The following is a 100,940-nucleotide window of genomic DNA, read 5'->3' as shown; positions in this document are numbered from 1 at the left end:
CCCTTCCTGCTGCTATTCCCGGTGAATACTCGCAGTTCCACCAACAGGTCCGCCGTACGTCAGGCGGTGCTCTTGCAGCGCAACCTTACCAGACCCAGCCTTACGGATCCACTTCTCAGATTCAGCAGCCAAGTGCTAGCAGTCCCCAGACAGGTGCTGGACATGCTCAGCAGCAAGCCAGTCGTGCGCCCTTGCAGCCTTACAGCAATTTAATCAACGACTTGGTCAACAAGAGTGGACCAGCGGCTCAACCTCCCCTTCAGAACCCGCAAGAGTCTTCTGGTAACAGACCTACGGCTCAATCACCACCAACAGCCAACGTTCGCCCTGCCAATGGACAATGGACCCCACCTTCACAGATATACCATGCATACGATCGTGCTAATTCACAGTTGCCTCCTCAGAACTCTTATCGCCCGCAGCCAACCTACCAGACAGCACAAGAGTTCCAGCAGCAAATCGGCATACAGGCTCGTCAGCCAAGTGTCTCGAATCGTTGGGGAGCATATGATCGCATGCTGAGAGATGCCGCTAGCGCACAATCAACATTACCGCATCCATCTGATCCCTACAACATGTCGACGACAACAGCTGGCGGCGCTCCAAACGGTTTCTCCATTCCCACAACCTATCCTAGCCCAAAGGCTCCTACGGCTAGTCCTTTGAGTGATACCCAGACACCTCGCGCGCCTAGTCCAGGCATCAACTATCGCGGTCAGGGATTGGCATGGGGAGGACCACCACAGCAATCATCTCCGCACAACCCAATGTCAGCCACAAACAACACTTTGCCGTCGTTGCAATCCATGACTCAAGGCGGTCCGTTTGCTGCAGCCTCTCATCCACCACCACCTCAGCAGTAGTACTGGCGAAAGGTGTAAAAGGGGGAAATGGAAAAGCGTGGTATGATGATGATGGAAAAAGAAGAGATGAAGAAATGATACTTTTTCCCTTTCCTTTGAGTTGGTATATGTGTGTGTTTCACACAAGGATGTGCATCAACACAGGAATCGGGAGAGGGCGCGGGAAAATTGGAGTTGGCAAGGCTTTCTTTTTTTTGAGCGGGTATCTTTAGGGGGAGTCCGTTTCTTTCGTTCAATCACACTATTTTCCGTGGCTTTCGTTGATGTTTTATTACTACGACTCTTTTCGTATGCTTATCCTTTTACTCTATTGCCTTTCTTTGCTGTTACAGAATTTTTTGGTACATGTGTATTTCCTGGATGCTGTTGTTTTGATCATCAGGAGATGATGTAAGGCTCCCATTCTAGATCGAGACACGAGCTCTTAAATTTCCCCAATATCTTTTCACGATGGACTACTATTCAATCTTGCTAGACGAGCCATTGTGTAGTCATGACAGCGCCAGAGTACCAACCCAGAAATACAAGCTGAAGGAATCGTGTCTCTCGCACCTGTATAGAAAGATTAACCACACGAGACAGTTCCACACATACTTGTACAAGGCTGGATCTTTTTTCGTTTCAATGGATTGATATAGCTCAAGAGTTATACTATACTGTTCGGAGAATGCGGGAGGGGTTGGTGATTTGGTATACCAAGACAACTTTTTTGATGATGTTTCAAGTACATAAAAATCTCATCAAGATGCATAATTTCCCCACACCAAAAGTCACGACATAAAAAAGTTTTTTATGTAAAAACAAAAACAAAAAGCTTCACCTGCATAATTTAAACCTCCCTAAGAAAAAAAAAAAAGTCTCTCCGAACAAATAACTCCCCTCCCCCCCCTTTTTTTTAACCACTGTCTGGTTGAAGATCAAGAACAAAAGGAGATGCCCCCTGACGGAGTCGAACCGGCGACCTCGGCATTACTAGTGCCGCGCTCTACCAACTGAGCTAAAGGGGCTTGGTGATGGCGGTGTGGGAGATTGGAAGAGCTCATGTTTTTGGGGAGGAAGAAGGTCTGTGCTACGAACCACACCACCAAGAAGGACGAGTGTTGTTTAGTCATGTTGTTCTGATGGCAAATGTTAAACGGTTTTGTGATTGTCCTTAAGCAAATGTTTGACCAAAAAAAGTTGATGCTGCAGGAAGTGTCGGAGAGACTAGAAGATGGCGGTGCCGTTGACGTGCGTGCTTACACCACCTAGACGTGAATATTAGCGATGAAATGGATAGATAGATGGAAAGGATCAGTAGAGAAGAAGAGTCTTTACCTTGCACATTCGCCGGCGCAGCAGTAAAGAAGAACGTCCATCTATTCTTCTCCCGACAAGTCTGTGACAATTTCTCCAGATCCAGCATTTCCCCCAATGGCATGCCCCAAAGCGCAAGTATGTACTCGTGAAGATGGTAGTCTGTGTTTCGCTCAGTCTCTGCTTGGAGTTTTGGGGAGTGGACAACTTACCTTCGTGTGTTGGCCAAGCCTCAAAAGCAGGAGCATCTCCGGCTACAGCAGCAAAGTAAGAGTCGTGTAGCCAGTCTAGCATTCTTTCTTCCTGACTAAGTCCTGCAAATCTCTGGCCGTCATCTTTGCCTATTGCGTGGGGTCTCACAGCCAATTCGTTACGTTCGGCAGGGGATTTGCTATGATAGGCCTCAACCCAACCAGTGCGCACGAATAGAATATCTCCAATCTTGACATCACCGCCTTGGGAAGCTGGGCGGATATCGATTCCTTGATCTTCCGCGCAATGTTTCAGTTCTTCAAAGGAGATGGGATAGTACTCGTAAGGATCATAAACAATGCCTTTTTTGTGGGCGTAACCACGGTAATCGAGAAGAATTCCTCGACCTGCGATTCCATGGACAGCCCAATGATGAATCGAACACTTGTGATTTGCATTCGGACCCACGATATCCGAACCCTTTGTGTTGTTGTAAAAAGTGCCAGAAGGGATGTGAGCAAAGTGACGGAACCCATCGAATTGAGTTCCTGATTGGGTGTTTAGAGAGTAGAGATCATCGTAAGCAATATCCGCAGCAAGTGTCTTGATTTCGTGTTTGAAACTCTCGCGGTGAAAGGCAGGAACTTCTGGAGTGTTGAGAGGGAGGTTGACAGGGATGATTTCTCCGGATTTTATTTCCTTTGCTGCTGCTGCGACACGAGTTGGTGTTAGGAGGTTAAGACGGCCGATGTTGTCGTTTTCACCCCAGACCCATGCGGCACCTTCTGGAGCTCCGGGAATAGTGGGCAACTCTTTACGAGTAGGGAAGATGGTAGAGTCGGGATCAAAAGGCATGGACAAGCTTGCAGTCTTGTTCATGGTTAGGAAGTCCTTGATCTGAGTCAAGCGAGTGCTTGTTGTGCTTTTGGGAGCAGCCATGATTGGTTTGTTTCAGAGTTGAGAACGGGATATAGATCCAGCTTTGGAGAGCAGAGGTGACATGACTTATAGACGGCAAGCCGACAGAGAGCTGGCCATGTCCCTCGGTCTCTGCCCCTCCTCGTTCGCATATGGATGGTTTCCCCGCATTGCGAACGTCATGGGTCCTCGGGATGTATGACCGTTGCGTAGGTATCAGCGGCAGTCGGCTTAAGCTTACAGGATCAAGATTCTGCTTCTAGAGCTTGGTTTCATGCTGCTTTGCTGGAGTTTGAACCTGTTATGAGGGGGGTCGCGCCTGTCCGACAATAGAAATTAGGGTTGTTCAACTTGTATCAGCATTGGGCGGCTACGGAGACTGATGCTCTCGCAGTGAGCACAATGACAGATTACAAAGTGCCAAAGATGGCAGTATCTCAGTAGCCAAGAGATGCAGTCATAAGTCGGACAATTCGAAGGGTTGATGCAGAGCAGAGATGCAGGTGGGCTGAAAGGTGGAGCAAGGATGGGCGCTTATCGATAAGGGCTATGACGAAAAGCATGTATCCATGACCAGGTCAACAAAAGCCCTGGCTCAAAGACCTTGAACAGACACACACACAATCTTCAAGCATGTTCAAGAAAAAGCCAACAGTCAAGCCTTTAGCGCCTCTGCGTTCGTCAGACCGCCGCAAGACAGCCGACAGCATTATCGCCGAGTATGGCCTCCAACCAAAACCGAGTAACGACTCCAAAGTCGAGGACAAAGCAGCCGCCACTGCAGAAACCACCGCCTTGAGAAACGCTCTACTGCCTGAGGGAGTTCAAACTGCAAGATTTACAACTACACATGGACCCGACCTTAAGCAGGTTTCTGGCACCGTCTATGTTGGAGCATACTCCGGAGATGACGCTCGAGTCCTCTGGTTCAAGATTGAGGATCGCATGTATCCCACCGTATACACACTGTGGAAACAACCTGGCATTGTGCCTCTGCTACATACCCCTGGTTTTGTTGTTCAGAAGTTGCAAGGCGGTGCAGATCTCATGACTCCTGGGTTGGCCAATGGTCCTCCCTTCCACCCCAAAGCTACCAAAGGGGCTGTGGTTGCTATTGCAAGTCTTGAACAGCCTTCGGTACCTGTTGCTGTTGGTGCTTGTTTGATTGATGTCAGTTCACTTGGTGCTGTGCAAGGTTCTCGTGGTCATGCTGTGCAGACTATGCACTGGGCTCGTGATGAAATCTGGTCATACAGTAATTCCAACAAGCCTGGACTCAGCCCTCCAGAGTCGCTCGACGGTTGGCTTGCAAGCAAAGATGATGAGGAGAAGCTGGCCGAACAAGCTGCTGACCTGAATATTGATGATGAAGAGGAAGAGCAAGGAGGCGTCAACTTAGACAAACCTGTTTCTGACCAGCCCGATCCATCAGAAGGTCTAGGAGAAGATGCTCCCGCAGACGAAGGCCTAGTAGAACAGGTAGAAATCAAAGAACTGACCACCAAGGGTATGTTTCCCTGCCCTTCGACCATGTTCAACAACACACACTAACAAAAAAACAGAAATCGACGACGCCTTCCGCAAAGCCTTCCTCTACGGCATCTACCACCACAAAGAAACAAACCCCAACCACCCAACCTTTGGCCTCGAATTCCCTTTGACTCAATCCTTCGTCATGTCCAATCTCGTCCAACCTTTCCTGCCCGCCTACACGCCCGACCAAGCCTCCTCCCTTCAAATCAAGAAATCCTCCTTCAAGAACATCAAAAAATTCCTAAAGTCTCTCGACAAGGCGAAAATTGTAAAGACTAAAGAAAGAGACCAACACGAGACCATCATTCTCGATGTTGATTTTGACGATACTGCAATTGTCGAGTTTAAGCCTTATAGACTGCCTAAGAAGGAAACAGCAGCAGGAACAAGTCTAGGTCGCGGTGCAAAAGCAACCACAGAACTGGATACCACCACGGACACTTCCATCGGTCAAAAACTCGAAAAACAACAATTTTACAAACTGAAAGAAAGACTATTGCCACTTTTCGAATCCGCCAACGCGTCTACGCAATCCCTGTTTACAGCCGCGGAAATCAAAAGCGCAATAACGACCTACATCGAGTCTGAAAACCTCATCAACGAGAAAAACAAACGTTTGGTGTTGTTGAACCCAACACTTGCAAATGCAGTCTTTGATGGCACCACATCGCTAGACAAGGAAGTCCTCGCCAAAGGCTCTGTTCCCCGAGACGCCCTCTTCGAACGTATTCTCCAAGCCTGTATTCCCCACTACGCCATCATCCGCACATCCCCCTCTACCTCCGACCCTCTCAAGCCAAAATCCGGCGCCGCGCCCAAGATCAAGGTTACCCTCGAAACACGCTCAGGCAACAAGACCGTGACCAAAGTGTCAGGAGTGGAAGCTTACTTTATCGCTGCTCAGCCACTAGCAGACGAGCTCAGAAAAGTCTGTGCAGGGAGTAGTAGTGTTGAGCAGTTGCAAGGAAGCAGTCCTAAAGCTCCTGTCATGGAGATTATGATTCAAGGGCCGCAGAAAGATGCCGTGATGAAGGCTTTGGAAAGACGAGGCGTCAGACCTGCGTGGGTCGAGTTTTTGGACAAGACCAAGGGCAAGAAGAAGTAATTGTTGTAGATTCTTTCAGCTCAGCCAGTGAGAAAGTAAAATCTCTTTTTCCCTGCGCTTTGATTGTTTCCCGTGAGCTAAAGAAGGAATAGAAAATACCAACATTTCTCAAGCCAGCTTTCCTTCCTCTGGTTCTCTTGTTCATCGCATATCCCTCAAACGAACCAATCTAGCAAGCCTCTCCACCAGTGCCGCAAACCTCTCTTCCCTAGGCGTCTGCGCAGACCCCACAAACACCAAATCATCTTCATCGAGATATAACTCTGCATGCTTGAAGCGTTTTGCCGCCCTATTGTTCAATTGAGGAGTACTGTCCTCAAAGTCACTCGGCTGTTGTCTTTTCCTCGAATTTTCCAACGGAGAAGGAAGCGTGGAGTTTCCTCTTGTTGCTGATTCCAATAATACAGCCATGGATTGGTTGCTTGTCGCAGGACCAGCACTGGGTGTTTCGAACTCTGGCGTTGCAAAAGCACTTAACCCCTCTGCAGACCCTTGATTCCCATCTTCAAGACTAGAAGGCTGGTAAGGAGTAGTACTCGCCCTTCCACCCAACCTCTCCACCCCCCTCGCTCCAACCATCCCACTCTCCCCCCTCAAGATCCTTTCCACGCGTTCTTGAATCCCCTCCTGCAAGGTCTCTCCAACATTCCCGTACGCCAACACCGCACCCAACCTCCTAAGTCTCAGTACCTCTTTCTCCTCTTCTGTCTTATTGCTGTTCCCCGGTTTCGTTCTTCCTGCGCGTCTGGCGATGGAATCTTCAAGTAGTGTTCTGCCATTTGCGTCACGCTGGGTTGATAAGGGAGAGAGAGCAAAAGAGGCACAGCTTTTCAGGTGCTCTTCTTTTCGAGTCAAGTTGTTGCGGGGCAGTTTTGTGGTTTGGCAGTGGGAGCAGAGGACCATGGGGGTGTTGCCCGAGGCGGGGATGGAGGTGAATTGGGCGGAGACGAGGGAGGCGATGGGAGGCATTTTTGCTTCTTCTTTTCGAGACAGTGACAGTTTTCTGGAACGTTGGTCCAATGAATGGAAGGGTTTGAGGTCCTTGAGATGGAATCTAAAAAAAATGTGTCGACTCGTATACCTCTCTGTGGCCGTTTTTGAGATGAAATAATGACTTTGCTCCTTTCCAGATCCTCTCTCAAAAACTCCAGTAATCCAGATTAATTCCTTCCAGATGCACTCTCAAGACCAATCAGTTGTGATCCCTTCGCCTTCTGAATGATGTTGCGATCGTCAAAGCGGTCACCTCGCGACCAAGTTTCGATGCTATGTGGCGTAAGAGCTCCTCTATCAATAGCCGATCGAACGTCAGATACTTCGCACTACACTCTGAACGCAATGTATCCACAGTTGAATATCCAAGTCGGGCAATATCAGATTGTTGCTATCGTGTTGGTGATGCTGTTAGTGTCAATTGTTGCCGATGCGAGGAGGTCGGACGCGTGCGTTACTCTCCTTGCTTTGCAAACAACCAACCAAATTTGCCAAGGCTCGAAGAGTGTTGCTATACTAACGACCCTGGCATCAAGATAGCGAGCGGATGCAATAGCAAAACACAGGAGTTGCATACCTGTGTGGACCTTACGGCAAACTAAGGATAACGTGCTAGGTGAGGAAGAATTATGGTGATGTAAAAGGATTGTCTTGAAGTCTATGGTAATTCTCTTTGCCCTTTCTCTCTTAAACATGCAAAATCTCAAGCATGCATTCAAAGGAAAAACGCCCAATAGTGACTATCTCATGCGGAGGAAGAAAGCTGACAATCGAGAACAAAAAGATGAGACGCTTAGGTATTGGTGCGATGAAAACGACAAACAGAAAAACCAAAAACACACAGAAATTACAATAGTAGGTTTGCTGCCTCATGCAGAAAAGACGACACATCCAAAACACCTTTCCAAGACCCGAACAAGTTTTCCCTATTCTAATGCTTTATGATAACCGAGGACTGCCAAGTGGTGTGCTGACGTCCCGTCTCTCTGCAGTCGTAGTGGGTGAAGGTGGGCTAACAATAGTGATGGGTGGAGATGTCAATGCTGGACTTGTTATAGGTGTCATGAGTTGAAGATCAATCTTCAGACCATCATCAACATCTCCAGTTCCGGCATCTGATTTAGCGTCGCCAAGCTCGGATTTGTTGTCGTCGTCATGGTGGTCCGCACTAGCATCGCTGACACCCGTCTGAGGGCGTCCGTCGGTAGAGGCAGTGCTGGTACCTGGCGCGCGTCTTCGGCGGCGGCGCTCGCGTTCGCTGTCTGCGTGATCACGACGGCGGCGAACACGAAGATTCTCACTGTCGCGTGGAACAGGTGTCTCATCGTTGTCGCCAGTGCTACCGCGAAGGCCAAGTAGAAGACTTGCTGCTCGATCTGCCACGTCTTCTCCTTCGCTGATGGCACCCTTGTCATTCTCTTCAACATGAGGAGACAGTGTTGTGCTGTCTGAAGTTGACGGACGCTCGGGCGCTTTGTCTGAAGTTGGTGAGAGGAGAGTCGAATCATCTGTAGGTGATGTTATTCCAGCAATTTCAGGCATTTGTTGGCCAGAAGCCACACGACGTTGATGACGCTCATTGAGACGGGCTCGTCGTCGGCGATCTCTTGTATCTCTAGTAGCAGGAGCGGCGGCGCGAAGCTTCTCTAACAATGTGTCCATGGCACCCTGTGAAGCGGGTGAAGGAGGACCGGCAGGATCTGCAGTTGCCTTCTCGAGGGCAGATTGTGCTTGGGCTTTACGACGCATCGAAACTTCATTGCGACGTTGTGTCTCCTCTTGAGCAATGTTCTTCTCGTGCGATTTCTGATATAGATGTCAGCAACAACTCCAACAGTCATAAATTGTTCACTCAAACTCACCTTATACTCGTTGACGAAATTGGCCAGCTTGGAGAAAAATTCTCTCCTCGCCGACTCGTCTTGGTTGTCATCGCCAAAGAAGGTCAAAATGTCGTTGTATGTCCTCTTCATCTCCTCGAGGTACAATTCCATCTGTTCTGCCTTTCTTCTCGCTTCCTTCATTGATCTCTGAACCACTTGACTGACTCTATCCTCGGGATGGAACTTGCGCGGGTCGCTGAGATTACCAGCATCCAAGGACATTTGCACGTTCTTGATGTTGTCAATGTACTTCTTAGCATCGACCATTAGCTGGTCCACATTCAACTTGGCAGCCACAACAACGCCACCAATGTCTTCAGTGAAGCCTTCCCATTGGGGATATTGTCTGCGTACAACACGCTCGACATAATCCATCAAGGTAGATTCGTTCTTATCATCCTTGACCATACCAAGACGGGCGAGCGAACTAAGCTTGAAACCAATGGCTTGTTTGTTGGAGTCGTTCATGTAGTTACCAATGTCGAGAATGAGACCAAAGACGGGCATCAAACGAACAGAGTCGCGAAGTGATTCTGAAACGTTGCATACCATCTTCAGCTTGTCTGAGATTTCGTCATATTCTGGCTCGAAGCTCTTGGTCAAAGCCAATGCTCTCATTCTAGCCTTCCAGTAGTGATGCAATTCGAAGGCCGTGTAAAGGTAGATCTGATCCTCGCGAGTCAGTTCTGAAGGGTCCTGCTCTCTTGCTGACTTGAGTGCGTCCGGTCCAGTCCAGTCTCTGCTATATGGTGCCATGAGCTTGGAAGTATTGTCAGGAATGGTGCACATGTCTTCTCTTTGCAGGAAGTCCATGACGACAGGGTTATCCAACACTTCCCTGTCGCAGTGTATGATCATGCGGACGACATCCTCCAACGGTCGTTGTGAGAATACCGCCAAAGAGATCTGGAATGTTTGCATCAAGTTGCTAGGCATGATCTGTTTCTTGTCGCTCTTCTTCTCTTTCTTGCCAATCGCCTTGATCTCCTTGGCCATGAAAAGACGTTCAATCTCATCAAGAATACCCTTCTTGCTAAGTTCGGCGTACTTCTCTTCCTTTGCCTCGTGCGTGGGTGCGTGTGTAGCCCACATGGTGAATTCTGAAGCGTCGATCTTTTCCCAATGCAAAGCCTTGAGCTTCTTCTTGGGTCTCGCAACACCCATACCAATGGTAGAGGCAGCTGCATATTGAGCTTGAGGCAAGAACCCACCTCTTCTGGCTCCAGGCATAGGAGGTGCTCCTGGTGGTGGAGGCGGTGGCGGAGGTCCTCCAGCCTTCATACCTGGCATGCCTGGAGGAGGGGGAGGTGGTGGACCGCCAAATCCAGGCATGGGAGAGCCAGGCATAGGTGGAGGTGGAGGAGGGGCGCCAGTAGAGAAGCCAGGCATACCCGGTGGAGGAGGGGGAGGTGGACCAGAGAACCCAGGCATTGGCGGCGGCGGTGGGCCACCAGATGAGAACCCAGCCATACCTGGTGGTGGGGGAGGCGGAGGAGGGGCGGCTCCGTTGAACCCTGGCATCATCGGAGGTGGAGGTGGAGGAGCACCATTGAAGCCAGGCATGGCAGGCGCCGGCGGAGCTTCTGCTCCATTAAAGCCTGGCATGGGTGGCGGAGGTGGAGGCATCGCACCATCGAATTTGGGCTCGCCATCTGCTGCGAGCTGAGCAGAAGGATTTCTGACATGCTGAGCGGAGGCATTTCTTGAATGTGAGGAGACATGTCTAGATTGCGATGAGACAACTCTGGACTGGGAGGAAACGTTCCTAGAGTCCGAAGGTCCAGTAACTGTGGCATCCTCTTCATCATCACTAGCGTCAATACGACGGACCTTGCTGACAATGTCATTAAGGTAACCAGCCTGAGCGTGAGCGGAGCTAATCTTAGGTCGCTTCATCTCAACAATGCGAGGCTTCTCATAAACCGTGGCTTCTTCGTCATCCTCATCCAGAGACTCCTCGCCATCCTGTCGAGTCTGACTGGGAAGTGGCTTGCGAGTGATACCGCCTCTTTGCGTCCTGGAAACACTTCCGATGTAGCCATCAGGCAAGCTGTCAGGGATAGCACTGGTCGGTCCACCTGGGCCATCCATCTTCTCACGCAACTCGCGAAGCTTGTCCGAGGGGTCGACCTGTTGCCAAACCTTGCCTTCGAGTTTCGCCTGTGTCTTTGCTCTCTCGAGCTGCATCTCCAAGCGATCCATGAGCCTTTCGCGATCCAAAATACCTTGCATCTGAACAGGATCAGCAGCTGTACCATTCTTGGATCCGTTCTTTGCCGACGCAGCAGCGATATCTTGAGCATCGCGCAGCATAAGATACAACTCTCTGGTCTCAAGCTCGTTGCGTTGCAGTTCCAACGCTCTTACACGCTGAACTTCAGCAAGTTCTGCCTTAAGACTTTCGATTTGACGTTGTTGGATCTGGACAATCGAATCACGCTCTTCAAGCTGCCGTGTGAGCTTTTTGACTAGCCCGTCGGCACCAAGCTCAAGCTGAGCTCTCAATTCATCGCGCTCAGCCAATGCCGATTCAGCAATCTGGCGAGCTTCCAAGGCTTCGTCTCTCGCTTGTCGAGCTTCAGAGTCTGTGTACAGCTTGTCCATCAAACTCTGAACAGTAAAGTTGAGACTCTGCTTGAGATCCATATCGGGTAATCGCCTGTCCATGGCTACATAACTCAACATGGCGTCCACAAGCTGGAACATGCGAAGCCTGTCCTCGGCCTCGTTATCCCTGATGAGCAACAGATGCTGCAAAGAAGACACGAAGTAATCTGCCGAATGACTTCCGTTCACCTTAGACATGATCGCCTGAACAATCTGTACAGGATCGTTCAGATCCTGTGGTTCTGGATCTTGGCCATCAACTTGGTTCTCCTTTTCGAGCAAATCTTCATAGTCGATAATCTCGTTCGAACGGTATCTCTCAACTTGCTTGTCGATGATATCGTATTGGAACTGCTCCATCTTGTTAAGGATACGCTTGATACCGCATGCCGTAAATTGCGCACGGATATGGCATCGTAGGTGCAAATCTCTTTCTGGCGCATCAACAATCATGTTGACGAGGAACAGGGATGCGACCGCATATTCCATGAGCAAATTCTCCATACCGATACCACCACTGCGGACCTCGTCACTTGCCCCGACCAAGCTACCCATCTTGCCTCTGCCATCAACAGTAACTTCAACGATGCGCATCCAAGCATCGAAGCGGCCATTTTCTCCTTGAGTTGACTTAAGCGAGTCGAGAGCTTGGAGAACCTTTTGGTGACCTCGTCCTTCTGCCCAGTGACACAAAAAGGTGAGCACTTCACTGACGAGTTTCCTGGTGTTAAGTCGAGGAGAAATGAGGGATGCACCGAGGGCATTTACGATAGGGGCGTGTTCGAGAGCATCATCCGCTCCATACTTGTTGTTCATCAATGCTTTCAGACATTTGACGATATCGTATTCGCGGTCCAAATCTTTGTCGTTAACGGTAGGATTTGTCGGGCCTGTCGTCTGCTTGCGATTGTACTTGCCGAGCACATTTGCCAAAGCAACTTGACCCTGTGCTTCCACAAATGCCTTGACCCATCCGATAGGCTGGGTACGCAGACTGACGGCCAAACTTTGCAATTGCTTCGCGCTGATCGAGTTGTCCAGAACTTTGCGAACATACCATTCTGGGCTCCCTTCCTCATCGGCGCGGCCCAGAATGCCCAGACTCGAGTCTGCGTTGATTGTTGTCCTCGCATGCATGCGTCTCTTCTGTTCACCCTGCCACTCAGCCAGTCTGTCCTGATGTACCAAAGTCCATTTCTTGTTTATAGGGTATGCTTCCATTTGTCTACGTGCCTGTTCAGGCAAACTCTTCCACCCACGCTTGTGCATGAGTTCCAAGAATTCTTTTTCGATAACGCGATCATCAGACGGCCGTTGTAGGTTGAATCCATCTGGCGAGAAAGATGCAGTAGAGCTGAAGGCTGACGGCTGGTTGGCGCTGAGGAAGCCATTCTGTTGAGATCCACGGGTGGATGAAGGGGCTAATTGTGGTAGGAGGGTGGTCGAGTCGAGCGACATGTTGGGGAACGAAGATGGCGAATGTTGCGGGTGCATGGATATCGAGGTGCGATGGCTGTGACTAGAGCGTATGCTGGCTCTATCCGAAGCAGGGTATTGGTCATACTGCGAGTGTATTGAGTTCTCATAGGAGCTTGTTCGGCCAGTGCTGGCCAGCGAGTATTGCGATGCATGTTGCGGCGGCCGTGGTGCAGTAGGCAGTTGTGTGTTGTTCTCTGGTAGGTAATCGACACGTACTGGCGACCGGGTATCTCGAGGTACACTGTCGTAGGGGATGGCGGTCATGAGGCCAGCGCCATGATCGATAGAGTGACGCGAGGAATGCGAATGCGACGACGAAGGAGGCTGCTGATACTGATGCTGTTGCTGGTGCGGAGGAGGCACAGGCGGTAGGGGGTTTTGCGACCAGTTCGAAGGCAGCGAGGGACTGTCAGGCACTTGCTCATTGTGCTTGTCCTTGTGGTGACGGCGCGAGAAGAAGGACTTGCCGCCCGACGTCTGCCGTCCTTTGGCATCGCCCGAGCCCGAAGAAAACATGGCCGCTCTAGTGTGAGATGTTCATGTCAGGTGCGCCGTCCGTGTCGTGTGGCTGTCCAAAAAGAGCTCTGTCTTCAACAAGCTTCGTCGACGCAGGGATGCCGTAGCCAACAAGAGAGTCGTGTGCCCGAGTATGGCGGTATTAATGAGGTATGGAATCTTTCCAGGCAGGAACAAAAAAGATTGGCGGCGTCGTATGCTCCCAGTCCAATCTCCAATCTCGGGTCGAAAGGGAAAGAAGCACAAAGGCGGCTGACTGCGATTGCCCTGATTATCACTCTCTCTCCAAGACTGTCTCCTAATTCTTGCTTCCCACGCTCTTGCCACGTCAAGTCGGTCGGAGTCTCCAAGTATTGATGGCTGTCTCTACTGCCGTTACAGGGTCTCTTCTCAGCATTCAGCTTACAAAGGTCGAGGGCGACGTGCCGACCTTCATCAAACTTGCCGTACCTCCACATTTCAGGGTTAGACCGCAACCGCAACCGGTCCAGGGGCCCGTGCTTTCCGCCTTTGTTTCAACGAGTATCCTAATATCCTACTTCATCTGCGGTCCGTCTTTGTCTCAGACCATCACGTCTTTGAGCAATTCATGTATAAAACCTTATACTTTGTTCCCCTACATCATACGACACTTTTGTATAGCTATAGGGAAGTCGATACGGCCTCGGATGAACGACATAAAAGTGTCAGGAGTGAAATCCTTCCACATCAGGGCAAAGCATCAAATAGGCTCAATTCCAGATGGACCAGACCTCTCCGTTGACCTACGATTCGTGTATTCTAATGTTAAGATGCGAGGCAGTTGGGCTAGTCAGCCACTAAGAGCCCATACCTCGTACGTCATGGTTCAGTCTTCAGTCTACATGTTTGATACGTGCTGTTCATCGCCAATAGCAGATTGATGACACCAAAAATGAGGGGCCACAAGGCAAAATAAGAAAAAATGTTCTGTTATACTTGTAAAAGGAGATGATATACCAAGGAAAATGTTTTTGTCTTGCCCATTTTGTAGCACACGACCTTGAGAATTTCAAGCTTGGCTTATGTCAAGGTTGATATCTTTTCCCATACTCGTTTTCTTTCCTAACACATAGGCTTCGTTGTTGAGCCACATTCTCATTGAACCTTTGTTTAGTCGGTCATGCGCCATGAGTCGAGCCACTTCAGGTGAGTCCATTGAGTGTGGCTTCCCTCCATGCCGAAAGTAATTGCTCTGAACATCCAGAACAAGCCAATGACAACAGTGTAGAGAACAGCATAGACGCTGTATTGCAGAGCACGAGGGAGACGGCTTGTGACCCAGTCGGTGCAGAAAGCAAGGCAGAGGATAGCAAAGTAAAGAGCAGGGTAGTAGTGGTGGACGTAAGTGACACGACCCATGGCCATGAAAGGTCCGTAGTGCAGGACCCAGCCAATGACGGGGTAGATGCCAGAGTAGTGGATCTGGTCAATGTCCTTTTGCGACAGCTCGTTGTAGCCGCGTTGCCAGCGAATTACGTAGTATGCGACAAGAAGACCAAATGCGGGAAGAGCGGCAGTACTGGCCCAGTAGACGAAGGGGTTACCGAGGAGGAAGTATTTAACAATGTGGTCGTCCCAGCCGCACATGCGGAGACCAACATTGAGAAGAGGCCACTGCCAGGGAGCCGAAGCCAAGTCATCCTGCTTGTCAGGGTCAGGGACAAGGGCGTTGTTCGAAGTCATCATGGCGACGTTCAGGTGGATAAAGTCACGAAGGAAAGGAGATTTGTAGGCACCAGTGTCGGCAGCGGGAAGCTTGTCGTTCCAGTGGGACTCGACGTTCCAGTGAGTGTAGACATCACGAGGGTGATTTTCCTTGACACATGTTGTTTCGATCTGCTTGAAACCCCACTGGGGAAGGTTGACGTTACCAGCACGAAGGTAGCAGTTGAGATCAATGTGTCTGAGACGGAAAGCAGTGGTCAAGGTGCGGACCTTGGAGAAATCGCGCGAAGAAGCGTCATTGACAACCTCAACGACCCAGTGATCCTTGGTGTCACCAACAGTGGTGTTGCCATAGCACGAGACTTCGTAATCGGCCTTGGTGACGGGAGCAGCAATTGAGTGAGAGTGAAGGTTACGACCAGTCTGAGCGTGGATCAAACGAATGACATCGCCGTTGCCGACAAACTTGAGAGGAGCTTCGGGATCAAACTCGGGCTCGTGGCGGTTGGGGTAGAAGAACCAGTCGTTGTTGGCATCCTTGTGGTGGTAGCAAGTGATCTGCTGTTGTTGGGAACCTTCAGGGTAGGTCTGAACGTGAGAGTGCAGAAGACCACCACCATAGCCCATGTTCTTGAGGGTGGCACGAGAGCCAAGAGCGATTTCGAGAGGGCTGTCGACTCCGACTTCAGTGCCCTTGAGGTTGGCCTGGAAGAGAGAGCTCATTTGAGCATCACCAGGACCGCTGTTCTCAAGAATCAAGAAGTGGAGGTAGAAGGAGAACATGTAGACGACCAGAGGGATGATGATCAGGCCAACAACGCGGAAACCGAGGTGAGCTGCGAGCTCAGTCTGGAGGAATCATGTCAGCGCGAACATCTTGTTTCTACCACATCATTTGGGCATACCTTGGGCATCTTGAGGTCGCCGAACTTGTTCCAGAGATCTTCAATGGTGTACAGACCAACCAAAGCAGTTCCGAACATACCAACCCACTTGACACTGCAGACACAACCGATTGAGAGACCGCTGAGCAAAAGCCACAGAAGCCACTGAGCAGAGAAAGACTGGTTCTGGAGTCTGTGGAAGCGAGCCCAGCAGAGAACAGTGGTGAAAGTAAAGAATAGAAGCATCGAGTCGAGCAGAATGAAGCGACTGATAGTAGCATACGAGTTCTCGAACAGAACCATCAGAGTGACAAACCAGGTGGTGGTCTTGCGGAAGTTGAGCTCCCTTGCTGTGTAGTAGGCCAGAGGAATGCACAGAGCACCGAAGGCTGCATTGAACTGGCGCATAAAGACGTAGTTGATCTCCTCAGGGTAAGTCTCACCAGACTTGAACTCGAAGGTACCGTTGTATCCGGCCAGATAACCCGAAAGGCCAACCAGCATCTTTCCAAGCGGAGGGTGGACATCGAAGTAGAACTCGCGTTGCAGGTAGTGCGATCCGAACTTGCCGAAATGCGCCTCATCCCAGGTGACAATGGGTGAGAGGCCAATCTTCCATAGACGGGTGAAGAAGGCGAGTGCGGTAAAGAGGATGGGTGCGAAGATGGGCTCCCAGTCGTCGATGACATTCAGAAAGCTCTTAGCCTGGAGTTGATGGTCAGTTTGGATGCGCAGTAAGCTGGATAGGGCTCTATTCACCTGCTGCTTCTTCTTGTCATCAATGATGGGCTGCTGTTGGACAGCGCCATTCTGTGCTGGAGCGCCAGCTCTTCTTCTCAACTCGGCAGCATCGCGGTCTGCGCCTGTTGCGAATGCCTGATTTGTTGCAGCCATGTCGACGAGGTAACGTGGCTGTTATGATCCGGTTGAGGTCGGAGTGTCTGGATGTGCTTGACCCTGCTTTTTCAGAAGCGCCTACTCAAGCTAGCTGGAGCTTCGAGTCGGCACAAGCAACGGAAACGAAGCACCAAGAATTACGAAAAGGTCAAAGTCGTCGGATGGACGAAAAGAAAGAAGAGATTACAACAAGTGGGAGAAAGAAGAGAAGGAGGAGAAACGTTCCTGGAAGGATGAGATAGAACGAGAATGCGCACCCCTTTCAAGATGCCAGCGTGGAGCTGATGGAACGGCCACTACTTCACTCCTTGCCCACCAAAAGAAGCTCTCGTCCCAGCTTTCGGAAACTACGCGTCCACCATCCCGCCGCCAAGACAAAGCAGGGGGCTCAAGGCCAACTGGCAGCTATTTTTATCCTTTTCTACTTCTCTATCAGATCATCTTATCTAGCACATCTATTTTTGCAGATCATCTATCTTTTTCTGTTTTCTTGCCTTTGCTTCTGATACCTTTCGGTGTTTTGTCTAGCTAACATCTCTTGGTTGGGATAGCAGAGAAGCTGTAGGCTTGGCGTTTGCACATGGTAAGAATGCTACTGTGCACCTCGAACTTCAACATTGCGAGCTTTGCCAGTGGACAAGGTTGACACTGTTAGCATCCATCTTGTTGCTATGCACGACAACGACTTGGTTTGTTCAAGGGGCAGAGTCCCGACAGCGGATCTTGGTGATGGCATGGCCCGAGAAAATCTGCTATTGAAGTAGAACTCGTCCAATCCCTCGTTGAACAGACGATTACCCTGCAGCGTCGGGCTCGATGTATAGCAGCCGCTGAAGCTCGAAAGCGCAGCGTAAGACATCTTGCAAATGGTGCCTCGTGGATAGCGAACGCCTTTGATTGGGTTCGTGGAATAGACGGAGAGCTATGCGATTGGATGTTTGAACACCACTCGCTAAGAAGCTGGCTGCCAATGCCATCGGATCTAAAATCAACGGGTATTGCAGACCAGACGCGCCTACAATGCACAAGGGCAGCACCACGGCTCTGATCAACAGGATCATCTATCAGCCAGAATGGGTATACAAAGGTCATGGTCTGTCAGGTGAGAGATCGGGAAGGGTGTTGAGGAGATCTGTAAAGGATGTTTAGTCCAAAGTATAGCTGATAGTGCTTTAGATGCGTTGGTTTGGGGTCTTATTTGGCGGTTTGATGGGCAAGTGATGTTGCCAGTACTTGCACGACAAACTAGTTGCGTCAAAACCTTCAACGAGTCAGATGCAAACCTTATGCCAAATTGGTCCTGTACGCATTCTTGTCTTCCTGGACTCACAAACACAACTATACATGCTTCGCTTGGGATTCAGTCCATACAATACTAGGTATGATAATTGATTGCTATATACGTGCTACTGCCTAGTCATACAATTGGTGCAGAATGTTGTTCCTCGGAGGGAATTTATTCAGCTTACCAGAGCTCACAAGTAGGTGCCTTGACAGGACAGTCGAAGGCTTCTCTGAATTCGCGCGAGTTGGCTGTGGTACCCTGAATACTGTCAGCATGAAATCCTTACAGTACTGTGGATTTGCACATACCTTGATTCTGAACATGTCAGGGCTGTGGGGATCTGTGTAGATTCTCTGCACGATTTGCTCCTCCCTGTATTTTATCAGCGCTGATACATGTTCAAGACCGATGAGTCACATACCTCATCTTGCCGCACCAAGTCTGTCCGTAAGCGAGGAAGAAAATTTGCTCCTTCGTGAAGTGGTCAAGGCCAGGTAGCATGAGATCTGCCTTCTCATCATCGCGTCGTTTCCAAGACTGATAAGCGGCGGTAAGGCCACCGGCATCAGCAATGTTCTCGCCCAGTGTAAGCTTTCCGTTGATCGGTAGACGGCCGTTTTTGGTGGGGACAGTGTAGTTGTGGTATTGCTCGACAAAGCAATCGGTTTTGGTCTTGAAAGCCTCGATGGTGGGTTTATCCCACCAATCGGTGTAGTTGCCGTTCTGGTCGTAGTTCCTGCCGGATGAGTCAAAAGCATGAGACAGCTCGTGACCAGCAACGGCACCAAACGCGCCGTAAGAGAGATATCTGGGTATAGAGGGGTCATAGAAGACTGGAGCCTGCATAATTCCTGCTGGGAACACGATTTCGTTGCCAGGAGGATTATAATAGGCATTGACCGTCTGAGCACTCATGCCCCATTCGTCCTTATCGACTGGTTTCCCGGCTTGCGACCAGCTTTCGCGGACATCGTGTTTGACAACCGATAGCTTGTTCGCAAAGTATGTTGTCGCGGCGATACTGATGTTGCTGTAATAGTGTTGCAATTCTCCCGCGTTGGTGATGTCAGGGCTTTGGGTAGGATATCCGATCTTCTGGCGGATAAGATGGACCTTTTCGATTGCCAGCTGACGAACGCTTTCGGTCATCCATTCAGATTCGTTGAGCTTGATGGTGAATTCATCCTTGATGTCAAGGATGATCTGATCACCTAGGTCTTTCGCCTCCTTGGAGAACGCGCGCTCCACAAAGAAACGACTCATGATCCATTCTGTTTTAGATTAGTGAGAAGGTTATCATAGTATGCGAGAAACTTGCCACTTACCAAGATCGCTACCGACCGAACTCACGCATGTTCTCCAGCGCTCTTGCTTAACGTCAGGAGCTTTGCCTTGCAGTTTATTCCTGAAGCGCAAAAGAGGCTGGACAGCAGGGTCCTCAACAGCTCCAGCCCAAGATTGGACTACCTTCCAGACCAGATAAGTCTTGATGGTCTTTCTTGAAGACGACTTAAGGATCTGAGAAAGATCCTTCAGATAGGATGGTGAGCCAACAATTATCTTCGAGGGTGTGTAGCTAGGTGCAAATGTGTCAAGGATGTGAGTTATGGATATCTCTGAGTTATAGGCTTCAGTCTCTTTCAATGTACGTGGGTTGTAGTACTTTGTAACATCGGCAGCATCCTCTGGGTCCGGAGCAGCGTTGGCCATAGACTTTTCGAGAGCTACTAGGCTGTCGACAAGATCCTTGCTCAGCGCCGAAGAGTCGTTGTCTTCATCAGACATGAAGGAGAGTGCACCGGGCTTGGCCTCCTTGAGAAGAGCTTCCAGAACAGTTCCGATGGTCTCTTTGTACGATGCAACAATCTCTGCACGTTCGTAGTATTGTTTGCTAGGCAATCCAAATGACCAAGGAGCACCAACAGAGATGACATTGACATCAGGATCCTTATCATCGGCACCAACATCAACAGAGACGGGGCCTGCAACGCCAATTGACATGAGATACTCAACCGCCTTGGTCAGTGATTCGTCCTTCTTGCTTGACTTTGATTTCTCAGGATAGATGCCATCGAGTTGCCAAAGAAGATCCAGCAGAGGCTTTGATCCAATGGAAGCGAGCAATGTCTCATTCATACATGCGTTGTATCCGTCCTGCAATTTGGTGAAAATCTCCTGGTCCGGGTTCGCTGCAGTCCAGAAAAGCGAAGTATCTTTTGGAGCGGGTGATTCCAAGATATGCTTCAAAATGAGCTGGTTATCCTCGTTCATGATCTGAAGGTTGCCGACGCCAGCTTGATCCTCTCGAATCTCGTGGCTAGCATCGAATCCAGAGCAGACATACGTGCGGAAGTCATCGCAAGGATCCAGCTTCTCGTAGCTGAGAGCTTCTTAGCATTGCTCTGCGGAGCATAAAGATTGATTGTTACCTTGGTGCAAGACTACGGAGGATATTTGCAGATGCGAGCACACATGCAGCAGACGTGCAAAGCTCGGTCTCATTCTTTGATGGATCCGAAGGTTCCTTATCGTGGTGGTGTTTCTTGTTGTGATCGTGAGGGTCATGGCGTACAGAACTGTTACGAACGCTCTGAATAATTAATGGGATGAGGACGAGTAGGAGGCAAAGTATGATGATCAAATAGACACCATTACGTAGCAAGAAGCGCTTGATACGGGTGCTAGTCGACTCGCGCGACTCAGCATGATCAGTTGTTGGTGCATCACCATCCAGCAACGGTGTACGCTCGTTCCTGTTGTTACCTGCCATAATTTCACTCTGGCAGGTGTTGTAATTGATAGAAAGAGAGTTGCTGCTGCCTGCTACAAGACGACGACATCCAGTCGGGGAAGCGGGGTCGGCTACTCCTGCATGGGAGCTTTGACCAGGCTGAGCTCTTTATAAAAATGGATTGTCTGCACTGCATTCTCCTTCGAGACTCTTGATCTATACTTACAAAGTCTACAAGATCTGAGACATGCCATACTCGCTAGCCAATTCCTAAGCCTGACTGCGTTCAAGACTGGAAGTGAGGAATGAAGTCAAAAAGCATTTCGGGGGATACTGATACCGACGGAGCTATCTATCCGCTAAATCCGCGATTGCGTCTGTCCCTGTCGATCTTTCTTGATGTCGATTGCACACCAGCGAGCTCATCATTGGCCCGCTCGCATCGATATGGCGCGGAATTGCAAGCTTGAAATGCAACCTTCAGTGCGCTCGGATCAGACCACGCCGTAGACAGACGTTCAAGCACATGTATAAGATAGGGTCGGGCTCCGTTCCCTCTTCCCAAGCATATCGAGTTTTGTCGTCAAATCATAAACATCCGTGAAAATGGCTCTAAGCGCAGGATCTACCTTGCCCGAGGTCTACGAGACCTATGATGCTATTGCACCAGCCAAGTATGCTGGTAAGCTACAGGACAAAGTGGTTCGTCATTTGCGCTGCCAAATATTCTGAGACCAAGGCTAACCATTCATTCAGGTCATCGTCACCGGTTCGTCAAGCGGCATTGGTCGATCCATCTCCAAGGCCTTTGCTGCCGCTGGCGCATCTGTCGCTGTTGTCGCTCGTCGTGAAAAAGACCTCCTTACCTTAGTTGACGAGATTAAATCGGCCAACGGCAAGGCTGTCCCTATTGTCGCAGATGTCGCTGCAAGAGGTGCTGCCCAAAAGATTGTAGCACAAGTCGAGAAAGAGCTAGGGCCCATCGACATCTTGGTCAACAACGCAGGCATCTCGCGGCTCGGCCCTCTAGATGGTGAAGACGAGGACCTGGACATCTGGTGGCGTGTACACGAAGTCAATGTCCGCGCCCCTGTAGCCCTGATTCGTGCAGTACTGCCATCCATGATCAAGCGCAAAACCGGCGTCCTCATCACCACTGGCTCCGCTGTTGCCACGATCACAGTACCTGTAATGACTGCATATTCATCATCCAAAGCCGCCATCAGCAAGTTTCACGAAAGTTTGACCGAAGAGCTTAAAGACACAAATATCGTGAACTTCTCTGTTCATCCTGGCGTCGTGAAAACAGAGCTAGGCAGCGCCGAGGGCGCCATGAACAAAGCGCACTCTGAGCATCCTGCGGTGCAAAGCTTTTTCAAGATGCTGTCGAGTAGTCACATGAAGGGTCAAACACCAGAACTGTCAGCCGACACTATGGTTGCCCTTGCTGCTGACCCGCGTTACAAGGTGCTTACTGGCCGACACATCAACGCTACTCAGGAGCTTCCTCCTGTTGCCGAGGAGGCAGAAAAGGAAGGCATGGGCCGCCTTGGAAGAGACAGGTTGTACCTCATCACTGTTCCCACTTTGTAAAGCTTCGACAGACTATACATAAGTTGGAAGTTAACCATGAGAAAATAGAACAAGAGTTACTGTTCATTGCTACTCGGTCTTGTTTAGTCTTACGAGTTCCGTGCTGCTGTGTCAGTAATGTTATTCTGTGAAGAGGGCAGCAGCATAAGAATTGCCTTTCGGCCCGAGTTCGTCCGACGAGTCCGAGCCCAGCTCCTGCCTCTCTCGAGCCTGCTTGACTTACTTCGTTCGTGAACACAATCAAGTGACGGATTGACCGCAATACGCGACAACGTTCAGAAGGTCGTCAGGCTTTAATACCTATCAAACGCTGGGTCCTGAATACCGTGCCCCGTTGTTCCAGTCTTGCGACCGTCCTGCTTGTTCGAAGCCTGATCGAGTTACCAGCCACGAGTACAAACACCGCTCTACGTTCGCGTCGACTCTGCTTTTGACTATATGACTGCTCTCTTCTCTAGCTCTTTTCCAAATTCTCTGGATCCGAAGTCATGGATCCGATCAACGTGAACCTACCCGTCGAGCTTCTAGACCATATCATACGATTCACGATACCAGATTCGGATTACCTAGCGTACTCTGCGTCACATCCTACGACTAAGACATTGCTGGCGCTATGTATGGTCTCGAAAGCCACTAACCGTAGTGCAAAAGCCTTGCTTTATACTCACTGTCTTTACATCGACGAGCCATGGCGTCTAGATCTCCTACTCACGAGATCTTTTTGTCAACCGGACTTCCAGACCTCAGCCACTCACATCAAGAACTTGTACCTTTCGCCATTCTCCAGAGATACAATTCGTGAGCCAAAAGTCGTTACCCAGGTTGCAGAACTCTTCACTCTCCTCAGTCCGAGCCTCAAGCGACTAATCATCAACATGCCGCTGCGGTCCCACTATCCTGAGGAAGATACTGTCGACAAGTTGCGACCCATTCTTCGTAGCGGCTTCGAACAGCTAGTGCACCTCGAAGAATTTTGCAGCATAGAGGACGAATTGTATCTTGCGTATTGGGATCCGACATTCTCCCAACAAGTCCATCTCAATGAGGTTAATGACTTTATGTTTGAAAGATGGACAAAACTGAGCCGCCTTGCACTCTATAATCAAATGCTTGACCCAGCTTTCTCGGCAGTACTCGCACGTATGCCAAATTTGGAGAAGGTCGTCTTGTCTGAACCGGACTACGAAGGAGATGAGATTTCATGGGCGAGTGACATGGCCCACCTGTTCGGTGACCGCATCCGATTCACGGTTGTCAACGCCACAGACAGGGCTCCCGAGGCTGGAATTCGAAGCATGAAATGTACGATCGAGTCTTCAAGAGCGCAATCTGATACGTGGAAGTACAATGTTTTTACGAGCGACGACCTCGATGAAATCCCTGCCGTACAGAACTGGTCGCTACAATGCGCGCTTGATGGAAGCTTATGGTCTTTGCCTGACGACTTGGACACCCATTGATAGATGGTCTATTCCCATCAAGATATCACCAGAGTATTTGAATGATTCTATACCTACACAGCATCTCTCAGCCTTTGCAACCTGATTGGTATAGCCGCTTGGTCCATCAACTTCTTCTTTTGTTTGGATGATATGCAACGGGTGTGCTTTTGCTTGCTCTGACAACAACGTGGCAGCCAGCACACGATGGTTATACTATTGAGAGTTCTAACACACCACGCAACGTCAGGGAGTAGTCTCGAGCCTGCTGGTGTATCAACCTTTTGAGAGATCTCTTGTCCGCCAAGGATGTGCAGGCGTGCTTGACACGTGCTGATGGGAAGTGGGGTGTCATCGGACTTTGACATGTTTGTTTCAGAGCAAACACAACTTCACTTCAACATCTTGACAACCCATGGCAGCCGAACTACCACAAGAGATTCTGTCCATTATTGCTGCATATTCCGCAGCCGACAATCAGAAGTTGGCAAACTATGCTCTTGTCAACAGAGCATGGCAAGCGGCTTTTGAGGACAAGATCTACTCCACGCTCTCTGTGCTTAGCCCATCACAAACCACGGAGATTGTGGTTGGAGACAATCTGAAGTTCAAGAAGCGTGGACTGACACTTGAACAATTCAAGTCCGCTACGAGTGGCCCACAGAACTGGTGCATTGCGAGAAGAAAAGCTGTTCGTAGAATTATCTACAGAATCGCTGTGCCACATTGGCTGGACGACGCACGAGAAAAGGAAGATGGGTTCTTCTACGACAATTTCATGAGAAGAGAGAACGACGGAGCCTTTTGCAAGGGTCTGCCACCAATGTTTGAGGTTCTGTCTACTTGGGGCGACAAAGATCATCCCATCTCGTTGAGCATTGTTCTGCAGGCCGAACACGTCTATACTTCTGATCAAGGCGGCGAGCCCTTCACGAGATCATATGGTGGATTTGACCCGCTGGTCACTACTTATCGTGCCAGCTTGCCATCGGACTGCAGTATCCCCATCGCAAAATGTGTTGCTTCGCTGGATTTCCCCGAGGCTTGGACACCTGCTGCCATGGGCTCTGAGAATGGTATCTCGCCATCAGCTGCGTTCAAGATCTCTGCCGCTTGTGGTGGTGATAAGTTACTCTCCATGCGCATCCCAGGTGACTATATGATACCTCCTCACGACGCCGCCTGTGAAATACAGGAGCGCGATAGCACCGGCAATAACATGCATCTACTGCCCACCAGTGTGCGAAAACTTGATATCGACTGGCCTGAGCTCGATACTGACGAGGGTCCCGTCCGAACATCACCACCTACCTTCGCATTGCAGCCAGACGCGCTCTCGGCAGCTCTGCACACCGTGTCCTTACAGCTGCGCGAATTGCATACGGAGAAACTTCATCTTCTGCCGGATTTTTTCAGATGTTCTTCGTCATGCTCGCACCACTGGCCGAACCTTGAGATGCTCGAGATTTTGCTCATACCCTACGATATCTTCGGCATAAATCTACAATATGATCACGAAGTTACAGGCGAGCCCAAGCTCGCCAATGACTACTTCGACAGCCTGTACGAAAGTGTCGGATATGCTGCGCGACGGATGCCTAAGATCAAGTACCTTATGTTATCTTTTGGCCACGAGGACGATGTGTTAGAAGTCACGACATTGAGAGGGCGATGGCAGGTTGCCATCGAGTCTCCAAATGGCTACAGCCTATCGCCGAGAGTGCTGGAAGCATGGAAAGCGGATGAGGGCAATCAACATATCAACACGAAAGGTTTGTTTATTGCCGAGTATGAGAGTTGGCCGCCATGATAAGTACAGGTAGTTAGGACATTTCTTTTGTGGTAGAATATCTTATGTTAGATAGTGATTTATCCAAAGTTATGCAAGAGTTGTGTAGATGCGTTGCCGAGCTTTAACCATGAGCACATCTACATCTACTTCGCCGGAGGACCCGATAATGTCTGCATCCACTTTACTAACTCAAGCTAAAGAGCTTGCTGCGAGTATCTTGAACGCTTTGAAAGTTGTTAGATACTCTCTCGCTGCAGTGAGGGTGTCTGACCATGAAGCTTATTCCCAACTTCTTTCTGCGCTCAGCGACGCGTCTGCTGCTTTTCCAGGCAGTTTTTGCCTGGCTGTTCATGCGGATCCGTTCCACGCACTTACCCTCAGCACTGAGAATGCCTTTGATGGGCGCTACCGGCCTGGTGATTGGAAACACCCAGTCGTATCTGGACTTGTACGCTGGGTTTGACCTACCTTGGGAAGCAACATTTTTTCTGCCAATCCTGTTCAATGAATACATCAAAAGCACTATGCCTGAGCTCGCTATCCTTTTGGGCATAACACCATGCTTCCATGACGTAGTGTACAAGGATGGAGGAAGGCACTGCAGGCAAGATCTTGCATATGACTGCTTCACACACGCTCTCCTCGAGGACGGCAAGCAAAGTCTCAAAGTCATGGAAGATTGCTACGAGGACTTTGGATATACGGCTACAGAAGCTTTACAACATCACAATCAATGTCATGCAAGCGACGACCTCGAGTTCACAGGAGCTGCGGCTTGTGTGAGAGCTGGAGCGCATCTCGTGAAGAAGCAGAAGATATCGCTCAGGATATTTCCTGCTCTGAGGTGCAATATCATGTATGCAGGGTGGGACATCATAACTCCGATGCTGAACGAAATAGGAGCGCAAGTAGACACGCGTGGATCATCTGAATTCTGCTGGAAGAATATAGATCTTGCTAATTGGACAGTCTCAAGAACTAGGACAGGAAGAATGCAGAGTATAATCAGAAATGGAAGATAGCATGACAGTGCAAGTCCGATTGAAAAATCATACGCATTGCATCGCGCGAGCCTTGCGACGCGGAAGAAGCTGTCGACAGCTCGCGCAGGAAGATAGAGTCCGACTCGAGCATTGAGAAAACTCTTCTACAATCTGCCGGCGAAACGTTTCGCGAAAATCCTTTTGCAAGAGTCGTGAGGAGATGCAAAACTGTGTCTCCTTTTGATACAAGCAGCAGTGGTAGTGATGACGTGGACACCCCAAGTCACTGCTTTTCATGGCAGTCGAAGAGAAGCAACGAGTATCGTGCTTATGTTGTTCTTGCAGCATCTTACCGGGGCTGTTTAGCTATTGGTCGTCATGACATTCTTCTGAGTTCAACTTCGAGTGAACACAGTGGATTGCAATATCGGCAGGTGCTGAAGTAAGGAAAACGACAATCAAGGTGTCATATCAGGACGAAAGCATGAATAAAGGACGACGCGAGAGATAGTTGGGCCATGGCACTTGGGAGTCCCACAAAGAGCGCGTGATACTACTGTTTAGTACTAGCAGAGATGCAAGAAAAGACAATTGAACCGAGAGTTACCAGGGCATACTTAGCAGATGGCGAGCATTGATTATCAAAGACAGGGTTGTATCTGCAACGTCCGAAAGAGGAGAATCATGATCAACTCAATGCATACTGACGTGAGAGGAAGACATGTTGTTAAGAGAGGACGTATAGAAGACCAAAAGAGAAGGAGAGAGTGTATGGATCAAATGGCCTTTGCCACGCTTGTACCTGATGTATAAACTCACGTCATGCCGACATAATAGAGGAACATGCAAGACTGCAACTGCGCCAGCCACGCATGCGATCAGATTGCAAAAAGTCTCTACTTAAAAGCAAAGAACGATTGAATCGTGACACAATGTGATCCGAGCCACAAGGTATCAAGGCACTGTTGCACCGAGCCCTGAGAGTTGTCTAGCGCTCAGATGTCAGAGCTCACTGGGGGAAATAGTTTGTGCTTCATCAATTGGCGATGTGCAGGCACTGCCTGAGCTTTATACCCTTCTTCCTAGCTCTTTTCGTGTTCTGGCGACCGGTCAGGAGATGCTGTTGGTGGTGCCGTTGAATGGGCGTCGTGCAAGTGTCTTGTAATATCGTAGACGTAGTTGAAGCATCGCATGTTTCTAATTCCTTCCTGGACAGCTTCCTGATCAGCATGATTGTTTGGCTGTGCTCTTCGTATCCAGGGAGAATTTGGAGGCTTTGTAGTCCCTAGAGAATCGAAACCATACTTAATGGATCTCTTTTGGTAGTTCTGCTCAGATTTGACCAGAGTGCCCAACGACATATCGCTAGAAATTCGATCGAAACATGAGCGCCGTGCAGTCTCCTAAAATCTTCCTTTACGTCTGCTACACTGCCCCTGCAGCTTGTGTAAGAGTAAGTGTGACACTGCTTAAATCCATTGCCAGGTGCTTGTTCTTTTTGCAAAGATGCGACTGCTGTTAAGAGGTCGTGAAGCATGGGAACAATCGCCTGTTGAAGTAGGCATTGAGTGTTTTCAGCCAGGAAGAAGCAGGGGCCTGTTGGATATTTCACAGCTGCTGTCAGTGGCCGCAATTTTGCATGATCCTGCGTTTTGAAGCTCTGAATTGAGACCATCCATATTCAATTGTCGACACGAATCTGTCAACTTGAAATTGCGATCATATTGCCGTTGCAGTGCCAATGTAGACACGTGTAGCAATAATCTGTGGTCGTCCGATACACGTAACCCTCTCCTTAGCGGCACCCGAGTGGGCGGAGTTGGCGATAGCACTGACAGCATCGTCTTAACCCCAATAAAGCAGCTTGTCTTTGTTTGCGCAAGACGTCGCAGAGCGAGGTCACAGGCGGAAGGCGAAGGCAATTGTCAAAGTGACAAGGACCTTCCTCCATAGCCTTCTTGTGGTTTCTGTACTTCTGGCAAAACATCGTCGATGAGACCAAACGATCGTTGATATCTAATTCTGGTGAACTGTTTGTTGTCCGTGCTTTTAGCAAGAGGTGTGAAGATCGAGGATTTGGCGGGGCAATGACAGTCGGAGCTGTCGGAAGCTTTCGATTTCGCATCTCAAGAGGGCCGTGCAACACTGACATCACACCAGACCATGAGGTTTCGTCCCACCATTGGATCATCTGGAGCTCCTGCCACGAAAATTGTCGCAGCAAACCGGTGCCACAAACAAGTCAGAATTCGGCCCTTTCAATCGACGTTCTGTCAAGCCGCAAGTTTGCTGTGCTAAGGGCTGGTTTAATGTTGGTTTGTATCTGTTGAGGCTCGTTGACTGGGCCACCTCCAGCCCCACGACCCCGCCTATGAGGTCAGTGAAAGAAGCGTGGTGAAGCTGCAGGACCACCGAGGACGATTTTTGGCTGGATCCCAGCAGAAAATATGACCTCAGCCCATCGAGCGGTAAGAGGTGAACGAAGGAAGCTTCTTTTTTAAATAGCTATCTTTTCCCCTGCACATCTTTCCTCTCTTCATCCTTTTTTCATACCAATCTATCTTCCCTTTTCCTACCAACAACCCCACCAAATCACATCAACATGCCTATCTCTATCCCCAAGGGCGAGAAGCTTATGGACCTGCTCTCCATGAAGGGCAAGGTCACCATCGTCACCGGTGCCTCCGGTCCCCGTGGTATGGGCATTGAGGCCGCTCGCGGTATCGCCGAGATGGGCGGTAACGTTGCCCTCACCTACGCTGGCCGTAAGGAGGGTGGTGAGAAGAACGCCGCCGCCCTCGAGAAGGAGTACGGCATCAAGGCCAAGGCCTACAAGCTCGACGTCGCCAACTACGAGTCTTGCTGCCAGCTCGTCAAGGACGTCATTGCCGACTTCGGTCAGATTGACGCCTTCGTCGCCAACGCCGGCAAGACCGCCGACTCTGGTGTTCTCGATGGCGAGATCTCCGCCTTCGAGGAGGTTATCCAGACCGATCTCCTCGGTGTTGCATACTGCGCCAAGGCCGTCGGCCACCACTTCAAGGAGCGCAAGACCGGTTCTTTCGTTATCACCGCCTCCATGTCTGGTCACATCGCCAACTTCCCTCAAGAGCAGACCTCTTACAACGTCGCCAAGGCTGGCTGCATCCACATGGCCCGCTCCCTCGCCAACGAGTGGCGCGACTTCGCCCGTGTCAACTCCATCTCCCCTGGATACATTGACACCGGTCTTTCTGACTTCGTCGACAAGGAGACCCAGAAGCTCTGGCACTCCATGATCCCCATGGGCCGTGACGGTGACGCCAAGGAGCTCAAGGCTGCCTACGTCTACTTCTGCTCTGACGCCTCTACCTACACCACCGGTTCCGACCTCGTCATTGACGGTGGTTACTGCGCCCGCTAAACAGATCGCTGGCTGATCTGTTTTTGGTCGAAGCCCAACTTCACCTCCCTTCTATGAAAAATAGTTAATTATTACCTCATGACGGTCATGAAATGAAAATATGATTCCTAGTCCACTTCCATCTTCTTGATCTCGTTTCATTCATTCTACCTCCGATGTGATAGTCAACAACCTGACCGGCATGATCATCAAAACCGCCCGCTCCATATCGGCTCTGGGTGTCTTCCCTCTCATCAGTCAAGTCTCAACCATGGCGAGAGTCACAGTATCAAGGACCAGAGTTAATCATATCTTAGTTACCATACAATCAGACCTCTTCACACAATCGTCGGATGAGATTCCGCTACGACAGCCAACCGATCAACGACAGGATTTCTTAGGCAAATGCATTTCATCGTGCCGCCCTCAGCTCAGTTACCCAGCCAATTGAACATTTTGCACACGTCAAACCCGAGTCCTCACATTATCAGCTCAATCAACCTATCGACACGGTCGGACACTCGATGATAAGCAGAGCACGGCAGTAGCCTAAGCTCACTGACAAAGAGGAGGACATTAAACGCCCAACAACGAAGAGCAAGAGAGACCCAGAACAACCAGGCCAGGATATCAGGAACATACGAGTTCTGAAGTACCATGTCGTTCTCCACTGTGAACAAGATGGTCTGTACACGAAGCAGTGTTTCAATGGGACACGTACGGATGGTCGAAAGAGTCTATGTCGAAGCAGCAGAGGATAGTATTTACACACTGCTGTACTGATTCTAACGCGCAGCATAAAAATGCCTAGTCTTAGGCACACTAGCATCTTGTTCTCCATTCATGTGAGCGAATCCTCCTTCCAGCGCGCGGTTCATATGGGGTAACGCGCCGAGAAGCCTAAGGATGTAACTAACAATGCAGTCCAACCAATAGAACCCTACCATGGCGACTTGGTTTTCTCACCTTGTATCAGGATAGACCCAATGCTTCAAAGACTGCTAGGCATTCTTTGTATCATCCTCTTTGTGTGACACCATAGCGCTGTGTGCCAACTGAATCCCAGAGGGCAATGAGCAGTTGGCCAGTAGTCTGGAATAGCGACATGCTAGCTTGAGAATCTGAAACAGAAAGGTGTTTCCAGCTAGATAGACTATATTATTGTTTAATTGATACTTGAACAAATGAGCATCGAGTGTCCAATGGCTTTTCGAAACAAACACAACAACGAAAAGCCCTAGCCCGCACACCTTTGCAACAACATCCAGTCAAAGCATGTCAGGTGCCATGATTGCCATAGGTATAAGTTTGAATTATACACACAGACATATTGCATAAAGTCAAGACTGCACAGTCATTGCTCAGGCCAAGAACTGCTGACAGTATTCAAGTAGTCTGATACATGAATAAGACTACATGTTCCTTTACCTATCGCTTAATCCAGCATCAACAGCTTTAATCTGCAGAGCCAGGAATTTGCTGTAGATCCTGCAAAGAGCAAGGTTGCCTCCCATATACCAGAAGTGAGGATGGCCTGAAGGTCGCCACATCTGTTTTCCCAATGTCAGTCATAGCCACGGATACAAAACAAGAATGATAGAGAAGCACTTACCCCATTCAACTCGCCCTCCTCGTCCAAATCCCAAACATCAAGGACCTTGTCCGCAACCTCGTCACCAAGAATCTTACGACAAGAAGTACGCATGTTATCGTAGCCTGTCGCCAGAACCACCACATCGGCTTCGACGAAATTGCCGTCTGCGAGTCGTACACCAGTGGCTTCGAATCCAGAAATTCCTTCAGCACAACGCACGACTTTTACTTTTCCGGAAGTGATCAGGTCGCTGCAACCTACATCGATGTAATAGCCTCCTCCTTTGGTCATGTATTTTCTGAACAAGCCGGAGCCGTCATGCCCGAAATCGACTTTGAAGCCTGCTTTCTCGAGGCCGTCGAGGTTTTCTTTTTCGGCTTGTGCGATGGAGGCGGTAAGGTTTCTGCCTAGTGCGAATTGAACAGGCATGGGTAGGGATTGGGAGTAAATGTCTGCGTCAGAGGTGGGAGGGCCGGTTTCATCGTAAGTGCCGGCGTGCAACATGTGTCCTCCCTTTTCGGCTTGAAGCACGTAGGTGCCTGAGCGTTGCAGCATTGTCACTGATGCAGCGCCCGCTTCGAAGTAGTTTTGGGCAATATCGTGGCCGCTGTTTCCAGTCCCTACGACGAGGATTTTCTTGCCTGAAGCGGAAGAGGGGGTTGCGTCTTTGTGGGCGCTGCCGTGGTAGATTGTGCCGTTAAAGGAGTCTTGGCCTGGGAAAGTAGGGATACGGGGTTCGCCGCTGTGGCCTGTGGCGAGGATTAATTGGGATGGGTGGAGTGTTCTTTTGCTTCCGTCTGCTTTTGTGATTTCAACTGTCCAGGTTTTTGAGGAGGGTGAGTAGGCTGCTGAGTTGACGGAAGAGGAGAGCCAGATGTTGAGTTCCATCAGACTGGCATAGGCTTCGAACCAATCTCCAAGCTTGTCTTTGGGCGTGTAAAGAGGCCAGTTGGATGGAAAAGGTAGATAAGCCATGTGAGCATAAGTCACAGGATCGTGAGTGACCAAGGTGCGGTATCGAGAGCGCCAGTTATCTCCAACGCGAGCCTGCCTATCCATAATCAAGGTCGAGAGTCCCAGAGCTTGCAATCTAGCAGCGAGATTCAGACCAGCTTGGCCGGCACCAATGATCAAAGCAGTAGGTTCAGAATCAACAAAGTCATAGGTGGTCTGTCTTCGCTCGAACCAGTTTGCACCAATCGAGGAATTCTGACCTCCATGAGCGCGACGAGCACCGGTGGTTTCTTCATGGCCCTTGATTTCGTCGAGAGCGGTGTACAGCATATGGGCTTTCCAATCACCATCAGCAGCTTGAGCTAGACGAAGAAAACCACGACCCCTGCCTGTACTGGTTTCGAAAGTGAAGATGGACTGAACCCAGTCGAGTTCTGGAAGGGGAGTAACGATGGAAGGAGCGTAAGCGTCATCGTCTGAAGCCAAAGACAAGGGACGTAGATTTATAGATGAGAGGATTGGAGACAAAAAGGAGATTATGGCAGGTAGACCATGCAGAGTACGCAGATCCCAGGAAAGGCCTACGTGGTCACGCCACCAGCTGTCTTGATGGAAGACGGTAGATAGACGAGAGGCATCACCAGAAGAAAGGACTGCTGTGAAGCGTTCAAGCCAGTTTTGGGCAATTGAACGTGGATTCAAGTTGGTGGAGGGATGGTGTGCAGTTTCTGGAGTTTTGAAATGGGACAAGGAGATGTCATGAGGTTGGGGAGGTGTAGCAAGCATTGTGGTGGTGAGGACGTTTGAGAAGAAGATTGAGGATACAGAGACAATCAAAACAGACAGTCAGGACCTACATGGTTTATGTATACGTGAGAGTCGCCATAACTACCTAGTACGGCGGCGGGGTAAGATGTTAGTACTACGTGGTGGTCACTAAAAAGGAAAGACTGGCGAAGACGAACACTAGGAGGTGAGGTTGGAAAGGTGCTCGGATTGCCGTTTTAGGCTGCCAAGGCTCGGGCGAGTTGCTCCAAGTCGGCACACCTTCCTTGGGTCTTGTCAACCTCGCACGACATCACCCCGACTTGATCTGATTCAAGAAACATACAACTTTGGACTGCTGGCAGTTACAAACAAGAAGCCCACCATGTCGTATTACCTGTCCAACATCCTCACAAACACAACATCCAAGTACAACACACTCCGGCGCAACCTCCTATCCGACGAAGTCGACGGCGACACCGAAGACGACTCTCACCTATGTCGAGCACTGCGCGCATACTACACTGAGCAGAACAAAGCCTTTCCACCTTGGCTGCCCAACGACCCCAAGCGCTCAGCCTCTGTGCAGACAACAGCATCCTTCACATCCAGCCTGCGACAACCGTCATCACAACAAACACCTACAATCAATGCTCCTCAAGGAGGTGGAAGAGGCGGTCTGAGTGATCTTTGGGATACCCCTGGCCAAAAACAGCCGTCACCACAGCCTCAGTCACTGAGAGTGAGAGCACAAGATCGCAGTGGGTCCTTCCAAGGACGGTCCCAGGGAGGGGACAGCTTGGCGGCACCACGACCATTGCCCAGTCAAAGAGCAGGGAGCTATCAGAGTACTATCGCTCAACAGCAGCAAGGAAGCGACCCTTCACCACCGGCCAGCAGTGGAGGCACGGCGCAGGAGAGACTCAAGGCCAGATTGTGGGGAGCTGCTAGAGTCAACAGCGCGGCAAATGTAGCATCGGCGGCCGGAGCATCATCTGGAGGAGCATCACCAGCAGGGTCTGGTCGCTTTGCCAGAGGTTGATTGTGTTGAGGGAGCGAGGAGTTATGGAGTTTTGATTTTGCACGGGAAATCCTACTAATCACAATAAAACATATTCGAGATCCTGAATTCTCTCAATCCTCTCCTTCCACAGAAATATTCTTGTTCGATGTGATGATAATGATAATATTTGGAAGACAATCATGGAAGAGGGGCTGAGGGAGAAAGTTACCCCACACACGTCATGCCCCCGAGGAACCATCACAAGCATCAAGGCAGCAGTTTGAGAGACAGAGACGGATACAAAAACAAGACGAAAGGATGGCGGCATCACACAACAGCAGTCCTCCTGCATCAGTATACGACATGAGCGACGACGAAGAGAGCGACTACAACAGCGTGCGCCGTCGGTCGTCGGCCTCGCGCGGCGTCAAGCTGCTCTACGCAAAGAGCAAGGTCTTTGTCCACCCCTCGCCCTCGTCCAAGGACAATATCGACGGCTTCATCGCCCTCTACCAGCAAAAGTCGCCCTCCGCATCCTCCGCCGCTTCCTCATCCACCCAAATCCCCTCATCCTCGCTGATCCTGGGCTGGACTCCTCTTGCCTCCCTCCAGAGCCAGGGCCAGCTCGACACCTACTCAAAGGTCGACCTCGACGACAAGGACCAACCTACCCGAAACCTCGTTCCGCCTCCGCCCATCACTTCTGCCCACTCCGCCTCTCCAGGGCCATATCCTTTTGCTGTTCAAGCCAGCGAAATCTACTCGGTCCAGATCCGCCCACCCAGCGCCGGCTGGTGGTTTGGCAGCATCGTCATCAACACTCGTTCTGGCGACAGCTTCCCCGCTCTCTTCTTCCACGACAGCGAATGTCAATCCACAATAAACCACCGCAAGAAGCTCGCCCGCGAGAACTTTGACCCCTTTGGTGAGAGCGGCAACTTGTTCTGGGGTGGTGACCAAGTCTTGGGATGGCTGAAGAGGCACCTCAACGTCGAGCGCTCTCCCGAGCCCAACATCTTCCTCATTGAGCCTTCCGATGCTGATCGAACTGGCTTTGGCACTACCAAGTCTGGAAAGCCAACCCCCGACAAGGTTCAGCAAGCTCTTGAAGGTCCAAATGCACAACCTCAACAAAAGAAAAAGGAGGATCCCGTTGCAAAGTTCTTCAAGGAATCTCGCTGGGCTGTCTTGGAGAAGCTCAGTCAGGTCACCACTTTCACTCGTCGCACTGCCCAGGCTGCTGCTGATAACCCTAAATTGCCTCCTCAGCTGCGTCGTATCATGCAGAATCCTCAGGTACAGACCGTCCAAGAAGAGTTTGACAGTGCTCGCCTCTATCTTGCGAGATGGGCCATGACTATTGCTGAGCAGAGTGAGCGTGACAGGAGCCAACGTATCTACACAGCCAAGGACCTGCTTGAGAATGAGGATACTGAGCTGGGCGAGTTTGAGATTCTCGATGTTGACATGAGAAACCTTGAACTGAACGAGAAGAGAGATCCTGTTACCATCAAGGAATGGAACGCTTTCTTTGATTCACATGGAAGACTACAAGTCACACCTGATGAAGTCAAGGAGCGTGTCTTTCATGGTGGTCTACATCCAGATGATGGTGTCAGGAAGGAAGCTTGGCTCTTCCTCCTGGGTGTGCACGATTGGAACAGTACTAGAGATGAACGCAAGGCCAATATGAACAGCCTCAACGACGAGTACATTCGTCTCAAGGGTGCTTGGTGGGATCGTATGATGGATGAAGATGGCACTCTTGAGGAACGTGAATGGTGGAAAGAGCAAAAGATGCGCATAGGTAAGCTTCCTCGATCAACTCTTCCCCTCTCTAGCATCAAGTAACTGACATCTACCCACATTGCGTGGGGTCCGTGCTGTAGAAAAAGATGTGCACCGAACTGATCGAAACATCCCTCTCTTCGCTGGCGAAGACATTCCTCATCCAGATCCAACATCTCCTTTTGCCGAAGTCGGCACAAACGTCCATCTCGAGCAGATGAAGGATATGCTACTAACCTACAACGAATACAACAAAGACTTGGGCTATGTTCAAGGTATGAGTGATTTACTCGCTCCCATCTATGCAGTCATGCAAGACGACGCAGTAGCCTTCTGGGGCTTTGTAAACTTTATGAATCGCATGGTAAGTCTCTCACTCTTCTTTGTCTAGCTCGTGTATCATTACTCACACAAAATCTTTTTAGGAACGAAACTTCCTCCGCGACCAAAGCGGCATGCGTCTCCAACTCACCACCCTCGACCACCTCGTCCAACTCCTCGACCCTAAACTCTACCTCCACCTCCAATCCGTCGACTCGACAAACTTTTTCTTCTTCTTCCGCATGCTGCTGGTCTGGTACAAACGCGAATTCCCCTGGCTAGACGTCCTAAGACTGTGGGAAAGCCTCTGGACCGACTACCTTTCAGCAAACTTCCACCTCTTTATCGCTGTTGCGATACTAGAGAAACACAGAGATGTGATTATGCAGCATTTGAGGGGTTTCGATGAGGTGCTCAAGTATGTGAATGAGTTGAGCAATACGATTGATTTGGCATCGACGTTGCTTAGGGCAGAAGCACTGTTTAGAAGGTTCCAGAGGACTGTGGAAGCTATTGACCGGAAAGATCATTTCCCTACTCCGACGCTGAGGCAGAGGAAACAACTTGCTGGGGGTGCTTTGGATCAGGGGGCTGCTGCTGTAGGACATGATGGAAAGCAAGCTGCTGCTGCTAGCAGTTCCTCTGATGCTGCGCAAGGTGCGAGCGGTGCGCAGACCACGACAACGGCACAGAAAGAGAGGATTGTCAGTCCTGAGCTTAGGGCGCTGCTCAGTAGGGACTTTTCTCGGGTCGAGAAACCTGACAAGTGAAGCAGAGTTTCGGAAGAAACATCTATCGTGACATTGGGAGGAGGAAAATCGGATGGACCGGATTTGCTTTGCGGGGTGATTTTTGGTGTTTTGTCTTTGGGTTTGGAAGTTATACGGGCCGGATGGACAAGGACAGGGGAGAGCTCTGGGACATGCTGGACTACTCTTGGGGGGGTTTTGGAACTGGAGGTTTTATCACGATCGTATATGAAACTTTTTTTTTTTCTCTTTTTCCACTTTGTCTCTTCCCCTCTTCGAGAGTTGCTGATTCTCGTGCTTTGGTTTGCGTCGTCATGAGCTATCCCTCTCTTCCTCCTTTCCGCAGCATCTGTGGCTGCATCTTTTAGTGCGTAGCACAAAGTGATATTGTTCTTTCATATGCGTTTCTAATCTATACAGTTATTACATTCGTATCTGTAACACTAGAGCATTTCCAAGCACGATCCTTCCGAAACCAGAAGGAATAGAAGAAGTAAAAAAAAAAAAAAAAAAAAAGAAGATCTAAGAATATTTTTTTTGCGACTTGGTACTGCCGTATCTCAGATTCCTGTCACTAGCATGACAAGATTGCGTGGCGTGATGGGGGATTTCAAATCTGATGTTAACCATCCGAAAAAAAAAAACAAGGCTTAGTCTTGGAAGAAATACTAGAAGAACATCTGTGTTGCTATTATAAATGGGCGAGCTTTTTTTTTGAGAGAGGCAGAAAGGAATTGATGTATCAAGACAGGGTGGTACTGGCAGCTATCTTTTTTTCGGACCTCTTTCACGTGACTGGAATGGGGTTTCGCAATACAAGAAGCCATGGCTCCGTTTCTAAAGACAAGAGCTTTTGTTCCGGGCATCTTTGGCAGTTTTCAAAATAGGTAAAGAGTTCACTCGATCCAGCAGGATTTGGAAAGAATTGTCTTGGAAGATAAAAATGATATTTTCGTAATAGGAAAAAAGACTATACAAATAAGAGAAAAAGGGTATTCATCCATCATGATAGAAAAACAACAGGAATTGAGTCTCAAATGTTGGAGCGAGCTCAAGTATCCTCATCACCAACATCCAGAAGGCATAACTCTCAACAGGATGCCAGCATCAGGTACGGCTTCAGCAACAACATGACCAGTATCCTGTGCACACTGCTCACCATCAGAGCAATTCTACTTGCGCTGACCGTAAGCCTTGGTAGCGTAGCTACCACCCTGGACAATAAGGTCCTCAGGGCGGTAGTCGTGCTTGCCAGAGAAGTATGACTCGAGGATAGCCTTGGTACCGGCGGCGTAGCGCTTCTGGGCGTCGATCGAGGTACCAGACATGTGGGGAACCATGGCGTTACCGCCACCCCAGTGGGTGTATTGGGCGTAACGGAGAGGGTGGTCCTTGGGGGCGGGCTGGGGGAACCAGACGTCACCTCCGTAACCGCGGAGCTGGCCGGACTTGAGGGCTTCGGCGACATCCTCCTTGACGACGATGGCACCACGGGCGGTGTTGACGAGCCATGAGCCTGTTGAAAAGTAAGTTAGCAATTGAGATTGGTGAGTGATGGGGGAAAGAGAAAGCACATACCCTTCTTCATCTTGGAGATCAACTCCTTGTTGAACAGACCACGGGTCTTCTCGTGGAGGGGAGCGTTGATGGTGACAACATCACACTGGGCAAGCATCTCCTCGAGGTTCTCGACACGACGGCAGCCAATCTCGGCCTCCTTCTCGGCCGACAGGGGCTGGTAGTCGTAGTAGAGGAGCTCCTTGCAGTCGAATGCCTTCAGACGGCGGAGGACACGCTCACCGATACGACCAACGGCAACGGTACCAACAACCTTGTTCTCAAGGTCGTACTCGTTCTTGGCGACGGCAGCGACGTTCCAGTCACCAGAGGCAATCTGCTCGTGGGCGGGGACAAAGTTGCGGACGAGGACGAGCATGGTCATGACGACGTGCTCAGCAACGGAAACAACGTTGGAACCAGTGACCTCAGCAACAGTGATACCGCCGTTGGTCTTGTTGGCAGCGTCCAAGTCGACGTGGTCAGAACCGATACCAGCAGTAACGGCAATCTTGAGGTTCTTGGCCTTGGCCAGACGCTCCTTGGTCAGGTAACCGGGGTGGAAGGGAGTGGTGATGATGACCTCGGCGTCAACGAGGTGCTTGTCAAAGGTCGAGTTCTCACCCTCCTTGTCGGAGGTGGTGACGAGCTCGTGGCCCTGGTCCTCAATCCACTTGCGGAGACCGAGCTCATTCTCAGTGGTACCGAGCAATTGAGGCTCCTCCTTTGCGTGCTCGAAACCATCGTACAGAACCATCAGAACCTTGCCATTCTGGCGGGAAGTGGCCGATAGCGAGCGGATGGCACCGGTGGATCTGAGAGGGGAGGAAAGAGAGGCACCTGCAAGAGGAGAGGCACGCAGCGAGGCTGCAGCAGGGCGCACAGCGCGGGTAGCAGAGCGGAAGAAGACCATTGTGAAAGTGTAAGGGATAGGATATGAGAAAAGAAAAAGAATCTGGCAGGAAGGGGGATGTGTGGCCGATTATAAACAGAAGGAGGGGAGCTACTCTCAAGCTCGCATCATTAGGTTAGCCAATTGTGGAGAAAGCGTACGCGCAGTATGCAAGCCCTCGTCCGAACTTCGGTCTCGATTGCTCCTGTTCATGTCCCGTACGCCCAAAATTCGGCATTTGGAATCAATTGCTGGCCTGATGATCGGGAAAGGAGAGGGGTAGACATGTGGCAAGTCTCACGAATGGATGCCGCGTGTAGAATTGAATTGGGGGCATAGATCGTGATGAATATCCAGATCAACGAGCATCAGCCTCACTTTTCCACCAACCCGCTCTTCAAAGGAGAACAAAGTGGAGAAACACCCCTCTTACTCCCAAGACAGGCAGTCAAGCTTCTTCAAGAATTCCTGCAGCTCCAATGTCCTCTAACTTGAATAGCTAGAGCTACCTCGCCATACTCATTGTGAAAAGGGAGGCAAGGAAGCTGTTTCACTTGCCATCAGCTCTGCTCCGCTCGGTGACGTCTCACTTTATCCTCTCCCCACAAAATTTCCCAATTGCCGCATGTCTCCGTGAGGCTGAAGTTCGTCAGAGCAACGCAATTGTTGCCAGCCTTCAACTTATCCTATCTTTGCATTGCACCTCACAACTCCAACAATTCCAACTCTCAGCTTGTGACAACTCAAGACAAACTACAAGCTTTTGTCTCCATAGTCAAATAGCATCCAGAACACGGGAAAAGAAAACAGCCAAAAGAGGAGAAAATGCGGGGGTGTTTTTGGTTTGCGTTCGATCAACGGGTAACAAAACGTCAATGCTGAAGCTCTCTCCACAAATCATTTGAACCTCAAATCCCCGAATCTGCTCCGTTGAGAGTGGTGCTCTCCATGCTCTTCTGCTCTTGCAGCAACTGAACATCTCAGTCACCAAGTAAGGAAGTAGGAATCAATTCATCCTAGACCGGACTAGACCGGAATCCGTGCTTGACAGATCTCCTGATCGATAGCTTAGAATAGTAGTATCAAGAAAGCAATCTCTCCATTCGGGGAAAAGGATTCCGAACGCTGATTCGAGCTGCTCTCCGAACTTCGTCCGTCAAGGCTTCATTCACCAAAGAAGGCTCAGAGGAGTCAAGAACAAAGGCCGAGACTCGGTAGAAACAGGTGAGGGGAAGTCAGCATGCTCTTGACCTTCTGCTTTTGGGCATCCAGCATCAAAGGAAGGGAAGAGGCTGCCTTCGAAGCTCAAGCGGTTGCCTTTGGCTGGAACCACTGCTAGAACAGGCAATTCTGTCCATTCTGCGGTGGTGTTGCGGCCGAGATTCGCTGTCCTTCAAAGCGATGTCGGAATTTCGTATGGCATAAGAGACTCGTATGAATCGTATGAGAATAAGAATCCCCCTGCCCCCTGCGATTGTCTCGTGTTTCCTCTCGCGCGACTCTTCATACGAAACCTGGCAATCACCTTCATACTCCACAGTGACACCTTGATGATAGAGCCAAAGCGGGTCGGCATGACGTTGGAATTTTGCCGGCACTTCCGGCCGGATCAAACGGACTTAATCTCCGTAATTGACTGCGGCTCTGTTATCTGGCGACGACGTTGCACTGCGTTGTCGTTCGCAAATGCTAGGTCAGCCGTGATAGAACTTGTGCATGTAAGTTTGGAGCTGTATGTATCTTGAATGCTTGAATTTTCATTGCTTCTATCTCTGTCTGTTGTTTTATCTCATACGCGTCACATGTTTGTTCATACCGCCCTGCAAATCTGAGGAAGAAAAGCGAGTGAAAGTTGAGCACTTCTGGTCCTGAGAGCATGAAGCACAAAATACTCACACCAACAATGCCAAAAGCCATGTGAAGCATTGCAAACGCCATTCCGACCACCAAGCGAGGGCAAACAGCAGAACTTCAATCAATGTCAAAGTGCAAGCGGATATCCATGCTGAGGATCAAGCCATTCTCACCATCTCACCAAAAGCCAATGTATGCGTCAAAGCATACCAACGACTAACCTCGAGGTGGGTAATCAAGCATCATCACCTTCCTCCTCAGTGTGCTGGTTGGATGGTGGTGAGGTGGTGTAGTTGTCATTGTACCTGCGCGAGGTTCTTCTGCGAGCAGCAGACTGAGCAGGCTGCTGCTGTGGGAGCATAGCTGAAAAGTTCGTGTGGGTGACCCAGTTAGCTGGGAAGATTGGTGACTCCGCAACGGTGTCGTCGTCAGCTGCCGACGAGCTCGCTTCGACCTCACGAGACAGGGCAACAGCAGAGGCAGGGGCAGGTTGGGTCTGGAAGGCATGGATCAAAGCTGCGATGTTGGGCTCGTTGTCGTTTGGTGCGGCAGTGGGCGACGAAGCAGCAGCAGCCCTTGCACTCCTCATCTCAGCAATGGCATCAACAGAGAACCGAGGACCAGTGCGCATGATAGGAGGAGCACGTGTAGGTTGATCGGCATCGCGAATGGCCATGCCTGCGAAAGTGCCTGGACGAGCAGCTCTGTCAAAGGTTGTAGAGAGGAAGGCCTGATTGGAAGTGGAGCCTGAGTAGTAAGGAACCAGAGGTCTGTCGTATTCAGCTGCGATGCGCTCGTTGTTTTCCTCGGTATCGCTTTCATCGTGGCTGAACTCAAGTGGCCCCCACGGAACGTCGTCGACATCCAAGCCGGAGGCTCGAATCGCGGCAGGAGTATTGGATGCAGGGAAAGGACCGTCAGCTGGGTCGTAGTGGTAGTAGTATTCGGCGAACATGATCTCGGCTTCGATGGTGCGAAGTTCGTTCAGGTCAACACCATCAGCACGTGGTGGCAAGGTCAAGTTGGCACTGTCAATGTCCGGTCAGCTAAGGATCACAGACAAGAGGACTGAACACGAACCGATATCTGGAATTTCTGGTGGGCAGGTGTGGTCCATTCGATCCGAGCATTCTGATCTGGGTCTGGACCTCTTCGAGCTGCGAAGCAAAAGCACTGTCACCAAGCTGAGAAGCATCACCATCAGGAATATCGCCGTTGTTCGAGGATTGACCAAGGGGATTGGGATGATGCTGAGGCGCGATGCCAGGATGATTCTGTGGTCCAATGAAAGGAGTCGATCTAGCAGTAGGAACAGTGCTGGCAGATGCTGCAGAGTCGGGCTCAGTGCCGTTGTGAGAGGCAGCCCCATCGACTGAAGAGACAGCCGAAGAGGTACGACGGTGGGCAGAGTCAGCGTGGCCAGCCATGGTTGATGAGTGTGGTATGAAGACAGATGAGGAGGGTATTTAGACGAAAGGAGGTTGAAGAAGGGGAAAGGGAAGTGTTTGTTCAGGAGCGAAAGAGGTGACGGTGAAAGTGCTGAAAGAGCGAAGGAGCACTCCGCAGGTGAACAGAAGTGAAGGACGTGACTAACGAAAAAAGAGCAAACTGTGTGTCACGATGTTGGTGAAGTGAGGGCAGCTCCGAGAGGCTCGCACCTGCCATATCTTGTTGACCGTCAATCACTTTACGGAGGCACTGCGACACTGCTTCGATGATTTCGCTACCGCTTCAAAGAGCAATCTTCAACAAGAGATACGAACGGAAGGATATGTACTATGGAACAATGACAGATACATTTCATTCATCTTTGTCTATATCAAAACTTGAGACAACAGCAAACGGCCGGTTGTCTCTGTATGCCAAACTCCCGTTTCCTCGCTGTGCAATATAAAAGCTGGGACCAAATCACGCATTCTATAGAAGATAATAAATGCATATCAAGAATCAGATATCTCTCAAACTCCTTGAACCTTGCGATAACTCGGCGGCTTGACCGCTCGCCGAATCAACTTGCCAGCATATACTGGTACCAAAGACACCGCCGAAATAGCAGCAACCCTCCAGACAAATCCGACACTCGCCACGAACCTCAAATCGAAGTACCCAGAGAGCAATGGTATGCTGCCAAAGTACACACATCCAGTCGCCAGAATGGAGATGATGTTCGCAGGATGCCAGGTCGTGATCTCCGCAGCCACCATAATCAACTCATTGATGACGAGGACAGTGAATGACACGCTGACCATACGCGCGAACGCGGCTGCAGTGTCGGCGTTTCCTGTACTGTGCTCCGCAAACTTGGGAACCAGTAGCTGACTTCCTCCTTGAATGATGATGCCTTGATAAACTGAGATAGCGACCCAAATGAAGAAGGTACGGTATGAAAGAGACTTTCCTAAAGTCAACTCCTTGTACAGTTCTGGATACAGATTGGCGAGATTCTCATCGACGTCGCGATCGAGCGTAAGCGAGAAGACTGGTGCCATGGTATACAAAGTTGCATAGCCAACCAACAGCCAATCTCTGTATAGGGCGATGGGTTGATACGCTGAAGCGACTGAGAACACAGTCTGGCATACACTGATAATCAAACCACGATGAATGACAAACTGCGCAAGTTTCGCCGAGCGCTTGTAGCTATTGCGACCATGCCAAACGAGCAATTTGGTCAGGTGGCTGAATTGAGTGATGCTGAAATCAGCGGCGAGTGAGGCTTGGCGACCTTCTTTTCCCACGATACCAACACCTACATCAGCAGCTTGGATCATGCTCACATCGTTGCCGCCATCACCAATACAAGCGATGCGTTTACGAGTGTGATTGCGAATCAACTTTGCGACGTCTGCTTTTTGTGTCGGAGAACAGCGACACGCTATCACAGCGGGTAGCCGCACCGCTAGGGTGATGAACGCGTCTCTGTGATGGGTTAGGTATAGAGACAGAGATTCGCCATCTATCAGTAAAGCTGCGTTTGGACGAGAATGCAGGAGTGAGAGTGCGTCAAGTGCCAAGTCTTTTCGCTTGAGTCCTGCGATTGTGTGTATGTACTGGCCTCTTGAGACGAGTTTCGAAGACACGGCTACACAGCGTGCGGTCTCGACTTTGTCTCCAGTCAACATCCAGATCTTGATGCCGGCGTTGCGGAGAAGTTCAAGAGATGGCTTGATATAAGCTTGCAGTTTGTCTTCCACACCCGTCACGCCTAACAGCTCAAGATTGTGTTCGAGATGCTGCTTGACAACTCGTGCCATGCTATTATCGCGGTCGTGGAGACTCAATGATGCTTCCGCGTAGGCTGAGGAGAATGCAGCGTATTGCTCTCCAGAGAGAGCTTTTCTGCCGATGACCAGAGTGCGCAAGCCTTCACGAGCCATGTTCGCTGTCTCCTCGTCTAGCCAATCATTGGCAGCGACGATAGAAGTCATGACGGTATCTGCACCTTTCTGGAAGAAGTACAGCTCGCTCAAATCACCACCAGCTCCACCTTCTTGGACGAACTTGACAATGATACCCATGCGCTTGCTGTCGGAGGTGAAGGGGAAGATGTTGAGGATCTGTACGCGAACCACGATTTTGCTGTTGTACACAAATTGAAGGGTGATAGTTTTTCGATCGCGATGCAAGAGTCGTAATCCGACTTGTTCTGTCCACGCCACAATGGCAATCTCATCTGGCGAAGAAGCTTGATATGAAGTGACTGTGGAGCCATCGACTTCTTCGGTGGTAGGCGTGACGTTATGACACAAAGCCAATGCCAGAACTAGATCTCTGACTCGCAGGCCAATCTCTCTGCGAGAACGTGTACCTGAAGCAAGCCCACCAGTAACATTCGAAGAAGGTAAGAAGAAGCCTTGCAGGTCAGCGAAAGCCGACTTGACGTAGCCTGAAACCTCATCCATTGCTTCATTAGCATACGAGACTGTACCAACGTGGATCTTCTTCAGCTCCATCTCATTTTGAGTCAAAGTACCAGTCTTGTCACTGAGCAAGTATTCAATGCGACCAAGATCCTCAGGAATAGTGCTGGTGCGCACGACAGTTCCCGGAATACCTTGATCACGCTCGATAAACCAAGCATACATTGACTTGCCCATATCGAGATTGACGCGCAGACTGATAGGCACAATGGTGGAGAAGAGGATAAGGAAGCGCATAACCGAGACGTACCACTCTCGACCGTTCTCAGCTTGGAAACCTTTCATGGCCACCAGAATGAATGATAGAGCGAGAGTCAAGAAACAAAGAATCTTGGTCAAAGAGTTGATTTCGTTCTCGAGCAGACCAGTCTTTGAACGACTAGCAGAGGTAGAGAGAGCAGCACGTGTCTCAGGACCTGTATAGATGACCACAGCATAAACAGTAGTGCTTGAGGCCAGCACAGTGTTGGCCCAGGCAGTGTTGTCGATGGACAGAGGGATAGATTTTGTTCCTGGGACTTCAGCAGCCGGTGCCTCAGACTCGTAGGGGTCGTAGGCTTGACGGCCATCTGGTAGCAGATCCAGGGTACCAGCAAAGTCATTGACACGTTTGTCAGGTTTTCCGGCCGTCAGACGTAGTCTTGTGAAGTCGCGAGATGGCAAGTCTTGGGTCAGTGGAGAAGCCAATCTTAGTTTCCAGTCCGTCTCACCATCAAGCTGATCTGTTCGTATAAAGGCTTCACCACCGGCGCTTGGATCTTCAGAAGTGGTTTGGTTGGCCAATGGTGGTTCTGGCACGCTTGCGACCTTGGTCTCAAACAGGTCTACTTGTTCACTTTCGGGCAAAGGTTCAGGCTGAGCAGACGACTCTTGAGAGAAACTCTTGAGAATGACAACATCAGCGGGAAAGCGCTGGTCTTTGGTCATGACCAAGACATCTCCCACTTTCAACAATCGCGAGGGCTTGGAGGTCTCTCGAACTTCAGCATCGAGTAAGCCATCAGCATCTTGGTCTGTCGGACGGCGTCTCCTTGTGTCGGTAGTATCATTGTCTGCAAACTGCAAGACGGTATATCTCTCGGAGTTGGCCTCCTGATCTCTTTTTCTCCGGTGTATGTCGTCCATAGCCTCCTTTCCGAGAGTGATTGTCAAGACGAAGAGCAAGGGGAAGATGTAGGTGCTCAGATAGCCAATGCGCAACTGGGGGATGATTTGCGACAAGGCGACGAGGAGAAAGTACATGTTGAAGAAGAAGGAGAATTCGTTGTACAGGGTTCGTGGCAGGAAAGAGATGGGGGTATATTTGGCATTGGAAACGGCGTTGGGAGGGTATTTGGCATCCTGGCGAGCGCCTACGACAATGGTGCGGTTGGAAGCGGGATCGTGTTCATCTTCGGGCTCGTCGTCGTCGTCGTCGTTGTCGAGAGGGGTGGATCGGGAGAAGGGGTTGAGGCGGGCTCTGAAGTTTGCTAGAGCAGAGCGCGACTTGTCGGACAGACGGCGCAAGCGCGAGGTATGTGAGGGAGCGGCATGGTCGGTATGCGAGTCTCGATGGTGTGTTTGGCTGTCTCTTCCGACCAGGGCCTCGAGGTCTTCGGTATCTGCATCGTCGACATAGCGGTTGGGCCGGCGGAAAGCTCTTCTTCCTCCAAGCCGTAGGTTCTTGAGTGGGATGTTCCTGGCAGAATGACCGTTCGCATAGTTACGATTGTTGGTGGTGGAGGTCTGGGGGTCGAGTTCGTCCAAGTCCAGGTCCAGATCCGAGTCGGGATCAGGGATCAGAGCGGCCGACGCGGTCGAGTCGGCGTGCCGATGTGACATGCCTCATCTGTTTTGTCGCAAGGAAAAGGTGAGAAAGTTTCTTTGTTGCCTGTCGCTGCCTGTTGGATACAACAATTACGTGGGCGTCTGCTATTCTGGGCTCGTCTCACACTGACTCAGGTCACCCTGACCGGAGGTGTCGCACGAGTCAAAGTCCGGGGTCGGTGAATGCGATTGGTTGTCATGCTTGGCTGATGTCGCTTTGGCTGTTGCTTGAAGTCTGGCAATTGTCACCTCCTTTCAACTCGGTATCCTCAACTATTATGCTGTTGCCCTGTGTGTACTATTAACTTATCCAATGTCTTGACAAGCCTCTCTTTGCTCCTTGTCATTTTGTTTTGGTGAGTTGCTCCGCCTCAGCATACAGAAGGTGTCGCCGGATGGTCACGTCGCCTGAATTGTTGCGACATCAATACTGAGACATGGCCACAGCAACCGTTATACATAATACACAACCATGGCAGACAATGCCCCCCATTCTTCGTGGCATCCTGCTCTGAGGTCTCATAACAGCGAACATGATGTCCCAGTAGCCACTACGGCACAACCACCACCTGCTCCAGCCGAAGCCGACAATCATGATGCCGACTTCTTCGATCGCATTCCTGCTGAACACGACCAATCTATCGCTGAAGACGCCGAACTTGCAGAGCCTGTTGAGCAGTCAACCGCTGGAACACTGCAACCTTCGTTCATCCAGGACCACAAGCTTACCGCAGAAAGCCCCGAAGCCTCGGCACCAGTTACACACGAATATCAACAAGACACACAGGCCGAACTCCAACATTCCACCGAGTCGCCGACATTGATACCTGAGCCAACTCATAACTTGCTCGAGAACGCTTACAATCCTCCGCACGACCAAGTCCACGGCTTCGATTCTGAACCTGTCGCTGAGCCTGCACAACTGCCATCGCAAAAGCCCGCGCGCTCCGCCGTCGACGAAGCCTTCGGAAAGCTGGACGAGGAAGAGTCGGAATCTATCAGAGAACAGTACGAGTATCAAGGTCACACTACCGCTGCCGACGATGCTGTCGACGAAAGCGACGATGCCCCTCTGATGCAGGATGAGGAGGTTCTGCCAACCCCCGGTTTTGCTACAGACGCCCCTGCCATCAATGCCCACGATGTCCCCTTCGACTCTGTCCACTCCGATCCCTCAGCAGTCGCTGCAGCTGCAGAACATGTTTACGAAATGTCTACCGAGGATCCATCGTCACATGAGCCTGCCATTGAATCGCATTCATTCGACGAGCAAGATGTCGAGACCTCAGCAACTTCTCAGCCTCTAGAGACCTTGGAGGAAACCAAGGAAACTTTGCGACAAGTGGCTGAAGAGCCTATCGAGGAACCAGCCCAAGTGCAACCTCAATCCTCGACTGCTTTCGAGTGGGGAGATGACGATCAGACCGACGACTTTGGAGCTGTTGTAGGCAATGTCACAGCAGAAGAAAACAATGTGGATTCGGACAATCTCGTGGCTGGAAGTGGCTTCGTTGCTTCTCAGGCAACTGCTGTAGCTCAAGCTTTGCAAGAGCAAAAAGATCAAGATGACCCTGCCACAAACGAGAAGAGCGAGGAAGATCTGGCTGCCATGTGGTCAGCTGCATTGGATGACGACGATTTCCTCGACGACAACGCTGTGGATCCCAGCGGCTTCTTCGATGATGATGGTGAAGGCTTCTTGGACGACTTTGACACAACTCCCGCTCCAGCTCAGCAAGTTCTGAGTCCCGAGCAAGCACTCAGCCCTGGAATTGCTCCTGTCTTGGATGGCCAAGGAAACACGGTCGGTTTCACAAAGCTTGGAGGCCCGCAAGAACAGATTAATGCTCCTGCGAATCCCTACTCTCCTGCAGCCCAGCAGCCAAATCCTTACTTGAGTTCAGCTTTGCCATCTGTGCCTTTGTACAACCAGCAACAGCAACCCGTCCGACCAGCCTTGAACAATGCGCAAAGCTTTGCCGACAAGTCTAAAGGTGGCTACTCCTCTCCCTATGACTTGCCCGAAGATATTGTTCAGCCACGTAGGCGTCCGGCTGCTGCTGCTGTACCTACTCAGTCTAGTGCTCCACCTCCTCCACCACGCAGTAGCAGTATGCAGTCCGTCCCGCCAAGTGGTCCTCCACCGTTATCACGCTCTGCAACTGCGGCTCCCTCGGCAACAATTGCATCGCCTCCCATGAACCAGTCTCCCAGCGTCGCAACCTTGCCGCCGAAACCCTCTACTGCTTCCGGTGCCAACAGATCTGCTTCTGGCTTCTTTGAGGAGCTACCCATGGCGCCAAAGCCTCGCAATAGGCCCTACACTCCAGCTGTCACTGCACCTTCCCCTGCTCAGATTGCTGCTCAGACCCCTCCACAAGGACCACCCATCCGTCCACCATCTCGACCCGCAATGCCTCCGTCCTCTGCTTCCACAAATTATGGCATCTCAGACTTCAGACAGCCAGAAAAGCTACCTTTGTTGCCTGACTTGCAAGCTGCACCTCAGCAGCTAGAGCCACCTCAACCCACTGGTCCCCCGTCGAGTTCGAGATACTCACCTGCCGCTGTTCAGCAAGCTCCCTCAACAGCAGCGCCTCCCCCAGCAACTGGTCGATTCTCACCAATGCCGCCGCCTGCTCCATCAGTAAATCCCCGCTATTCTCCTGCTCCACAAGCTCAAGCCCAGAATCAAGCACAGAACAAGTATGCGACCATGCCTGCTGCCACGCCTGTCTCAAGACCAGTCCAGCCATTCGCACCTCGTACCTCAAGCCCATTGGCCTACCATGAAAAGCCTGCTGCTGCTGCTGAGATGCCACCACCGCCTGTTCGTGCCGTTTCATACCAGCCGCCACCTCCAGTTCGTCAAATGTCTGGTCTCGCCGAGGGTTTCGAGACACCCCCAAGAAGGGACAGCAACACCCTCGACCAGACTCTTTCTCAATCTTACACATCGCCTCCTCGCGCCAATCCTTATGCTCCCATGACTTCGTCTCCCGAATCTCGTATTCCACAGTCATATGCTCCCACCAATGTGCCTGTGCCGAGCGATACTTTCTCGCCGCCAAGACGATCCAAGACTTCATCGCCAGGAACTGCTATGAAGGTCCCTTTGAGAGCTGCTACTCAGATCGACAGACCGACTTCTGCTGCCGGCAATGTCACCTCTCCAACCCTGCTACAGCGTCAAGACGCAAGAAACACCTTGCCTCCCGCTCGACAGCAATTTTCTTCGGATCTGAGCTTCACTGTTCCTCAAGACGAACGAGCCCAGGACCCATTAGAGAGATACAAAGGATGCCCTGTCTTCAAATGGGGACCTAGCGGCTCGTTGGTGAGCACTTTCCCCAAGCAAGCTCCTTTCTATGCTGCTGGTCATGCCATCCCTACTATCAAGTGTACACCTGGCCACATTACCATCCATGATACCAAGTTGACTTACCCTCTGAGCGAGCGTGATGCCAAATTCCCTGGACCTTTGAACAAGGGCAAATCCAAGAAGAAAGAGGCCCTCACGTGGATCACCGGCAAGATTGAGGATCTTGAAAAGGCCAACGAAGATTCTCTTCATGACTTCAGCTTGCCTGTTCAAACGAAGAAGCGCATCGAGGAGAAGGTTGTGCTCTGGAAAATGGTCAAGCTTCTGCTCGAAAATGACAACAAGATTGAAGGCAATGCATCTGCGGAGGATGCTGCTCGTAAAATTTTGTTGCCAAATTTCACTCAGACAGAAGATCCAGCTGAGGATGTTGCAGACGGCAAATCATCAGGACTTTCTACCGAGCCTGTCAATGCGAATGCTTTGGCGCAAATTCGCAAGCATCTGCTTGCAGGCGCTCGTGAGAAGGCTGTATGGTATGCGGCCGAGCAAAAGCTGTGGTCTCACGCTTTGCTGATCGCGTCGGTGGCCGGTCCTGAAATTTGGAAGCAGGTCGTTCAAGAATATGTCCGCTCTCAAGTCAAGGATGCAGGAGAAAACTCTGAATCACTCGCAGCATTGTACGAAGTCTTTGCTGGAAACTGGGAAGAGAGCATTGATGAGCTTGTTCCACCTTCTGCTCGTGCTGGCTTCCAGATGATTAGCAAAGCAGGGCCCAGTGCGAAGAATCCTCTCGATGGTCTCGACCAGTGGCGCGAAACATTGTGTCTTATCATCAGCAATAGAAGCAACAACGATATCCAGGCCATCTCAGCGCTGGGTAAACTTCTTTCCAGCTATGGCCGTATGGAGGCAGCTCACACTTGCCACCTCTTCGCTAAGGCGGCAGCTCATCTTGGCGGCGCTGACGACGAGAAGTCCGACTTTGTACTGCTCGGAGCGGACCACAAGAACCAGACTCATGAACTTTCTGACCTGGATGCGATTCTTCTTACCGAGGTCTATGAGCTTTGCGTGTCTCTCGCCCCTACTCCTGGAACATCACCTACTCTCCACCATTTGCAGGCGTTCAAATACCAGCATGCTCAGATACTCACAGAGCATGGCCTACGTAGCGAAGCACTGGCATACTGTGATGCGATTATGGCCTCCTTCAAGGCATCTACGCGCCTTTCGCCATATTATCACCCTGCACTATTGAGCAGTGTAGATGATTTGCATAGATGCCTGTCGCAAGCACCTCAGGCTAGCGCGTCTGGAGGCTGGATTCCGAAGCCATCTATGGACAAGGTCTCTGGTAGCATGTGGAAGCGCTTCAACACTTTCGTTGCTGGTGATGACGACGAATCGAAGTCGAATGATCCAAGTGGTAGTGAAGGTACTTCCGCAGGACCATTTGGCGGCATTACTGGCGAGACACCAACAGTCAGTCGAAATCCTTCAACCACCGATTTGTATGGAGCAATGTCAATGGGTGGCAGTATATCTTCTGCACCTGCTGCTACTGTCTACAACCGTTATGCACCTCCAACTCAGCACGGTGGTGCTTCTGCTTCACGCTACGCCCCGAGTAGCTCGAGCGCATATGCTCCAAGCAGAGGTTCTATGGAGTCCTCCCGTTCCTACGAACCAGAAAGACCTGGGACCGGCTACAGTAGTGTTGTATCCCCAACCACAGCCGCCCCCGCACCAGTTCAGCGTGCTAGTAGCACGCCATTCGGAGCATACTTGCCGCAACAAGCTGGAGGCAACCAACAAGCACAACCATCACTCGGTGTCCCTCGACCTGAGGTATCCCGTGCCGTTTCAGATTATCGTGTACAGTACAGCCAGCCGCCCTCAAGACGCGAGTCCATCCAATCTGGCGTCGACTCGGAGCCTCGATCTAGTCTCGACCAGGGCAGACCAACATATGGATACCAGCCCGAAGCTGCGAGACAATCTCCTTACCAACCCAGCTCGTACACCCCGTTGTCCCCGATTTATGGAGACAACAACGCTGAGGCTGCCGAGACTGAAGAGGCCTCGTCGTACAAGCCCCATACAGAGTCGCCATACCAGCCATCCGAGCCAACTCCTGTGCAGGAGCCGCAATCTTTTGGCTACACGCCAACCGCTCCTCCAAACGAATCAGCCAGTTTCGGATACGAACCTCCGTCGTCTTACGAGCCACCAACGTCTTACGAGCCTCCATCGTACGATCCCGAGTCTTCCTATGAACCCCCGTCTTCATACGAGCCACCTTCGGACGAGCCTGAGGTGTCTGACGAACCCAAGACGTCTGTCTACACTCCTGCCTCATACGAACCACCTTCGTCGTATGCGCCTCCCACGTCTTACGAACCTCTGACTGGCTCCTCGAGCTACGAACCTCCCACCTCGAACTATCAACCATATGAGCCTGAACCTGATCCTGAAGACGGTGATGGAGAAGGTCAAGAAAAGCCAAAGAAGAAGAACTTCATGGATGACGAGGATGATGATGAAATCATTCGCCGAGCCGCCGCTCTCAAGAAGGCAGCCGATGACAAAGCGGCAGACGAGGCCTTCCGCAAGGCTGCCGAAGAAGACGCAAAACGCGACGAAAAGGCCGCTGCTAGTGGTGATAAGAAGGGATGGTTTGGTGGCTGGTTTGGCAAGAAAGACCCCAACGCTTCACCGGGACCAATCAAAGCCAAGCTTGGAGAACAAAGCTCCTTCTACTACGACCCTGATCTCAAGAAATGGGTCAACAAGAAAGGAGGCGCTGAAGCTGCTACTCCAACTGCTGCTACACCACCGCCACCTAAGGGACCAAGTAGAAATGTCAGTGCTGCTACTGCACCTCCAGCTGGCCCTCCTATGTCTGGTCCGCCCTCTCGCACCTTGACACCTGCCAGCGGTCCACCTTCTGGTCCACCTTCAGGTCCATCATCAATCACTGCATCACCCGCCACACCACAGACTGGCTTCCCCTCTGCTTCTGCACCTCCACCGATGGGAGGTCTGGCTGGTGGACCACCTGCATCTGGACCCCCGAGCCGCCCTGCCACGAGCATGAGTAACGCGAGTAGTATCGATGATTTACTTGGTGCACCTGCACCGCGAAAGGGAGGTACTGCGAAGGGAAAGAAGAGAGGAGGCAGATATGTCGATGTCATGGCTAAGCCTTAGGTGTTTGGTTTCTTGTATGATTGTCTTTCGGTCTGTGTAGGACTAGGAATAGGAGTAGAAAGATTTACAGAGGTCCCTCGTTGTATCAGATCATGGCAAATATTCTTTTCCTCTGCTTAGGATGTTTCTTGTGTTCGTGATGATGAACTCTTCGCGCGAATAGTCTCGATTTACTTTGACAGTAGCTTCTAAACCTTTACAAAACCTTTGCAATGTCCACAGGTCTGCCGCCCAAGAACTCTTCCAAGTTCTGGAGTTCATCTGTGCTTGCACCCCGTTCTAGTACCAACTTCCTATACCTCTCCCAAGTCTCTTGATTTCTTGGCTTGTCGGAGAATTGCGCGAATATGTCTGAAGCAAAGACTTGGGCGCTTAGATAGCTGTAGTATCCTGCATCGTAGCCTGCCAGTAGGTGCGTAAAATCTGTGTGTGGGTGTCCGTGTTCGGCTTTGTTGGAGGAGGGTGAGAGAAGTGTTAAGGTTGAGTGGAGGTCAATGTAAAGGTTTGTGGAGTTGAGGGAAGTGCAGTGGGAATGAGAGGGGGAATCGTGGACAGTCATGTCGAAGCGAGAATCTGCTCTGTAGGCATCTTTTCAGCGCAAAACTTTCATATGTTCCAGCTCAATGAACGCTTACAACTGACCCAACATATACAGAGCACGGAAAGCAAAACGACTCTGGATCAGTGGATCGAGAAGATGGTCTGGTATAGTCGCGATCGGCGGTTTCTCATCTGGATGTTGGAGTTGCCATTCGTGCAATAGCTCGGGACTAAGGCTTGTATAATGGCAACTCATAAGTTTTAGCTCTGAAGGTAGCCATACGTAGTTCTCGAGCATGATACTCAGGGCTTCGGCATAGTCTGGTGGCGAGCGCCAGCCGTGGAAGCGTGAGTATGTGGTTCGGGACAGTAGGTCGTGTATGCCGTGGCCGAGTTCTGACAGAGGCACTTGTAAGCAAGCGCGCCATGAGTATGTAAGAAAGATGTACGTACCATGGAAGAGAGAAATGAGTTGGCCGTGCTTAAGCAAGATACAAGAGGGCGAGCCAGCAGGTGCAAAAGGTGGAAAATTGCACATGAGTAGGGTAGCCGGGTATCTACGTTTCCCATCGCTATCGATATAAGACTATACACCACCCTTCAAGTCAGCATAGGCAAAGACACGCTTGAAGTATATCCCCTACTTACGGGCTGTAAATTCACATTCTGGCATCCGCGATGTTTGTTCTCCCTAAACACGAGATCCATATATAGATACCCGATAAACTGATTCCTCTGTTCTGATCTATCGTCCCAGACTTCCCAAGCTGAAACATCAGCATGCCAGACCTCAGGGGATTTTACATTGAGGAAACGCAGCTGCAGGCAATCAGAGAATAAGTCAAGCATGCGTGGTACCGCTACTTGGATAGGAAAGTATTCGGCGATTTTGTCGTGGGAGACGGATGTGTTTTCGAGTGCAAGACGTTTCCAGTATGGGTAATCCCAAGCTAACATGGTATCTGGATCGCTGCTCTCTGATTTGTAGTTGCGCGTTTGTGATGCTCGCAGATCCAACAGCTCGGCCATTTCTTTCTTTCCTTGTGGCAAAAGTGTCCCTTCCAGCTTGTCGAGAAAGTCGTAGACCCATTGTGTAGTCTTCGCTAGTCTCTTTTCCAGGCGAAATGCTGCATGACTCTTGTATCCAAGTTGCCGTGCATTCAAATCTCGAAGTCTCAGTACTTCTTTGAAGATAGACAGGTTCTCGGGCAGTTTAGCGACATTAGCGATATACACTCGCTCCCTGGTTTCGGAGTTTCTTGCATACTGCAACACAGCACCAACATCATGTTTGTTGAGTGCGATAAAGCAAGTCTTGTTGCCATCGGAAGAGTCTCTTCCTGGTTGTTTGGCGCCCGCATTGCGAAACCGAGTAATGTCTTGGTGCAGTACACCTCCCAACTCACTCTCAGACAACCAAATTCCTTGCTCGCAGTTTCTGACGTTTCTGGTAAACTCTGCACGCAATTTGTCGATTTTGTTTCTCCGTGCAACGTATTCTGCAATACCTTCAGGATCCAGAACACCATGTCCACACCTCACAAAATCAGCCAACAGCTCGTCGAGATACTTTGCTGATTCGGCATCTAGGTCTTCATTACGGTCTTTGACTGCTTGCAGTAGAATGTAGACATCACTACGATCGGCAAACTCGCTAAAGGCTAAATTCCAGAGGGATCTTGCTTGTTCTGCAGCGGCCCTGGCGTTGGCGTCTGGAGATGCGTAGCGCAGCATTGCTATCATGCCGAAAGAGTCTTCGATGGAGTGTTGGGCTTCGGCGAGCGGTTTTACTACTGTTAGGAAAGTCGCGGTTGAGGGAGTTATGTCTTTGACTATGTTGTTTCGTGCGGTCCGTAACGTGTTGATGTGTTGTTCTGTCAACGTGAGGATTTTGTCGGTAGGGATGAGCTGGGGGTATTGTTGTGGTGGTGTTTGGTGTTGCATTGTGCAGGTGAGATGTGATGATTGTCTGCAAGGGTATTAGTGGTAGAAGTTGAAACAATCCTCACGGCGGTTGGAAAGATATTATGCTTGGTTATCTATGGCCTTGTGATCAATATCTGTTATCTTTTGAATTGGCTTCCTCTTCTAAGATTGGCGCCAGATCCTCTATTGCTAGTTGGTCTTGGTGACTTGGCAGCGACTTGGAAGAGCGATAGCCACGTCTCAAAAGCGAGCAACATTGATGATCTGCTTGTATCTTCCTTGCTTCAATATATGCAACCAGTCAAAGGGAACTGACAATCAAGCCTGCAAAAGATCACGGATTTTTTTGTCCAATAAATTGTTTGACGATTGGTAAAGACTTGTCCGTATGCTTGAATTCTTATAGCTTCTTGCAAAATGCACAAGCGCTAGCCCTTCGTACATCTGTGCGTGTGCCGATGGAATATTGCTCTATTTGTCGTTGAAGTACTGTTCTTTTCCCAACTTCCCTTTCTACGACAAAGGATAACTTGAAGCTGCAGGGTCATGTAACAAGCAATTGGTGAAACAGTCGAGAGGGCACAGGCTGGTTTTGAAACCGCGAGGCGGCGGAATTCGAATGTGGCCAAAAGTCGTGGTTGTTTTGTTTACTCCAACCTCAGGTTGCGCTCTGCACAGCAAACAACTCACATACCATGGTCGTCTCATTACCACAAGAGCTTCTGCTACTGATTGCCAGTCATATCACTGGAAAGGAAGAGAAACTCACTCCATATACACTTGTCAACAAATCATGGCAAGCCGCATTCGAGAGAGGAATATACTCTTCGCTTGTGGTGCTTAGTCCGTCAGATCGAGAGTATGTTACAGTCAGTCCTACCAAGCGACTCAAGAAACACGGTCTTTTTCTGTCAAGGCTAGACGACATTACCAGTGGACCACAGGATTGGCGAAGAGCTCGACGTACATATATCAGGCGGATCCTTTACAGAGTCGCTGTTCCCTACTGGCTAAGCCCAGGACGCGAGAAAGACGAAGACTATACTTACGATAATATTTGTCGACGCGAGAACAATCACGCCTTCTCCACAGGTGTGTGTTTGTTGTTTGAATATCTCTCAACCTGGACCACTCAAGCTATCTCTCTTGACCTTGCTTTACAAGCAGAGAACGCATCGACAGGAGAAGACAACACTGAGCCAGAGTCGATGCCAGCGACTGGAAATGATGACGCTATCGCCCATTACTGTGCGGAACTATCGCCAGACTGTACCTTGCCCAGGGCTGTGTGCATAACATCGCTGAACTTTCCTGAAATTTTGACCCCTGCCATGATTCCTGGTCAACATACCATACCAGATCGACCTTGCCTTGAGAACAGGATATCTCTTCCTGCGAAGTTGAAAATCCTGTCGTCATGTGGCGATGTACTGAAGATACAGCTCACTGACACCTACAACACTCCTTCGACGGAGCCTGAGATGCTTCAGAACAACACATTGGCGACTGCAAATGCGCTGTCTCAGCTACCATCAAGCATCCGAAGCTTCGAATTCTGCTGGGGTTCGCGATACAGTTTCGAAATCCCCGACGTGAGACCCCCGAAAAAGGACACTGGGCCGCACACGTTATGTATTGCCCTGCACAAAGTTTCATTGCAACTACAACATCTTGAAATCATGGACATGGCGGTCTTTCCTGAGCTCTTCTGCCCTGATGGCTTACAAGGATCTTTCCGAACATTTTGGCCACATCTTGAGACCCTCAGGTTGGCACGAACCGATGATTTCTCGCCTTCCGGTAGCCTTTCGCGGTACGGCGATGGCCATTCCTCAGATGAGACGCTGGTTGAACGCTACATTGATGATCTCTATTCAAGTCTCGGTTATGCCGCTCAAAGAATGCCGAGACTGCAAAATCTTAACCTGGAATTTGGCAGCATAGCCCACGAGCTCAAAATACTTTTCAGAGATGGCCAGCGGATCCTGCGTGTGCGTGTGAACAGGCACTATACCCCATCATCTCGGTTCTTAGAAGCTTGGAGAGTGCCTGGAGGGTGTTTGCAACCTTGCAAGGGGAGAGGTTGGCAACAAGCTTCATACAAAACATGGCCTCAAATTTGTGACGTCCATTGAATATGCCGGATCACGTAGGCACAACGTCAGCCCTGGCTTGCGTCCATATCAATGACTCTCCCTCTATCGGCCACATATCCTTTGGCAATGGTAACGTCAAGTCCCCGATTCTTCCATAAGTCGCTATGCAAGAAAGCACGTCTTGGGATAGTTTGCTCGTACGAAAGACATCCCCGATCAAGACTTTTCGCCAATGGTCGCCTGCCTGCTTTAATGGCTGCGAGAATAGTTGCGCAGGGTCCCATCGAGGCAGATCGTCTATCTCTTCATCATACCGCTCAGAATTCCAGAACTCATTAGACTCGTCCATTCGAGCCCTTGGCTGTGTGTCGCAAAACCTGGGAAGGGATAGACTAACCAGCTGGCCGGCAGACTCGAGCAGAATTACTAATTCCAAGATATCAGGGCTCAAACGTTCGGCGACCAAAGAGGTAACGTTGCAAGCTGATGCGAATTGTTTGGCATCAATCGGAGCATCGGGAAGGATAGTAGAAATACCTATATTGTCGTTGTCGAGACGCAATTTCTTAAGCAGTGTCAAATCTGACATATCTGAGAGGTAATTTGCGTTTGACCTGACAGGTAAGAAGCCGTATCCTAGTCGTAGTGATTGTAGCCGCAATGGTCTGTCGATTTTGCTACTAAAATGGTGAACCAACTTCGGTAGCAACTCATTGTCATCTTGCGTTTCCAAACCTGCGATCGATAAACCTAATTCGCGGATGTCTGGACTTGACACCAAGATCTCCGCCACTTCGCGGACTCTGCCGTGGTGGCTGTGCCCCATTCCAAGCAACTCGAGTTTCCGAAGGTTGCGAAAATGAGGTACACGATTTTCAAAACTGGAAATTCCCGTCACTGTTGACGAGGGATACTGCTTCTAGGTTTTCGCAGTCTGCTAGCAAGTATAGTACGGTCTGGCCTTCAGGACTTGAGAACAAGTCCCACATAAAGTCGTTGCTGCTCAAACTGTGCAGTGGTTCCAGATCAGTAAACGTAGTAACTCTCTCATCTTGCTGGATCAATCTCTTACTACGCAGTCTGTAATTTTTTCTGGGTTTGCAGACACTTCTTGATTGCCCCAAGAATATCTTCGAAGATGATCTCTGGCCTTGGATGCTGCAGGTAGATGTCGCGTCCGAGGTAGAGACTTTGAACCGATCCAGGATGTGCAGACACAGATTCAAAGAAGTTTAAACAAGATTTCCAGTTGATCTTTTGCACCCGAGTCTCATTGTATAACAAAGGTGTACAAATATTCTGTAACTTTCGAGACACTTGACATAGTGTCGCAAGTTGAGACTGAGACGCGCTTTCTGCTATAAGCAGCAAAACCTCATCGGGGAAACCCGCCATGTGCACACAGTTGTCTGACTGTGCTTGTGCCTGAGAGAGACAAGATTGAGAGTAACATCAAGAATTTGATCTGTTTCTGACCTTGCTATTTTAATGCCGTTGAGCGTCAGCTGACTTTCTCTAATGTTCCGAACAACAGAAGAGCCTCGTAAAGAGACGTTGGTCTCAAATAATTATGGGCGCCACGCCTGACCCTCGAAATACGGTCATGTTTGCCGATCAAGCTAGGGATAACGGTGTCGACTCCGAGAACATAACATACTATACCAATACGAACTGCATAAGGCAAAGGACGTCTTCACAGATCGAAACCCCCTACTACTATGCCAAAGTTGAAGGTCCAGATCCATCCACCAATGCTCTAGGTCAAATCAATGCGGATCCAGACCTCACGAATTGTCAGACTGGTGATGGAAAATGTATCCAACCGTGGGCGCTGCGAATCGTGTCTTCAGACGAGACCTACATCGCTGGCGCTGGGATGTACGCCTGTTTCTACGACGAATACAGTCAGGCTTGCGTTGACAAGCAGAGTTGTCAGCGCAGTATGGTCTCCACTTACTTGAGCAGCAATCTCTGGCTGTATAACATGATCACCATTGGTGCAACTGAGATGATCAGTCCCTATGGCACGGACTACCTGCCAGCATTGGCTGCCGATAACACTCATCCGACAGGTCATCCATACTGGTCCAGGATCAATGCTTGGTTACTCATTGCCATCTCCAATGGTTCGCCCTGGCCCTTGATCGACGACCCAGAGCCTCCAAATCTGAAGGATGATTCCGAAGATGGCAATGATGACAGTGGAAATGAAGATCAACCTCAGGAGCCGCGATCAACAAGCCCGACACGAACAAGATCCGACAACAGCACCTACCAGTATCGCTACAAGCGACGACGACGAGGAAGATAGATGCATCGCTATCCCAACCATCGCTCTTCGCACGATTGGTATTAGTTTGGCCAGTGGTGGTTGGGCCTCTGTCTACGCAACGATTTTATTCGATGCGATATTTGGCAGCAACCTTGCAACGTTTAGCACGTATGCCCGTCGTTCCACAGCCAAAATATGTCACAGACAATGGAGTAGCTCAGACAACTACACCCGTAAAGTCGTCTCCCGCAGCCGCACCTGCGAAGCCGATGTTGTCCAGTCACGGAGGCTATTTCCTCATTTTTACGGGCGGTCAAGATCCAAGCGATTCCGAAACATACTACGCATGAATTGGATACGACGGCAAAGGCGGAAGAGGTTTGGATGTCCGCGTTACCACAGACCGGGTTTTGATGGAGACATATTAGGGGAATAAGCCCATCGAACCTCTCTACCCGGTCGAGCTTCTGGCAGTGAACCCTGGAGAACACGAAAGCTGCACTTGCAAGAGGAAAGGTTCATACACGGCTGGCACCATCTCTTGCGCGGACGGTAAAGAATTTCATTGTGAGGACTATGATGAGCCGGGTCGAGGTTCTTCATGTTCGAGTGGCGATGGAGGTTACAAGATGGTGTATCCCAAGCTGAGTTGCAAGTATTCCTAGGATCCTGGAAAGGGCTTCAGCAACAAAAAAGTCATATCAGATAAACATGGTCTGACTGAAATTCAAACTATATCACGCAAATACACAATTCATCACGTCCACAGTTCGTCATGGAGACGAGAGCATTCCATAGCATAGAGGCATGCTTTATACAGGCAGGAAGAGAAGAAAGAAGACCCTTGTTGGAGCTCGCCATGCAATGCTGAGAGTTTGGTGTTGCTTGCACACTGTACTTTACTGTGTCCACCAATTTATCCCTCCCCCTCTAAGAGGACAGTTGTTGCGCTGGGCAAGAATAACCAGATTTTGGGACCCGCCATGTACCAAGCCTCAGATCTCTGTCTATTGTTACATACCCCTCTAGAAGATGTCTTCCGTCTTTTTTATCTTTCCATTGTTCCTCGACAGACTGTTTGTGGACACGAAGGCGGAAATATGGCATTTTTCAAGATGCCCAGACCATCCAATTGGAGTTTGTGGCGCTCAGAATCTCCAACGGTGCTATACGAACGCCCCCAGCTCTCGACCTCCACAACCAAATTGTTATCGTGGTTCACCTCTCTCTCTCCTTTCAAACTTTGCTTCGATTTGTGACCATCCATACTACTACAACCATGGTGATGATACAAGACGAAATTTTGTCACTTATTGTTGAACAGACGTCCTGGTCTCAACTGGCAACGCTATGTCGTGTATCGCGGAAATTGTACAACATGTGTATGCCTCTTCTCTATCAGGACGCGCATCTGCAATCAAGTGGATGGGATTCATGTCTACAATTTTTCGAAGCTCTGTCGGCACATCCTAACATGGTCCGAGATCTATACATTGGACGCGGAGTAGTGTTTTGCCGTCCTATGCCACAGACCATCTTTAAGGATTTCGATGCTGCGCTTGAGAAGTGCTTGCAGAGCCAGCGAGAACTTGAAACTGTCTAGTATATTACTTTGCTCCACAATGCAAGACTGAACTTGAGTTCTGACTGATTGGTCATTTGTAGCTTTAACCACCACGAGGATTCCGCTCTGCACAACCTATTCTCTGAACCCACTGGCCAGAGAATTCTCAACTCATTGCACGAATATGCAAAAAAGCTGCATGCGGTATCACTTGTCAACAGCGAGGGAACGAGCTTCGGCTTCAAAAACAAGATCCCTGCTTTCAGCAATCTTCGTAAATTGGAGCTTGTGGGGATGAAACAGAGAGGTCATGATAGAGTATCCGAAGTCGCAGAGATCTTGATATCATGTCCTGGCCTCCTTGATCTTTCTCTGTCAACCACGGGTGCAGGTGCTGATGGAGAAGTCTTAGATCTCTTGCCGAAAGTGGTCGAAAAAGTCAAGGGGAAGATCGAGAAACGATTGCGGCTAAGGTCACTGCGCTTGGGATATGGTTTCCTGCCTGTCGAATCAGAAGGAATAGATTACCTCTCAGAAGTGGTGGATCTGACAAACCTCGACAATCTACGCCTCGACAACGATCACATAGGTGTCAAAGAGGTTTTGGACGACGCACCAATCGATGTCAAGCAATTTGCGTCTGCGTATAATGTTTCGTTCCTTACTGCCGAACGTCTAAGTCCTGATATCGTTGAATTGATACATGTCCTCAATACGCATGGTCAACTAACCAGACTCTCTCTACCACGCTTTTGCGATACACAACCCCGTGTGCGTATGGATAGGGATAATCAATACTGGGATGACTACTGGTACGACGAATTTCCCGGGGAAATCCCCTCATGGTCAGCCGGGCAGCTGTTCTCCGCACCACTCGAGCAAGCCGGAACGCATTGGAAAAGCATATTGATTGGTGACATTTTCCTTTTCAACGGACCGCAAGGTCCCATCTTTGATTGTTTGACTCGCTACGAACGACTTGAAGAACTGGCATTGCCCATGTCATATGAGCTGTGGCCACGATTTCAGAGCGAGGTGATGCCACATCTGCGCCAACTGCAGAGATTGTTTCTAGTCGGACATACACTGGCTTGTGGTTACGTGTATCAAGGCAAGGTACTCGGGTACGAGGATTACGTAGGGCTCTCATATGGCCATTACAGTTCGGGAACCGAAAAAGAACTCGAAGAGAAGGTCAAACAAGGCGAGGCCGAACATTCGATCCATGTTTACAAATGGTTGAGGGGCATTTTTATGGACAATCGCACCAGCATAGCTGACGGAGACAATCGCGCTCTCCTCAGGTATCTCGGGCTACAGGGCATGGTGTTCACCTGTATGTTACTACCAGGCACTACACCTGGTGGCAACAATTCTTTCTTAGTCAACGAGAACGGCAAGGAATGGATATACGACATTGTTGATGTAGACGAAGACGATGCGGCTCGCTTTGAAGCCATTCGTGAATGGAACGAAGGCACCGCGCGGCTGAGGGCTGGAGGAGACGAAGACCCTAGCCGTAACTCTCACTAACAGAATCAAAGTACCAAGGATACTAGACGACCTTCCACTAGATACTTTGGCAATTTGTATACCCTTTGTGCCTGGCGAAAGAGAACAGATCAAAGGACAATATAAGGACACAGCGAATATATCGTCATCATGTCGATAACCCCTTCCTTCCAGACCAAAAACAAGTCATGAAAACAAGAAAGGATTCAATAGAATCTTGTATACTGGAATTTATCTTTTGTAAAGGTTTCTCTTGCTCTTGGTGGAAGCGGCGGTAAATTGGGTGCGAAGAAGCTTGATCTTGGATGGCGCGTATTATCCAAGTATCAAAACTTCGTCTATAGAATACTAAATATAAGTGTATAGACAAGAAAAGAATCAAGTCTGATAAAGACTCCAATAATATGCCATAAATCAAATGTTTTAAAGGTCGTCAATCATAGTCTAGAAAAAAAAAAGCAGTAAAAAGAACGCCGTATATGCAAAAACCCTCCCCTCGCTTACGTCCTCTTGCTAGAGGTGGTAGTAGGTTTCTTCGAGCTCGAAGAAGAAGTACTGCTGCGCTTGAGTGTGCTGGTCGTCAAGGTCGAGCTGGGCTTTTTAGAGCTGCTTGATGAGGTTGTTTTCTTACTCGAGCTTGTCGAAGTAGTCTTCTTGCTTGAACTCGAGCTCGTCGAAGTAGTTTTCTTGCTTGAGCTCGAACTCGTCGAACTTGTTGTCTTCGTGCTGCTCGATGAAGTAACTTTTTTACTACTGCTCGACGAAGAAGAACTCTTCAACACAGCAGTACTCCTAGCACTGACACCCGCATTCTTCGTACTCAACGTGACCACAGTTTTCGCACTCGAACTACTGGTAGTACTAGACTTGCGCGTCGACGATGACGACGAAGAAGACGAAGATGTTTTCTTAGACGATGACGAACTTGTGCTGGAGGATTTGCTCGAGGTTGTAGGCTTGGAACTCGTGGATGATTTTGTGGATGTGGAGGAGGAAGTTGTGGGTTTTGGAGTTGAAGATGTCGAAGTTGGTTTTGTAGATGAGGAGCTGGTGGTGGGTTTGCTGCTTGATGAGCTGGTGGTTGGCTTGCTGCTCGTGCTGCTCGTGCTTGTGGTTGAGATCTTGGTGGATGAGGATGAGGAGGTGGAAGTAGAGCGGATGCTGCTGCTGGTGGTCGAAGTCGAGGTTGAAGTCGAGGGCTTAACGCTGCTTGAGGAACTCGAAGTGGTAGGTTTAATGCTGGTGGAGGATGATGTCGAAGTTGACAGAGTGCTGCTGCTGGAGGAAGATGTCGAAGTTGAGCGAGCGCTGCTGCTTGAGGACGGTATCGAAGTCGACAGAGTGCTCGTGGACGAGGAAGTAGAAACCACCGAGGACTGAGTGCTACTGGTCGACAAAGTAGAAGAAGACGACGAGCTAGTCGCACTTGGCGAAGATACAGAGGACGACGACGAAGAGGTGCTTGTCGAACTCATCGAAGAACTAGAGCTCGAACTCGTGGGGTCCGCAACAACAGTCTCAGAAAACACCTTGATGTAGTTAACCTCCCAGTACGCCTCCTTGAACGCACTAGGATTACCCGCCACATATTCAATACAACCATTGCTTGTGCTAGCCAAAGGACAGCTAGTGGACGAATACACACTACCCGCCCAATCGCCACAGAACGTAGTGTCAAAGACCATACGGTGGTTGATAAAGTGAGAATCAATATCGCAGCTACCGCCATCGAAATTGCCGACGGGTGTTCCAAAGTCGAGAGCAGGAGAAGGTGAGCCGGAGGAAATGGATGCGGGAATGGCGTTGCGAGGGAAGAACCACACTTTCATGAATTCGGAGGTCCATTGCATGGCGTAGACACCGCCGCCATTGGCATTGAAGCCATCGCCATAGCCGGTTTGGTCGTTGGTGCCTGTGGCACAGCCGGCAGCGCCTCCTGTGCTGACGGCGCAGTCATAACCATTAGCCCAGCCGGTCTGATTTTGGAATTTCATGGTGCAGTTGGGAGCAGTGTGAGCGGCGATTTGATTGGTGGAGGCCATGTTGACACCCTCGATGATATCGAGTTCTCCATGAGCAGGCCAGGTCGAGTCGCCGAGAGTCCAGAAGGCAGGCCAGACGCCGCAAATCGAACCGGGCATGTGTTTGATGTCGGCGAGAAAGAGACCATGGTTGTAGTTGACCTTGCCTTCAAGACGTACTGATTGGCGACCAGTAGAGTTGGCATAGAGCACATTGGTGTCATCCACGCCCCATTTAGCAGTGTTGCCTGTACCGTATCCAAGGATGCCGCTGCTGACGGCTGTTGCCTGGTCTACATACTGGACGAAACCATGAGTCGGGTCCGGGTCTGTGAAGAAGTTGAAGCCGTCGTAGAAATTGCTTCCGGCATATGTATCCTGCAAAGAATAGTTGTAAGAGACAGCAGAAGCGCTCAAAGGAAGGAGAGCAAGCAAAAGGCCACTAGGACCAACAAGCCTCGAGCAAGGCATTTTTCCGTAGCAGAAACGACAGACTTGATAACGAATGAATGGCTATGCCAAAAGAAATGGCAAGCAAAGCGATAGCAGAATAGCAAAGCGAAAAAAAAAAGTCTCCGACCTACCAAAAAACACATCCAGGGATGAAGCGTGTGTTTTATTTCGCCCAGCACTTACAGAGTGTATTGATCCCACCGGCAGAAACGGGCGTCCCGTACTGAAGGTCTCAGATTTTGGGACCATGGACTTTCAGCTGCTCGGTCATACGCGTGGTACCTACATCTATCAGGCGCCACAAAACAGAGCTTGTGGCATTTAAGCATGACCCATGATATAGCGCCGGAAGATAGTAGTGACCACGCATGGAGCCCGCATGAAAGAGGGTGTAGTGACCAGTCCGCAACTCAGGGGAAGAGAACCAAGAAGCAGAGGTGTGTTTTGAAGTTGGTCGACCGTTTGAAGGTTTGGCGAAAGCCGTTGCCGAAAAGAGTTCGGAGATGCCGTTTTTGGCTGAAGGGCTGAGCTGAAGGGGAGATCCAGCCACGGGTGCCTCTGTGCTCTCTCTAAATCTTCTCAGCTCTTTAACTAGATCTATCGATCTCGGACTGAATCAAGAAGAAAGGGAGGGAAGAGCCGCATCTAGCTCTATCCGCTCCACGGAAACCCCTACAAAGACGGAATATGGTGTAAATGCATGTTTGTAGCGAGTCAAACCATTGGTCTGTTCCTCAAAATCAGTCTTTTTCCACACACCGATTGGTTCTCGAGCTTCATTTTTGCTCTTTCAGCTGCGAGGTACCCAGCTGAATACATAACATGAGTCGCATTATTGATTTAATTGCCTTTGCCTGCATTCTGCATGGATTGCTTTTTTTTCTGGCCGTCTCGTCGTTCCGTGTGCCGTAGTGCAGAAACACCACCGGACTTCGATCAATGAGGCCCTTGAGAGCAATGAACAAAGGAGAATGACAGATTTGCAGGTAAAGTAGCCAAGTCGCTTCTGTACATGGCGCGACCCAATAGCGCGAAAGAATCGATGCCTTCTGTATCGTGTGTCGAGTGGTCACGATTCCGTGTCGCAAGCAGGCAAGAGAGGTATGTTCGCGGGTGACAGGGTCAGTCACACCAGATCAAGTGATGCGGTGAACAGCACGGCGAAAGTCTAGACTCCTGTCACGATCCAAGACGCGCGGTTGGCCGGATTGAGAGGTGAAAGTACTTGGCAGGAAAGATCATAAGACATCTATCAAGGTAGATCTATAACCGCAATGCAGATTATTAGGTAAAATGTAAACAACGCTTGAACGCTTGACAACAAAAACCCTTTGGTACCTGAAAGCGTGACTTTCGTATAAGTTCCCTTGAATCAACGGGCAGACGACCTGGCTGCAGCAAACACCTCAAGCCTTTGCATACCGACAAGCCGGGCTGCTGCAAGCCTCGTGCCTCTGGTTCAACCAGTCGTAAACATGTCTATGATCCCCCTCTTTCTCCCACGAGCCCAGAAGCACAAGCAACGGCTCATCGCCCTCATACTGATATCCGGGCGCTTTGCGCTGTCTCGCAACTTCCAGCGTCTCGTGGATTGTATCCCAAACGAAACCCGCAGTCAAAGGTTTGCCGTCTTGTGACTCACAGCGAATGAGGTAGCTCCAGTAGTAAAGCTCGATACGCGTAGGTGCTGGGTTGGAGAAGTACATTTTGCGCCAGCTGGCGTCTGGAGAAGAGCGCTCGCCGAGGAGATAGAAAGGGTCGTTTTCGGAGATCTTGAAAACGAGCATGTGCTTCTTCTGGCGGTCTTGGAGGTCGCGAAAGACGACGGGGTGGCTGAAGTAGTCGTCGTGTGACTGATTTGTGTTGGAGAGGTGGCGGCAGAGCGACTGTTGGTCGGCTCGTGCTTGTCTTGCAGCAGCCTGCTTTTGTCGTCGTTGGTCGCAGGAAAAGGAGTTGTGCAGGATGTGTTTCTTGAGAGTGGGTGCAATGAAAGGATTCGTTTCTGCGCCACAGACGCGATCCTCCTCTTGGTGACCACAGTAACAGGGTCTCTTTTGCTCTGAGTCGCGTGCCAGGAACAGACGCTTCTGCAATCGGGCAGAAGCATCAATCATGCCCTTGAAACTGCGACACGTCCGCGAGATAGTCATGATAGCGCGAATGCTCTGTCGTTGCGTCTCGACCTCATCGCCGGACCACGGGAGCTGCATCAAGATGTGTTCAAAGAGATCAAAGTTGTTCAATGTCTTGGACGCGGCTGATTCTCCCTTTTCGGCTGGAAGGATGTTGGCGGTTTCGGTAGGTCGCGACTTGAGTTGTGGCTCGGGAGCAATGACACTGCTTCTTCGACGTGACAGTTCCTTGCGGATGCTCTGTGAAATTTCGCTTCGTAGGTCTTCGGCAGCCGCGTTGCCCAGACTCATCGACACCTTTGAGATGCGGCGTCTCTTGCCATTGCAGGCAGGCTTGTAGTCGTGGTCATTGTGACCTTCGGGGATAGTGCTGATCATGTTGTTGTAGGTAATAACAATGGTCGTGTGAGAGTACGGAAGTGTAGGAGCTGTTGGAAGCGAGTGATAAGAATGGTCGTGTTTGTATGTGCGTGTATGGAGATGGATGTAGGAGTCGTTGCAAAACAAGCAGCAAGCAAGGGAAAGAGAGTCAATAAGAACACCAAGGTCAATCCCTCATCTTAAACCCCAGCACATCAATGGACCCTTGCTCATCTCTTACGCCCGGAATAGCCGTACGTCCACGCCTCACTGCCATGACCAGCTAACTTACCCCATGAAAAACACGACCTCCGGGTGGGCGAAAAAGGGCGATGCGGAAACAAACGTTCAACGGTCGATCATGTTTTTCTGGACCGAGAGCGAATCCCCAAAGACGCGTCCGAGCTTCGGATCTTCGTCCCCAAAATGCAGATTCCAGAGGCGAAAAAGCAAACCTGCACCCCAAGTGATTTCTAGGGGTCTTCGGGAAAGAGCGACTCTGCACTGCTCTGCATCCATCTCGCCATTCCAGGCAGCAACATATCTCATGATAACCGGGAACGAAACTCCAGAGCAGGAAAGAAGTGGTATGCTTGCTGCAGAAAGTCAAACGTCATCAAGTGACCAAGTCAAGCAATCCTTCTGGAAGAAAGCGGAAAGCTTTTTGGGGCAGACAGCAATAATCACAGCACACGACAAGCACATGTCAAAAGCGACGTTTCTTGCATGCATGTGGCAAAAACCAGCAAAAGTCTAGATAAACATTTTGCTCTCTTGCCAATTGGAAAATGCCGGCTGTTTCTGATCTTTTCCTGTTTTTGTGCAACACAACAAGGCAGATGGTTGAAAGACAAGAACCGGCGTTCGGCTGCACCGTGTCTGAAATAGACTTCTCGACCTTTTGATCAGCATACACGCACAAGTCATCACTTGCGATGATCAGGTCCCAGACCCTTTTTCGTGTTGCCTATCTTGCCCAGCCTCGCATGATCATCTGCAACAATAATCGATCCCTTGGCGAAGTTCGTCATAGAGTCTTTGGTTCATGTTAACTAGGCCCTTGGGCATGCCTTCAGATAGACGGAATTCGGAAAGAGGCTGAGTATAGAGGCACCTCTGCATGGAAGAAGAGAATAGATTCTATATCTAGATGCTTATTACAAAATTCAAGAGCTCTCGTGAAGCTCTATAGCAGCCATCTCAATCGATCATGGCTGAGCTGAAAAACGTATGGTACGTCAGTCGGCCTTTCCTGTCCTCACTCCCAGTATTGCTGGATGCTGTACTCTGAACGTGCGTGAACCCGTGGCTGGCTGTGCAGTTTCGCACACCATCTTCAGGCAGCTGTGCCTGACACGGCTTGAGCTTTCACAGTGTCTCAGGCAATTGTCGCAAGAAAGCGACCCGACACCTCAAGAGCGAGCTCATAAGCTCTCCCCTCCTCGCGCGACCCTTCCGGGTCAAGCAATGTATTCCTTCACTAGCATCTCAACGCCAACCCATCAGATGAACTTGCAGCGCGAACCAGCACGCCCGCATCTCTTCAATCCTCGTCCTCCCTTGTCGGCGCCACACTCCCCCTCCACAACCGTCCCCTATCCTCTTCATAATTCAACATCCCTGACTCTTCATCTTCCTCTCCTGCATCCTCGTCCCACTCCTCCTGTTTCCTAAACCTCTTTGTCAAGTTCCAAACTCCTTGTTTGACATTGTTTTTTGCTCGTCGCGCCAGATCTGAGACGGTGTCGATGGGTAGGTTTTGAGATTGTGAGCGCCAGAAGGGGAGGATGAGGTAGGAGATGCTGAGGTAGAGAGAAAGGGCGATGGAGAAGGGCAGGAGGAGTGTCTGTTACGCAGGTCGCGTTAGTTTTCGAGAGCAACGCGAGAATGTCGGACGGACGGGGGGATGCTTACGAGGAGAGCGGAAGGTAAGGGTTGTGGTTGTGACATTGTGTATGCTGCGCTTTGCTCTATCGTATTCTCGGTGTCTCTCAGCTTATCCTCGAGAGATTTTCGAATCCAGAAAGATGATGCAGTACTCGTATGTGGCAAAAGTAGTGCTATCCCCCGCGTCTGAGGAAAGGTAGAAAGGTATATTTCAAGAAGCCTAGAAAGCGAAAGGATCCGCTATAGGGAAAGCAATAGATGACGAAGACGCGGCTCTTCCTCAAGAGACAATAGAATGATGCCAATCGCCCACAATCGTCTTCCCGTCTGTATCCGGATAGAAACGGCTATAAAGGCACCAAGGGCGGGCAAAGCAAACGTGGGGAAAGATGGGATTCGGTGACGACGACTGGCTGAAAACGTAGCTTGGACGAAGCGTACTTGTAGAAGAAAAATAAAAGCAAGAAGAGAAGTCTCAAAAAGACAATGTCACAAGAAGAGAAAACGTCAAGTGTCCTCGAGAGAATCAGAGCTCTTAGGCTTCAGCCCTATCCTTTCTCAGCTCATCTCAGCAATCATAGTCAGCACTCTCGAGGTCGCAAAAGAGGTGAGATGAGGCGCTACGGACGACGGGCTTGCCGACGGGCGCGGCAAGCCGGAAAATGGCACAGCTCCAGCCTCGCTGAACCTTCCTTGTCAAGACTCCAGGGTCCAGATGCTCTAAGAACTATTTCCGGAGAATGATTGTTGATGGTAACACCCTGCTCGGAAATCGGCAGGAATTGTTTCTCAACCACTCTAGAGTCATACAGGCATGTGATGGTATGTGGCGATTGGAATGGTGTGACTCCCGAAGCTTACAAGTAGCTTACGATGCATAGTAGCTTTGCGTGGACAATGTCGTAAGTTGGGAGAAAAATTAGAAGTTGTCGTCCTGAAGCTTGACCCAGAACCCTCACAGACAGACATCAATGTGCGAGGCCAACACCAAACCCTTGATAATTCGTGCAATCAACAAGGTACGCAAATCTACACCTTATTTTCTATTTCCCATACTAGTCCATCACATCACATCGTAACTACATCTGTACACAAACGTATAGATATCCATACAACTCCACAGAAAATGCTTCATCTTCCTCCCTTCTAATCATCGTCCTGACCAATACGTCTATATCTTCCACTTCCTCCAGCATGTGAGGAAGCTCCATCTCCCTTGCCCTTCTTAACAAGGTTAGAGATCCATCCTCCAAGACCCTCTGAGTCCGCGTCTTTACTGAGCATGGGCTTGCCGTTCTGCACGTCAACAGCAGGTGGATCTATGTCGAGATCGGGGATGTTGGCGTCTTGAGGTGCATTTCCGTCGCGGTCGAGATGTATGGAAGCTGGGGGACTTCTGCTGAAGAGTGATTCGGCCTCGGCCAGGGTCTGAGGCGAAGGAGCCACGGTGGATGCGTCTCCAAAAATGCTGTTCATATCTTCCAGGCGAACATTGGCACTATAGAAACTGTTAGTTTGTGTTTAAAATGCAATGGAAAGGATTCGAAATACGTTTCCGGATACGTGAAATACACCACAACGAGCGAGACAGCACAGAAGAATGCATGCATCAAGTATAGTCGCCATTGGATGAGGTCCTGGAGGATTGGGGTGAGTTCTCCGACGAGCCAGTTGAAGGCCCAGTTCGACGCAGTAGACAGAGATGCTCCCTTGGCACGGATGCTCAAAGGAAGAATCTCAGGTGGGTAGAGCCAGGGAATGGGACCCCATGAAGCTCCGAATGCTGCGTTGTAGAGCACGACGAAGATGACGACCATACGTGGAGTCAGGTGAATGTCGATGTAGATGAAGTACGAGATGGCTGAGAGCGAGATGATCATGGCAACAGCACCCCACATCAGAATGAAACGACGGCCGAGGCGATCGACAAGGTACCATGGGGGTACTGTGGAGAGCAGGTAGGTAAGACCGTTGATACCAGTCATGAGGATAGCATCGCGGCCAACCCATCCCGCTTGCTCAAAGACCAGAGGAGCATAGTACGAGATGACGTTGATGCCGTTGAGTTGGGCAAGAGCTTGTGCAGACATGGCAATGAAGACACGCTTGTAGTAGCGCTTGAACATATCCTTGTAACTGCGCTCGCCCTCTTGACGCTGCAGCAGCACGTTCATCTTGATTTCGCGGTATTCGTCACGCGCCTTTTGGTTGTGGATGTCACCCTTGCCGTAGAGGTTAGCAATGACGACAATGCCTTCCTCGTCGTGGTCGTTGTCAAGCAGCCATCTGTGAGTGATTGTCAGCACCGACTATAGATAGCACGCAGAGCAAGACATACCTAGGAGATTCGCAGATCAAGAATGAACCAAGAATGAGCAAGACGCCCATGACACACTGCATGAACAAGGGGAGTCTCCAACTCCAGTCATTGTGAATGAATGAGGAAAAGTAGTCGACCCAGACACTAGAGGCATAGCCAACAATGTTGCCTGAGAACTCGATGCAAGCAAGCTTTCCGCGGTTATGAGGCGGTGAAATCTCAGATTGGTAGACAGGCACGATTGTCGACAAGGCACCAACACCGAAACCAGCAATAATACGACCAAGCATCATCATAGGCATGCCGGTAGCAAAAGTCTGGAAAGCACCGCCAATGACAAAGACGACAGCTCCGTAGAGAATGGTGCGGCGACGACCGAGTATGTCACCGATGCGGCCCACACCCAGAGAGGATATGAAAGCTCCAACCTCGAGGATGGCAACCATGGTACCAATCTCTGCTCTTGTAGGCTGATTGAAGTAGCCCTTGAAGTACATGCCGGTGATGATACCACTCATGACACCCTGGTCATAACCGAATAGGAAGACACCTAACGAGACAAAGACCGAGGTGAAGTAGATCAGCTTCTTGCCATGGAGGCCATGCATGCGCGAGGGACCATCATTGGGAGCCATGATGAAGGCGAGGATGCGTTCGGCTTGGGAGATTTGGCGCGGTGGGGGATTAGGGATAGGGATGTCGTTCTTGTTGATGGCACCCTCTTTGGTTCCGCTCTGGTAGCGAACGTGCTTTGTGTTCTTACGACGACTACTGGGGCTCTGGTGCTGGGGGTTGAGAGCAGCGCGTAGGGGGTCGTCGTCGTTGTCAAACTGGTCAACCAGATCACCCGTGTCGCTCCAAAGACTGAAGTCGCTGTGGGCAGAGTCGGACGAGCGCCGGTGACGGCTACCGTCAGAGTATCGCTTCTCGTCAAACGATGAGGCGCCGCTGGTGTTGCGCAAGTGCCGTGAAGACGATGAAAGAGTGTGCAATGGAATGTTGGGAGGCCTGCGTTCGGGAATCTTGGCGGCGGATGTTCAATCTCTCCCTGCCTGACAGTCGAGGCAGGAAGAAGAATGAAGAAAGAGTTTCAAAAAGTGCTAGGACGAATTGAGAGCACACGTGCGACTAATCACAACACCTGCTCGATAGCTTTGGCTGCTGCGTCTGATACGAGTATCGACACCTCGCACCAACAGGCTCACGGCAGATCGGGCTTCTCACTGATAAGGAGCCAATGACGTCGCCCAGATCAACAGAAAACTTGCAGCACGCAGGTCACGGTGAGCTACGTGGAAATACCGGAAGCGAGAGGGAAAAATTGAGGCTGGGAATGGCGGTAAGAGAAGGGACGACGTATGATTGAAGATCCGGGAGAAAGAGAGAGAAAGCTCCTTTTGCTCTTGTCAATCTTCCTTTGCATGCGTCGTGGCTTGTCGCGTCCCCTTGAACCTGAACGACTGTCGATCGCTCCTCCCTGATTACCCGAGGACGGCCATTTTCTATGCATCAATACCGTCTTTTCTCCCACAAGATAAAAGGTACGAAATGCCTGTTGTTCCATTGTTTCTATACTACTACTCGGACAACAACTCAATTGGAGGAGCAAAGTCAAAAGTCACAAGCCATCAATGTCCATGACCCGAGACTAGCTCCATACCCGGGGCCTCCGCAAACCTGAAGCAGAAACCATGACCTTTTACGCCCGTGCGCTAGGCCATCTCTCTATGCCCCGTCTTCTTGTCCCAAGTCTTGGAAGGGGAAACCCGAAAGATAGAAACAGGTCACATGCTCAAGATAGTGCAACTGACCGCTTTGTTGGCATGAAACTTGACAGTTTGCTTGACTAACAAGTATCGCTGTAGAACATTCGAAGGAAGCGTCCTCGGTCATCTGCTTGATGCCATCTGACAAGTCGCCAAGTCAACCTCTAGAAAGCCGACTTGAACTCCTGCCTCACAAGTTTCCAGCCCAAGACAATGAACGAATAGAAGTTTTGATATGTACAACATTTCCATGACCACGACTATGCTAAACAAGAAAAAGGAAACAAATGGAAATAATAGAAGCATGTCGAATACAGTGAGAACGCCCATGTTCGCCCATCTTTGGGGGCCGTGTTTGTAAAAGTAAAACCCCCCTTCGTCTTTCCTTTACACAGAAATAATCTTCTAGTGACGTTCCTGCTTTTCAGGCTCCAGCCACTCCAGGTATAACCTCAGATTCTCGGGTATATCCCTCTTCCAAATCTTCATCCTCTACCACTCTGGACTCGGCATTGTGTTTTCGTAAGAGCTCCGTCTTGCGTGATTAATATCTACAACAAAATCTGGTAGGTGCTTATGCGCTGGCGACAGCGTTGGGTCCGTAGTGTACTTGAGGGTTGGGCTCACCGGGAGCCATGAAGTTGGTCTTTGCGTTGCCTTGAGCCTTTGATGCTGAGCAGCGGGCCATGGTGGGCGAAGATCTTGAGATGGCGTTGGTGAAGAAGAAGTCGGCAATGGGCTTCTTGAGGGCGGTGCCGGTGATCTTGGCACCGTGGTTGGCCTCAACAAGCTGGACCTTGGAAAGAGCAGCAACCTCTTGCGAAGTGGGCTCAGCGACATCGTATGCGGAGAGGGCAGGCGAGATCTCGTTCATGCGGTCGCGGAGCATCTCAATGTCGTCGTAGGGAAGAGTAACGTTAAGGGCCTCGGAGACGGCACGGAGAATCTTCCAGTCCTCACGAGCGGCACCGTAGACACCAGTGGCGGCACGAGCCATCTGTGTACGGCCTTCAGTGTTGACGTAGGTTCCGCTCTTCTCGGTGTAGGTGGCACCGGGCAGGATGACATCGGCGAGTTGAGCACCCTTGTCACCGTGAGAGCCCTGGTAGATAACAAAAGCGTCCTTGGGAATGTCGGCGGCCTCGATCTCATCGGCACCAAGAAGCCAGACAATCTTGGGGGTGACTTGGGCAGTCTCAGGGTTGCTGACACCCCAACCAATCTCGTAGGCACCAGTACGGGCAGCAGCACGCTGGAGAACGTTGTATCCGTTCCATTCCTTGGTGGCGAAGTTGGCCTTGTTCTCGTCGATGAACTTACCGACAGTCTCGAAGATGGCCTTGGCGTCAGGGTGCTCAGCAACGGCGCTACCAACAATGATCATGGGGCGCTCAGCGTTCTTCAGCTTGTCGGCGAAAGGTCCAGAAAGAGCAGACTTGAGGGCGTTGGCATCGGTACCGAGGTTCTCGTACTCGAAGGTAGACTCGAAGTCCTCACCAACAAGACCGACCTCGAGGTCAGAGCGGATCCATTGCTTACGGATACGGGCGTTCAGGACAGCAGCCTCGTGGCGGGGGTTAGTTCCAACAAGAAGGATGGCATCAGCTTCCTCAACACCAACGATCTTGGAGTTGAAAGTGAAGTTGGCGCGAACATCAATACCGTGGGCCAGAGGAGAGTCACCCTGAGGCTGGTCGAGGGCCAAGTTCTCAGATCCGAGACGGTTGGCAAGGTCCTTTGCGGCGACGAGCGACTCAGTGTCCATAGTGTGACCGGCAATGACCTTGAACTCGTCACCCTTGGGCTGGAGCTGCTTGAACTTCTCAGAAACCTCGACCAGAACATTCTCCCAAGTGGCGGGCTTGAAGGTGGAACCCTCACGGATGAGGGGAGTGGTAAGACGCTGTGTGCTGAGACCATCGCATGAGAAACGGGATCTGTCGTCAATCCACTCCTCGTTGACATCGTCGTTGAGACGGGGGAGAACACGCATGACCTGGAGACCTCTGCTGTCCACGCGGATGTTAGAACCAAGACCATCCATGACATCAACAGTCTCGGTGTGCTTGAGCTCCCAGGGACGAGCGCGGAAGGCGTAGGGCTTGGAAGTGAGGGCACCGACGGGGCAGAGGTCGATAACGTTTCCGGACATTTCAGTGTCAAGGGCAGTCTCGAGGTAGGTACCGATCTGCATGTCGTTGCCACGGCCAGTGGAACCAAGTTCGGGGGCACCAGCGACGTCGTTGGCGAAACGAATGCAACGAGTGCAGTGAATGCAGCGGTTCATGGAAGTCTGGAAGAAGCTAGTCAGCCAATGGCAGGCAGAGCGTGAAGATGTGCATCAGAACACACCTTGACAAGAGGACCGATGTTCTTGTCCTCAACGGCACGCTTGCCACCAAGCTCGTGGAAACGACCACGGTCGGCGCCGTATCTCATGCTCTGGTCCTGGAGATCACACTCGCCACCTTGGTCGCAAATGGGGCAGTCGAGAGGGTGGTTGGCCAGCAGGAACTCCATGACACCCTCACGGGCCTTGTGGACGAGGGGAGAGTCGGTCTTGACGACCATGCCGGGCTGGACGGGCCATGCGCAAGAGGCAACGGGCTTGGGGGCGCGCTCGACCTCGACGAGACACATACGACAGTTACCGGCGATCATGAGCTTCTCGTGGTAGCAGTAGCGGGGGACGGTGGAGCCAGCCTTTTCGCAGGCCTGGATGAGGGCGGAGCCGGCTGTGAAGAGCGTGTCAGACGTGGTGATAGTACGGAGGTAGTGGTGAGTGGAAGCATACCCTCTATTGAGACCTTCTTGCCATCTGGGAGCGCGTGTCAGTCATGTCGGATGCGATTGCAGGTCTTGGATTGTAGGCGTACCGATTGTGAGCTCGACCTCAGCAGGACGAGGGGCGGACGAGGAGAAGGCGCGGGCGGCATTGAGGGAAGCCAGCCTCTGCGAGCGCGGCAGACTGCGCAAGAGCTGTTGGCGCATCATGTTGTGTGAGGCCTGTGGATGTGGTGGTGTCGAGCAGAGAGGGCGAATACTCGTACAGTAGTATCGACAGCGAGAGCCACTGGCAGTTCGAGCGGCGTCAAGTTTCGGCTCCGCTGACACCATCTCCGCTGATTGGCTGCTGGTTGGTAAGCGGCTGTCTCCGCTGCAGGCCGCTTTTTTCTTCTTTTTTTTCTCTCTTTTTCTTCCTTTGAGGGATCGAGTGCACGTCCCTAATGCGGGGAGCTGTTGGTTCTGTTTACACGCCTAAAACTTCTTGTCGCCTGCTCGTTGCTTCCATTACTCTCTGTGCACTTATTCGTTTCTTTCGGTTTCACGACCATTTTGATCATGTCGGCCGATCTCTCAACGATCGCCAACCTGCTGCAGGCCAGTCTTGATCCTCGCCAGAACAAGCAAGGCAAGTCTCGCACCAAAACACTCAACAGCGTCATGTGCTGACCAGACATCACAGCCGAGCAGGCCATTCGCCAGGAAGAGGCCAAGCCTCAGTTCTCTCTCGCTCTCCTTCAGATTGTCGCCTCAGACTCATATCCCAACACAACACGATTGGCCGCTGCCCTCTTCTTCAAGAACTTCATCCGCCGCAGCTGGACCGACGAGGATGGCAACTACAAGCTCCCTCAAGACGAGGTCACCGCAATCAAGCGTGAGGTTATTGGCCTCATGATCTCCGTCCCTGCCACCATCCAGACTCAGCTAGGAGAGGCCATCAGCGTCATCGCCGACTCGGACTTCTGGGAGCGCTGGGACACTCTGGTCGACGACCTCGTATCGCGCTTCACTCCCGACAACCCAAAGGTCAACAACGGCGTCTTGCAGGTCGCCCACTCCATCTTCCGCCGCTGGCGCCCTCTTTTCCGCACAGACGAGCTCTTTACTGAGATCAACCACGTCTTGTCAAAATTCTGCGAACCCTACCTCGCCCTTTTGCAGGTAAGAGCCTATCCGTCAAGCAACCGCTGACACCATCACTGACACTTTGAAAAGAGCACAGATCAGCAAATCGCCGCAAACCAGAACAACAAGGACCTCCTCGCCCAGCACTTCACCACTCTCAACCTCAGCATCAAGCTGTTCAACGACCTTTCGTGTCAGGATCTGCCTCCAGTCTTTGAAGACAACCTCGCTTCCATCAGCGCTCTGCTTCTGAAGTACCTGAGCTACGACAACCCTATCCTGCACACCGACGACGAGTCAGAGGCCGGTCTCCTCGAGTACAACAAGGCTGCTATCTTCGAAGCTTTGATCCTCTACGTTCAGAAATACGAAGATGCCTTTGGACCATACCTTGGCCAGTTTGTCGAGAGCTCTTGGACCCTGCTCACTGCCATTGGTCCCGAGACAAAGTACGACATTCTGGTCAGCAAGGCTCTGCAGTTCTTGACTTCGGTCACCAAGATCAACCAATACGCTCAGAGCTTCAACAATCAGGAAATCCTTGGCCAGGTCGTCGAGAAGGTTATTCTTCCCAACCTGTCTCTGCGCGAGTCGGATGTCGAGATGTTCGAAGACGAGCCCATTGAATTTATCCGCCGCGACTTGGAAGGATCCGACAGCGATACCCGCAGAAGAGCAGCCACCGACTTCCTCCGTCAACTGGTTGAGCAGTTCGAAAAGCTCGTCACAGATGTCGTTTCGCAGTACATTGCACACTACCTGGCCGACTACGAAAAGAGCAAGAGCGACAACTGGAAGTCCAAGGACACTGCCGTCTACCTCTTCACCTCAATCGCTGCTAAGGGCGTGCCTACCGCTGCTCGTGGTGTGCAGACAACAAATCCCAACGTTGATGTTATCGACTTCTTCCAAAGGAACATTGCTGTCGATCTCACTTCAGCTGACACCGAGGCCATCCTCAAGGTTGACGCCATCAAGTATCTCTACTTGTTCCGCAGCCAACTCACTCAGGATCAATGGCAAGCTGCCTTCCCTCTCTTGGTTCAGTGCCTTGGCAACGAGAACTATGTCGTCCACTCCTATGCCGCCATCGCCGTTGAGCGTGTCCTCTACATGACCGACGACAAGCGCCAGCCCATCATTCCCAGAGAAACTCTTCAGTCCCTCAGCAAGGATCTCTTGCAACATCTCTTCCTACTTATGACCAAGGACTCCAAGGCCGAGAAGATTCAGGAGAATGAGTTCTTGATCAAGTGTGTGATGCGCGTTCTGATTGTTATTCGCGAGGGTGTTTTGCCTATCCTCGACATGGTTCTCACCAACCTCATCAACATCGTCAAGGTCATCCGTCACAACCCTAGCAACCCTCGCTTCTACTACTACCACTTCGAGAGTATCGGTGCTGTTGTTCGCTTCGCTGCACCCACACAGGCCGCTAAGCTCGAGGAAGCACTTTACAACCCCTTCGCTGAAATCCTGGCCAACGACGTCCAAGAATTCCAGCCTTACGTCTTCCAAGTCTTTGCTGCGCTCCTCGAAGCAAACCCTTCAGGTTCTCTGCCTGATTACTACCAGAGCTTGCTTGGTCCCATTCTCACATTGGATATGTACAACTCTCGCGGCAACGTGCCCGCTCTTGTCCGCCTCCTCTCATCCATGATTCCTCGTGCTGTTGAGCAGATCGTTGCAAACAACCAGCTCGAGCCTATTCTGGTCATCTTCCAGAAGCTCATCTCCTCCAAGGCAAACGAGTCTCTCGGATTTGATCTGCTCGAGGCAATCTGTGGCAGTATCCCAGTCGCTGCACTGAACAACTACCTTACCACGATTGTACAGCTGCTCATGACCCGTCTTTCTAACTCAAAGACGGAAAACTTCACCATCCGCTTCGTTCGCTTCTACCACTTCTTCTCAGCACGGGACGACAAGGGTCTTGGTCCTGATCTTTTCATCAACGTCACCGACCAAGTTCAGCAGAATGTCTTCACTCCCATGTATCTTCAGATCATCCTTCCTGACACACAAAAGCTGTCACGACCGTTCGATCGCAAGACTGCCGTCGTTTCGCTCACCCACACTCTCGCTAACAGCCAGGCCTTCGTGGATCGTTATGGCAAGAAGGGTTGGGGCTTTACTTGCGAGGCACTTCTCAAGCTCCTCATCAACCCTCCTCTTCCCCAGACTGCTGATGACCTGATCATCGAAGATCGTGATGTCGAAGACGTCGGCTTCGGAGTTGGATTCACTGCACTCAACACCTGCAAGCCTGTGCCTAGAGATCCCTTCCCTGAAGTCCAGGATGTCAAGAAGTGGGTGGGATTGTATCTGCGCGAAGCCGACACCAAGACTGGTGGTCGTATCGCAGCCGCTGTGAGCGAGAAGCTTGGTCCCGATGCTCAAGCAGCCCTGAGCAGTGTCATGCAAGGATAGGAACTTCCACGAATACCGGACTACGAACCACCACGTTTGCCATCCAAGAAGCGCAATGCACTTGAAGCTTTCGGTCCGGTGCCTGAACTTCACTGGGACTCAGGGTCTGACTCTCCAGCCTGCGAGGTTTCTACGCCTCGCTCATTCAGGCGGAGGACAGCAGTAGAATACGACATAACCCATGCTGCAAGACCAAGACTTACAAAATCGGGTAGTTGAGGCATTTGGCGTCCTTGCAGTAATCGAGTTTTGCTCCATCTTGCTGGACGCTTGGTCTTTGAAAGAAGGAAAAAGTTCAGAAGCATTTCCCCTCACCCAAGCACCCCTTCGTTTATGCATTTAGCTCCATAGACACCCCATTTTCGTATTTTATCTCTATTTTCCTTTCTGCACAATGATATCGTTCTCGATTGTAAACTCGCTTGAGGTTTTGGCGTGGCAGCGACAAGGTTGAGCAAGAAGAGCATGAGATGAGGATCGCATATTTCTCGATTGCAGACAGGATAGGATGATAGCAAATCGACCTGAGAGATGAGTGTAAATCTGGGTAACACTCGGCTACAGTCATCTGGATAACCGACACAACACCATCTCACAAAAAGAGGTCTTGCTTCAACCGATTTTTCGCGAGATGCAAGATGAGCGACATGAGCCATGCAGCGAAGAGTAAGGAAATCGGTATGATTACGTCTCTGCAAGCGCTACCATGCCGTAATCAGACAAGCAGTAGTAGCAGGATGGCACAAAAACAGATTGAGCTCAGAAGCTTAACGATCCTCCACAAACCCCGCGCGGGCCGTACCAGACAGCGTGCGTATTGAATGATTGACGATCCCTCACAATGACGACCCTGGTGTTTGGGTGCTAGCGTCAGGAACATAACGATCTGCTACTCCATCTTTCGGCCTTTCTCTCGTTAGGTTTACAAACGACTCTCTGGTCAACCTGTGGTTAGAGTCGCCAGAGATTGCGGAGATGACTCAATGATGCTTGTGAGATGTACTTGGTCAGCGATATACCAATCACATGTTCAGTCAATCAAGCCTCTGACGACTGCGGGAGATGATGCCGGCTAAGAGCTTGATTCTCACTGTCGTTCACACAGCCATTGTCTTCTTGACCTCCTCTTGGCCTCGTGTTAAAGTACTTGCGATGTCTTACAACCTTTCTCGTCAACCACCGATTTCACATTTCTTCAAGAGTCTTTGTTGACTCTGTTTCGCAATGATACCCTTGAGAAGGCTGACCAAGTCTCCACCAGCGAGACACACACGTCCAGGGGCACCTCGGTCCAGGGCATCTCAACCTCAAATCGCACAATCAACCATACCACCATCGTCAACATCATCGTCACAAGCTCAGCAAGTTCCTGCAGCCCTTGCGAATACCACTGGCCAACCACAGACCGGGTCGTCGACCACCCCGCCTATATCATCTACGGAGGGTGTGTTTCCGATAGCATCGAGCATGGTCCGGGAGGGAGGATATTTGTCGGCATGATGAAGGACGACTCGCTGTTTCTTTCTCCAATCGGTGTGCAAATCTGCTGAAGTGTTTTTGGAGATTCGATGTATTTGAGAGACCGGTAGTGAATGAGTAGGGGGGTGTCGTACTTGGGCCAGTCCTCTTCGCTGAATCCTAAGATTCAAATGCTCTCAGATTTTCAAAGGATCCGCTGGTAGATAAATGGGCTCAGGTGTTTCCGTCCCCGATCAAGAGTCTTCGCCAATTGTTCCCTGCCTGCTCCAGCGTCTGCGAGAATAGTTGTGTGGCATCCCACTGAGTCAGATCTACTATTTCTTTGTCATATCGTTCGGGGTCTGAGAACTCGTTGCTTTCGTCCATTCGAGCGCGTGGTTGCATGTCGCAGAACCTTGGGAGGGACAGATTGATAAGCTGGCCAGTAGAGTTGAGCCGAAAATGGTCTTTTAGTAAAAAAAAAAAAAAATGAACCCGGCTGTCTATTACCCGGCTGTCTATTAGCTAGGTCTTCCGGTATATTCTTTTTCGGTTTCTTTGCTGGATTGCAAAGATTATAGAATCTGCAAGACCAATGAGCTGTGTGCTAGCTTGTAAATATTGGAGGGTTATTGATGTTCTCCCCGAAGCCTCTATACCACGGTTGACGATTCCTGGTATCCAGAGCAAGACATAGAGGATGGGATACGCAGTCATCTGTACCACGACCTGGATGCGGGGATCCTCAAAAAATGCGGGTTGGAAGGGTTGAGGACTGGCTTCTGTATCAAATGTCTGAACGCTCTTGGCTTCAAGCAGACTTTGTGTTTGTTTGTGGTCGTGGGTGGTGGCAATACACTGGCCGTCGAATTCCACATGCACTGTCGGGACTGGGAGTGAATTTTCCCTTCGTGATCCGTCAGACACACTGACGATCTCGTCCATGCCAATATTCTTCCCTGCGCACCCGAGAGGCCCGTACTTCAGGTGATGCTTGGGGGTGACAAACTCGCGCTTCACTGGAGTCGTCTGCCCAGCATCGGTCGAGCCTGTGGTGATCTCAAAATCACCTCTGTATGTATGTCGTCGGAGCCAGCTATACTGACGGCACAATTTCCTTGCAATGCAGATGTAGATCGCAATGATTCCCAGAATGACGCCGAATCGCCAACCGTGTGCCAGCCCGTAGCGGAGCGCGAGCCTGTCTTCCTTGATCCAGCACCAGTTTCCACTGACGGGTCCAAATGCTTGCAGGCCCAAGATGATGCAACCTACAAATCGACACATTAGCGGTGTACTGAATATAGATCGCAACAAACACTTACTTGTCGTTAGACCTATCAACCAAACTAAGCCACAAGCAATGCACCTGAACAAGAGGCTCTGCTTGCAGTCATGTGTTGGCGAGTATACTAGGGCTAGTGTAGATATCGCGATCGAGAGGACCCCAAAGTCAACAGCCTGAGAATTACAAAACATCAGTATTTGTTACTCACTACGGCCAACTCGCCAGATGATTTCAAGAGACTGACTTGAACGGAAAATTGCCCCAGAAACCCATTAGCTGTGCAAGAGGAACCAGCTTCCAAGTCACCAGCGTGCATAACGGAGACAACTCCCGAAACACTGTTATTGGTACTGTTGATGAACTCTGTACTTCCAAAGTCAGCGTTAGAGAATGTATAGCGCACGTCTTTGGCTGACCTGCAGTCAAGAGGTTGATCACAAGCGCGTGTCTCAACGACTCCTGCAACCGTCTTCGTGTGAAGACGACATAGCAAAGGGCGGCAAAGGTCGCAGTACATGACAGAATGCTTGCGGCTAGTGTGAGTATTTGTAGAGATGGTCGGAACACCATGCCGAGATGTAGGTTTTTTAGCGACAGGAAATTGTCTAGACCTCCTGTGGATTTTTTCTGGATGTACGATTATTGTGAGCGTATATGACTGATCTGAGAATTTCAAGTTTGCAAGGTCATGAAGCTCTGCACCATTATCTTTTCGCCGTTTTGAACGGCATGAGCAACGATTTGCAAGTCGTATTGTATCGTCTTCCGAGACATCCAATAGAAGGCGTTAACGGCGACGCTTTGGAATTCAGAACCGACAAATCACGGAGGAGCACACAGCTACAACGTCGGACGTTCAAGTGATGCCTGTAGGTCTCTCTCCTTCCGCCCATCTCCGGCAATTTGATCTCGCGTTTCCAAGCTTGGTATTGTCCTCGAGTAACAGTACTGTAACACATGGTGATTCTTATCGCATGGGAGATTGCCCCCAGATTTTCAGTCATTCTTTTCTCTGAAACTTAACTTAGTATAGCTGTTTCTGAACCCCACATCCAGTCATTTCTAGGTGATGGTTTCCAGTTTGCAACCTAGTTCAAACGATGCTCCGATTGCGAATGGTCGCAGTTTGCTTACCATCCCCGTTCTAAGAAGGACCCCAGAGTTTTGTCTCCGATTTGATTTGCTCCGAGTCGATCAAGCTATTTAAAATGCAAACGAGTATCCGTCGTAGAGTGTGTCTTGATGGAATGACCTCCGAGGTGAGCACACCTTCAATCGCCCTGAACGCCCTTCGTGGATCATGGCGGAGCAAAGACTTGATTGCGATGATCCAAGCTCGCTGCATATGTGACGCTGCTTCGAAAATGCTGTTGTCCTCTTTCTCATTAACGTCTTGAGCGAGACTCGTAAAGCATTGTTGTCTCTTCCTTTCCTATCTTGTTGTCATGCGGTGTGTAATCAGGACGCGGTCGCCCTTGATCAGTTGCCATGATATTGTTACAGAAAACCTTCAGATCCCATGGCGTGTACAGCGCTCTAATGACGGCGAGGCCGTGAGGTTGGAGTAAACAAACGATGTTCAGCATAACCCTAGGCAACAACTACGACTTTTGGCCACATTCAAAGCCGTGGCTTCGCGGTTTCAAAACCAAGACCGTGCCCTTTTGATTATGTCTGCTTTTAACCAGATGACCACGACGTGAGTCGTTTCAATTGCCTCTCGTCGTACATAAGACCCTTTTGGAACGCAGGACGTACTTGTTGCATAAAAGCTGGACACCCTCGAAAAGTAACTACACCAGAAATGAGTGCCGCACGGGGAAATCATTATCAATGCCACGCGATGCGTTGTGTCGAAAAGCTTGCTTTGTGATCCCTGCAATGTAGATCATCGACTGCTCACCGCAAGCTGCACAAATTCTCCTAGCCAATTGCTTCGAGTCGTGCCTGACTATCGAGGTCGATATTTCGTTCTTTCCTCTTCGGGAAAAGCCATTTCCTCGCTACTCCAGTACTTAGTCTTATAAGAAACACGCGCTTGATCCCTAAGCCCTAGGTCTTTCTTTTGCATGTGGCAATAATAATGATCTCTCAATCACAATTTGTATGTCTATGCCCGAGTATCAATTTAGCCGACATCAAAAAAATATAAAGTCAGAAACAGAGATGGCTATCATGTTTGCAGATTTTACATTCCCCTTCATACACATCACTCGTTCTAAGCAATACGACAACCATGCTTTCGTCTTTCATTTTTACCGCCCTCGCTTTGCTTTCTGTTGTGCCTGCTCTCGCAGCACCAACAGGTGATCTTCTCAAGCGTGCTGCACTCCCAGCTTATGCTTTGACCTACGCACCTTACACGTACCTTCAGAGTGGTGAATCATGGTTCCCCTCGGATGTTGCAACTCACGTCAAACACATGTCCGTCGAGTACAACTACAAGAATGTGTCCACCTCTGTCTCGCTCAAGACATTGGATACATTCAACTCGTCCACTTACTTGACAAGCTATGACAACGTCGAGACCAACCCTGCTTGGCTGACAAGCACATATGGCAAGCCTAATGCCAAGGGTTACAGTGCTGCCCCTGCTACTATTATTGCTGTTGAGAAGGAAGGTTTCGTTGACGTTTTCTATTTCTACTTCTACAGCTATAATCATGGAAGTCTTGTCTTGGGAAGCAGAGTCGACAACCATGTTGGAGATTGGGAGCACAGCATGGTCAGTGACAATTCAGTGGGGACCACTGCCTGACACAGAGTCTAACACGTCTGTACAGATCCGCTTTTCCACTGCAGGCGTTCCTCAGAATGTCTACTACTCGGCTCACAGCAACGGCAGCGCCTACACCTACGCTGCCGTCCAGAAAGTCGGCGTTCGTCCAGTCGTGTACTCTGCCGCTGGTAGCCATGCAAACTATGCTACTGCAGGCACTCAAAAAATTTACCCAATCGTTGGCAATATCGTCACTGACACCACTGACGCCGGTTTCTACTGGGATGTTTCCCAGAACTACCGCGGCTACTACTACGATCCCTCCAGCAACACTGTCACCAATGCTGGCGGTGCTGATATCGGTGGTACGGAGCAGGCTACTGAGACAGTTGACTGGCTCTACTGGAGTGGTATGTGGGGAGATGAGCAATATCCTGATAGTGACAAGAGACAAAGCTGTGCTCTTGGAGTAAGTCACTCCTCACATCAGGAGGAAGAACGCGCTGACCACGATCAGATCGATGACTTGTGTCACTACCAGAGCGGACCTACTGGACCTCTCACCAAGAACCTTGGCCGTACCGCTGTCTGCCAGAAGGAGGATGGCTGCACAGTCCAGACGTCAATCTAAGGCTTGGTCGCAACGCGTTTGCTGACTATATCCATTCTCGCGCAATGACTTGATGATAGCTTTCTTTTTCTCATCTCCTCATACTCTCTCCCAGAACATCCTTATGCTGTTCTCCCAAGCTGCCTTTGCCACTTCCTCAACACTGATTCCCTTCAATCCAGCAACGATAAATGCAACATGACTCATACTACAACTCTCATTCCTCTCCTTAACCATACTGCCCATCACAAATTTATCCTTCTTTTTACTTGCTGGCAACGTTGGTGCATTGACCAGATACCTCTTTGCAATTTCTGAACTAGGTTGAATGATGCCCCAGGGCGCGTCGGTCTCGAGTTGTAGTTTGTCCAGAGGAATCGCCGCAACCATCTCTAGCGACTCGCGGTCTTTGAAGCTGAACCCATTGACGCTGACCTCTAGACCCATGGACACGAGTTTTTGCATTTGTGCTGTTGTGCCTACGAAGGAGTGGACCAATCCTCCTCTGGGCAGTTGAGATATGTACTCTTCCATCACAGACGTAAAGTCATCAGAGGCAGCTCGACAATGTAGGAACAGCGGTAGATCCCACTTCTGCGTTATGAAGAGATTGAGTTGGTCTTTGAAACACCGTAATTGTGTTTCCTTGTCTGCTAGCTCGAGGTGATCGTAATCTAGTCCCAATTCTCCATATGCAGTCACCAGTCCTGCTTCAGATACTTTGGAGTCATTGATTTGCATTGCCATTGCGTCGTAATAGTCTTTTCCATCGCTGCCATTTGCGTAGGGCTCGCTGGCATGATAGGGATGTACTCCAATTGTGATACTACAATTCGAAGGCTTTGACCGCGCAATCTCGGCATTGAAACTGATGTCTGAGCTTGACATTCCTGTCAACATCACTTTTCGGACACCAGAAGAGTCGGCGCGCGAGAGTACGGAACTAAAGTCTGGAGGGTGATATTGCTTGTTGCGGTAGATTCCTGCGAATTCTTTCGCTGTGGCTGTTACTGCGACCTGGGTTGGACATTTTGTATTAGCACAAGCCTTAGAATAATCGAGTACGTTTGTGGAGTGATATTGGATCTATCTCGTTTGATAGTCAGGAGGGGAATTACTTACATCTGCATACTGCAATTCCTCAGATGGCTTGGAAGGTGCGGCTTCAGGGAAGCCTTGCAGTAGACTTTCTCCCATGTTTGCGATCTTTGAACTTTGCGGCTACTTCTGGATTTGGGATATCCGTATCGATATAGTTTCGAATTCAACACCACGAGTGCCAATGTTATTAAGGCTGTTCCAAAAAGGTCGAACAAGACAGAGAACGACGTCGCGACGGCGGCTCCGGTCGCGGCAAAGGACAAATCAGCTCGGGCCGAGCATCGGCAAGAACTGCGGCAATCGGCATCTGCTTATTGTTTTTATTTTATTTTTTTTCTTTTTTTTGGACAACATGAGCAGTTTTTGAAATTGCAAAAGACTGCTCCTCGAACGATATGAAGGCGTCAGAAGATGGAGGTACGGAAATTTGTGAGATTCTGGAGATGGTCTAATGGCGCTATACTCATCAAGGCATGTCCCCAATATCAAAAACTCAAGAGCAATTGAAATGGATAAGTTAAATGAAACAAGGTGCCGAACAGATCAAGATATGATGAAAAACAGGAAAATTCATTGGAGAATATCGAAAAAGGTTACACCGGCTAGAAGAAAAATCTGATTACAATCCCGTTCCGCATCTGGCGGAACCAACCTGGCGGAATCACTCTTCGACATAATCAGGTGTCTTGTCATAAAGCTCATGGACCAATCACTTCGAAATCGAAGTCAAAGCTAATTGTCCGCTATCCGCCTGTATCTCCCAAAGCAATCAATTGGTTCACACATCCTGGCCAACAGTGTCAACAACGGCACCAACAGGAGGTGCAAGGCCACCAAGACCGAGCGATGTGAGGAGGGCAGCGAGTTCGGGAGAGACATCAGTGAGAAGACCAGCGTCTGAGCGCTTCTTGACGTCTTTACCAGCTGTAGCGACAATGTCACCAACAGGGGGAGAGAGGCCGCTCAGACCGAGACGGTTGAGAAGATCTTTGACTTCAGAAGAGAGGTCGGTAAGGAGACCAGCGTCTGAGCGCTTCTTGACATCCTTACCAGCGGTAGCAACGATATCGCCAACGGGAGGGGACAGACCGCTGAGTCCAAGGCGATTGAGTAGATCCTTGACCTCGGGTGAGAGATCCTCAAGAAGAGCGCGCTTCTTGACATCTTTGCCAGCGGTAGCAACAATGTCGCCAACAGGAGGGGAAAGGCCGCTAAGGCCGAGACGGTTCAAAAGGTCCTTGACCTCTGGAGAAAGATCGTCCAGGAGGGCACGCTTCTTGACATCGGCTCCGACTGTGCTGACGATGGAACCCACAGGGGGTGAAGACCACCAAGACCGAGAGAGGCGAGTAGTGCAGCGACCTCAGACGAAAGGTCTTGGAGCAGGCCAGGTGCAGCAGCGGCAGTAGAGTTCTCCTGAGGGGGAGGAGCGGCTATGGCGCTGAGAGCCATGGTGGAGAAGGCGATGGCAGTAGAGAACTTCATGATGTATGAAGAAGTAGATGGTACTGTTGGAGATGAGATGAGAGGTTGGGCGAGAAGCTGATTGGGATAATGGTGATGATGAGAAGGCAGATGGAGTGGAATCCTGGTCGTCTTTATATCTGGTCAGTGGTCTCTCTAAGCACTCATATTCAACGCTTGCAAGAGTTCGTCCAATATCTCAAAGTCGTGTTGTCCTTGGGAACTTGCTTGCCGAAAGGATGATCAACATAGAGCTGTTCAACAGAATGGAGTGGAGTTGCCCAAGTGGTGATTCCTCGCAATGATCAGGTTTGGTGGCTTATACTTTGTATAGAAATGATCATCTGGAGGGTCTTAACCTGCCTCGCACGTGCATAATCGTCTTTGACCGCTCGGACCGGACCTTTGAGACCCTGTGAGTTCGTGACACCGGATGAGGATCATGCATTGCGCGTCCTCCAAACTCCCTGACTCTTGTGGGCCATGAAAAAGGGCTTAGCCTAAGGAGAGATCGTCAAGCTTCGAAAGGTTCCTGGTCTCAGTTATCTCAAGATGCTCTGTGCATGTAAGTTATGTCAATCTTCATGTAGATGTGGGTAGGGACCATCCAATGGATCTCTCGAGCAGGATCCCACAGGGTTTTCACAAGGTACAAGCTTTCTAGAGCCCATATCTGTACGACTCAACAGATCTGGTTGGGTTATCGATCTCGAGTCAGGCGCTGCCTCCATTTGGCAGATTCAAAATCTGGACAAACTTGGCGTAAGTTCCCCTGGCCTACCTAAACTGGGATTCGGCTAGGTGAGACGTATATACCGTGGTGCATATGAGGACATCCAGACATGTTCTTCACATTCAGCAAGTGATTGATTGTACCAAGGCTCTCTGGAAGGATAATCTCTCATCGTGCACGGAAGGAGTCTCGGCTCCGCCACTGCCAAGCATAAAGACATGCGTTGACTGTATCCGGCGAGATGCAGATTGTCGAGCGAAAGTCGGAGTCATAGGGGAAAGGTGTTCTTACCCGATAACGCGGAGCACTTGGAGGTCGCTTTGTACATCCACTAATCAGCGTATGAGTCGGCGCAACTTTCCTGATCCCCGACCGACCGCCGCTATCCACCAGTCACTCTGAAATCTGCAGTCTTGCTTGCTGAATAGGTACTGCGCCAAGATAGATTTCCCAAGGATTACTCGCCTTGTTCAAATGACGGTACGTGGGTGCTGCTTTATTGGAATTGAGTGACAAAGAAACCTCAGGAGCGCTTCATCGGCCAAGTTTTACCACGATGGATTGTCGCTTGAGACGATATTCCTTCCTCAATGACATAGGCAGCATTCTGTAGGCAGAAGGACAACTATTCGGCGTTTTGTCGTAGAGAACCCAATTTTGAGTTACCGAAAGCAAAAGCCTATTCGTTCTAACCATATCACCATCCAACCTCCCACCATTTAGGGAATCCACCAAAGCTGAACTCAATAAAATATCAGGAACAACATTTTCAAAAGCTGCAAAGAAGTTTGGAGACATCATAGGCTCAAAAATGGCGGCCGAAAACATGCCTGTCTTGACACTTCACGCAGCAGAGACCGCATCCGCGGCGTCGCAACGAAAGGCTAAAGAAATAGGCGTCGGTATTTGTTTCTCCCCTTTCTCTCCGAATTACTCGGGAGACACACCATGGGTCTCAGGATCTGACACTTTCAAAATCTCAGACGTCAACATAGCGATCGTTGACTCGACCCTCCAACTTCTGCACTTTTCTCGAATGAAAAACGCGAAGCTCACATCTATCGATATTGCCATCAACAAGGCTTTTACAGCAGCTGGCCATCGTGTCCCTACTTCTCACTACAACTCAAAGACTTTCTTCCCTGGCGGCATGGGATTCGGCATCCAATACTCTAACGGTGGCAGGTTTTGCACATTGACTGGCGGCATACCTATCATAATTGAGGGCGTCGTGGTTGGGGCTATGGGTGTGAGCAGCGGAACTGCTGAACAAGATGTTCAAGTAGTCGAGGCAGGGCTCAAGGCTATCGAGAATCTCGTGAAAAGGTCGCAGGGCCCTCGTTTGTAAGATGGGTGTCTGATACTTTGAGTGACGTCGGAGAAGCAGCATGACGACTGCGAACGAGATTCTGGTGCTCTGTAAAATGATTCAGGCAGAAAATGTTACAACAGATGTGTCGTCAGATCTAACCATGCCAATGACGCAAACCAAAAGTCCCTGGTGATTTTTCACGATCCGGGGGAACGCATCTTCGCATGGATCCGTACTTCCCAAGTACTAGATTGGGGGAAAAGGCATAGGGGGCGACAACTGTTCCTGTGCACTGATACCAGAGGCCTTCTCTACAACCGCTTTTCAGACTCCTCACTCGAGGCAGCACCTTCACTGATTCGAGTCGGTAATTCTTGCCTTCAGGGAGGGCGATTGTGACCCTCGCACATCGGTCTATGCTCCATAGTAACACTCCTGAGTGCCGTCGCTGTTGGCAAGAGTAAACTGAAGGCCCATTTGGGTACTAGAACCATTCTCAGTGACAGGCTGAATTGCATTCCAGGCGTCGACGTGGACAGAAGGGAGCAGACTGTCGGAAGATACAGCGCTGGTGGCTGAAGACAGTAAAGAGTCCACACGACAGTCGCAAGAGCTATCAATTTTCCAACTTAATCCCGCTTTGAATAGCCGTTTCCATCTTCTGAGCCTTTCATGGACACCAGGAGATTGTCACTGGCCTAGGACGCAGAGTGAGTATCAACGGGCTCGACTGCAGTGGGCGTACTGGTGATTGTGCTGGGAATGCTTGGAACTATGTGCTGGTTCTGCTGACTTTCGCAGATGCTGACACTATTGTCGTGGTTGACGCATCATGCCTTGTGAAGTTGTCTTAATTCTGACGATTGATGACGTCCCGAGGACCAACTAGTCTTGCTTGTCTGTGGGGAAGTCGATCAGGATGTGCGAAGGTCCAAAAGCGGCTATTATTGACTCTAAACCAAACAAACTGCCTAGGTGTCAGGGACGTGTCCCAGGATGATCCACGCAGCATCCTTCTGGTGTAATTCTAGACCACACACCACCTCCAACCCTAATGCTCATATGTATACATAAAGCTATGAGATTTCCCCATTCCTGTGGCTCTATTAAGACTAAAGAACGTTTTCTCCAGCTCTCCACATCGACCGTTGAAACTGACACTGGAACCGTTAACAGATCATGATTCGATGCATCAGGACCGTTGAGATTGACCCTACCATTGTTGTTATCGCGAATCACAGCCACGAGCTTCAGTGTCTGTTGATGGTCGACACATCAGCGAACCGCATCTAGACCCTGGAGGGCTGGTTGTTCGCAAGGCATAGCACTGTCGCCCCGCAAGATATAGATCTTATGAAGTCGAACTTCTTCCGGCAAGGACTGGAGGGGTCCAGTGAAGAGCCATCGCAAGGCCGACCGAAACCCTAGGCACGTATTCGAACTCGACGTGCCACCATGATCAACGCTAGCGGCAGCGACAGCATGATGTAGACCAGAGTGATGATTACCAGCGTCGTCCAATGGCCAGGCTGTCCGGAGACGTGGACATGAGTCAAGATCGGGACAAAGCCGACACAACACATGGCACATCCGGCTGTATCTTGTGGAAAAGTCCTCATCAGCTCGGAGTCAGCATTAGTTTCGATGGCGTCTTGCTTAAAGCGATGACCTCGGAATCGCGGCTTGGATTGTCTAGTTCATGCCATGGAAAAGATATGGAAACACTGTGTCTGGACTCACATTCCTCATGTGCTGATCTTCATTGATCGTTCGCCTAACGGGATCTGTAGACAAGTTGTATTGAATGCTTGAAACACTGATTGCTTATCTCGGTTGGATCTGCCGGAAGTCTCGGCTAGCGTCATGGAAATTCTTTCGGACCTTTTGAGATGTACAGTCGCAAGCGTCAAACTTAACGAACGACAACGATCAAACATAGATTCAATTGTTCATAAGTATAGAGGTGTATGCCTGACCATACATCATGAAATCACGGTTGCACGTCTGACGGACCCGAGAATATCCGAACGTTGTGGTGGAAACGGCGCAAGATGAGATTGTGTGCTCAGAAACGGTCGAATAATCCTTCAGCTAAGACCAAACGTTGACAAAAAGAAGCTGTTATCAACGACACTAGATGTTAGTGTTCCTATTTGGATATATGATTTCACACTTGGAAGGTAACTTGAATCCTGTATAAGAAAGCGCCGCATCGTAGGGGAGAACTTCTCTCAAAGCTACTACAAGTCCGTCCGGAATTCCAAGCAAGACAACATGAATACGACGAAAGAATTGCTCGATCAGCTTCGTGAAGGCCCACCTAAAGGCTCTCCGTTCAGTGTGGCTTTGAACAACTCCCAGATCCCTGGCAGATCCTCCATCTACAGGAATTGGAAGTTCCAAGATGCGTTACTCACCTCCTTGGACCCAAACATAACGACCCTCCATGAGATGTTCGAAAGAAGTGGTTAGTGTCTTGATGGTATTTTTCAGATAGATCCTGACTGACCTCGACAGCCAGTGTATACGCGACGCAGAACTGTCTGGGATTCAGACCTTACAGTGCCGAAACAGGCAGTTACGGGCCTTACTCCTGGATCAGCTACAGCGCGGTTGCAGAAAGGCGGAAAAACTTTGGCGCCGGCTTGTTGCAAACTTATCAAGACATCTGTGGTGGCTTGCCACAGGGGGGCGTGGGACTATGGTGCAACAATCGACCTGAGTGGCAGATAGTGGATCTTGGCTGCATGTCGCAGTCGCTGTTTACGGTGTCCATCTATGAGACTTTGGGTCTCGAAGCAACAGAATACATCATCAACCAGGCTGCGCTCACTGTTGTGTGCGCATCTGCAGATCATGTGGAAAAGCTCCAAGCTCTTGCCGCACGCTGCCCTTCTCTCAGGTTTCTCGTCACTATGGACAAAGTCACTTCGGATGCGAACGCAAATAACACACCAGGACGACTGCCAGTATTCTCGCTGGAACATCTGGAGGATGTAGGCAGACGCAATCCTCGCTCTTTCCAGCCCCCTTCCCCAGATACCATTATCACGATTAACTATACCTCCGGAACGACTGGAATGCCGAAAGGTGCGGTTCTTACCCACAAAGCCGCAGTAGCAGCTGCTTCGTGTGCTATATCAATTGTGGATCTGCGCGAAGGCGATAGGATCTGCTCTTTCTTACCATTGGCGCACATCTTCGAGCGTGTCGTCGAAGGGGCCAGTCTATGGGCAGGAAGTAGCATTGGCTACTATCATGGTAACATACAAGCACTCGTCGATGATCTCAAAGCTCTCCAGCCAACGAACATGGTCAATGTTCCTCGAGTCTACTCTAGATTCGCGGCTGGTATCAAAGCAAAGACGGCACAGGCGGCACAATCCATGGACCTGACCAACAAGGACACCCTATCTTTTCTACATGGGCAGATCTCTAAGGGGTTGGGACTTGATTCTTGTCGCGTGATGATCAGTGGCTCTGCTCCCATCGATCCCTCACTTCAGAGTCATCTGCGCGAAAGCATGAGCAATACTTTCAAGCAAGGCTATGGACTGACCGAAACGTACGCCATAACATTAGCCCAGGATGCTTCTGACGAATCTGTGGGCACCTGCGGAGCAGTATTGCCTGCTGCTGAGGTCTGTCTCCAGGACGCTCAAGACTTTGGCTACATGACCACCGACAAGCCGAATCCCCGCGGAGAGCTGCTTATTCGCTCGAGCACACTGTTCTCTGGGTATTACCAAAATCCCACCGCGACTGCCGAGAGCTTCACAGAAGATGGTTGGTTCCGCAGTGGAGATATCTGCGAGATCGACAACCTTGGTCGAGTGAGAGTAGTCGATAGACGCAAGAATATCTTGAAACTTGCACAAGGCGAGTACGTTTCACCTGAGCGCATTGAGAACATCCTGAACGGAGAGCTCCCATGGGTTTCTCAGATCATGGTTCACGGTGATAGTGACAAGTCGTACCTCGTCGCTGTCATTGGTATCGAGCGGGCGTCATTTGCCAAGATGTTCAATACGCTTCGTGAAGATACGCCATTCTCCTCACGCAAGGATAGTCTGGTGGGAGACGACGTTTCCGCAGGACTCTCTGATGAACGCGTCCTCGCAGCGGTCTTGGATGAGATCCGAAAAGTCGAGACGTCGAAGAAAATGAACGGCTTTGAACGCGTGAAGGCTGTTGCACTGCTTGAAGACCCTTTCACTATCGAGAATGGACTTCTGACCCCAACGTAAGTGATCCTGAAGGGATCCCAGGAACGAATTGCTAATTGTATTGACCCCAGGCTCAAACTGAAACGCCATGACGCAGCTAAAACCTACCGCTTCCTCATTGATCGAATGTATACAGAGAAAGATGTCGGTGGTGGTGGCCGATGAGCTGAACACAAAGGAATTAGCCCGTTCTAATCTTGATCATAACAAATGTTTTCACATAGGTGTTGAGATAGAGTGCTTGCGGCAGTCTCTTCGTGTGGCTTTAAGTGGTACTGCAGCTTGTTTCATTGATGAATATTGTCTTGAACCACTAAACAGTTAGTCTCACTCGGCCAGCAGATTTTTTGCCACCAATCTCCTGGCCAGATCAAGTTCGAAGAGTGATCAGTCGTTGCTAGATGCGATTCCTGTAGATCGTTAGTCGTTATATCTTCCAGACCATCGGCCTTGTTCTCAGCCTTGCGCACGTTTGTTTCAGTTTAAGAAGATCTGCCGGAAAGACGAATGTGGTCTTGAAGCCGCTTTCGCGCTGATGACTCAAGAGTGAGACGTCTCCTCTTGGACAGACCGATAGTCTCGAGCCGTTTTTGCAGCAGTACTACCTTACAGATTTCGGTGATCAGCTCGCAGGAAAACAAATTACTGGCTGTTTGGATCGAGAATTACGTCGTTAAGAGGAATGAGACTTACGTGCATATGACAATGACAGCACATGCGAAAGCTCATGGCTGTCGAAGCCCTATATAAGATCATTGCCTTCCTGTCTCCAGGTGAACGACGACTCAAACTATTTTCTGATCACAATTTTTTTACACATCACTATGACATCTAAGAAACTTCGCGTGCTTGTCCTTCATGGTGAGTCTTGGTTTCATTTGTACTTCAGTTTCTCAAAGTTGTTCTAGGCTGATATGAGAAGGATATGGCCAGAATAGCGAGATGATGCGTCTGAAGATGAAGACTCTCCGAAGTTCGATCGAGGCCGAACTCAAGGACTACTATCCGTCAGGGGTCGAAATGGATTTTGTTGACGGTCCTGTCGACCTTTCAGATGATCAGGAAGAGACAACTCCAACCCGCCTCCATGCCTGGTGGACAGCCCTTGATGATCACAACCGCTACGTTGAGTTGGACGCAAGTCTGACAAGCGTCTTTACCCAACTCCGCGAACGACCCGTGGACGCCATCATCGGATTCTCCCAAGGCGCAGCACTCGCAGTCATGATTGCTGCAATTCTCGAAAACACAACCGAACGGCGTGCTGCCATGGCCAAGCAAGGCAGCCCCTTCTTGTTCTCATCCATACCACAGCAACCACTCAAATTCGTGATTGCATATTCTGGTTTCAAAGGCTCTCCAGCTTTCTATAGTGGCTTCTACAAGCCTAAAATTAGTACACCTGTCCTGCATATCTTGGCAAAACTGGACCATATGATTGCCCCAGAAGATTCCGCGAAACTCATCCGAAGTTGTAGAAACTCGGAAGTTGCAGAACACCTGGGCGGTCATTGGATACCCAAGGACCGGGGCATGGTCTCGCTTGTTTCGACATACATTCGACGCGTGTGTAGAAACACGAGGCGGGCTGATTCCTTCTGCGAGCCGAAATGGTAGCATTGATGTCTGCTGTTGAGAACATTGGCGTCGCGGTTATTCTTTCCCAGTGATAGTGTATTTTATTATGTGGCATTTTCAAACGCCTCCAACGACCAGTTCCGAATTTGCTAAAGCTTATGTCCTTCTTTGGGCGGGTATACTTTCTCGCGATCACCATGTGCGGGTATCCGAGCCTAATTCGCGCCAGGGAGTCTGCATGTGAGATGTGGGAAAGCGTACCGATCCCTAAAGATAGAGGTACTCCCATCCCGCCCAGCCCAATCTCCCTTGCTTAAAGCCGACACATTTCCAGCTGGACTTGTAGCTACTTGAGCTATCACTGTACATCCACTGTACATCCTCACACACCTTGTCAATTCGCGCCACCCGGCTTGCCCGCCTCTTCCTGTTTGAAATTTCAGTACGGACGTCCCCTGGTACAGTCATTTGGTGATCGTACAACGGCCAAGCCCGCCTCGAATCAAGCAGTTTACAGTTTACAGACCCCGGTACTCTCGCTATGGTTAACGCCGGACGCTCCAATGCGTGTTTGACATGCAAGAGACGGAAGATAAAATGCGACGAGACAAAACCTGTCTGCTCACGTTGTATGCGAGCATGTCTTCAGTGCAAGTGGGCACAATCGATCCGGACGCCCGAGTTTCGATTCGTCGACATGAATCAGGCTGTTGCCGCTCGACACGAACACTTCGAGACCCAACGCAGACTCTGGATGCCAATGTCACCATCCAAGGCACTACAAGATGACCGGGAGACGCAAGCAATCAATTTCTTCGCTTGTCACTATATGTTAGAGCAGAGTATAGATGGCGCACCGAACCCAGGACTCTTTGGCCTCTTCAAGCCTGCTTTTTCGAGCACATCTCGAGACTCGTCTGCATCTATGGCTGTCTCTGCACTTGCTTTATCAATATACTCAAGATGGCGCATGGACGGCGTAACAGAGAAGAAGGTGGCCAATGTTCTTGGTGGTGCCATCTGGAGACTCTCAAAAGATCTCAATGGGGCAGATACCCGAAGGAACGACAACACTCTTCTGGCGACACTGACCCTTCAGTTCCACTCTAGCTTCGAATCCTTGTTCGGCTCCAACAAAGCCACCATCGTCCACCACCTTGGCGCCCTTGCATTAGTCAGGGGTTTGGGGCCACCAGAATCCTGGACGACCCTTGCCAATCAGTTTGTGGCGTACATCCTTCACGTGGAAGTTGCGGCTGCAATTCGTGAGCATCGTAAAGTTCACCCCGAGCTGTGCTATTGGAGCTCAGTCATGACCGCGACGTGCATGCAGCCTGATAGCCAGATTGACGCCTTGGGCATAAGAGTCGCGGATATCCAAGTCAGGGCGGACAATATACTCAGGACTCAATCAGAGAACTGTCCAGAGCCATTTGCTCTTGATACACTTCTGAGAGACATTCAAGTCCTTGACGGATGCCTGGTCCATTGGCATGGTCTGGTTCTGAATGCGTGGGGCCCATTCTGCTGGTGTCAGGATGAGGTCGTGTTCCCGCCGATACAGACATTCAAAGGCGCTTGCCATGTGTACACTTCGATTCGCGCTGCTCGACTCATCAACATCTGGCGTAGTTACAGACTCTCTATATCTCTACTATCCCTGCAGCTGATCAGTCAATACCGAGGCCGACAGCTGTTCGATGCTGAAGAATCACACACCATCGAGGATGCTCTTGTGAAGCGCATCCGATGGCTTGTTGATGAATTCTGTGCATCTGTGCCATTCTTCTTGGGTAACAGGACCAAAATTGGCACAGTCGCGGACTTTGACGATTCAGCCTGGCGATTCCCTACTTGCCATGACATGACCGAGTTGCATGACACAAAGGGACGACCTGCCGAAATGAAAGGGCTGGAATCAACGTCGCACCACAAAAGTCGTGCTATCGCACAAGGCGTATGGCTAATCATGGGCAACCTCACACAGCTCGTCGCCTTCTTCCTCAGTCCCGCAAGCCTCAATTCCCGCTTGCCGCTTAAAAATGGTCAGCTCGCTTGGATATGTCAGCAATACCTTCGAAATCTCTCATTGCTCTCGCTTCCGTGGACTCTCAACAAAGCACTTGAAGAAGAGGTCCTTACTGGTGTTGCTTTGCCATCAGAAGAGAACATAATAGCTGAGGCAAGAAGATGCGTCCAACGGGTCCAACAGGGTTTGAAGATGACTGGGGACTGAGCTCGTGAAGCAAAACTTCACGTTCGCGTAGCCGTCCACGAACGAGGTCACTGCTGCATCCTCGTCCTTACATATGTGTTGCATACAATCCAATTTGGTAGGTACCTGTCTTCGACAACGTCTCTTAGTGATGGAGCGGCGGTGTGGCCTTGGTCGGACGAAGCATCACTTCAATGATTCTGCGTGACTTGCCACTAGAAGAGTCAGGGCGATCGTGGTCCGATCACTGCTTGTACCGAAATTATAGAAGGTTCGGAAGTCATAAAGAACTTTGATAAACTGCGCACTATCAACCTATCATTGTCCTCCACGTGAATTATTAACGCAGCTACCTTGATGATTTCGGATACCACCATTGCCTACTTTAGGCAAAAGATCTGCTCTTCGGAGTAGGAATCCTGATTGACTCCCAACGGCGTGACAAGCAAGCGGGGTAGCGCGACTCAAGTACTTTTCTGATTTGAAGGATTAGCCGATGTGGCGTTCATTTATTGATATAGTAACACTTGAAGAAGTTGACAATTGTGCCCAAGGTCGTTGCGAACAAGATCACAGACTCAGGCGTCATCATCCTCAACATCGTGGATAGCACATGCTGCCAACGGTAGCAACAAAGATTCGTATTGGACGACCAAGGACATTGTTAGCAATTCAACTTTAGCATTGGCAAGCGATCTCGCAATACTCAAGGGCTGTGGGGCCTAGACAGCTCTTCCGGTACTCAGAATGTCTGTCGCAAGTCGAGGGTGTTAGAACGGGTATCTCTTGCAGCATTTGGACTAGTGGCATTCGAGACTAGTATGGCTTGAGCATACGCGTTGCATCTGGGGTCCTGAAGAGAGAGTTATTGGTCATCCGACAAAGATCGTTGGACTGTTCCAAGTTTTATCTGCCTCAAGATCTCAGCTTGGGACTAGACAGACACGTAGATGCCTTCTCAAAAATGAAGCTGCGTGTGATGAAATAATTCATAGTCAGTTCAGATATGCGTGCGCAACAGAAAGAAGCTGAGCACCTAGATGCACGAAAATACAGATACTACAGCAAATCCATGCGTGCTCGATCACAGCACATAACGGAAGTCCTTGTTCTCGAACTCGGTCTGATCGCGCATTCCTGCTTAGGGTTTAGGGTTTAGGGTTAGGGTTAGGGTTAGGGTTAGGGTTAGGGTTAGGGTTAGGGTTAGGGTTAGGGTTAGGGTTAGGGTTAGGGTTAGGGTTAGGGTTAGG

The 100,940-nt window shown here is 50.2% G+C and overlaps 37 protein-coding genes across 37 annotated transcripts; 19 read left to right on the top strand and 18 right to left on the bottom strand.

Annotated features, from left to right (window-relative positions):
- Positions 1–2,069: 2,069 nt before the first annotated feature.
- M437DRAFT_42928 (uncharacterized protein) lies at positions 2,070–3,290 on the bottom strand (the record flags this gene model as incomplete). The annotated part of the gene is made up of 3 exons (XM_041020651.1): positions 2,070–2,110; positions 2,181–2,321; positions 2,372–3,290. The coding sequence occupies 3 exons, from the start codon at positions 3,288–3,290 to the stop codon at positions 2,070–2,072; spliced, it is 1,101 nt and encodes a 366-aa protein (XP_040882063.1).
- Positions 3,291–3,902: 612 nt separating this feature from the next.
- M437DRAFT_42240 (uncharacterized protein) lies at positions 3,903–5,907 on the top strand (the record flags this gene model as incomplete). Its single annotated transcript, XM_041020529.1, has 2 exons — positions 3,903–4,776; positions 4,832–5,907. The coding sequence occupies 2 exons, from the start codon at positions 3,903–3,905 to the stop codon at positions 5,905–5,907; spliced, it is 1,950 nt and encodes a 649-aa protein (XP_040882062.1).
- Positions 5,908–6,048: 141 nt separating this feature from the next.
- M437DRAFT_72987 (uncharacterized protein) lies at positions 6,049–6,876 on the bottom strand (the record flags this gene model as incomplete). The annotated part of the gene is made up of 1 exon (XM_041025952.1): positions 6,049–6,876. One exon carries the CDS (start codon positions 6,874–6,876, stop codon positions 6,049–6,051), a length of 828 nt encoding a protein of 275 aa, XP_040882061.1.
- A 963-nt stretch (positions 6,877–7,839) lies between these two features.
- Positions 7,840–13,385, bottom strand: M437DRAFT_42177 (FH2-domain-containing protein; the record flags this gene model as incomplete). The annotated part of the gene is made up of 3 exons (XM_041020519.1): positions 7,840–8,706; positions 8,763–10,427; positions 10,545–13,385. The coding sequence occupies 3 exons, from the start codon at positions 13,383–13,385 to the stop codon at positions 7,840–7,842; spliced, it is 5,373 nt and encodes a 1,790-aa protein (XP_040882060.1).
- A 1,131-nt stretch (positions 13,386–14,516) lies between these two features.
- On the bottom strand, positions 14,517–16,849 carry M437DRAFT_42078 (dolichyl phosphate-D-mannose:protein O-D-mannosyltransferas-like protein; the record flags this gene model as incomplete). The annotated part of the gene is made up of 3 exons (XM_041020503.1): positions 14,517–15,920; positions 15,977–16,660; positions 16,715–16,849. The coding sequence occupies 3 exons, from the start codon at positions 16,847–16,849 to the stop codon at positions 14,517–14,519; spliced, it is 2,223 nt and encodes a 740-aa protein (XP_040882059.1).
- A 1,468-nt stretch (positions 16,850–18,317) lies between these two features.
- Positions 18,318–20,907, bottom strand: M437DRAFT_72984 (peptidase family M13; the record flags this gene model as incomplete). The annotated part of the gene is made up of 5 exons (XM_041025951.1): positions 18,318–18,395; positions 18,446–18,509; positions 18,559–19,408; positions 19,463–20,517; positions 20,567–20,907. 5 exons carry the CDS (start codon positions 20,905–20,907, stop codon positions 18,318–18,320), a joined length of 2,388 nt encoding a protein of 795 aa, XP_040882058.1.
- Positions 20,908–21,474: 567 nt separating this feature from the next.
- Positions 21,475–22,461, top strand: M437DRAFT_82010 (NAD(P)-binding protein; the record flags this gene model as incomplete). The annotated part of the gene is made up of 2 exons (XM_041027669.1): positions 21,475–21,570; positions 21,625–22,461. 2 exons carry the CDS (start codon positions 21,475–21,477, stop codon positions 22,459–22,461), a joined length of 933 nt encoding a protein of 310 aa, XP_040882057.1.
- Positions 22,462–22,949: 488 nt separating this feature from the next.
- Positions 22,950–23,921, top strand: M437DRAFT_43177 (uncharacterized protein; the record flags this gene model as incomplete). Its single annotated transcript, XM_041020698.1, has 1 exon — positions 22,950–23,921. One exon carries the CDS (start codon positions 22,950–22,952, stop codon positions 23,919–23,921), a length of 972 nt encoding a protein of 323 aa, XP_040882056.1.
- A 394-nt stretch (positions 23,922–24,315) lies between these two features.
- On the top strand, positions 24,316–25,710 carry M437DRAFT_82008 (uncharacterized protein; the record flags this gene model as incomplete). Its single annotated transcript, XM_041027668.1, has 1 exon — positions 24,316–25,710. The coding sequence occupies one exon, from the start codon at positions 24,316–24,318 to the stop codon at positions 25,708–25,710; it is 1,395 nt and encodes a 464-aa protein (XP_040882055.1).
- Positions 25,711–25,964: 254 nt separating this feature from the next.
- On the top strand, positions 25,965–26,714 carry M437DRAFT_42021 (uncharacterized protein; the record flags this gene model as incomplete). The annotated part of the gene is made up of 1 exon (XM_041020491.1): positions 25,965–26,714. One exon carries the CDS (start codon positions 25,965–25,967, stop codon positions 26,712–26,714), a length of 750 nt encoding a protein of 249 aa, XP_040882054.1.
- Positions 26,715–29,277: 2,563 nt separating this feature from the next.
- M437DRAFT_42710 (mannitol dehydrogenase) lies at positions 29,278–30,078 on the top strand (the record flags this gene model as incomplete). Its single annotated transcript, XM_041020620.1, has 1 exon — positions 29,278–30,078. The coding sequence occupies one exon, from the start codon at positions 29,278–29,280 to the stop codon at positions 30,076–30,078; it is 801 nt and encodes a 266-aa protein (XP_040882053.1).
- A 1,403-nt stretch (positions 30,079–31,481) lies between these two features.
- Positions 31,482–33,391, bottom strand: M437DRAFT_42412 (FAD/NAD(P)-binding domain-containing protein; the record flags this gene model as incomplete). Its single annotated transcript, XM_041020569.1, has 2 exons — positions 31,482–31,607; positions 31,670–33,391. 2 exons carry the CDS (start codon positions 33,389–33,391, stop codon positions 31,482–31,484), a joined length of 1,848 nt encoding a protein of 615 aa, XP_040882052.1.
- Positions 33,392–33,755: 364 nt separating this feature from the next.
- On the top strand, positions 33,756–34,412 carry M437DRAFT_82005 (uncharacterized protein; the record flags this gene model as incomplete). Its single annotated transcript, XM_041027667.1, has 1 exon — positions 33,756–34,412. One exon carries the CDS (start codon positions 33,756–33,758, stop codon positions 34,410–34,412), a length of 657 nt encoding a protein of 218 aa, XP_040882051.1.
- Positions 34,413–34,691: 279 nt separating this feature from the next.
- On the top strand, positions 34,692–37,252 carry M437DRAFT_43060 (RabGAP/TBC; the record flags this gene model as incomplete). The annotated part of the gene is made up of 3 exons (XM_041020673.1): positions 34,692–36,180; positions 36,263–36,525; positions 36,587–37,252. 3 exons carry the CDS (start codon positions 34,692–34,694, stop codon positions 37,250–37,252), a joined length of 2,418 nt encoding a protein of 805 aa, XP_040882050.1.
- Positions 37,253–38,403: 1,151 nt separating this feature from the next.
- M437DRAFT_42372 (formate dehydrogenase) lies at positions 38,404–39,545 on the bottom strand (the record flags this gene model as incomplete). The annotated part of the gene is made up of 2 exons (XM_041020557.1): positions 38,404–38,747; positions 38,810–39,545. 2 exons carry the CDS (start codon positions 39,543–39,545, stop codon positions 38,404–38,406), a joined length of 1,080 nt encoding a protein of 359 aa, XP_040882049.1.
- Positions 39,546–41,769: 2,224 nt separating this feature from the next.
- M437DRAFT_82002 (uncharacterized protein) lies at positions 41,770–42,961 on the bottom strand (the record flags this gene model as incomplete). Its single annotated transcript, XM_041027666.1, has 2 exons — positions 41,770–42,562; positions 42,615–42,961. The coding sequence occupies 2 exons, from the start codon at positions 42,959–42,961 to the stop codon at positions 41,770–41,772; spliced, it is 1,140 nt and encodes a 379-aa protein (XP_040882048.1).
- A 531-nt stretch (positions 42,962–43,492) lies between these two features.
- M437DRAFT_72976 (phospholipid-translocating P-type ATPase) lies at positions 43,493–47,275 on the bottom strand (the record flags this gene model as incomplete). The annotated part of the gene is made up of 3 exons (XM_041025950.1): positions 43,493–46,484; positions 46,515–46,852; positions 47,033–47,275. 3 exons carry the CDS (start codon positions 47,273–47,275, stop codon positions 43,493–43,495), a joined length of 3,573 nt encoding a protein of 1,190 aa, XP_040882047.1.
- A 457-nt stretch (positions 47,276–47,732) lies between these two features.
- Positions 47,733–49,964, top strand: M437DRAFT_28641 (uncharacterized protein; the record flags this gene model as incomplete). The annotated part of the gene is made up of 1 exon (XM_041019141.1): positions 47,733–49,964. A coding segment is annotated over one exon (2,232 nt), but the record flags the coding sequence as incomplete, so codon positions are not given.
- A 537-nt stretch (positions 49,965–50,501) lies between these two features.
- On the top strand, positions 50,502–52,094 carry M437DRAFT_35106 (uncharacterized protein; the record flags this gene model as incomplete). The annotated part of the gene is made up of 1 exon (XM_041019297.1): positions 50,502–52,094. A coding segment is annotated over one exon (1,593 nt), but the record flags the coding sequence as incomplete, so codon positions are not given.
- Positions 52,095–53,991: 1,897 nt separating this feature from the next.
- On the bottom strand, positions 53,992–56,279 carry M437DRAFT_81999 (peptidase family M3; the record flags this gene model as incomplete). The annotated part of the gene is made up of 4 exons (XM_041027665.1): positions 53,992–54,373; positions 54,431–54,731; positions 54,789–54,921; positions 54,984–56,279. 4 exons carry the CDS (start codon positions 56,277–56,279, stop codon positions 53,992–53,994), a joined length of 2,112 nt encoding a protein of 703 aa, XP_040882044.1.
- Positions 56,280–56,956: 677 nt separating this feature from the next.
- M437DRAFT_63680 (uncharacterized protein) lies at positions 56,957–58,396 on the top strand (the record flags this gene model as incomplete). Its single annotated transcript, XM_041024291.1, has 1 exon — positions 56,957–58,396. The coding sequence occupies one exon, from the start codon at positions 56,957–56,959 to the stop codon at positions 58,394–58,396; it is 1,440 nt and encodes a 479-aa protein (XP_040882043.1).
- Positions 58,397–59,927: 1,531 nt separating this feature from the next.
- M437DRAFT_81998 (uncharacterized protein) lies at positions 59,928–60,668 on the top strand (the record flags this gene model as incomplete). Its single annotated transcript, XM_041027664.1, has 1 exon — positions 59,928–60,668. The coding sequence occupies one exon, from the start codon at positions 59,928–59,930 to the stop codon at positions 60,666–60,668; it is 741 nt and encodes a 246-aa protein (XP_040882042.1).
- Positions 60,669–62,007: 1,339 nt separating this feature from the next.
- Positions 62,008–63,726, top strand: M437DRAFT_63678 (uncharacterized protein; the record flags this gene model as incomplete). Its single annotated transcript, XM_041024290.1, has 2 exons — positions 62,008–62,231; positions 62,295–63,726. The coding sequence occupies 2 exons, from the start codon at positions 62,008–62,010 to the stop codon at positions 63,724–63,726; spliced, it is 1,656 nt and encodes a 551-aa protein (XP_040882041.1).
- Positions 63,727–65,228: 1,502 nt separating this feature from the next.
- M437DRAFT_13083 (uncharacterized protein) lies at positions 65,229–66,116 on the bottom strand (the record flags this gene model as incomplete). Its single annotated transcript, XM_041018695.1, has 1 exon — positions 65,229–66,116. A coding segment is annotated over one exon (888 nt), but the record flags the coding sequence as incomplete, so codon positions are not given.
- A 1,469-nt stretch (positions 66,117–67,585) lies between these two features.
- On the bottom strand, positions 67,586–68,689 carry M437DRAFT_72971 (uncharacterized protein; the record flags this gene model as incomplete). The annotated part of the gene is made up of 1 exon (XM_041025949.1): positions 67,586–68,689. One exon carries the CDS (start codon positions 68,687–68,689, stop codon positions 67,586–67,588), a length of 1,104 nt encoding a protein of 367 aa, XP_040882039.1.
- Positions 68,690–70,214: 1,525 nt separating this feature from the next.
- Positions 70,215–70,624, bottom strand: M437DRAFT_42414 (uncharacterized protein; the record flags this gene model as incomplete). The annotated part of the gene is made up of 2 exons (XM_041020570.1): positions 70,215–70,517; positions 70,586–70,624. Coding segments are annotated over 2 exons (342 nt in total), but the record flags the coding sequence as incomplete, so codon positions are not given.
- Positions 70,625–71,704: 1,080 nt separating this feature from the next.
- On the bottom strand, positions 71,705–73,513 carry M437DRAFT_42191 (uncharacterized protein; the record flags this gene model as incomplete). Its single annotated transcript, XM_041020522.1, has 3 exons — positions 71,705–72,056; positions 72,110–72,844; positions 72,897–73,513. The coding sequence occupies 3 exons, from the start codon at positions 73,511–73,513 to the stop codon at positions 71,705–71,707; spliced, it is 1,704 nt and encodes a 567-aa protein (XP_040882037.1).
- Positions 73,514–75,218: 1,705 nt separating this feature from the next.
- M437DRAFT_42893 (NADH-quinone oxidoreductase) lies at positions 75,219–77,638 on the bottom strand (the record flags this gene model as incomplete). The annotated part of the gene is made up of 4 exons (XM_041020647.1): positions 75,219–76,937; positions 76,997–77,379; positions 77,439–77,462; positions 77,521–77,638. 4 exons carry the CDS (start codon positions 77,636–77,638, stop codon positions 75,219–75,221), a joined length of 2,244 nt encoding a protein of 747 aa, XP_040882036.1.
- A 348-nt stretch (positions 77,639–77,986) lies between these two features.
- M437DRAFT_72967 (Cse1-domain-containing protein) lies at positions 77,987–80,986 on the top strand (the record flags this gene model as incomplete). Its single annotated transcript, XM_041025948.1, has 3 exons — positions 77,987–78,056; positions 78,111–78,592; positions 78,647–80,986. 3 exons carry the CDS (start codon positions 77,987–77,989, stop codon positions 80,984–80,986), a joined length of 2,892 nt encoding a protein of 963 aa, XP_040882035.1.
- Positions 80,987–82,969: 1,983 nt separating this feature from the next.
- On the bottom strand, positions 82,970–84,302 carry M437DRAFT_63671 (uncharacterized protein; the record flags this gene model as incomplete). Its single annotated transcript, XM_041024289.1, has 4 exons — positions 82,970–83,715; positions 83,770–83,905; positions 83,941–84,095; positions 84,149–84,302. The coding sequence occupies 4 exons, from the start codon at positions 84,300–84,302 to the stop codon at positions 82,970–82,972; spliced, it is 1,191 nt and encodes a 396-aa protein (XP_040882034.1).
- A 1,666-nt stretch (positions 84,303–85,968) lies between these two features.
- Positions 85,969–87,082, top strand: M437DRAFT_42508 (uncharacterized protein; the record flags this gene model as incomplete). Its single annotated transcript, XM_041020590.1, has 3 exons — positions 85,969–86,457; positions 86,516–86,920; positions 86,969–87,082. 3 exons carry the CDS (start codon positions 85,969–85,971, stop codon positions 87,080–87,082), a joined length of 1,008 nt encoding a protein of 335 aa, XP_040882033.1.
- Positions 87,083–87,160: 78 nt separating this feature from the next.
- M437DRAFT_81990 (Mg-dependent DNase) lies at positions 87,161–88,258 on the bottom strand (the record flags this gene model as incomplete). The annotated part of the gene is made up of 2 exons (XM_041027663.1): positions 87,161–88,078; positions 88,184–88,258. 2 exons carry the CDS (start codon positions 88,256–88,258, stop codon positions 87,161–87,163), a joined length of 993 nt encoding a protein of 330 aa, XP_040882032.1.
- Positions 88,259–88,940: 682 nt separating this feature from the next.
- On the bottom strand, positions 88,941–89,647 carry M437DRAFT_81989 (uncharacterized protein; the record flags this gene model as incomplete). Its single annotated transcript, XM_041027662.1, has 2 exons — positions 88,941–89,435; positions 89,474–89,647. The coding sequence occupies 2 exons, from the start codon at positions 89,645–89,647 to the stop codon at positions 88,941–88,943; spliced, it is 669 nt and encodes a 222-aa protein (XP_040882031.1).
- A 1,538-nt stretch (positions 89,648–91,185) lies between these two features.
- M437DRAFT_72963 (DUF336-domain-containing protein) lies at positions 91,186–91,707 on the top strand (the record flags this gene model as incomplete). Its single annotated transcript, XM_041025947.1, has 2 exons — positions 91,186–91,261; positions 91,343–91,707. 2 exons carry the CDS (start codon positions 91,186–91,188, stop codon positions 91,705–91,707), a joined length of 441 nt encoding a protein of 146 aa, XP_040882030.1.
- A 2,238-nt stretch (positions 91,708–93,945) lies between these two features.
- M437DRAFT_42445 (acetyl-CoA synthetase-like protein) lies at positions 93,946–96,062 on the top strand (the record flags this gene model as incomplete). The annotated part of the gene is made up of 3 exons (XM_041020576.1): positions 93,946–94,138; positions 94,189–95,914; positions 95,969–96,062. The coding sequence occupies 3 exons, from the start codon at positions 93,946–93,948 to the stop codon at positions 96,060–96,062; spliced, it is 2,013 nt and encodes a 670-aa protein (XP_040882029.1).
- Positions 96,063–96,721: 659 nt separating this feature from the next.
- M437DRAFT_81986 (uncharacterized protein) lies at positions 96,722–97,514 on the top strand (the record flags this gene model as incomplete). The annotated part of the gene is made up of 2 exons (XM_041027661.1): positions 96,722–96,758; positions 96,820–97,514. 2 exons carry the CDS (start codon positions 96,722–96,724, stop codon positions 97,512–97,514), a joined length of 732 nt encoding a protein of 243 aa, XP_040882028.1.
- Positions 97,515–98,016: 502 nt separating this feature from the next.
- Positions 98,017–99,711, top strand: M437DRAFT_43118 (uncharacterized protein; the record flags this gene model as incomplete). The annotated part of the gene is made up of 1 exon (XM_041020687.1): positions 98,017–99,711. One exon carries the CDS (start codon positions 98,017–98,019, stop codon positions 99,709–99,711), a length of 1,695 nt encoding a protein of 564 aa, XP_040882027.1.
- Positions 99,712–100,940: the final 1,229 nt, after the last annotated feature.

Source organism: Aureobasidium melanogenum (genome assembly GCF_000721775.1).
Source record: "Aureobasidium melanogenum CBS 110374 unplaced genomic scaffold scaffold_4, whole genome shotgun sequence".
NCBI lineage: Eukaryota > Fungi > Ascomycota > Dothideomycetes > Dothideales > Saccotheciaceae > Aureobasidium > Aureobasidium melanogenum.
Note: the sequence above shows the minus strand (reverse complement) of the source record. Positions and strands in the feature narration are given on the sequence as shown.